The 144,179-nt window shown below is 46.9% G+C and overlaps 1 protein-coding gene across 1 annotated transcript; it reads left to right on the forward strand.

The window, feature by feature from the left end:
- Window positions 1-36,225: 36,225 nt before the first annotated feature.
- Window positions 36,226-93,473, forward strand: LOC139226171 (scavenger receptor cysteine-rich domain-containing group B protein-like). The gene is made up of 13 exons (XM_070856808.1): window positions 36,226-36,432; window positions 38,048-38,165; window positions 39,519-39,548; window positions 40,780-41,085; window positions 46,726-46,800; window positions 48,385-48,804; window positions 49,413-49,525; window positions 68,354-68,579; window positions 70,359-70,439; window positions 72,764-72,829; window positions 78,247-78,558; window positions 86,866-86,955; window positions 93,063-93,473. Exons 1-13 carry the CDS (start codon window positions 36,226-36,228, stop codon window positions 93,377-93,379), a joined length of 2,361 nt encoding a protein of 786 aa, XP_070712909.1. The 3' UTR covers window positions 93,380-93,473.
- Window positions 93,474-144,179: the final 50,706 nt, after the last annotated feature.

Genomic DNA, 144,179 nt, shown 5'->3' on the forward strand with positions numbered 1-144,179 from the left:
ATAGTGTAGTGACAAACGTTACCCACCCCAAGCACTAATCCGTTTCTCCATGTCCCCAGACATGCTGACAACACCCATCCCACATCACCAGCAACTACTGCTATAAAGAAAGTGGGAGCTCGTTAAGGTCTTGAGTTATTAAAATCAACATTAAGACCAGAGTGCCTATTAGCTTACATTGAGTTTCATTGGACCAACATTGAAGGGCAAAGATGGAGAGGTCAGAGTGGAGTAGGATCAAAGTGGCACCAGTACTCCAGCCTAATATTAAATAACTCAGAATATTGTCTCCAGGCGCAACCCATAGTTGGAAGGTCAAAATCTATAATCGTCTTGCTGGCTTCTTTCTAGAGTTTAACTGGACATAAAATGAAAATTTCAGTGACCCATTATAGTCTAATAAACCCATAGGCAACAGAAGACATGGCCACTGATGGTTGAGCGATTACAATCAGGGATGCTCAGGAGGGCAGACTTAGAGGAGCGCAGACATCTCAAAGGATTGTGGGGCTGGAGGAGATTACAGAGATAGGGAGGGGCGAGGTCATGGAGGGATTAGAAAATAAGGATGAGAATTTTGAGATTGAGGTGTTGCTTAACCAGAAGCCATTGTAGGTCAGTGAGCACAAGGGTGATGGGTGAGCGGGACTCGGTGCAAGTTAGGACACGGGCAACTGAGTTTTGGATCACCTCTAGTTTACATCGGGTAGAATGTGGGAGGCCAGCCAGGAGTGCATTGGAATAGTCAAATCTAGAGGTAACAAAGTCATGGATGAGGGCTCCAGCAGCGGATGAGCTGAGACAAGGGTGGAGACAGGCGATGTTACGGAGGTGGAAATAGGCAAAAGCTCATTTCAGGGTCAAATATGACACCAAGGTTGCGAACAGTGTGGTTCAGCCTCAGACAGAAGTTGGGGAGAGGGATGGAGACAATGGCCAGGGAACGCAGTTTGTGGCGGGGACCGAAAACAATGGCTTCGGTCTTCCCAATATTCAATTGGAGAAAATTTCTCCTCATCCAGAACTGGATGTCAGACAAGCAGCCTAACAATTTAAAGACTTTAGGGCTGAAATTCAGGTCTCAGAGAGACCCGTTAATGCACGTTTGCAGCGGCCATTCGTCAAAATCGAATGGCTGTCGCTTTGGGGTCAACTGGCCGACCTGACCGAAATACAGGTCGGGGATTTTTCGGCCTAGACCTGATCCCACCCAATTCTGATGACCGCCGAAAGCAAGTCATCAGTTAGTGCACCGCCGGTTTTAATAAAGAAAAATACTTACCTCCCTAAATTCAGCTGAACTCATCGATCCCCCGCCGCGCGGTGTCCCCGACAGGTTTTTCTGTCGGTGCGCCCTCTGAAGAATGAGTGTGGCCTGGCAATGCGGCGGCCCTTAAAGGGGAGGGCCCACTGCTGCAGCTGGCATGTAAACATTTTTGCCATCTGACTTCCTGATTGGCCGGCAAGATAGTGCCCCAGGTTCAGCTGGGCCGCCAATGGGCAGCTTGGCACTCTCTCTTGGGTGCCAGGCCACTGGCCTGGCCGAAACCCTCTTCGGTGGCCCAGTGGCCAAAGCTAAAAAATGACAGAATCTCTTCCCTTTAATGGAGGGGAGAGAGAGCGTGGTGACGCACTCGCGCTGTGATGTCACCACCACTCCACCGCTGATTGACAGTGGTGGAATCTCTGTCCAACCCATATTCAACCTGGCTTTCAGTCTATGGCCCACCCCCATTATGACTCATTTCCTCTGGGACTTTGAAAAAATGTCAAAGTCTTGAAAATGGCTCTTCCAACCGAATGAAAGGTGATCATATCGAAATGTAAAAGATTATGAGGGGGCTTGACAAGGTGGATGCAGAGAGGATGTTTCCGCTGATGGGGGAGACTAGAACTAGAGGGCACGATCTTAGAATAAGGGGCCGCCCATTTAAAACAGAGATGAGGAGAAATTTCTTCTCTCAGAGGGTTGTAAATCTGTGGAATTTGCTGCCTCAGAGAGCTGTGGAAGCTGGGACATTGAATAAATTTAAGACAGGAATGGACAGTTTCTTAACCGAAAAGGGGATAAGGGGATATGGAGAGCAGGCAGGGAAGTGGAGCTGAGTCCATGATCAGATCAGCCATGATCTTATTGAATGGCGGAGCAGGCTCGAGGGGCCGTAAAGCCTACTCCTGTTCCTGTTTCTTATGCACTTATGTTCTTATCAAGGATCCGTGCGGTAAGTGCCACTAAAAAAAAATCATAGGTGCGCCAGGAAGTTTCGGCCCCCTTGTTTCAAAGGAAACCTCTGAGGATCCTGATGACAATATAATTATTGCAGCTCACAGAATTTATTTGCTTCACTTCGCTCTCAGCAGCTTCTCAGTTTTGTGGAGATTTCTGTCTTTCACTCCAATCTTATCCCCGCTTTATCAGGGTGTGGTATTGGGATAAAGATTGACCAAAGCTCCATTTTCCAGCACAAGCATGGACTCTGACCGATTTTGCCCCCAGCCAAGTGGCACTGAATCTAATTGCAGCTCCTCAGCAGCTTCCTCGGCTGTGATCGGCTTACTCCGCACAACCAGTGGTGAATCCTGGGACCTTTCGTTTCTATGTCTTGGGCAAGGGGGGCAATGTGGTCATATGGTCATCCAGAAAACATTTGATGCAAAAGAAGTTGGTTTTGAGCATTAGGGTCTGTCGATAAAGAGATGGCTGAAAAGCAGATAGACGGGGGCAGTGGTAAATCGATGTTTCTCAAATCGGCAGCAGCTCCTGGGGTGCCTCATCGATTGGTGCTGGGATCACTTTTGTTCTTCACATATGTTAATCATCTGAATTTAGATATAAAGGGATGGCTATCAAAACTTGCTGATGCTAGGAGGTCATTATGACTCTGTATAAATTGCTGGTTAGGTCACATCTGGAATTATGTGTGCAATATTGAACTCCTCGCTAAAGGAGGGATATAATAGCCTCATAGAAAATGCAACACAGATTTACCAGGATGATATGAGAGGACTGAGTTATCAGAAATGGAAAATGAGTATATTGGGGGTGAGGGAGTTTGATAGAGTTGTTCAAAACAAAAATATAGGCAAGATAAACATAGATCGATTATTTCCATTGGTCGAGTAAATCAAAGATATGAGGCCATGATCTCAGATAAGCACTGGCCACATAACGGGGAAGGTCAGAAGAATGTTTCTTGCAGAGTTATCAAAATGTGGACTACTTTGCCACAAGTGGTGATCGATGTTACATCAATCCCAGCATTCAGAAAGATACTGAATAATTACTCAAAGAAGAATATAAATAGGTACCAGGAGAACGCAGGAAATTGGGACGGTGTAAAATCAGCCCCAACAACAGCCTTCATGCAGCATAGGCAAGAAGGGATAAATGTCACCTCCTGTGCTTAAATTTATTTGTGGACAAATTTATTTCATTCATCCACGCTAACCTTGACGGAAGAAAAGAAAGAAAGACTTGCATTTATATAGTGCCTTCACGAGCACTGGATTTCTCAAAACGCTGTAATGCCAATGAAGTACTGTTGTAATGTGGGAAATGCGGCAGCCAATTTGCGCACATCAAGCTCCCACAAATAGCAATAACCAGATAATCTATTTTTGTTATGTAGATGGGGGGGATAAATATTGACCAGGACACCAGGGATAACTCCCCTGCTCTTCTTTAAAATAGTGCCATGGAATATTTTATGTCCACCAGCAGGCAGACAGGGCCTCAGTTTAACATCTCTTCAAAAGACAGTACCTCACTCCCTCAGCACTGCACTGGATTTATGTGCTCAAATCCCTGGGGTGGGACTTGAACCCACAACTTTCTGATTCAGAGGTAAGGGTGCTGCACACTGAGCCGCAGCTGACACTAAGAAACGAGACGTTAACAGCGCTTATGCCATTTTCCCACACTTTTAGCAGCTCTTCCACCAAAGTTACAGTTAAAGTGGGAGAAACCCCATGAAAATTCCCCCCTCCCTCCCCTCACCTATATATCAGACCAAGCATAATCCATTTGGGCACTTTGCTGCAAGTTTCGAATGTTACACTTATCGAAAATGAAGTAAGATAAACATACAGCGCATTTTTCAATTCTTACTATCTCTGTATCAATTTTTAAACTTGTAAATTTGGTCCGTAACATCATTTCAATACAGAAATGGCTATGCAGTTCAGTAAAGAGTTAACACAGTGTTCTCTCAGACTCAAGTATCATTTTCAATGGCGACTCAATGGAAAGTCCATAAGCTGTAAGGATATGATAACATTTCCTTGTCTGTCAGGTCAACATCAACAAGATCTTTATCAGCCTAATCCTAGCTTGCAATTTAGGCTAATGCAGCAACCTCATTTTGATGTACGATGTTTGACAGCACAGAGTGGTTTAAAAGATTCAAAAGGAAGATATAAATAAGTTTATTAGTGAAGGGAATTTGAAAGTGACAGGAAACACTTGAGGTATAAGGATGATTTGTTGGTGAGATATCAGATTTTCATGTGTTGAACTGGTGCCCGGCCACAGTGAGGATTCTGCGATGTTGCTATGGGGCAACACTTACAGGCCTTTGTTAAGTATCTCCGTAAAATATCTTAAACTTTTTTGTCAATTTCTGCAGTATGTGGAAAGTTATTAATATTTTTCAGCAACTTTAATTTTTCCCTACTGCTCTAAATGGATTTATTTGAGGTATTCTGTGTGATCAATTTGTCAATGTTGTTTTTTAAGATTCTCATATTATGTAGCATCGTGTATTAATCTTGTGTTAGATCGAGTCATGTGTTAGTTTCATGATAGGTAGGGTCGTGCATTAGTCTCATGTTGGGTTGACGCATGTTAGATAAGGGCGTCTATTAGTCCCATGTTACGTGGATTAGACTGATGTTTAATAAGGGCGTGGATTAGTCTATGTTAGTCAGAGCCATGTATTAAGAACATAAGAAATAGGAACAGGAGTAGGCCATACGGCCCCTTGAGCCTGTTCCACCATTTAATAAGATCGTGGTTGATCCAATCATGGACTCAGGTCCACTTCCCCGCCTGCTCTCCATAACCCCTTATTCCTTTATCGTTTAAGAAACTGTTTATTTCTGTCTTAAATTTATTCAATGTTCCAGCTTCTACAGCTCTGTGAGGCAGCGAATTCCACAGATTTATAACGCTCTGAGAGAAGAAATTTCTCCTCATCTCAATTTTAAATGGCGACCCCTTATTCATAGATTATGCCCTCTAGTTCTAGTCTCCCCTATCAGTGGAAACATCCTCTTTGCATCCACCTTGTCATAGAAACATAGAAACATAGAAACATAGAAAATAGGTGCAGGAGTAGGCCATTCGGCCCTTCGAGCCCACTCCTTTTTGAATATATTTAGTGAATTGGCCTCAACAACTTTCTGTGGTAGAGAATTCCACAGGTTCACCACTCTCTGGGTGAAGAAGTTTCTCCTCATCTCAGTCCTAAATGGCTTACCCCTTATCCTTAGACTGTGACCCCTGGTTCTGGACTTCCTCAACATTGGGAACATTCTTCCTGCATCTAACCTGTCTAAACCCGTCAGAATTTTAAACGTTTCTATGAGATCCCCTCTCATTCTTCTGAACTCCAGTGAATACAAGCCCAGTTGATCCAGTCTTTCTTGATATGTCAGTCCCGCCATCCCAGGAATCAGTCTGGTGAACCTTCGCTGCACTCCCTCAATAGAAAGAATGTCCTTCCTCAAGTTAGGAGACCAAAACTGTACACAATACTCCAGGTGTGACCTCGCCAAGGCCCTGTACAACTGTAGCAATACCTCCCTGCCCCTGTACTCAAATCCCCTCGCTATGAAGGCCAACATGCCATTTGCTTTCTTAACTGCCTGCTGTATCTGCATGCCAACCTTCAATGACTGATGTACCATGACACCCAGGTCTCGTTGCACCTCCCCTTTTCCTAATCTGTCACCATTCAGATAATAGTCTGTCTCTCTGTTTTTACCACCAAAGTGGATAACCTCACATTTATCCACATTATACTTCATCTGCCATGCATTTGCCCACTCACCTAACCTATCCAAGTTGCTCTGCAGCCTCATAGCATCCTCCTCGCAGCTCACAATGCCACCCAACTTAATGTCATCCACAAATTTGGAGATACTACATTTAATTCCCTCGTCCAAATCATTAATGTACAATGTAAACAGCTGGGGCCCCAGCACAGAACCTTGCGGTACCCCACTAGTCACTGCCTGCCATTCTGAAAAGTACCCATTTACTCCTACTCTTTGCTTCCTGTCTGATAACTAGTTTTCAATCCATGTCAGCACACTACCCCCAATCCCATGTGCTTTAACTTTGCACATTAATCTCTTGTGTGGGACCTTGTCGAAAGCCTTCTGAAAGTCCAAATATACCACATCAACTGGTTCTCCCTTGTCCACTTTACTGGAAACATCCTCAAAAAATTCCAGAAGATTTGTCAAGCATGATTTCCCTTTCACAAATCCATGCTGACTTGGACCTATCATGTCACCTCTTTCCAAATGCGCTGCTATGACATCCTTAATAATTGATTCCATCATTTTACCCACTACTGAGGTCAGGCTGACCGGTCTATAATTCACTGTTTTCTCTCTCCCTCCTTTTTTAAAAAGTGGGGTTACATTGGCTACCCTCCACTCCATAGGAACTGATCCAGAATCTATGGAATGTCAAGCTCCCTCATAATCTTATACGTTTCGATAAGATCACCTCTCATTCTTCTGAATGCCAATGAGTAGAGGCTCAACCTACTCAACCTTTTCTCATAAGTCAACTCCCATCTCCGGATTCAACATAGTGAACCTTCTCTGAACTGCCTCCAAAACAAGTATATCCTTTCGTAAATATGGAAACCAAAATTGCACGCAGTATTCCAGGTGTGGCCTCACCAATAGCCTGTATAGCTGTAGCAAGACTTTCTTGCTTTTATACTCCATCCCCTTTGCAATAAAGGCCAAGATCCCAATGTCTCATGTCAGGTAGTGCTGTGTGTTAATCTCATGTTAGGTAGAATCATGCCTTAGTCTTAGTCAGCTGAGAACTCACTTTTAGAGTGAAAGCAAGTCTTCCTCGCTTTCGAGGGACTGCCTATGAGGGAGAATCATATCTTAGTCTCATACTCGGTAGAGTCATATATTAGTGTCAAATTCTGTAGAGTTGTGTATTTAAAGTAATAGGCAGAAAAACCAGAGGCGAGATGAGGAAACCATTTTTTTGATAACGAGTTGCTGTGATCTGGAATGAACTGCAGGAAATGGTGGTTGAAGCAGATTCAATAATAACTATCAAACGTAGAATAGTTAAATTTTTGAAGGTGAAAAAGTTCCAGGGCAGTGGGAAAGGAGCATGGTAATGGGACACACTGGACAGCTCCTGGAAAGAGCCGGCACAGGCACGTCGGGCTGAATGGCCTCCGTCTGTGCTCTATTATTCTATGATTCTATTGGTCTCACGTTCAGCAGAGTCATGTATTTGTCTCATGTTGGGTAAGGGCGTGGGCTAGACTCTCGTTCGGATGATTCATGTATTTGTGTCATGTTATATAGGCTGGTTGAAGCAGATTGAATAATATTTATAGAATAATTGAATGGTTACAGCACAATAGGAGGCCATTCGGCCCATCGAGCCCATGCCGCTCTCTGCAAGAGCAATTCAGCTAGTCCCACTCCCTCGTCCTTTCCCTGTAGACCTGCAATTTATTTTCCTTTAGGTACTTATCCAATTCCCCTTTAAAAGCTGTGATTGAATTTACCTCCACCACCCTTTCAGGCAGTGATTTCCAGATCATAACCACTCGCTGCATTAAAAAGTTTTACACTCAGATTGCCTTTGGATCTTTTGCCAATCACCATAAATCTGTGTCCTCTGGTTCTCGACCCTTCTGCCAATGGGAACAGGTTCTCTATCTACTCTGTCCAGACCCCTCATGATTTTGAACACCTCTATCAAATCTCCTCTCAACCTTCTCTGCACCAAGGAGAACAACCCCAGCTTCTCCAGTCTATCTACGTAACTGAAGATTTCATCCCTGGAATCATTCTTGTAAATCTTTTCTGCACCCTCTCTAAAGCCTTCACATCCTTCCTACAGTGGGGTGCCCAGAATTGGACACAATATTCCAGTTGTGATCGAACCAGTGTTTTATACAGGTTCATCATAACGTCCTTGCTTTTGTACCCTTTGCCTCTATTTATAAAGCCCAGGATACCGTATACTTTTTAAACCGCTTTCTCTGACACCGTCAATGATTTGTGCACATATCCCCCCAGGTCTCCCTGTTCCTGCACCTCCTTAAGAATTGTACTCTTTAGTTTATATTGCCTCTCCGCATTCTTTCTACCAAAATGGATCACTTTACACTTTTCTGCATCATATTTAATCTGCTACATGTCCGCCCATTCCACCAGCCTGTCTCTCCTCTTGAAGTCTTTCAAAAGAGAATTGGATAGCTCTTTCAAAGAGCTGACACAGCCATGTGAACCGAGTGGCCTCCATTTGGGCTCTTTGATTCTATGATTCTATTCGTCCTATATCGGTAGGGTCGTGCATTGAGCTCACGTTTGTTAGATTTGTGTATTTGTCTCACGTTTGGTCGAATCATGTATTATTCTCATGTTAGGTTGAGTCGTGTATCAGCCTCTTGTGAGGCACAGTTGTGTAGAATACTCCTGTTCCATAGAGTTGTGCTTTAGTCCCATTTTATGTACCGTCAAAAATTTGACACATGTTGGGTTAGGGTGTCTATTACTCACATGTTCGGACAATTTGTATATTAGTCTCATGATCGTTCGATATGTGTCTTTGTGTCATGTTAGGTAGAGTTGTGCATCAGTCTCATGTTTGTTGGAGGCGTATATTAGTCTCAAGTTAGGCAGAGTTGTGTGTTAGAGTTGTCTACCTTTTTCCTCAACCGATGATTCTCTTCCACCATGGTTGACAGGGCCCTCGACCATGTCCGTTGCATTTCCTGCACTTCTGCTCTCGCCCCTTCCCCTCCTTCCCAGAACCACGATAGGGATCCCTTTCTACCCCACCAGCCACCAGATTTAACGGATCATCCTCCGCCATTTCCGCCACCTCTAGTGTGATCCCATGACCACATGGGACGGCCGCTGTTGCTGACGATTCATTATTCCCATCTAGACCTCTTCTAGACCTATCTTTTGTTTCTTTACTTGTCCCATTACCATCGCCTTTTCTCGCCCGCCATCGTCCCTTTTGTCATTTAATCTCTCCTGCCTTCCAGCCAATCAGTCCTTCCCTTTTGTTCTTTCCTCCCCTCCCCCCTTTCCCTGCCTCTGTACTTGCTTAAAACCTGTTACATCTCTAACCTTTTCCAGTTCTAACGAAGGGTTATCGACCTGAAACGTTAACTCTGTTTATGTCTCCACAGATGCTGCCTGACCTGCTGAGTATTTCCAGCATTTTCTGTTTTTATTTTAGGTAGAATTATGTATTCTCTCAAGACAGCTAAAGATGTATATCTATCTCTTGTTACTTACAGTTATGTATTTGTCTCATGGTTGTAAGAGTTGTATATTAGTGTCATGTTTGGTAGTGTCATATGTTAGACTCATTTCGTGTAAGGTTATGTATTAGTCTCATATTCGGATGACATGTGTATTGGTCTCATGTTGGGTAAAACATGTATTACTCTTGTGTTAGGTAGAGTTGTTTATTAGTCTCTTGTTAGGTACAGTAATGTAGTAATCTCTTGGTCAGAAAGGTCATTTATTGGTCTCATGTTTTAGTATGGTAGGTAGAGTCCTGAATTACACTAATGTTCGGTAGTGTTGTGTGTTAGACTCATGTTAGATAGAGTCGTGTATTTAAGATAATTGGTGAAAGAACCAGGTGCGACGTGATGGAAACTTTTTTTACGCAGCGCGTTGTTATGATCTGGAATGCACTGTCTGAAATGGTGGTTGAAGCAGATTTAATTGTAAGTTTCATAAGGGAATTGGATAAATACTTGAAGGGAAAATATTTACAGGGCTATGGGGAAAGGGCAGGGGAGTGGGACCCACTGGGTAGCGCTTTCAAAGAGCCGGCTCAGGCACGATGTGTCGAATGGCCTCGGTCTACACTGTTTTATTCTTTGCTTCTATTAGTCTCATATTCAGTACAATAATGCATCGGTCTCATTTTGGCTAGAGTCGTGTATCAGTCGCATGTTAGGTAGAGTTGTCTATTAGTTTCGTGTTAGGTAGAGTCATGTGTTAGTCTTGTGCTGGGTAATGTTGTATATTAGTTTCATGTAAGGTAGAGCTGTGTATTAGTTATGTACTGGCTAGAGACGTATATTAGGTTTGTGTTCTGTAGAGTCGTGTATTTAAGATAATTGGCAAAGGAACCAGAGGCAACATGAGGACATTTTTGTTGTGATCTTGAATACACTGCCTGAAAGAATTGTGGAAGCAGTTTCAATACTAACTTTCAAAATTGGTAAATATCTGAAGGGAGACATTTAGGAACATAAGAACATAAGAAATAGGAGCAGGAGTAGGCCTGCTCTGCCATTCAATAAGATTATGGCTGATCTGATCCACTTCCCTAGCCGCTCCCCATAACCCCTTATCCCCTTATCATTTAAGAAACTGTCTATTTCTGTCTTAAATTTATTCAATGTCCCAGTTTCCACAGCAGGGCAATGGGTAAGAGCAGGGGAGTGGGACTAACTGGATAGCTCTTTCAAAGCTCTTTTGAAGCAGATTCAATAATAACTTTCAATAAATTTGATAAATTTTTGAAGGCGTACAATTTGCAGGACAGTGTGAAAGGAGCTTGGTAATGGGACACACTGGACAGCTCAATGAAAGAGCCGGCACAGGCACGGCGGGCTGAATGGCCTCCGTCTGCGCTCTATGATTCAATGATTCTATTGGTCTCATGTTCAGCAGAGTCGTGTATTTGTCTCGTGTTGCGTAAGGGTGTGGGTTAAACTCCTGTTTGGATGGTTTGTGTATTTGTGTCATGTTAGGTAGAATCGTGTGCTACTTGTACATTGGGTATTAGGCTCATGTGTTTGGCTCATGTTAAGAAGAGTTGTGTATTAGTCTCATGTTCGATAGAGTCACGTATCTAAGGTAATTGGCAAAGGAATCGTAGGCGTCATGCCAAAACCATTTTTGAGACAGTGAATTGTTATGATGTGGAATGCACTGCCTGACATAGTGGTTGAAGCAGATTGAATGACACTTACAGAACCATAGAATGGTTACAGCACAGTAGGAGGCCATTCGGCCCATCGAGCCCATGCCGCTCCCTGCAAGAGCAATTCAGCTAGTCCCACTCCCTCGCCCTTTCCCTGTGGACCTACATTTTTCTTTCCTTCAGGTACTTATCCAATTCCCCTTTAAAAGCTGTGATTGAATTTACCTCCACCACCCTTTCAGGCAGCGAATTCCAGATCATAACCACTCGCTGCATTAAAAAGTTTTACATCAGATTGCCTTTGGATCTTTTGCCAATCACCATAAATCTGTGTCCTCTGGTTCTCGACCTTTCTGCCAATGGAAACTGTCCAGACCCCTCATGATTTTGAACACCTCTATCAAATCTCCTCTCAACCTTCTCTGCTCCAAGGAGAACAACCCCAGTTTCTCCAGTCTATCCACGTAACTGAAGTCCTTCATCCCTGGAACCATTCTTGTAAATCTTTTCTGCACCCTCTCTAAAGCCTTCACATCCTTCCTAAATGGGGTGCCCAGAATTGGACACAATATTCCAGTTGTGACCGAACCAGTGTTTTATACAGGTTCATCATAACTTCCTTGCTTTTGTACTCGATGCCTCTATTTATAAAGCCCAGGATACCATATACTTTTTTAACCGCTTTCTCTGACACCTTCAGTAATTTGTACACATATACCCCCAGGTCTCCCTGTTCCTGCACCTCCTTAAGAATTGTACTTTTTAGTTTATATTGCCTCTCCGCATTCTTTCTACCAAAATGGATCACTTTACACTTTTCTGCGTCATATTTAATCTGCTACATGTCCGCCCATTCCACCAGCCTGTCTCTCCTCTTGAAGTCTTTCAAAAGAGAATTGGATAGCTCTTTCAAAGAGCCGACATAGCCATGTGAACCGAGTGGCCTCCATTTGGGCTCTTTGATTCTATGATTCTATTCGTCCTATATCGGTAGGGTCATGCATTGAGCTCACGTTTGTTAGATTTGTGTATTTGTCGCATGTTTGGTAGAATCATGTATTATTCTCACGTCACGTGTATCAGCCTCTTGTGAGGCACAATTGTGTAGAATACTCCTGTTCCATAGAGTTGTGCTTTAGTCCCATTTTATGTACCATTATATATTTGACACATGTTGGGTTAGGATGTTTAATACTCACATGTTTGGACAATTTGTGTATTAGTCTCATGATCGTTCGATATGTGTCTTTGTGTCATATTAAGTAGAGTCATGCATCGGTCTCATGGACTCATATATTAGTCTCAGGTTAGGTAGAGTTGTGTATTACCCTTATCGTAGGTAGAGTTGTCTATCTTTTTCCTCAACCGATGATTCTCCTCCACCATGGTTGACAGGGCCCTCCACCGTGTCCATTGCATTTCCTGCACTTCTGGTCTCACCCTTCCCCTCCCTCCCAGAACCAGAATAGGGATCCCTTTCTACCCCACCAGCCACCCGATTCAACGGGTAATCCTTCACCTCTAGTGTTATCCCATCACTAAACACATCTTCCCCTCTCCTCTCCTTTTAGCATTCCAAAGGAACCATTTCCTCCGTGACATCAATGTCCACTCCTCAATCACTCCCAGCACCCCGTCCCCTTCACATGGCACCTTCTTGTACAAAAACAGGAGGTGCAACACCTGCCCTTTTACCTCCTCCCTCTGTCCAGGGTCCAAAACATTCCTTCCAGGTGAAACAATGATTTACTTGTACTTCTTTCAATTTTGTATTGGGTAATGTTGTATATTAGTTTCATGTATGGTAGGGCTGTGTATTAGTTATGCATTCACTAGAGACGTATAATAAGTTGGATTGGGTCTGTGATGGATCTGTTGGTAAAGATCACGCCCTGCATGTCGTTGTGGAGCAGGCAAAGGATGGTGACGTACTTTTAGGGGCATCCGAAACAGAGGAGGATGCTCCATAGACCCTCATGGTTGACAGTGAGGTCGAAGAAGGCCATGTATAGGGCTGGCGCTGTTCCCTGCATTTTTCCTGCCGCTGTCGCACTGCAAAAATCATATCCGTTATGCCCTGGAGGGGACGAAATCCGCACTGCGACTCCGGGAGGAGCTCCTCGGCCACGGGGAGAAAACGGTTGAGAAGAACTCTAGCCTCCCATCAACAAGAGCAGGCATTGACAACGAGATCCAACACCGCCTCCAGTGTGCCAGTGCAGCCTTCGGCCGCCTGAGGAAAAGGGTGTTTGAAGACCAGGCCCTCAAAACTGTCACCAAGCTCATGGTCTACAGGGCTGTGGTAATACCTGCCCTCCTGTATGGCTCAGAGACGTAGACCATGTACAGTAAACACCTCAAGTCGCTGGAAAAATGCCACCAACGATGTCTCCGCAAGTTCCTACAAATCCCCTGGGAGGACAGATGTACAAACATTAGCGTCCTCATCCAGGCCAACATCCCCAGCATTGAAGCACTGACCACACTTGATCAGCTCCACTGGGCAGGCCACATAGTTCGCATGCCAGACACGAGACTCCTAAAGCAAGCACTCTACTCAGAACTCGTCCACAGCAAACGAGCCAAAGATGGGCAGAGGAAACATTACAAGGACACCCTCAAAGACTCCCTGATAAAGTCCAACACCTGGACGTCTCTGGCCAAATACTGCCCTAAGTGGAGGAAGTGCATCCGGGAGGATGCTGAGCTCCTCGAGTTTCGTCGCCGAGAGTATGTAGGAATCCAGCACAGGCAGCGGAAGGAGCGTGCAACAAACCAGACTCCCCACCCTGCCTTTCCTTCAACCACTGTATGTCCCACCTGTGACAGAGACTGCATTTTTTGTATTGGACCATACAGCCATCTAAGGACTCATGCTAAGAGTGGAAGCAAGTCTTCCTTGATTCCGAGGGACTGCCTATGATGATGGTGATGATATTAAGTTTGTGTTCTGTAGAGTACTCACTGCTCACGATGTGGTCTCCTCAACAATCCTGTGCTGGATTCCAACATGCTCTCGGCGACAAGACTTGAGGAGCTCAGCGTCCTCCCAGATGCACTTCCTCCACTTAGGGCAGTATTTGGCCAGGGACGCCCAGGTGTCAGTGGAGCGGTCGCACTTTATCAGGGAGGCTTTGAGGCAGATTGGGTGACCACTTTGCAGAACACCTTCGGCAGTCCGTAAGTGTGACCCCGAGCTTCCGGTCGTTTGTCATTTTAATTCTCTGCTCCACTCCCACTCTGACCTCTCTGCCCTTGGCCTCCTACACTGTTCCAGTGAAGCTCAAGGAAAAGCACCTGAGCTTTCGATTAAGCACTTTACAGTCTTCCAGACTCAACATTGAGTTCAATCATTTCAGATCATAACCACTGCTGCAAGTTTTTGGGACAGCCGTTGTTGCTGATGATTCTGATATTCCCATCTAGACCTCTTCTAGACCTATCTTTTGTTTCTTTACTTGTCCCATTACCACCCCCTTTTGCCGCGTGCCATCGTCCCTTTTGTCATTTAATCTCTCCTGCCTTCCAGCCAATCACAGTCCTTCCCTTTTGTTCTTTCCTCCCCTCCCCCTTTCCCTGCCTCTGTACTTGCATAAAACCTGTTACATCTCTAACCTTTTCCAGTTCTAACGAAGGGTTATCGACCTGAAACGTTAACTCTGTTTCTCTCTCCACAGATGTTGCCTGACCTGCTGAGTATTTTCAGCATTTTCTATTTTTATTTTAAGTAGAATTATGTTTTCTCACAAGACAAGTAGAGATGTATATCTATCTCTTGTTACATACAGTTGTGTATTTGTCTCATGGTTGTAAGAGTTGTATATTAGTGTCATGTTTGGTAGCATCATATGTTAGACTCATTTCATGTAAGGTTGTGTATTAGTCTCACATTCGGATGATTTGTGTATTGGTCTAATGTTGGGTAGAACATGTATTACTCCTGTGTTAGGTAGCGTTGTTTATTAGTCTCTTGTTAGGTACAGTAATGTAGTAATCTCTTGGTCAGAAAGGTCATTTATTGGTCTCATGTTTTAGTATGGTAGGTAAAGTCCTGTATTACACTCATGTTCGGTAGTGTTGTGTGTTAGAACTCATGTTAGATAGAGTCGTGTATTTAAGATAATTGGTGAAAGAACCAGGTGCGACGTGATGGAAACTTTTTTTACGCAGCGAGTTGTTATGATCTGGAATGCACTGTCTGAAATGGTGGTTGAAGTAGATTTAATTGTAAGTTTCATAAGGGAATTGGTAAATACCTGAAGGGAAAATGTTGCAGGGCCATGGGGAAAGAGCGGGGGAATGGGACTAACTGGATAGCTCTTTCAAATAACACGTATGGGCAGGGTGGGTTGAATGGCCTCTGTCTGCGCTGTGTCATTCTATGATCCTGTAAGGATTTAAACCTCATGTTATGTAGTGTTGTGTATTTAAGGTAATTGGCAAAGGAACCAAAGGCAACATACAGAATCATTTTTTAGACAGCGATCTATGATTGCGCTGCCTCAAAGGGTGGTTCAAGTAGATTTAATAGTAACTTGCAAAAAGAAATCAACAATAAACTTAAAGGGGAAAATTTTGCAGGGCTCTGGAGAAAGACCTGTGCAGAGGGATTTGTCAAAGAGCTGACATAGGCACGATGGGACGAATATCCTCCTTCTGTGCTGCATCATTCATTGATTCTATTCGTCTCATGTTCGTTGGAGTCAATTATTAGACTCTTGTTATGTAGAGTTGTGTATTCATTTCATTTTAGTAAAATTGTGTATTAGTCTCCTGTTTGGTAGATTGGTATATTAATTCAATGTTAGATAGAGTCGTGCAATAGCCTCATTTAAGGTACTGTAATGTATACACCTATGAGTATGCTCACAGGCTTGTAGAGCTGTTGAGTTGGGAGTGGCTTAGCCAGTCACATGATGTTCACAAGGCTCAATAAAACCCCAACCAGTAGGGTTCAGGGGATCCACGTTGAGACAGGTGGTTGTGAGCCTGGTGGATGAACTGGTAATGTATAATTTGATTGTCAAACCTTTGCTAATAAACCAACTAATGTTTAATAGCAATGTGTTGCTATAAATTCTTAAGCAAAGGACCCATACATTACAGGTAATATATAGGCCGGGGCCATTAGAGGGAGCAGCGCGTGCTGCTGCAGGAGGGCGATGGCTGATTGTAGTGCGGGCAGGAGCGGCGAGGTCAGGGCGAAGGAGCAGCAAGAATTCGTAGAGGGATGTGATCAGGGCCCAGGAGAGGCGAAGGTTCGGGGCCCAGCAGAGGCGAGGGCCCAGGGGCAGCACGGGCCAGCCCACACTCCGATATGTGCGCACTAGGTCTGTGCAGCAGAGCTGCTCTCCAGTCATCTTGGTTAATCCTTGCCACTGGACCAAGACCTAGCTCTGTCAAGCCCGTGTGGTGGCTGGGGTGCAACAGCCACCACACGTTAAAAAAATACACGCACAGGCATCTTCCACCCTTCAAGCTGTAGTTCGGGATCCGGAATATGATTGAAACACCTGTGAACTCATCCATTTTTGGCGTGGAAGCAAGTCATCTTCGTTTCGAGGGACAGCCTATGATGATGATATTGTGTATTATTCTCATGTTAAGCACAGTCGTGTATCAGTCTTTGTCAGGAAGAGTTGTGTGTTAGCCTCTTGCTTGGTGAAGTCATATTAATCTCATGTAAGGTAGAGTCATGTATTAGTCATGTTCAGTGGAGTTGTGTAGTAGTATTAAGTTAGGTAGGATCTACTTCCCAAAGCCTTTCCACCATCTACAAGGTGCAAGTCAGGGGTATGATGGAATACTCTCCACTTGCCTGGATGAGTGCAGCACCAGCAACACTCAAGAAGATCGACACCATCCAGGACAAAGCAGCCCGTTTGATTGGTACCCCATCCACCACCTTAAGCATTCACTCCCTCCACCACCAGTACACTATGGCTGCAGAGTGTACCATCTACAAGATGCACTGCAGCACCTCCCAAACCCTCGACCTCTACCACCTAGAAGGACAAGGGCAGCAGGCGCATGGGAACACCATCACCTCCACGTTCCCCTCCAAGTCACACACCATCCTGACTTGTAAATATTTTGCTGTTCCTTCATCGTCCCTGGATCAAAATCCTGGAACTCCCTCTCCCTAACAGCACTGTGGGAGCACCTTCACTACATGGACTGCAGCGGTTCAAGAAGGCGGCTCACCATCACCTTCTGAAGGGCAATTAGGGATGGGCAATAAATGCTGGCTTTGCCAGGGACGCCCACATCTCATGAATGAATATATTTTTTTTTAAATCCATGTTAGGTAGAATCGTGCATCAGTCTGATTTTAAATAGTGTCGTATAACGGACTAATGTTCATTGGAGGTGGGTGTTTAATGCAATTGGAAAAAGAACCAGAGGCTACATGTTTTTAGACAGCTAGTTGTCACGATCTGGAATGCACTGCATGAAAGGGTGGCTGAAGGAGATTTAATAATAACTTTCCGAAGGAAATTGGATAAATGCTTGAAGGGGAAAAATTTACTGGACTATGGGGAAAGAGTAGGGGAGTGGGACTCGCTGGATAGCTCTTTCAAAGAGTTGGCATAGGCACCATGCCTCAATCTGTACTGTATCATTGGATGATTCTACTCGTCTCATGGTCGGTACAGTCATGCAGTAGTCTTATGTTTGGTCGAGTAGTACATTAGTTTCATATTTGGCAGAGTCGATTATTAGTCACCTGTTAGGAAGGGTTATTTATTAATCTTGTGTTCGGATGATTTGTGTAGTCGTCTCATATTAGGTAGAGTCGAGTAACAGTCTCATGTTCGGTAGACACATGGATCGAGTTGTGTATTAGAGTCAATGTGGGCACCTTACATAAGCAGCCATGCCAACTGGATCAAGTAGCAAAAGCAGTCCAGCAGATTCATCAAACCGAACAAAATCCCCCCAAAACTGGTAAATGAGGAATGGTCCTTTTGTGTAATTTTAATGGATGATACAACAGTCCTTCGCTTCTACTGGAGGGAAAAAATATCAGGACATGAAATCCTGACGGGAAAATATGATGATGCATTCCTGGAACCTCCCTGACCTGGAAGAACTATGTTTTACATTACAAATGAGGCATTCTTGTTAATTATAAGTACTTTTAATCTTAAAAAAAGGAAACTCAAACATCTAGAGTTTCAACCGCCAAAAATCAGACCATTACTTATCCAAAAGGTATCCCTACAGTCACACTTCCACATTCAAACCCCACTGCCGCATTTTGCAAAGGCAATGTACCCCTTTTGGACCCAACCAATTCCCACCCTTTCAGAGAAGCTGTGGGGAAGATTTTCCATTTCAGAGTCTTGGGGTGCTATGGGGGTAAATGCTTCCTGGAAAGTCAACCGCAGGCTGCTCGTGATTCTGCCTCCATTAAAATTGAATGGACGTGAAATTGCGAGCAGCTTGAGCCCGATTTGATGTTAAGGGATTCCACCCCACCAAGATCTTGCATCTTCATACTTTAACCCTCACAGTTCATACTGGCACCCTTCTTCCCCAGCTAAGCTGATACCATTCTCCCACTCCCCTCCTCTCCATTCAAGGTGGTACATCTCCCTTCTCCAGCCACCCCCGCCCCCCAGAATTCATGATGGTATCCTTTTCCTTTCTTAGCTAATGCTGGGCACTCTCCTTCCTTCCCAAAGCACCACGCGCAGCTTCTCTGCTCTTCCCCATCCAAAGCACTACTCCCAGCTTCTGCCCACTTCCTTATCCCCTTCTTTACTGTCTATTTCCTCTTCCGCTTATTGCAAACCATTTATCTTCTCGTGCTTTCTTGCTCGTTTTCGTTTTGTTGCTTTAAAACATCAGATTACGCACACGCTCAGTTATAGTAATGACAGGATCAGGTCTTTATTGAAACTTCATATTACACAAAAAAACAATATGAAAGTTACTGAGACATACACCTCAATTCTAATGTATGCTGTCTGCTCTCCAGTGTCTCTGCTCAAACAATGTTCACTCACATCTCCTGTATAAAATCAGGTTTTTGAACTCTATATTCCATACATACTATCAATAAATCATGTTACATCAAAAGTACATACAAATATTGACAGACTGACAATGTAAACTAAAGAACCAGCCACTCAACGTCCTGAAATTGGTTTATTGCCACAATCGACTCTTGCCATGAATTTTATTACTATAACACACAGGTGACCAAATTGGCAAAATCTGATATGGCTGAATGACTCACACCTTCGAGCATCTCCTTTCCTTTAGAGACATTTTCTGCTTTGATCTCGTACCCAATTTACAATCCATGCTCATCAGAAAAGCTGCTGGAACCTTTAACCCAGCATGGGTCATCTCAGACTGCGCAGAGAGCGAGGTATTTGGGAAATACCGGCTTTCGCTCCCACATTTGCTTCCAAACATTTCATCATTCCCTGTCCCCTTCATTTCCATCCATTTCTTTCTTCTATCACCATCCATTTCACCCTCTCCGTCATCCATTTCCCCTTCCCCCATCCATGTATCTCTTTCATTGCAATTCATTTCCCCCTCACTGCTATCCATTCCCCTTCTCCTCCCTATCCATTTTCCCATTGCCATGCATTGTGCCCCTTCCCATAGCCAACCATTTCTCGTCTCCCCTCCTCAACCATTCTCCCCCATACATCACTGGGTCAAAATCCCGGAACTCCCTACCTTATCCACACGGGCTGCAGCATTTAAAGAAGGCGACTCACCACCACCTTCTCGTGGACAATTAGGGATGGGTTATAAATGCTGGCCTTGCCAACGATGACCTCATCACATGTACGGGTAAAAAAAAAATTCAATTTGAAGGAGAATTTCCTTCTAATACTTAAAACTGTGTATAATCCATGCAAATGAGAAGAGTGATGATTTCCTGTCATTTACAATGGGATCTCATTGTATGCTCAGCCCACACACATTGCCCAGGCAGAGAGAGTGTAAAGGGACGTTCAGTGTGCAAAGGAGCTCTTAAAAGGACAGAGATTGCTTTTGATGTATACATTCCATGTCTTTTATTTCTCAGTAACCTTTAAGTGGTTTTCTCATGTTGTTTTTCTGTTTGTTTTTGTGGTTTTCCTCTTTCGGCACCAGACCATGCTGGGGAATGTTTGTGCTAATTTAAAACCATCGGTGACCAGTAAAGTTGGCAAAATCACTGGAAAGCCAACTTTGATTGAAGAATGTATGAGTTTTGCACAATGGGAGACCATTATGAGAAGAATGATACCGGGGCTAAAAGGGTTAAATTATGAGGACAGGTTGGATAGACTAGACTTGTATCCCTTGAGTATAGAAGGTTAAGGGATGATCTAGTTGGGATGTTTCAGATGATTAAAGGAGTTGATAGAAATAAACTATTTCCTCTGATGGAGGAGTCCAGAACAAGGGGACTTCACCTTAAAATGAGAGCGAGGCTGTTCAGGGGTGATATCAGGAAGCACTTCTTCACACAAAAGCTAGTGGAAATCTGGAACTCTCTCCCCCAAAAAGCTGTTGAGGCTGGGGATCAATTGAAAATTTCAAAATTGAGATAGACTTTTTTTTTTGGGGGGGTGGGGTGGGGGAGCGGGGGTAGTCAGGGTATTAAGGGTTCCAAACCAACGCGGGTAGATTGAGTTCAGGTACAGATCAGCCATAATTAATTCAATGGTGGAACAGGGTCGAGGGGCTGAATGGCCTACTCCTAGAACATAAGAAATAGGAGCAGGAGTAGGCCATACGGCCCCTCGAGCCTGCTCCGCCATTCAATAAAATCATGGCTGATCTGATCATGGACTCAGCTCCCCATAACCCCTTATCCCCTTATCGTTTAAGAAACTGTCTATTTCTATCTTAACTTTATTCAATGTCCCAGCTTCCACAGCTCTCTGAGGCAGCGAATTCCACAGATTAACAACCCTCTGAGAGAATAAATTTCCCCTCATCTCTGTTTTAAATGGGCGGCCCCTTATTCTAAGATCATGCCCTCTAGTTCTAGTCTCCCCCATCAGTGGAAACATCTTCTCTGCATCTACCTTGTCAAGCCCCCTCATAATCTCATACGTTTCGGTAAGATCACCTCTCATTCTTCTGAATTCCAATGAGTAGAGACCCAACCTACTCAACCTTTCCTCATAAGTCAACCCCCTCATCTCCAGAATCAACCTAGTGAACCTTCTCTGAGCTGCCTCCAAAGCAAGTATATCCTTTAGTAAATGTGGAAACCAAACTGCACGCAGTATTCCAGGTGTGGCCTCACCAATACCCTGTAGCAAGACTTCCCTGCTTTTACACTCCATCCCTTTCCATTGGCCTTCCTGATCACTTGTTCCTATTAAAGAGTAGGGCCATTACAAATGCAAAACTTTACTGCAACTATAGGAGCGACGAGGATTCTAGCTGCAAACTAGGTATTCCTTTGCCAGCTGACAGAATAATTAAAAATTAATGATGGGTCTTGTTTTTAAAGTATTTCACAGTATTTCATGTTTGATGTGGTACAAGATGAAGGAAGACATGCCAGGGAAATCAGCTGGCATCAGACCAGTTATGTCACCAGCAGTATCTGCTGGCCGTGGAACACCCACATAGTTATGTCTCTTCAGATTCTGGCCGCAGTTCCTGAAAAGCTGCCAATGTTCTGAATATTCCAATCCCACCCTTTGTGAGCTCCCACAGGTGGGCTGATCATAGTAGCTAAGAAGAAAGACTTGCATTTATATAGCGCCGTTCACAACTACCAGATGTCTCAAAGCGCTTTACAGCCAATGAAGTACTTTTGGAGTGTAGTCACTGTTGTAAAGTGGGAAACGCGGCAGCCAGCTCGCACACAGCAAGCTCCCACAAACAGCAATGTGATAATGACCAGATAATCTGTCTTCATTATGTTGATTGAGGGATAGATATTGGCCAGCACGCCTGAGATAACTCCCCTGCTCTTCTTCGAAATAGTGCCATAGTATCTTTTACGTCCACCTGAGAGAGCAGATGGAGCCGTGGTTTAATGTCTCATCTGAAAGACAGCACCTCTGACAGTGCAGCGCTCCCTCAGCACTGCACTGGAGTGTCAGCCTAGATTTATGTGCTGACTCAGAGGCGAGTGTGTTGCCCGCTGAGCCACAGCTGACACTGGGCTGACCTCAGAAGATCCATCGGCACCGCAAGCCACGTTTCAGGAATAGAAAGTTGACTCTCAAGCCTCAGCTGAGCTGATTTGGCAGCAGTCTTGCAGCTGAACCAGTGGTTGGTGGGTTCAAGTCCCACTCTAGGATTTGAATGAGTACTCTGAGTTACATTCATTGCAACGCTCAGCGTGCACTGCATCATCAGAGGTGCCAACCTTCAGGTGAGATGTTAAACTGATGCTAGCCTTTAAAGAAAAGCAGTGAATTCTCTCAGTGTCCTAGCAGACATTTCTCTCTTAAACCAAAACTGTGGAAGATATATCAATTGGCCATTCATCTCGTGGTAGTATGTGGGACCTTTCCTGCGCAAAATGGCTGCTGCTTTTGCCGCATAATAACAGTGACTGTGCTTCAAAGTGAAGCACTTTGGGATGTTTCCGACACACGTGATAAGACTCCACGACCTGGAGTTTCCTTGACCCCGTTCCCACTCTGTTGCAATGCACATAAACTGCGTTTCTGCCGTACTTACGGCAAAGTTACGGCGACCGATTGGGAGCAGCTCTGGGAGATTCTGTGGGGACCTTTGTAAATGCTGGTCCTTCTTATGTACAGTGCCGGGATGTCAGCTGTGTCAGCTGTGACTCAGTGGGTAGCACTCTCGCCCTGCGATATGTGTGCGCTCTAGGTCCGTGCAGCAGAGCAGCTCTCCAGTCGTTCTGGGTTAACCCTTGCCACTGGATAAAGACCTAGCTCTGTCAAGCCCGTGTGGTGGCTGATGTGCAACGGTCACCACACGTTAAAAAAATTCATGCATAGGCATCTTCCATCCCTGGAGTTCAGGACTGGAATATTGGGTCCATCTGTGAACTCATCCCTTTAGGTGTGGAAGCAAGTCATACTCTTTCGAGGGACTGCCTAAGATGATGATGAGCACTCTCGCCTCTGAGTCAGAAGGTTGTGGGTTCAAATCCCACTCCAGGGACTTGAGCACAAAAAGTCTAGGCTGGCAATCCAGTGCAGTGCTGAGGGAGTGCCGCACTGTCGGAGGTGCCGTCTTTCAGATGAGATGTTAAACCGAGGCTCCGTCTGCTCTCTCAGATGGACGTAAAAGATCCCATTGCAATATTTCGAAGAAGAGCAGGGGAGTTATCCCCGGTGTCCTGGCCAATATCTATCCTTCAATCAACATAACAAAAACTGATTATCTGGTCATTATCACATTGCTGTTTGTGGGAGCTTGCTTATGCGCAATTTGGCTGCCGCGATTCCCACATTACAACAGTGACTGCACTCCAAAAGTACTTCATTGGCTGTAAACACTTTGAGATGTCCGATGCTCGTGAAAAGCGCTTTTTAAATGCAAGTCTTTCTTTCAATGTCGGGATGAAGCGGGCTTATTAGTTCCCCTAATGTAAGGAAAATTACACAAATCAAAAGCATTAATGTATTATTTATGCATTATAAACAATAATATTACATAATATATAATTTATATTACACATGTAAACAAATGAATGTACAAATGAAGCCAATAGTGTAAGCTTTACATCCCACAGACCTGCGGAGAGCACATTGTGAGGTATTGTAAAGGCCATTGGTAGCTATTTTTAGAAGATTGATGCTCCTGCTGTGTTTGAAGAGACTGCACCAAGGCTCAATGTTTCAGACACTTTTGATGATTTCATCCCTTTGCGGCATTTCCATTCATTTCTCTCCCATTGTTGAATCAATTGAGCCAGGCAGTATTCCCTGAGGGAGACAGCAGGCCGGCAAGTGACCTCCGTTACCAGTGCCGCCCTCAAACCCATTGCTAGGAGGACCACCACAGAAGCCCGGTGTGGGCCACTGCTGATTCGCCCCTCCGAGGAGCACCTTGCTTGAGTAGCTGCCCCCTGAATGGAGGCCCATGTGAGGAAATTGCCAAGTAAGAGAATGTGAAGACAAATCCCCAAAGCCCATCACCGAGAATTGCCTCAGCAGGCTTCAAAAATCAGCAGCCTGACACGTAACCTTGTGTTTGTTTTCAGTGCCGGCAACAGGGAGGGGCCGACTGACTCTGAACTGCGGCGTATGATCAAGAGGAGACCTGTATCTACACCTACTGGAGGAAATGGCTCCAAGGCACTGCGTATTTGTTCAGCTCAGAAGATGGAGGCTTTCTCTTGGGCTACTGGGTGCCCTGATTGCCTCTCTAACGCTTCTGATTATTCATGTGGTTGTTCCCGGTAAGTTTGCTGTCCTTTGTGTTCAGTATTAGGGTAGGGTAATATCATAAGAACATAAGAAATAGGAGCAGGAGTAGGCCTTATGGCTCGTTGAGCCTGCTCCGCCATTCAATAAGATCATGGCTGATCATTGACCTCAACTCCACTTTCCCGCCCGCACTCCATATCCCTTGATTCCCCTACAATCCAAAAAACTATCTATCTCAGCCTTGAATATATTCAGAGACTCAACATCACAGCCCTCTGGGACAGAGAATTCCAAAAATTTACAACCCTCTGAATGAAGAAATTCCTCATCATCTCTGTCTTAAATGGCCGACCCCTTATCCTGAGATTGTGCCCCCTAGTTCGAGACACTCCAGCCAGGGGAAACAGCCTCTCAGCATCTACGCTGTCAATCCTCCTTTCACCTTTTTGGCCCATCTCCAATATCTTTATAACCAATAAATGAAAATGTTCAAAGAATGCTTCTATTTTTTCTAATGCCCCTATCCTCTTTACTTTGAATCTTTAAGTTTAAGAGTGTTGGAATTTTGGAGATTCAAAGTTTCAGAACAGAAACGAGCTGTTCCTTGGCAGCAGTAGAGATGACTATTGTCCCGTATATGGCCCTTGATATCATTCCAATGCTTTGCTTTATAAAGGGTCCGTCCAGAGCATTGAAAAGGTTCAAATTAAAATGGTGTCTCACCAGCTATTGTAGCGTATACTGCTTTTTCTTTCATAACTAAATGTGCCTGGACTATTAACTCACCCACCGGGATATTTCTTTTCAATTCATTCTCCCGATGTGGGAATCAGAGGCAAGACCAGCATTTATTGCCCATCCCTAAAATTGAGTGGCTTAGAACATAAGAAATAGGAGCAGGAGTCGGCCATTTGCTCCCTCGAGCCTGCTCCGCCATTCAATAAGATCATGGCAGATCTGATCTTGGCCTCAACTCAACTTCCCTGCCCGCACCCCATAATCCTTGATGCCTTTACCATTCAAACAGCTGTCTAATTCCACCTTAAATACATTCAGTGACCCAGCCTCCACAGCTCTCTGGGGTAGAGAATTCCAAAGATTCATGACCCTCCGAGAGAAGAAATTCCTCCTCATCTCCATTTAAAATGGGCCCCTTATGCTGAAACTATGCCCCCTAGTTCTAAATTCCTCCACGAGGAGAAACATTCTCTCTACATCTACCCTGTCAAGCCCCCTCATAATCCTATACATTTCAATAAGATCACCCCTCATTCTTCTAAACTCCAATGAGTATAGGCCCAAACTGCTTAACCTTTCTTCATCTCAGGAATCAACCTAATGAACCTTCTCTGAACTGCCTCCACTGCAAGTATATCCCTCCTTAAATAAGGAGACCAAAACTGTACGCAGTACTCCAGGTGTGGTCTCACCAATATTCTGTACAGTTGTAGCAGGACTTCCCTACTTTTATACTGCATCCCCCTTGTAATAAAGGTCAACATTCCACTTGCCTTCCTAATTACTTGCTGTACCTGCATGCTAACTTTTTGTGTTTCATGTGCAAGGACCCCCAGGTCCCGCTGAACCTCAGCATTTTGTAATCTCTCTCCATTTAAATAATAATTTGCTTTTCTATTTTTCCTACCAAAGGATTTATTTTTCCTTGCTAGACCACTTCAGAGGGCAGTTAAGAGTGAACCATGTTGGTGTGGGTCTGGAGTTAGATATAGGCCAGACGGGGGTAAGGGTGGCAGATTTCCTTCCCTAAGGGACATTAATGAACCAGATGGGTGTTTACGACAATCCGACAGCTTCAGCTTTTTATTGAATTCAAATTCCCAAAGTGCCAGGATGGAATTTGAACCCATGCTGTCTGGGTTGCTGGTCCAGTAACATAACCTCAACACTACCGTACTCAGATTGCAATAGTTGTCAGCTGTGAGATTTGAATTCTGCTCCTTCAGAGTGGCAAGCAAATGTTCCACCTTTTGAGACAGTGGTCATCTGCTATAATCCTCCTCTTCTTTTGCTTGTAAATTAAATTACAATCACTTTCTACCTTGCCATCTCTTCAGGTGCCTCTGTGCCACATGTTGTGCCCAGTCTGCCCGATCTGTGACTGCAGTCTAGGGTTGTAAATCGGTTCGGACGTATTCCCGGACGTTTCATATATAACCTTCACGGGGTTGGGGGTAATATATTAGCATGATTAGGGGATTAGCTAACTAACAGAGAACAGAGATTCGGGATAAATGGTTCATTCTCTGGTTGGCAACCAGTAACCAGTGGGGTGCCGCAGGGATCAGTGCTGGGACCCCAACTATTTACAACCTATATTAACGACTTGGAAGAAGGGACTGAGTGTAACGTAGCCATGTTTGCTGACGATACAAAGATGGGAGGAAAAGCAATGTGTGAGGAGGACACAAAAAATCTGCAAAAGGACATAGACAGACTAAGTGAGTGGGCAAAAATTTGGCAGATGGAGTATAATGTCGGAAAGTGTGAGGTCATGCACTTTGGCGGAAAAATCAAAGAGCAAGTTATTATTTAAATGGAGAAAGATTGCAAAGTGCTGCAGTACAGCGGGACCTGGGGGTACTTGTGCATGAAACACAAAAGGATAGTATACAGGTACAGCAAGGCCAATGGTATATTGGCCTTTATTGCAAAGGGGATGGAGTATAAAAGCAAGGAAGTCTTGCTGCAGCCATATAAGGTATTGGTGAGGCCACACCTGGAATACTGTATGCAGTTCTGGTTTCCATATTAACGAAAGGATATACTTGCTTTGGAGTCAGTTCAGAGAAGGTTCACTAGGTTGATTCGGGGATGAGGGGGTTGACTTATGAGGAAAGGGTGAGTAGGTTGGGTCTCTACTCATTGGAATTCAGAGGAATGAGAGGTGATCTTATCGAAACATATAAGATTGTGCGGGGGGGCTTGACAAGGTGGATGCAGAGAGGATGTTTCCACTGATGAGGGAGACTAGCACTAGAGAGCACGATCTTAGAATAAGGGGCTGCCCATTTAAAACAGAAATGAGGAGAAATTTCTTCTCTGAGGGTTGTAAATCTGTGGAATTCGCTGCCTCAGAGAGCTGTGGAAGCTGGGACATTGAATAAATATATGACAGAAATGACAGTTTCTGAAACGATAAGGGGATAGGGGTTATGGGGAATGGGCAGGGAAGTGGAGCTGAGTCCATGATCAGATCAGCCATGATCTTATTGAATGGCGGAGCAGGCACGAGGGGCCTACTCCTGCTCCTATTTCTTATGTTCTTATGTTTACAAGAGCTGGAAAGTGGGATTGGGCTGGATAGCTCTTTGTCGACTGGAGCGGTCACGATGGGTGAAATGGCCTCTTTCTGTGCTGCAAATTTCTAGAATTTTATGTTTCATCACATGACCTCCCGCCTCCAACCCCCACACACCCAATCAAACAGCTTTTTTCCTCCATCTCCAATATCTGTAGTCTAATAAATTAAAATTTTCAAAGAATACCCTATTTTTTCTCATGTCCCTCTGATTTTACCCTGGGTTGCATGCAGCAGTGTCCATGAGATTAACCTTTAATTCCTGGAGACTCCAGGACAACCCTGGCGCGTTGGCAACCCTATTCCAGTCCTGTGCCAGTGTTTCTATGGAGCTGGCTGACCAGTGATATGGGACATTTGGGCAATGGCATGTACTTCCTCCTCCCCATAAGGGAGAACTGGCCTCTTTCTGTGCTGTGGGGGTACTTGTGCATGAAACACAAAAGGATACTATGCAGATACAGCAAGTGATCTGGAAGGCCAATGGTATCTTGGCCTTTATTGCAAAGGGGATGGAGTATAAAAGCAGGGAAGTCTTGCAACAGGTAGTGGAGCTGAGTCCATGATCAGATCAGCCATGATCTTATTGAATGGCGGAGTAGGCTCGAGGTCCCGTATGGCCTACTCCTGTTCCTATTTCTTATGTTCTTATGTTTTTATGTAACTCATACCCTTCTAGTCCGTGGCACTGCAAGTTGGAGCACCAATGTGTTGCATCAGCTGTCAGTTGTGGCTCAGTGGGTAGCACACTTGCCTCTGAGTAAGAAGGTTGTGTGTTCAAGTCCCACTCCAGGGACTTGAGCACATAAATCTCAGCTGACACTCGAGGGAGTGCTACACTGTCAGAGCACGTCTTTCAGATGAGACATTAAACCGAGGTCTTGTCTGCTCTCTCAGGTGGACGTAAAAGATCCCATGGCACTATTTCGAAGAAGAGCAGGGGAGTTATCCCCGGTGTAATGGTCAATATTTATTCCTCAATCAACATAACAAAAAAACAGATTATCTGGTCATTATCATATTGCTGTGTGTGGGAGCTTGCTTGTGTGCAAATTGGCTGCCGCGTTTCCCACATTACAACAGTGACTACACTCCAAAAGTACTTCATTGGCTGTAAAGCGCTTTGAGACATCCCGTGGTCGTGAAAGGCGCTATATAAATCCAAGTCTTTTCAACCTTGCACAATATCCCTCCACTGGAACACATTACTCCTCCAACAAGCATCAAGTTACATTCGGCCCATCGTGCCTGTTCCGGCTCTTTGAAAGAGCTATCCAATTCACGTTCATTCCCCAGTTCTTTCCCCAAAGTTCTAAGTTTCCCCATTGGATTTCTTCATTTTGGCCTAGCCTAACCTGTCCTTTAGGTTTGGGGGTGGAGCCTTGATCAGTGCCACAAAGATCGGGTTGCCATGGTAACCAGGGACACAATGCGAGCTGAGGCTGCAAAGTGAAACATACAGCCAGCTCCCAGCACATTAAATCAATTTAACAACACATTAAAATATACTGCAGCAACTTACCTCCAATTATTAAAGCCGGTCCCATTACCCCTGCCCCTAGCCCTTGCCAAAAGGCTTGCCGGTCCGCTCCCCCACCCGACATCACAGGCCGAATGGCCTCCTCCCGGTCTCTCTCTCTCTCTCTCTCTCTCTCTCTTCCTTACCCTTCCTGCTGTCCGGGCATCTGCTGCACTTACCTGCGCCAATTTCTTTAACTCTCCAGAAGGTTTTTCTGCAGAAGCCACATCCATTGGCCTCAGCAGAATTGGAATAACTCTCAGCTGGCCAAACTTGCCTAAATGGCCAGAATTGGTGCGGGTGACAGGTTACGCCCCCTTTGGCTGAAAAAAAAACTAACCTAAAAAAATCATAACTAACTGAGTTACACTGGTGCAAATTGATTGGGGAAACTGTTTTTTTAACTTAGGCCAAAAAAAGCAGCCTGCTCAAAAAAAAACCAGCGCAAATCACTGGGGAAAATTGAGCCCAATGACATAAAGGAACAGGCACAAGAAAATATTGGGCTGGTGATGTTATGTACTTTAGTGACAGATATACAAGAAAAATTGTGGCTAACAATCTGAAATCCTTGGCACACTGATGCCTTGCTGGTCAGGAATTTGGTCAAAAGTACTGTAAGGTGCAACATCTTTATTGACTGATTTCTAGCTACAAACACCAGAAAATAGGGAAAAAAATAGAAAACATACTCAATTGATAAATTTATGGGCTCAATTTTCCCCGGTCATTTGCGCTGTTTTTTCTGGCGTAAGTATTTAATTCAAAGTTTCCCTCTGAGATCTGTGCTGGCGTAACTGCTTTAGTTATGATTTTTCTAGGTTAGGTTGTTTTGACGTTCCCTCATGCTTGCGCCAGTTTTCATTATTTTTCACAGTTTGCCCCAAAATGTTTGAATCCTAGGTCGGCGTATCTGGCCACTCCCGAACAGCCCTCTGGTGAGTTAACAGAAAGCAGCGCACATTGAGAAATTTGCGCTGAAAGATGTCATTGTTTTTCATCGAAGTTTTTGGAGGGAGCAAGAACCCTCCATAATAAAGTTCAACTTTTTTTTACCTTTCAACGGAGTACATGGAAGTTTCTTGGATTTCTGAAGTTTTCATTCTTTTTTACTCACACGCCACCACCGAATGTCTTCAAGCAGGGCTGGAGGGTCGTAGTGTCAGCCGTCAGAATCGACCCCGCGCCCGAACACAGGAGCTCGGGCTTGGGGCTCGGCTGGAAAGTGAGCCCGGTGTGCAGCGGGAGAGGGAGGGGTGGGGATCAGAAGGCTTCTGCACTGAGCCTGGGGAGGGAGGTGTCGATCGGAAGGCTTCTGCAAGGCACAAGACTGCAATGAGTTTGGGGGGTGGGGGGGTGAAGTCACAAGACTTCAATGAGTTGGGTGGGGAGGGGAGGGGGAAGGAGAAGTCATAAGACCTGGGTGTGGTCCATCCATATAGCCCTTGAGGAGAGAAAACAAAAAAATCTGTTCCTGCCGTTTTGAGCTTCTCGCAAAGGTAAAATTTAACGATGGGGCAATACTGACAATGCCATACCTTGTGTGAGCCTTCTGCATCATGGTGCTATGTAGGAGACAATTGATTTGATGTCATCGCATGAGGAACATCAGAACCTGTAGGCTGCTGGGCAGGAGGCCTTACCCACTTTGGGGATATCGAGACAGGCGTTCGTACCTGCACCTGAGTGATGCAGACTGTGTTAGAAGGCTACGATTCGGTAAATAAGATGCAACTGAGATCCGTGAGTTGGTGAAAACAGACCTGCAACCTAGAAGCGTCAGGAGGACTGCTTTGTCAGTTGAAGTGAAGGTTACAGCTGCACTTTCATTCTATGCATCTGGATTGTTTCAAGCTACAACTGGAGATGTGTGTGCCATTTTTCAACATGCAACACATATCTGCATTCGCCAAGCGACAACTGCATTATATGCCCGGAGGAATGACTACATAAAGTTCCCCATGACCGCCCAGGCAATGCGTGACAGGGCTGTGGGCTTCTCCAAGATTGCTGGCTTCCCAAAGGTACAGGGCTGCATCGATTGTAGCCACGTCGCCTTGCGAGCACCTTTTGGAGGATTCCGAGATGTACAGGAACAGAAAAGGCTTCCACTCCATTAATGTATAGCTCGTGTGTGACGACATGCATCACATCATGTCAGTCGATGCAAGATATCCTGGGAGCACCCATGATGCGTTCATCCTACATGAAAACGTTATATCTGCCATGTTTCAGCAGCAGCTAGAAGGGCAGAGCTGGTTACTGGGAGACAAAGGGTACAGCCTCGCCACCTGGCTCATGACGCCCCTATGTGTAACCCGGACGGAAGCTGACCGGGAATACAACATGTCGCGCATTGCGACACGCAGCATCATAGAGAGGACCATTGGCATCTTTAACCAGCGTTTCCGATGCCTGGACCATTCTGGAGCCACTTGCTATACTCCCCTGAGATTGTCGGTCAGTTCACTGTTGTGTGTTGCATGCTGCATAACTTAGCCATCATGAGGCAGCAGCAGCTGGTAGTAGAAGACCCACCTGAGGTGAGAGTGGCTGATGATGAGGAGGAAGATGCAGATGAGGAGGAGGAGGACGAGGAAGCCATGCAACTACCTGAACCCAGAGCACGGCGGAGGAGGGCGGGCCGTCGTGCCCCTTTAACGATTGCTCGAGCCTTGCGCCAGCAACTCATCCGTGAACGGATTGCTGCCTGAAGGCTCAGCGGCAACTATTCCACATGGACCATGTTTACTGTTTGGACCTGTTCTGTAATGTGTTATGTTAATGGAATAAATAATGGAAATGATTCTTCTTGAGTTCAAAAAGTTGTGTTAATAATGGGACAAATAATGTAAATGATTCAGTTTTAATGTAAAATATATTTTATTCAAAAATTTAACAAACAGTTCTTTGTACTTAACTTTAATAAAATTATTCTTGTATCAAACTTTAAAGTTTTCAGTTATGATCACTTAAAAACTTTAAGTCACTTACTAACTTGTAAATTTACATAACTTGCAAAAATCTTTTAGTTTGAGAACAACAGTTACAACAGTGACAATGATAATAATAACAACAACAGCAGCAGCAGTAAAGAAAGGCTGCGTCCAAATCTCCTCCACCTTATTCGAAGACCGCCCGCTGCGCTTGGTCTTGTTGACTCTGCCCCTGCCCGCAGGCAGTGCCGCAGTGTTTCTGGGGTTGGTACCAAGCTTATTCTTTCTAAGATCTCGGGTAGTGCGCACCTGTTGAGTTGGGGGGAGGAGGGGCAGGTGCGGCAGGCAGCAATGTGAAGGGCCCGGCTCGGGGCTCTTCAGAGGCTGGTCTGGGGGTTGGAGTGGGAGTGGCAGTTGATTTTGTCAATGGGCGCAGAGTCTGGGCATGTTCCCTTATTGCAGCAGCTAACTCTGACATGCCGTCCCATTATCATCATCATCCATGCGGTCCCTCAAGCCAGGACGAAAGGAGACCTGCTCTGCTGCACACACTTATCGCAGTGTGGGCAGGCCCGTGCTGCCCCTGGGCCCTCGGCTCTTCTGGGCCCCGTACCCTCATTCGCCACACCTCCACCACGACCTCTTGCCGTTCCTCCGCCACAAACATGCCGTCCCTCATGCGCCCTAACAGTGTCTCAACGACCTGCAACATTCCCTCCCTCATGTTGAGCAAAACTGCCTCAACTACCTGTGACATTCCCTCCCTCATGTTCAGTGATAGTGTTTGCGCCCTCTCTGCCATTCCCTTCCTGATGTTCACTGACAGCGCATCAGCTACCTGTGACATTCCCTCCCACATGATCACTGACATGGTTTCAGCTGACCGAGATATTCCCTCACTCATGGTCACGGGCATCGTTCCCATTTCTCGTGAGATTGCTGTTACTTCTCCCGACAGTCCCGCTATCTCATCACCCACCCCACTGATGATGTCCAGGAGTGATCATGTAAGGTCAATGCTCTCCCCACTCACTGCCATCATCTGAACCACGTCTGTTAGATCGTGCACCTCAGGAGAGCGCGGTCGAGCTCTCCTTCCCCTCCACCCCACGGTGTGGCTCGGAACGTGGGGCCCTGGGTGTGTCTCGCTGCACCCCACCACTGGGACCCGCAACCTCGGAAGGTGGGAAACCATGGAATGTCTCACCAGCACTCAAACCACCAGTACGGGAACGGGCTAGCAACTCAATGGACGGTACCTGCACCTCCTCTAAAGTGAGTACAAGGGATGGGGCTTCATCCATCCCCCCCTCCCTCTCCCTCACCCCCATTCTTTTTCTTTTGGTCCGGAAGGTGGGATTGGAAGATGTTCTCCTCTTCAGGCTCGTCCTCGTCTGAATATTCTTCTGCATCGTCAGGATTGGCCTCAAGTTCTGCAAAATTTAACAGAACACAGACAAACGGTTAGCAGCAGAGGGGGGGGCGGGGGCAGGGGGGTGGCATGAGTAGGCTCACACAGCGCAGGCAGCAGGCTGATTTGACGGACCACGATGAATGATAGCACATTGCAACAACCAAAGCGTAGCTGACGGAGACATCCCCGTGAACCGAAGCATGGCTAGCCCGCGCAGTACTTAACATTTAGCAAAGCCAGACTGTGGAATTTTCAGGACTTACCCTCTCCCTCGAATGTGGACCCAGCTTGTGCAGTGGTAGTTGCTTTTCTCCAGGTAGGACCCATCAAAGCAGCAACCCACTCTTCCAAGTGTGTCAGTGGGTGCAGATTTGCCGGGCCTCCTCCTGTTCGAGTTATTTCTCGTTTGTTGTGTGCCACCTTCCTCTACAAAGATGAAAATGCAGCTTTTTAGAGAGGGTGTCTTTCTGCTGGGTGGGACATATACAGGTGGTCACATTTACAATTGCAATTCCATTGAATAAATTAAAATATTACTTGCACTAACTGCTTGACCAAGGTCCTGCCACTTCTTTTTACACTGGCCTCCAGATCTCATGGTGGTCACCATTGCAGCGTAATCTTCTGCAACTTGGTTCCAGCGTTTCTTCATTTCTTTGGGCAGAACTTTTATGTGACCTCTGCTGGTGTCCAGCTCCTGCCATCTGGTCTCAATCACAGTAACTAGTGCCTCCACATCATCCTGTAAGAAATTCTTGGTCCTCGCACTGCGCTGCATCTTGTATTGCTGCAGCTGCGATTTTTCCAATGCTCTCACACAGCGCTCAATGTTCTCACACACATAACTGACTCTTTAGAAGTGGGTGATTGCCAACCCGGAGCTGTACTGCACATGCACGTCCATTGAAATAACGTCAGAAACGTCACTTTTTTTCCCGCGCATGCGCAGACGGTGCAACATCATTTTTTGGCGCAGACAGCAGGCTCCACCCCCCGAGGCGACTGGACACGCTGCTCGGTGCCACATTTGAATTATAGATTGAGGAAACTTTAGCAAAATATTTCTGCCGCATTTCTGGCCTAGAAAAACGGGCGTAACTCTGGCAATATGCCAGAAAATGGGCTTGGGCAAAATTGAGCCCAATAATTTCCTATTTTTCATCCAAAATCCATTTTGGCTATACCTGTACCTCAAGCAGTTGAACAGAGACTTGCATTCACTCAGATACAGCGTTTACTATTATGATGATAGTGTAATGCTTTGTTACATAAATTTAGAAAATCAGGACAGTATAACCTTCCTCCTCCTTCCCAAATAAAATCAAGAGGGCCGTCAAAAGCAAATACGTTAGATATTTTCATGATTCTATTTTAAAAAGATATAAGGCGCAGACGCGATGGGCCGAAGTGGCTCCTTCTGTGCTGTACTGTTCTATTCCCCTTTCGTAGAATTACAGAACAGAGTGGATAGGTTTTCTTCAGAGAGCCACAGCAGATGCAATGGACCAAATAATTACCTCAAAGTTTAAATTTCTGTCGCTTCACGTTCCGAGTCCCAGATACAGCTCAGCCTTTCATAGGCCACAGTGCCCTCTGCAGTCACTAATGGAAGCTGCAGTTGCCCATTTGTTTTGACAGACAGTGGTTGATGGAACAGTGAGATGTCAGAATGATGTCATTGAAAAAGCAAAGAGCCCACGATTATTGGGATATACGAAAAACCCAATTAACTGCTGAACACAGAATCTTGGAATCCTACAGCATATTAGGAGGCTATTCGGCCCATCGTATCTGTGCCAGCTCTTGGAAAGAGTTACCATTCCGTCCCACTCACCTGCTCTTTTTCCTTAAGCCCTGCAAACGTTTCTTTATCCGACTTTTTCTGGACGTTTCTCCCCTTCAGTCTGTGCAACTGCCGAGGCCAAGTCATCTGCTGGACCTGGAGAAAGGGGAGAGGGACGAAGGTTAGCATGTAGTGGCAAGAGTACTCAGGAGCAGGGGTGTGCAGTGCTAGGCAGCACCAGGTGTGTGTGCGAGTGAGAGAGTGAGGTACCTTCTGCCAAAGTTACGGTGGACAATCAGGAGGACCCCACTGAGATTCAACGGCAGCATTTCAGAGAGTGAAAGCCAGCTTCTGACACAAATAACGTGACAGGATAGTGTGACAGAAAATCAGCATGGGAATGGGCATGGTAGTTACAGAGGTAAGTGTCACAGACTTACAGGAAGCACAAGCATACGCAAAACATTCAACATACTATAGAATGATAAATAGCTTGATTGAGCAATATGTGCCAAAGTTAAATAGGTCTTCTTAGGGATTTACATACAGTCTTTCCTTTCTTTCAGAAACTGAACACATTTCAAAGCGTGAAGTCACAAGTAAGTAGGTTGTTTTGTAACTATATATAGAAACTTCGAAGGTGTATCATTGTATAAATGTTAAGGCTGTGGACACACACACACACAGGCAGGGGCATACACACAAATACACAGAGACCTCGGGGCCTGTTAACGCCGGGAATCGATGCCCACGCTGCGGAGCGGAATGGCCGTCGATTTTTCGTGTGAAGGCCGCCATTTTAGAAATTACGCTCCGCCCACTGCTGCTCCGCTGCTGCCTAAGTGCGCCATCAGAGCACGCACCACCGATGGCCCCCCCGACGGCAAATTTCCGCCAAAGAAATCTTGCTCCCGCCGCGCGGTGCCAAAAGCAGCTTTTTCTGCCGGTTCAGTGAGGTTGTAGTCCTTCTGAAATGGCGGCGCGGCTCCCATTAAAGGGGAGGGCACACTGCCACTGCCGCCATGTATTTTTTTGCTGGCCGACTGCCATGTAGACCCGACAATTATGCCCCCGGATTTGGCCGGGTTTGGCCCTTCTTGGGTGCCAGGCCGCTGGCCCGGCCGAAACCCACCCTGGTGGCTTAGTGGACCGAACTTAAGGAATCGCGCAGGCTCTCCCCTTTAAGCGAAGGGGAGAGCCATGGTAACCCAGCACCGTGATGACATCATCAGCGCTATGCTGATGACTGACAGCGGTGGACACTACATACGCCTCCCAACTTTTGCCACTCTAGAGTCCGAATTTTTGCTTACCATCGCACATCCGCCCCCATTATGACTGACTTCCGGTCCGCCGGAAAAGAAAGCCAAAGAGTGGAATTTTGATCAAGGGGCCACCGCAGCCACCACGCCGGTAAAATCACCAGATACAGGGTAGGTGCACCCCTGTTTCCAGCAGTGGGCAATTTTGTCCCTATAAACACACACACACACACAGGCATAAACACACACACAGACTTGAACACACATATACAGACATACATATGAATACAAAGACACAGATGGACACAGAGACACACATAATATATTTACACACATTTATGTAAGTATAATTGTTCTAATTTAAGATATAAATGTAATGAAGGGTCTCTCAGGTAAAATGGGATGTGCAGTTTCTCTATTCAGCTCCCTCATGCTCAGAAGTGAAGGGAAATGAGGAGCTTCAGTTCCTGGAAAGAGTTGCAGTTCAAGAATTGTGCTGATGTGGAAATAAGATCCAAAAGATCGGGTACACCAATAAATTACCTATATAAAACATAAGAAGACATAAGAAATAGGAGCCGGGGTAAGCCATTTGGTCCCTTGAGCCTGCTCCACCATTCAATAAGATCATGGCTGATCTGATACTAGCCTCAACTCCACTTCCCTGCCCGCTCCCCATAACCCTTGACTCCCTTATCATTCAAAAATCTGTAAAGATTGGGGAAGTCTACTCGAGGGTAGGTGTTGGAGGACCTGATATCCAGTTCATATGTCAAGGGGGCATATCCAGATTTTTGGACTCTAAGGATATGGGGATTGAGCGGAAATGTGTACTTGAGGTCAAAGATCAGCCATGATCTTATTGAATGGTAGAGCAGGCTCGAGGGGCCTGAACTACTCCTGCTCCTAATTATTATGTTCTTGTCTGAAGGGTAGCACCTGTGGCAGTGCAGCACCACACTGGATTGCCAGCCTAGATCTTTGTGCTCAAGTCCCTGGAGTGGGACTTGAACCCATAACCTTCTGACTCAGAGGTGAGTGTGCTACCCACTGAGCCAGGCTGACACCTGACATATTAATCTGTTAGTCAGGTCATCATGAGGAATGCCCACTGGGGTAAATAATCGTTACCCCAAGTGCATAAGGCGTGAGTTCAAGGAGATTAAGGTGATCCAGGATAGCAATGCAATCTGAATAGTTCTGAGCAAATTCAGGGATACTATAACTGGATGGCAATGCAGTGCTCCCATTCCCTGGGGATACGACTACACTTTGTGTACACTCTGTATCTTTGTGCCTCTCAGGGTGTGAAGATACCAGAAAACCGGGCAAGTTGGCAGTTAAACTGCTCAGGATTATTTACCTGCTGGAAAGCTGCCCGGGTCCCATTGTTTCATGATTTTAACACAGGCTTCTGGACAGGTAGCTAAGCCGCCTGCCCACAGTGGATGGGGTCCTAATTCACATATGCTAATGAGGGCTCAATGACATCGTTGGGCCCCCGGCTGCAATTTCAACTTCAGCCTGAGTGAGGAAGGCAGCGCAGGGATCCTACCAGGAGAAGGGCAGCGGGACGGGGATCGGGAAGCTAAGAGGCCGTCCGCATACCTCTTCTTTACTTTGATATGTGGGGCCGGGCCTACAAGGAAAGTTTGGGCCTCTTCTGCCTCAGGCTCTTCCCCTTTCCCTACCGCCAGACTTCCCCGGAACCCCTTCTCCCACACTTAACCTAATAGAGGTCTTTAAAATTATGAAAGGTTTTGATAGAGTGGACACAGAGAGAATGTTTCCACTTATGGGGAAGAGCATCACTCGAGGCCATCAGTATATGATAGTCACCCAGAAATTCAACAGGGAATTCAGAAGAACTGTGGAACTCGCTATCACAGGGAGTGGTTGAGGCAAATAGTATAGCTGCATTTAAGGGCAGGAATGGCCGAGGGCAGGAATAGTGAGTACAACCCGGGAACGCTGTATCTGTTGGGAGCCCCACGGAGCCCTGAGAGGACAATCGACCTTGAGGTCTCGGCTCACACGTGAAGGATGAAGTACTAAAACATCGGCAGAAAACAGGATGTTTAGCAAACCTGCTTTTGTTTGATGAGTCAAATCTCACTTGTACCGGGAAGGCCTCTCGGCCCAGTGATGGGACCAGAATTTCAGCGCAATTCACTTATCAAAAGGCATGTTTGCCAACCATGTTTTTATGAGGATAAAGCCCTTGCAACACTCTTATTTTCACTCCACTAGCCTATTCCCCAGGATAAGCCGCTGCAATCTACTGCAACAAAATGACATCTGACATTATTGGCAGCCATATGTGTTGTGTCCTTAGATGCTCTAATAATGACTCAATGAGGCAATGTGTTGTACTTGAACTGTAGTGACCTTAGTCCTTTATTAATTAATTCCAGAGTGAGGATCACACCTGGTGGCCTGCCTTTTATACTAGGCCAGGTACACCTGTACAGGTAACCTACGAGTTTCCCACTGTGGTGCCCTCTGGTGGCACACCTTGTGATAGTACCAACAGTAGCCATGTAGGATACATGACAATATGGAATTCCATTGGCTGGCGATCTTGGGAATTCCTTGCCCTATTTGTTTTTCCAGCAGGAATCCTGTTAAATATGGGAATCTTCATTATGGGAGGAGCATTGTGAAATGGTAGTGTTGGTATTTTAATTAGCTTGGTAATAATCAATTTACTGAGACTTTAAGTTTTTGTGTACCCCAACAGAACTAACTTGTGGTGTTCTTTTCCACTAATTTTAGTTGATCCAACGTCAGCCCCATCTTCCAAAGGTAAGGAGAATGGCATTGTATTGAGATCAAAATGTATTTATTTTTCCATTTATTCTTTCATGAGATGTGGGTGTTGCTGGCAAGACCACTGCTCATCTCTAATTGCCCTTAGAAGGTGGTGGTGAGCCCCCGCCTTGAACCAATGCAGTCCGTGTGGTGAAGGTGCTCCCACAGTGCTGTTAGGGAAGGAGTTCCAGGATTTTGACCCAGCGACAATGAAGGAACGGCGATATATTTCCAAGTCAGGATGATGTGTGACTTGGAGGGGAACGTGGAGATGGTGATGTTCCCATGCCCCTGCTGCCCTTATCCTTCTAGAGGTCGCGGGTTTGGCAGGTGCTGCCAAAGAAGCCACGGTACGCCAGTGGTGGAGGGAGTGAATGTTTAAGGTGGTAAATGGGGTGCTGATCAAGCGGGCTGCTTTATCTTGGGTGGTGCTTCTTGTTGCTGGAGCTGCACTCACCCAAGCAAGTGGAGAGTATTCCATCACACTCCTGACTTGTGCTTTGCAGATGGTGGAAAGGCTTTGGGGAGTCACTTGCCACAGAATACCCAGCCTCTGACTTGCTCTTGCAGCCACAGTATTTATGTGGTTGGTGCAGCTACATTTCTGGTCAATGGTGAGCCCCAGGGTGTTGATGGTGAGGGATTTGATGATGCCAATGCCATTAAATGCCAAGGGACGGTGATTAGACTCTCGCTTGTTGGAGATAATCATTGATTGACATTTGTGTGGTGCAATTGTCACTTGTCACTTATCAGCCCCAGCCTGAATGTTGTCCCTGGTGTACTGGTTAATATTCATCCCTGAACCAACATCACTAAAACAGATTATCTAGTCATTACTACATTGCTGTTTGTGGGACCTTGCTGTGCAAATTGGCTGCCGCGTTTCCTCCAGTACAACAGTGACTACACTTCAGAAGTACTTAATTGACTGAGGCCCTGAGGTTGTGAAAGGCACTATATAAATGCCTTTCCCTACCCCTTCTTTCAAAGGAGTAGACGGATGGAGAAGGGAAACCAGAAAATTCTAGAAACACACATTTCTGTTTTTCTGTAAACAGTATGTAAACCGAGGCCCCGTCTGCTCTCTCAAGTGGACGTAAAAGATCCTATGGCACTATTTCGAAGAAGGAGCAGGGGAGTTATCCCTGGTGTTCTGGCCAATATTTATCCCTCAATCAACATAACATAAGTTTTCACATTGTTTGTTTTGTTCTGACCCCAGCAGTCCGCTTGATGAATGGGAGAAATCCTTGCCAAGGGCTTTTGGAAATCCTTTACAACGGTACCTGGGGGACGGTGTGCGATGACGACTGGGACATAGTCGACGCCAATGTGGTGTGCCAGCAGCTTGGATGTGGGCGCGCTCTCTCTGTGGCAGGAAACCTGCCCTTTGGCAGGGGTACAGGGGTGATCCTGCTGGACAACGTGGACTGCAAAGGGACAGAGTCATTGCTGAGCGAGTGTACAAGCCGAGGCTGGGCCATCCACAACTGCAACCATTACGAGGATGTGGCCGTCATATGCAATGGTACAAAATTTGGTTTTAATCTCAGACCAGAGAGCTGCTGATACTGGTAAATATGTGAGCAATCCGGTTAAAACGATTAATCTCAGCGGGTAAACAGCGTCTCCGCTGAAATTATAGCGGTGTTGAGGATATTTACCAACTCCCCCCGCCCCAATGCTGTAATCTTAACTTAAGGTGTCAGCTGTAGCTCAGTGGGTAGCACTCTTGCCTCTTAGTCAGAAGATTGTGGGTTCAAGTCCCACTCCAGGAACTTGAGCATATAAACCTAGGCTGACACCTCATTGCAGTGCTGGGGAGCGCTGCACTGTCGGAGGTGCTGTCTTTCAGATGAGACGTTAAACCGAGGCCCCATCTGCTCTCTCAAGTGGATGTAAAAGATCCCATGGCACTATTTCGAAGATGAGTAGGGAAGTTATCCCTGGTGTCCTGGTCAATATTTATCCCTCAATCAACATAACAAAACAACAGATTATCTGGTCATTATCACGTTGCTATTTGTGGGAGCTTGCTGTGTGCAAATTGGCTGCTGCATTTCCCACATTACAACAGTGACTGCACTCCAAAAGTACTTCATTGGCTGTAAAGCGCTTTGGGATGTCCAGTGGTCATGAAAGGCGCTATAGAAATGCAAGGCTTTCCTTTTCTTTATTTTTGAACGATAATTCTCGATTTGCTCCAGCGTCCATTTTCCTCTCCACATTCCCCCCAATGTATGCCATGTCCTGGAGTGTAAGGCAAAGAAATGTAGAGTAGAAAGCCGCATTGCAAAGACCCCACCACCTTGTCCTTGGTGCATATTTCCTGAGGGTATTGCTGGCAAGGAAGGCCCCATCTGCACCGGGCAGGGACATTTAAATGCAATGTAGAGTAAATAAGGAGAAACGGTTTCCAGTGGCAGGACGGTCGGTAACCAGAGGACACAGAATTAAGATAATGGGCAAAAGAACTAAATGGCCTCCTTCAGTGCTGTTTGATTCTATGGCATGGAAATGATGTTATGACACTGCCAACATCATTTTGTGGAGGTTTTGCCCAAAGTCCAGCGGAAATGAATAACAGCTGAGGACACCTGGCATGAGAGGGTGCCAATTGAGGTAAGTTTCCCTTGCAGAATACAGGAGGGTTGTACGGTACGGTTGGAGTGTGTGTGGCAGCGGTGCCTGGCAGCGGCCCCAGGACCCGCTGGACGTTTGCACTGGCCTGTTGGGCCCGCGGCAGTGGTCAACCTTCCCTCCCCCCGATCTTCTGCGAGCACCCAATCACAGGCAGCATTCCCAACGGTCAATTGTCCAGCTCAGGCCAATAAATTCACCTATATGTGAGCTGTACGTGCCTGTGTGTATGCTCCCAGGTTTGTAGAGCTGTTGATGGAGGAGTCTGTGTTCCATGTCTATGTACATTATGTGAAGTTGCAGCCTCAAATTCTGGTTGCACTTCAGTCCCACAGTCCTGATCTTTGGGCACCCTGTGCGGAGGGGAGCGGGCAGGTCAGAGGGCCTCCTCGTAGGACTGCTCCTGGGCCTGGCCAAGATGGGCATTAACCGTTCCAGGCAGCGGGCGGTCGAGGGGGTCGTTCAGCCCGACTGCTTGCCTCTCTTTCGCGCGTACATCTGAACCAGGGTGTCCCTGGAGATGGACCACACAGTGCCCACCGGTACGCTCGCGGCTTTCCGCGAGAGGTGGGCGCCGGAGGGACTGGAGTGCATCATTACCCCCGGTAACCAAATTTTAATTTGACCGTTTAAAGTTTAAAGTTTAATTTGTTTAATTTGTCGGTTTTAGTGCCCCTTTAATAAGGGGGCATTTGATTTACAGGTTCGACTGAAATAGTTGTAGAGCTGTTGAGCTGGGAGTGGTTTAGCCAGTCACGTGATGTTCACAAGGCTCAATAAAACCCCAGCCATTGGGTTCGGGGGATCCACGATGAGGCAGGTGGTTGTGAGTCTAGTGGATGAACTGGTAATGTGTAATGTGATTGTTAAACCTTTGTTAATAAACCAACTAGTTCTTAATAGCAATGTGTTGCTATGAATTCTTAAGCAAAGAACCCATGAAACAAATACTTTACAATGTTCAAGTTGAAAGGGTTCCAAATACTCGACTTATGTTGGGGTGAGGTGGGGGAGGGGAATCATCCCTCTGTGTCCTCTCAACAGTGGGGCAGCTGGTATTGGAAACCAGGGCCAAGTGATGGGTGTACTTGACATTGGGACTGGTTGCTCTGGTGATGGGGCCAGCTCTGTTTATCCTGTCTGGTAGTGTATAGTGGGTACAGTAGCTGCACAAATGAGCTGTGCTCATCATGTAAATGATAACCGCCTGAACCCATAACATCATTTTTATGTACCGTATTTCCTGTACTATATGTACATCACCTTTTACTCTGCGTGTAATGCAAACACCATGGCCGGGTGTGTCATTTTCCAAAATGGCGGGTCTCCCATTGGAGTTATGGCGTGAGGCTGGTCGCACCCCAGCGGGATTCCTGGGCCCAATGTCCCCAAATCTCCATAAAGGTCTGGAGAGGAGAGCCGGGGTAAAGTGGTAAAGGGCTGGAGATTGGACAGGGCCTGGCAACACCGGGTCTGAGGGGTTTCTGCTGGGCCCGGGGTGGGCAGAAAATCCGTCTGCCCCCCTATTGCTACCCTAATGTGGGGAAGGAGGTTGGGTCAGCAGGGTGTCGTCACCCTGCCTCCCTCTCCCCGACCTTCCCTCTCCCCGACTATCCCTCTCCCCGACCTCTCTCCCGACCTTCCCTCTCCCCAATCCTCCCTCTCCCCGACTCTCCCTCTCCCCGACCTTCCTTCTCCCTGAACCTCCCTCTCCCCGACCCTCCCTCTCCCCGACCATCCCTCTCCCCGACCCTCCCTCTCCCCAATCCTCCCTCTCCCCGACTCTCCCTCTCCCCGACCCTCCCTCTCCCCGACCTTCCTTCTTCCTGAACCTCCCTCTCCCCGAACTTCCCTCTCCCCGACCATCCCTCTCCCCGATCCTCCCTCTCCCCGATCTTCCCTCTCCCCGATCTTCCCTCGCCCCGATCTTCCCTCTCCACGACCATCCCTCTCCCCGACCCTCCCTCTCCCCGACCTCTCTCCCCGACCCTCCCTCTCCCCGATCTTCCCTCTCCCCGACCATTCCTCTCCCCGACCCTCCCTCTCCCCGACCTGTCTCCCCGACCTTCCCTCTCTCCGACCTTTCCTCTCCCCGACCTTTCCTCTTCCGATCTTCCCTCTCCCCGACCATCCCTCTCCCCGACCTCTCTCCCCGACCCTCCCTCTCCCCGACCTTCCCTCCCCCCGACATTCCCTCTCCCTGACCTCTCTCCCCGACCCTACCTTTCCCCGACCTTCCCTCTCCCTGACCTTCCCTCACCCCGAGCCTCCTTCTCCCCAACCTCTCAACCCGACCTTCCCTCTCCCCGAACCTCCCTCTCCCCGAACCTCCCTCTCCCTGAGCCTCCCTCTCCCCGAGCCTCCCTCCCCCTGATCTTCCCTCGCCACGACCATCCGTCTCCCCGACCCTCCCTCTCCCCGATCTTCCCTCTTCCCGATCTTCCCTCTCCCCGATCTTCCCTCTCCCCGACGCTCCCTCTCCCCGACCTCTCTCCCCGACCTTCCGTCTCCCTGACCTCTCTCCCCGACCCTCCCTCTCCCCGATCTTCCCTCTCCCTGACCCTCCCTCTCCCCGACCCTCCCTCTCCCTGGCCTTCCCTCTCCCCGACCATCCCTCTCCCCGACCTCTCTCCCCGACCTTCCCTCTCCCCAACCCTCCCTCTCCCCGACCCTCCCTCTCCCCGACCTTCCCTCTCCCCGACCATCCCTCTCCCCGACCTCTCCCCGACCTTCCCTCTCCAAACCCTCCCTCTCCCCGACCCTCCCTCTCCCCGACCTTCCTTCTCCCCGACCCTCCCTCTCCCTGACCCTCCCTCTCCCCGACCTTCCCTCTCCCCGACCATCCCTCTCCCCGACTCTCCCTCCCCCCGATCTTCCCTCTCCCCAATCTTCCCTCTCCCCAACCCTCCCTCTCCCCGACCCTCCCTCTCCCCGACCTTCCCTCTCCCCGACCATCCCTCTCCCCGACCTCTCTCCCCGACCTTCCCTCTCCAAACCCTCCCTCTCCCCGACCCTCCCCTCTCCAAACCCTCCCTCTCCCCGACCCTCCCTCTCCCCGACCTTCCTTCTCCCCGACCCTCCCTCTCCCTGACCCTCCCTCTCCCCGACCTTCCCTCTCCCCGACCATCCCTCTCCCCGACCATCCCTCTCCCCGACTCTCCCTCCCCCCGATCTTCCCTCTCCCCAATCTTCCCTCTCCCCAACCCTCCCTCTCCCCGACCCTTCCTCTCCCCGACCCTCCCGCTCCCCGATCTTCCCTCTCCCCGACCATCCCTCTCCCCGACCCTCCCTCTCCCTGACACTCCCTCTCCCCGACCCTCCCTCTCCCTGACCTCTCTCCCCGACCTTCCCTCTCCCTGATCTCTCTCCCCGACCCTCCCTCTCCCCGATCTTCCCTCTCCCCGATCTTCCCTCTCCCCGACCATCCCTCTCCCTGACCCTCTCTCTCCCGACCCTCCCTCTCCCCAACCTCTCTCCCCGACCTTCCCTCTCCCCGACCTCTCTCCCCGACCCTCCCTCTCCCCGACCTCTATCCCCGACCCTCCCTCTGCCCGATCTTCCCTCTCCCCGACCATCCCTCTCCCCGACCCTCCCTCTCCCCGACCTTCCCTCTCCCCGACCTTCCCTCTCCCCGACCTTCCCTCTCCCCGACCTTTCCTCTCCCCAATCTTCCCTCTCCCCGACCTTCCCTCTCCCCGACCTTTCCTCTCCCCAATCTTCCCTCTCCCCGACCATCCCTCTCCCCGACCCTCCCTCTCCCCGACCTTCCCTCTCCCCGACCTTCCCTCTCCCCGACCTTCCCTCTCCCCGACCTTTCCTCTCCCCAATCTTCCCTCTCCCCGATCTTCCCTCTCCCTGACCTCTCTCCCCGACCTTACCTTTCCCCGACCTTCCCTCACCCCGAGCCTCCTTCTCCCCAACCTCTCAACCCGACCTTCCCTCTCCCCGAACCTCCCTCTCCCCGAACCTCCCTCTCCCCGAGCCTCCCTCTCCCCGAGCCTCCCTCCCCCCGACATTCCCTCCCCCCCGACATTCCCTCACCCCGACCCTCCCTCTCTCTGACCTTCCCTCTCCCCGACATTCCCTCTTCCCGACCTTCCCTTACCTTGCCTCCCTCTCCCGACCTTCCCTCATCCTGAGGCTCCCTCATCCCGACCCCCCCTCCCCGAACTTCCCTCTCCCTGAACCTCCCTATCCCCGACATTCCCTCACCCTACCTCCCTCTCCCGACTTTCCCTCATCCCGAGTCTCCTTATCCCCGACCTTCCCTCATCCTGACCTCCCTGACCTTCCCTCTCCCCGACCTTCCCTCTCCCCGACTTACCCTCACCCCGACACTCTCACTCCCCGATCTTCCCTCACGCTGCCTCCCTCTCCCCGACCTTCCCTTTCCCTGACCTTCCCTCTCCCCGACCTTCCCTCTCATTGACCTTCCGGGCCACCGGCAAGATCACGGTACCAAAGTCAAGGAAGCAGGCTCGAGGGGGTTCCAGGCCTGGGTCAGGGCCTGGGCGACCCCTGAAGATAGCTGTAGCAAAATTTAAGAAAGGAGGAGGCTGGTTGTCAGAGGCGCCCATTGAAGCCAGGGATCACTCCTCTATGTGCCTTGAAGCACCGTGTGTTCCTGTCTCTCTCTTCCACCACCTCCCCCTCCCCCCCACCCCCCCAAGCAGGCACTTGAGTTATGGGAGCCCACCACAAGACACCCTAACCCCAGGCACTCCAGTGGGGTCAGGAGTGCAAATGACCGACGGATCGCGATTCCTGCTCCACCACAGTCGCTGCCAAGCAGCTGGATCGTGGATTTGCGGTCCCCCATAAGTATACGGGAAACATCAAGATAAACACATGGAGATACAGTCAACTCCTGGTCAAACCTTCTCTTCACTGGATTATCAATGGTACAGTGTTAACTTTTCTTTCTGTCTCTTTAGATTTCAGCTCTACGTCAATCAAACCGATAAATAAAAGCGACGTATCTGTCAAGGAATACAAGCAAGGTAACGCTTGGAAATATACAACAATTGGAAAGTTAGCATTATGTTTATTACCTTGAGTAATGATGTAGGTGCAGGTTGACAGTGCAAGGAGGTTACTACGATGAGAATGTGTACAGAGACTGATGGCCCTTAGAAGTCAAAGTGCTGATAAGATCTATATGATTGAAAGAATGGGTCACATTGGTCCATAGAGCTGGAACGGATTGAACATTAACAGGTGTGAGTACCCGCAGCAAAATGTAATTCCTGGCTGCACTGATGCATCCACAGTGGAGTTAGCGGATCTTGGGCATGGTGGTGTTGAGAGGCCCATAATTAACTTCAGCCCTGTTTCTGTTCCGTACATCCTATGTCATTCACTGTTTGCCGAGCTGGGGAGGGTCAAAATCCAGAATTCCCATTCTTGATCGCGGCAAAGTAACTCCTGCTGGATGGCGTGTGGAGTTCGGATGTTAGCTTTAGGCAGCTTCCATGCCTCTCGTACGTAAATAGGCCTACCTACCCATCATTGTTGCAGCTAAATCACACAATATGCTCACGAGCATGAGTGCCCATGATACCACATTCCAGCAAGAGTCAAACACTGCATGGTGGAGGGGAAAAAACTGAGGTGGGAAAAAATCCTCGGCACAGCAGATCAGGGCCATTTACTTGCTGCAGTCCATTCTGGGTATGATGTTATCACTGCTCACGGTACCCCTAATGCTATTCAATGAAACGTGTCCCCTACAACAGTCACACCCACCCGAAGAAGATTTATGCGGAAGCCAATGAAGTCTTTAATTGTATAAATTTAAATGAAGTTCTCCCTATCTCTGTTATCTCCTCTAGTCCCCCGCCCCACCTCTCCCCACCCGAGATGTCTGCGCTCCTCTAATTCTGCCCTCTTGAGCATCCCTGATTATTACTGCTCAACCACTGTGCCTTCAGCTGCCTGGGCCCCAAGCTCTGGAACTCCCTGCCTAAACCTCTCTATATCTCTACATCTCTTTCCTCCTTCAACACACTCCTTAAAACCTACTTCTTTGACCAAGCTTTTGGTCACCTGCGCTAATTTCTACCTATGCGGCTCGGTGTCAAATTTTTTAAATCCTGTGAAGCGCCTTGGGACGTTTCACTACATTAAAGGCGCTCTATAAATACAAGTTGTTGTTGTTTAAGAAATTAAGCATCTCTTCTCCTTTCAGGGGAGGGCAATATTCGATTAGTCAATGGCGACAACCCGTGTCAAGGCAGAGTGGAGATCAAGTACAGAGGACAGTGGGGAACAATTTGTGATGATGACTGGGGCATGAACGATGCCAAAGTTGTGTGCCAGCAGATTGGCTGTGGCAGAGCAAGATCCTTCACCACCAATTCCTACTTCGGATACGGCAAAGGGCTGATTCTATTGGATAACGTCAACTGTGACGGGAACGAGCCATCGCTGTTGAGTTGTCACAGTCTGGGATGGGGTGTGCACAACTGTGGGCACCATGAAGATGCAGGGGTCATCTGTGCAGGTAACACTTTCACCAAATCCATCTGGGTCTTGCTGACTTGTATAGCAAACAGCAATTCAATTCATCTACTCTCCTCTCCGCCTACAGTCAAAATTAACTCATTTTTTTCTCTCTCCAACTAAGTTGATATGGTTGCCCTGATGGGTTAGTGGGTAAATGCATCACCGAAGTACTAAGCATGCACAAAGTACAATGTCAAGAACTAAAACTAAATACATTAGGGGAGAAATTCGGTCGTGCCTCTATTGCGGCGTTAACCCAGGCGGAGCGGTACTTTTAGCGCCTTAAAAAAGTTTGTGCCTCCTGCCCAGAAATTCATCGGAATCGGTCGAGGAGCTGACAGGGGCGATAAATCAGCCGTTGCACACCAGAGCTGGGTGGCCGGGGGGGGGGGCGATAACGAAAGTTTGGTCCGTACATTTTGCAGGCCCATTGCACATGCGCGGAATTTCGAGTCAGATCTGAGTAAAAGCCGAGTCTTAAAGGCGCGGCATAGTAATGTACCCATTAAAGTTTTCAAAGTCACTTGTTTTCAACCTGTACTGTTATGTCTGTCTGCCGCTGCAAACTGGGAGGCTCACCACACTGCTGTGTGTGAACGTTGCACTGACTGTGACCTCCGAGGGAAGTGCTTCCTCATCCCTTTAAATAGACACCAGTTAATGGCTCTGCAAGCCGGTACTGACTGTTTTTATAGACGTTGTTATTGGCAGCTGCTAAACGAGGTGACCACACCGAATTTAGCGACCGAGACGCAAGCGTGCCCAGGAATGCGTCACGATCAGAGCGATCGTCAGCAGTCAGACGCTACTGGTTTTCGCCCCCAGTGAGCCTCTAATGAATTTTCCGTCTGGATGCTAAAAGCAGCGCGCCTGGTCGCTAAACTCTATCGCTCGTATTAACGCCCCCTCTGGCTGCTAACAGGCTATAGAAAACCGAAAATTCAGCCCAATTTATAAGTGTGTTTAGATTTGATTGTTTCAAGCTCTCTGTGTTTTGAATCCTCCACAACCACCTGTGCAAACACCCTGCTGTACTCCTAGTATTGGCACTATTCAGACTTCTAGTACTCTAGCACTGTACACTACTTGATTCCTAGAAATTCGGTTCTCAGCGAAAATGGTATTTCTTCGCCAAAATTACGGTTATCGCTTTGCTATTGCTATCAGGCTGGAAATTCAAGCTTTAATTTGCACAGCGGTAAAAATCGGCATTGCACGAGGATTCGCGGCGCAAACCGCGATCCTCGCCAACTTTAGTCCGAGGACAATATCGCTGCGAGTTGGGCCTAGGGAGGGCGGAAAAACACCTAAAAATAAATTGGGGAAAAAAAAATTTACAAAACATTTACAAAACACTTATCTAGTGAATCGCTGAACAAGAATTTAAAAATGAAAGCTTTAACTTACCTTTTTTGCAGGTCTTCATATTTACCGCTGCTCTAAGAGCTGCAATGCAGCTTTTTACATGTCGGTATTTTGGCGCAAAATACAGGTGCGCAGAGCCAAATTTTTGGTGAAAACGCGCAGTGGCACTACTCTCCCCAGCGGTATTTGAAACCGTCGCTGCAAAATGTCACCAAAATTCCCGCCGACCGGTTTTTCGCCAAATATGATGAAATAGCACAAAAAAAATGGTTGCAAAGTCGCCGAATTACTAGCCCCTCGTACCCTAGCACCGTTCACTACTAGAAGCAGGAGTAGGCCATTCGGCCCCTCGAGCCTGCACTATTCACTACCAGACGATTGGCATCTTGCCACTTTTTAGAGAGGATTACATAGGATGTACAACACAGAAAGAGGCCATTCGGCCCAACCAGTCCATTCACGCCTCCTCATCCAAATCTATCAGCATAACCCTCTATTCCCTTCTCCCACTTATGCATGTTCTAGTCTCCCCTTAAATGCATCTATACTATTCACTTCAACCACTCTCTGTGATAGCGAGTTCCACATTCTTACCACTCTCTGGGTAAAGAAGTTTCTTCTGAATTCCCTGTTGGATTTCTTGGTGACTATCTTATATTGATGGCTTCTAGTTATGCTCTTCCCCACAAGTGGAAACATTCTCTCTGTGTCCACTATCAAAACCTTTCATAATTTTAAAGACCTCTATTAGGTCACCCTTTGGCCTTCTTTTTTCAAGAGAAAAGAGACCCAGCCTGTTCATCCTATGTATACCCTCATATTTCTGTTATCATCCTTGTAAATCTTCTCTGCACCCTCTCCAGTGCCTCTATATCCTTTTCATAATATGGCGACTAGAACTGTACACAGTACTTTGAAGATTAGAGATGCTGGGTCTGTTTTCTTTGGAACAGAGGAGGCTGAGGGGAGGCCTGATTGAGGTGTATAAAATTATGAGGGGCCTGGATAGAGTGGATAGGAAGGACCTGTTTCCCTTGGCAGAGGGATCAATAACCAGGGGGCATAGATTTAAAGTAATTGGGGGGGAGGTATAGAGGAGATATGAGGGGAAATTTCTTTACCCAGAGGGTGGTGGGGGTCTGGGACTCACTGCCTGAAATGGTGGTAGAAGCAGAAAGCCTCACCACATTTAAAAAATACTTAGATGTGCACTTAAAGTGCCGTAACCTACAAGAGCTGGAAAGTAGGATTAGGCTGGATAGCTCTTGGTCGGCCAGCGCAGACACAATGGGCCGAAATGGCCTCCTTCCGTGCTGTAAATTTCTATGATTTTCTATGATACTCTATGTGTGGTCTAACTAAGATTTGATACAGTATTAGCATAACTTCCTTACTTTTCAATTCTATACCTCTAGCAATAAACTCTAGTGCTTGGTTTGCTTTTTTTATGGCCTTGCTAACTTGTGTTGCCACTTTAAGTGTTTTGTATATTTGTACTCCGAGATCCCTTTGTTCCTCTACCCCTCCTAGACTTGCACCCTCCAATTAATAGGTGACCTTCCTGTGCTTTCTACCAAAATCTAATACCTCAAATTTATTTGTGTCTAACTTCATTTGCCAATTACATGCCCATTCTGCAAGTTTATTAATGTCCACCTGTAATTTGTTGCAGTTCTCCTCAGTATTGACTAAATTTGGAATTGTGTTTTGATTCCAAAGTCTAAATCATTAAGTTAAATTGTGAACAACAGTGGTCCTAACACTGATCCTTGTGGAACATCACTATCCACCTTCTGCCACTGTGAATAGCTACCCTTTACTCCCACTCTCTGCTTTCTAAGAACATCAGAAATAGGAGCAGTAGTAGTCCATTCGGCCCCTCGAGCCTGCTCCGCCATTCAATAAGATCATGGCTGATCATCAACAAGGTAGAAGCTTTTAACTCAACTCCATTTTCCTGTCCGATCTCCATAATCCCTTGATTCCCCTAAAGTCAAAAATCTAGCCATCTCAGTCTTGAATATATTAGCATGGGTAGAGGATTGGCTAACTAACAGAAAACAGAGTCGGAATAAATGGGTCATTTTCTGGTTGGCAAATGGTAACTAGTGTGGTGCCACAGGGATCCGTGCTGGGGCCTCAACTATTTACAATCTATATTAATGACTTGGATGAAGGGACCGAGTGCAATGTAGCCAAGTTTGCTGATGATACAAAGATCGATGGGAAAGCAAGGAGGACACAAAGAATCTGCAAAGGGATATAGACAGGCTAAGTGAGTGGGCAAACATTTGGCAGATGGAGATCAGCCATCATCTTATTAAATGGCGGAGCAGGCTCGATTATGTTGAATATACTCAAAGACTCAGCATCCACAGTCCTCTGGGGCAGAGAAAATGCAAAGATTCACAACCCACTGAGTGAAGAAATTCCTCCTCATCTAGGTCTTAAATGGCCTACCCCATATCCTGAGACTATGCCCCCTAGTTCTAGACACTCCAGCCGGGGGAAACAACCTCTCAGCATCTACCCTGTCAATCCCCTTCAGAACCTTGTATGTTTCAATGAGATCATCTCTCATTCTTCTAAACTCCAGAGGGTAGAGGCTCATTCTACACAATCTCTCATCATATGACAACCCTCTCATCCCAGGAATCAATCTAGTGAACCTTCGTTGCACTGCCATCAAAGCTGATATATCCTTCCTTAGATAAGGAGACCAAAACTGTGCACAGTACTCCAGGTGTGGTCTCACCAATGCCCTGTACAATTGTACCAAGACTTCCTTACTCTTATACTCCAATCCCTTGCAACAAAGGCCAACATGCCGTGTGCCTTCCTTATTGCTTGCTGAACCTGCATACTAGCTTTATGCAAACTATTTACAGTCTATGTTAATGACTTGGAAGAAGGGACTGCCAGGTTTGCTGACGATACAAAGATGGGAGGAAAAGCAATGTGTGAGGTGGACATAAAAGATCTGCAAAAGGACATAGACAGGCTAAGTGAGTGGGCAAAAATTTAGCAGATGGAGTATAATGTTGGAAAGTGTGAGGTCATGCACTTTGGCAGAAAAAAAAATCAAAGAGCAGGTTATTATTTAAATGGAGAAAAATTGCAAAGTGCTGTAGTACAGCGGAACCTGGGGGTACTGGTGCATGAAACACAAAAGGATAATATGCAGGTACAGCAAGTAACCAGGAAGGCCAATGGAATCTTGGCCTTTATTGCAAAGGGGATGGAGTATAAAAGCAGGGAAGTCTTGCTACAGCTATACAGGGTATTGGTGAGGCCACACCTGGAATATTGCATGCAATTTTGGTTTCCATATTTATGAAAGGATATACTTGCTTTGGAGGCAGTTCAGAGAAGGCTCCGGAGATGCGGGGTTGACTTATGAGGAAAGGTTGAGTAGGTTGGGCCTTTACTCATTGGAATTCAGAAGAATAAGAGGTGATCTTATTGAAACGTATAAGATTATGAGGAGGCTTGACAGAGTGGATGCAGAGAGGATGTTTCCACTGATGGGGGAGACTAGAACTAGAGGGCATGATCTTAGAATAGGGGGCTGCTCATTTAAAATAGAGGTGAGGAGAAATTTCTTCTCTCAGAGGGTTGTAAATCTGTGGAATTCGCTGCCTCAGAGAGCTGTGGAAGATGGGACATTGAATAAATTTAAGACAGAAATAGACAGTTTCTTAAACAAGAAGAGGATAAGGGGTTATGGGGAGCAGGCAGGGAAGTGGAGCTGAGTCCATTATTAAATGGCGGAGCAGGCTCGAGGGGCCATATGGCCTACACCTGCTCCTATTTCTTATGTTCTTATGTTCTTTCTGTTTCTTGCACGAGGACACCAAAATCTCTCTGAAGACCTACATTTAAAAGTTTCTCACCATTTAAAAAATATTCTGTTTTTCTATCCTTCCTACTAAAGTGAATAACCTCATATTTCCCTACATTATACTCCATCTGCCACCTTACTGCCCACTCACTTAGTCTATCTTTGGGCTAGAACCTCCACTTTTGAGCTTATCGCCCGGAAATGGGCGTTATTTCAAGCGTAGGTGGTAAAAAAGGGTTTTCAGATCGCATGCTTCTCGCCCATTCTCAAAACACCTAGTTTATATTTTTGAAAATGGGTGTTACCGTGAGCGATATTAAATGGGCGGTCGCGTTAAATTTTTCTGATCTTCTGCCATAAAGTGTGGCCATCCTTAGCAATGGCATGGCAACGCTCCATTCCTGCGATTCAAGAGGTTAAGGGTCATCATGACATGCGCAGAATAGGAGACAGGGAGAGAGAGAGAGAGAGGGATCTCAGAGGCACTGAAAGCGTGTGTGGCTGTGGTGTGTGCTTATTTGGCTGTTGTGGGAGGAACAATGGAGCTTCACCAGCAGCAAAAAGCCCACTAAGCACCAAGAACATTGTTGGCACCGAGTTTTTGTTCAACAAATAACATATAAAATGGAAGTTATGGAGGAGACCCTGGCGCTGGTAGCCAGGAACACTGGTGGCAGAGGGCTCCTAGTGATCCCGGAGCACCACACTGCACCCCAAGGTGACTCACCCCCATTGCCAACCACACATGAGAGCCAACAGCAACATCTTGCTTCTGGTTTGGAGCATGTTCCCACCTCGGGACATTCCTCTTCCGTATCGGTCCAAGCAGCTCTTTGTCCGTCACCGCCCCCCCCCCCCCCCCAATAAAACATCGCCTGAGGACCTCCTTGGCCAGGCGGCTTGGAGTCAGGAGGAGAAGGGGTAGAGGTGGGGGATAGGGGGAGGGGGGGGAAGAGTTGGTTTGTACAGAAATACTGATGATTTCAGACTAATGTTCGGTTTAAATATTTTTTATTTAACAAAACCTTGCAGCACATTGGCTCAAAGAGCTGCACCATTACACACTGGTGATTCCTTAACATCAAAAGGTATAATGACACTTAACTTCAATCAACTTAAACTTTAACTGTCATCAAGGTGATGTCCACCATTGATGTATGACCTGCACACCCAGCAGTGTGTCAGCCTTGTAAATAACACCAACGTTCTTTCAGGCAAAGCGATCATTGATGAGGTCCAGACGTAAGACTCTTGCAGCTATCATGCCACCATGGGCCCTTTCATGCAGTCTATAGGGGAGCGGGTGCATGGCTACAGCATCAGCCTGATTGTTTGGCCTGCATCCACCTCCTCAACCTCCTCTTCCTCTCTCTGGTGAGGTGGACTGTCAGACTCATCAAGCAATTCTTGTCCCCTCCTGAAAGCCAAGTTGTGTAGCATAGAGCGCACCCATCACGAATTGAGCTACCTGCTCAGGATGGTGTTGGAGCTCGCTTCCTGAGTGGTCCAGGCATCTAAAGCGCTGTTTCAGCACTCCAATGGTTTTCTCCATGATATTGCGAGTTGCTCTGTGGCACTCGTTGTATCGCCTATCGGCCTCGGTGTGGGTGTCACGCAGGGGGGGTCATCAGCCAGGTGGCGAGGCCATATCCTTTGTCCCCAAGCATCCAGCATTGACCTTGTGGCTCATTGTTAAACAAGTCAGATACAGTGCTCTGATGCAGGATGTTAACATCATGGATGCTGCCCGGAAATTGTGCATTCACTGCCAGTATAATTTGCTGGGGTCGACAACCAGCTTAACATTCAGGGAGTGGAATCCCTTGCGGTTCCTGAAAACCTCAGCATCCTGAAAAGGTGCCCGCATTGCGATGTGCATACAGTCTATTGCTCCTTGCACCTTGGGGAAGTTTGCAACTCTGGAGAATCCGAGAGCCCTCTCACTCTGTGCCTCCCTGGTGAGTAGTTTTTATTTTTATTTTCCCTATCAGTAGGTAACCTTTATCATTGTTGTTGCCAAATTAAGTTAATCTAGTGGTTAAGTCATGGCAGGAGAATTTGGATACGTGTTATGCTCCTCCTGTGTTATGTGGGAACTCAGGGACGCTTCCAGCGTCCCTGGCGACTACATGTGCGGGAAGTGTATTTGCCTGCAGCACCTGACAGACCACATTGCAGCACTGGAGCTGCGGGTGGATTTAATCTGGAGCATCCACGATCCTGAGAATGACGTGAATAGCACATTTATTAAGTTGGCCACACTGCAGGTAAAGTGTACACAGCCAGATAGGGGATGGGTGACTAATATAAAGAAGGTAGTGCAGGGGTCCCCTGCGGTCATCCCCCTGCAAAACAGATATAGCATTTTGGGTACTGTTGAGGGGGATGACTCATCAGGGGAGAGCAGCAGCAGCCAAGTTCATGGCACCGTGGGTAGCTCTGCTGCACAGGAGGGGAGAAAAAAAAATGGGAGAGCAATAGTGATAGGGGATTCGATTATAAGGGGAATAGATATACGTTTCTGCGGCCGCAATCGAGACTCCAGGATGGTATGTTGCCTTCCTGGTGGAAGGGTCAAGGATGTCTCAGAGCGGGTGCAGGACATTTTAGAAACATAGAAAATAGGTGCAGGAGTAGGGCATTCGGCCCTTCGAGCCTGCACCGCCATTCAAAAGGGAGGGTGAACAGCCAGTTGTCGTGGTGCATATCGGTACCAACAATATAGGTAAAAAACGGGATGAGGTCCTACAAGCTGAATTTAGGGAGCTCGGAGTTAAATTAAAAAGTAGGACCTCAAAGGTAGTAATCTCAGGATTGCTATCAGTGCCACGTGCTAGTCAGAGTAGGAATCGCAGGATAGCTCAGATGAATACATGGCTTCAGGAGTGGTGCAGAAGGGAGGGATTCAAATTCCTGGGACATTGGAACCGGTTCTGGGGGAGGTGGGACAAGTACAAACTGGACGGTCTGCACCTGGTCAGGACCGGAACCAATGTCCTAGTGGGACTGTTTGCTAGTGCTGTTTGGGAGGGGTTAAACTAATATGGCAGGGGGATGGGAACCTATGCAGAGAGACAGAGGGAAGTAAAATAGGGGCAGAAGCAAAAGATAGAAAGAAGAAAAGTAAAAGTGGAGGGCAGAGAAACCCAAGGCAAAAATCAAAAAGGGCCACATTGCAGCAACATTTTAAAAGGGCAAAGTGTGTTAAAAAGACAAACCTGAAGGCTCTGTGCCTCAATGCGAGGAGTATTCAGAATAAGGTGGACGAATGGCAGCAATTAATGACTATGATATCACTGGCATCACGGAGACATGGCTCTAGGATTACCAAGGCTGGGAACTCAACATCCAGGGGTATTCAATGTTCAGGAAGGATAGACAGAAAGGAAAAGGAGGTGGGGTAGTGTTGCTGGTTAAGGAGGAAATTAACGCAATAGTAAGGAAGGATATTAGCTTAGATGATGTGGAATCTGTATGGGTGGAGCTGCGAAATACCAAAGGGCAGAAAACGCTAGTGGGAGTTGTGTACAGACCACCAAACAGTAGTAGTGAGGTTGGGGACAGCATCAACAAGAAATTAGGGATGCGTGCAATAAAGGTACACCAGTTATCATGGGCGACTTTAATCTACATATAGATTGGGCTAACCAAACTGGTAGCAATACGATGGAGTAGGATTTCCTTGAGTGTATTAGGGATGGTTTTCTGGACCAATATGTTGAGGAACTAACTGGCCATCCTAGACTGGGTGATGAGTAATGAGAAAGGACTAATTAGCACTCTTGTTCTGCAAGGCCCCTTGGGGAAGAGTGATTATAACATGGTAGAATTCCTTATTAAGATGGAGAGTGACACAGTTAATTCAGAGACTGAGGTCCTGAACTTAAGGAAAGGTAACTTCGATGGTATGAGACGTGAATTGGCTAGAATAGACTGGCAAATGATACTTAGAGGATTGACGGTGGATAGGCAATGGCAAACATTTAAAGATCACATGGATGAACTTCAACAATTGTACATCCCTGTCTGGAGTAAAAATAAAACAGGGAAGGTGGCTCAATCGTGGCTAACAAGGGAAATTAAAGATAGTGTTAAATCCAAGGAAGAGGCATATAAATTGGCCAGAAAAAGCAGCAAACCTGAAGACTGGGAGAAATTTAGAATTCAGCAGAGGAGTACAAAGGGTTTAATTAAGAGGGGGAAAATAGAGTATGAGAGGAAACTTGCAGGGAACATAAAAACTGACTGCAAAAGCTTCGATAGATATGTGAAGAGAAAAAGATTAGTGAAAACAAACGTAGGTCCCTTGCAGTCAGATTCAGGTGAATTTATAATGGGGAACAAAGAAATGGCAGACCAGTTGAACAAATACTTTGGTTCTGCCTTCACGAAGGAAGACCCAAATAACCTTCCGGAAGTACTAGGGGACCGAGGGTCTAGTGAGAAGGAGGAACTGAAGTATATCCTTATTAGGCGGGAAATTGTGTTAGGGAAATTGATGGGATTGAAGGATGATAAATCCCCGGGGCCTAATAGTCTGCATTCCAGAGTACTTAAGGAAGTGGCCCTAGAAATAGTGGATGCATTGGTGATCATTTTCCAACAATCTATCGACTCTGGATCAGTTTCTATGGACTGGAGGGTAGCTAATGTAACCCCACTTTTTAAGAAAGGAGTGAGAGAGAAAACAGGTAATTATAGACCGGTTAGCTTGACATCAGTAGTGGGGAAAATATTGGAATCAATTGTTAAAAATGAAATAACAGCGCATTTGTAAAGCAGTGACAGGATCGGTGCAAGTCAACATGAATATATGAAAGGGAAATCATGCTTGACAAATCTTCTGGAATTTTTTGAGGATGTAACTAGTAGAGTGGACAAGGGAGAACCAGTGAATGTGGTGTATTTGGACTTTCAAAAGGCTTTTGACAAGGTCCCACAAAAGAGATTGGTGTGCAAAATCAAAGCACAGGGTTTTGGGGGTAATGTACTGACGTGGATAGAGAACTGGTTAGCAGACAGAAAGCAGAGAGTCGGGATAAATGGATGTTTTTCAGAAAGGCAGGCAGTGACTAGTGGAGTGCCGCAGGGCTCAGTGCTGGGACATCAGCTATTTACAATATACATTAATGATTTGGATGAAGGAATTGAGTGTAATATCTCCAAGTTTGCAGATGACACTAAACTGGGTAGCATTGTGAACTGCGAGGAATACGCTAAGAGGCTGCAGGGTGACTTGGACAGGTTAGGTGAGTGGGTAAATGCATGGCAAATGCAGTATAATGTGGATAAATATGAGGTTATCCACCTCGATGGCAAAAACAGGAAGGCAGAATATTATCTGAATGGTGACAGATTAGGAAAAGGGGAGGTGCAACGAGACCTGGGTGTTATGGTACATCAGTCATTGAAAGTTGGCATATAGGTACAGCAGGCGCTGAAGAAGGCAAATGGTATGTTGACCTTCATAGCTAAGGGTTTTGAATATAGGAGCAGGGAGGTCTCACTGCAGTTGTACAGGGCCTTGGTGAGGCCTTACCTGGAATATTGTGTTCAGTTTTGGTCTCCTAATCTGAGGAAGGACGTTCTTACTATTGAAGGAGTGCAGCAAAGGTTCACCAGACTGATTCCTGGGATGGCTGGTCTGACATATGAGGAGAGAATGGATCGACTGGGCCTTTATTCACTGGAGTTTAGAAGGATGAGAGGGGATCTCATAGAAACATATAAAATTCTGACGGGCCTGGACAGGTTAGATGCAGGAAGAATGTTCCCGATGTTGGGGAAGTCCAGAACCAGGGGACATAGTCTAAGGATAAAGGGTAAGCCATTTAGGACTGAAATGAGGAGAAATTTCTTCACTCAGAGAATTGTGAACCTGTGGAATTCTCTACCACAGAAAGTTGTTGATTCCAGTTCGTTGGATATATTCACGAGGGAGTTAGATGTGGCCCTTGTGGCTAAAGGGATCAAAGGGTATGGAAAGAAAGCAAGAAAGGGATACTGACGTGAACGATCAGCCATGATCTTATTGAATGGTGGTGCAGGCTTGAAGGGCCGAATGGCCTACTCCTGCACCTATTTTCTATGTTTCTATGTTTCTATGTTATAGGGAAGCTGATCAAGTCCCCCATGCGTGCATACAGGGCTTCAGTGACCTGTCTAATGCAGCGATTTGTGGCATGCTGAGAAAGTCCGCAAATGTCGCCAGCTGTGGCCTGAAAAGAACCTGAGGCATAGAACGACAGTGCCGCTGTGACTTTGACCTCGACGGACAGTGTAGTTCTGATGGTGCTGGCAGGCATTAACCAATCATCTATCCATGCTAATGTATTACCACCAACCCCATGAGCCCTTATCCTGTGTAATAACCTTTTATGTGGCATCTTATCGAATGCCTTTTGGAAATCCAAATATACTACATCCACTGGTTCCCCTTTTATCTACCCTGTTAATTACATCCTCAAAAAACTATAGTAAATTTGTCAAATACGATTTTCCTTTCATAAAACTATGTTGCCTCTGCCTAATCATGTTATGATTTTCTAAGTGCCCTGATACAATTTCCTTAATAATGGATTCCAGCATTTTCCTGATGATTGATGTCAGGCTAACTGGCCCATAGTTCCCTGTTTTCTCTCTCCCTCCTTTCTTATTACAATTGCTCCCTTCCAATCCACTGGGACCATTCTAGAATCTCGGGAATTTTGTAAGATCAAAACCAATGCATCCACTATCACTGCAGCCACCTCTTTGTGGTTGATTCTAAATCAACTGACAAATCTCCTAGAATTTTTTGAGGATGTAACTAGTAGAGTGGACAAGGGAGAACCAGTGGATGTAGTATATTTGGGCTTTCAAAAGGCTTTTGACAAGATCCCACACAAGAGATTAGTGTGCAAAATTAAAGCACATGATATTGGGGGTAATGTACTGACGTGGATAGAGAACTGGTTGGCAGACAGGAAGCAGAGAGTCGGAATAAACGGATCCTTTTCAGAATTGCAGGCAGTGACCAGTGGGGTGCTGCAGGGTTCAGTGCTGGGACCCCAGCTCTTTACAATATACATTAATGATTTGGATGAAGGAATTGAATGTAATATCTCCAAGTTTGCAGATGACACTAAGCTGGGTGGCGGTGAGAGCTGTAAGGAGGATGCTAAGAGGCTGCAGGGTGACTTGGACAGGTTAGGTGAGTGGGCAAATGCATGGCAGATGCAGTATAATGTGGATAAATGTGAGGTTATCCATTTTGGTGGCAAAAACAGGAAGACAGAATATTGTCTGAATGGTGACAGATTAGGAAAAGAGGAGGTGCAATGAGACCTGGGTATCATGGTGCATCAGTCATTGAAGTTTGGCATGCAGGTGCAGCAGGCGGTGAAGAAGGTAAATGGCATGTTGGCCTTCAGAGCTAGAGGATTTGAGTCTCGGAGCGGGGAGGTCTTACTGCAGTTGTACAGAGCCTTGGTGAGGGCTCACCTGGAATATTGTGTTCAGTTTTGGTCTCCTAATCTGAGGAAGGATGTTCTTGCTATTGACGGAGTACAGCGAAGGTTCACCAGATTGATTCCCGGAATGGCAGGACTGACATATGAGGAAAGACTGGATCAACTGGGCTTGTATCCACTGGAGTTTAGAAGAATGAGAGGGGATCTCATAGAAACATATAAAATTCTGACGGAATTGGACAGGTTAGAGGCAGGAAGAATGTTCCCATTGCTGGGGAGTTCCAGAACCAGGGGTCACAGTCTAAGTATATGAGGTAAGCCATTTAGGACCGAGATGAGGAGAAACTTCTTCACTCAGAGAGTGGTTAACCTGTGGAATTCTCTACTGCAAAAAGTTGTTGAGGCCAGTTCGTTAGATATATTCAAAATGGAGTTAGATGTGGTCCTTACGGCCAAAGGAATCAAGGGGTATGGAGAGAAAGCAGGAAAGGAGTACTGAGGTTGAATGATCTGCCATGATCTTATTGAATGGCGGTGCACGCTCGAAGGGCCGAATGGCCTGCTCCTGCACCTAATTTCTATGTTTCTATGTTTTAGAACCCTAGGACGTAGGCCATCAGGTTCAGGGGATTTGTCGGCTTTTAATCCCATTAGCCTCTCTAGTACTTTTCTCGATTTATATTAATTACGTTAAGTTCTTCACACTCATTAGACACTTGGTTCGCCATCGTTTTTGGTATGCTTTTTGTGTCTTCTACTGTGAAGACAGATACAAAATATCTGTTTACATTGTTGCCATTTCCTTGTTCCCCTTAATAATTTCTGTCTTGAAGCCAGCCAGCAATGCATTCTGCTACTTGTCCCCTGACTCCACATTCTCTGACCTTGTTCATTAGTCTATGTGGTACCTTATCGAAGACCTTTTGAAAATCTAGATAACTTACATCTACTGCGTTACCATTGTCTACTCTCACTGTTACTGCTTCAAAAAATTCAATGAGGCTGGTCAAGCAAGACTTTCCCTTTTGAAATCCATGCTGATGATTCATGATTGTATTTTTGGTTTCTAGATGTTCTTCTATTTAGTAGAGATTCTATTATTTTTCCTACCACCGATGTTAAGCTGACTATAATTCCCTGGACATGTTCTATCCCCCTTCTTAAATATAGGTATTATGTTAGCTATCTGCCAGTCCTCTGACATTATACCTTTTTGTAACAAATTATTAAGTATGTGAATTATGGCCTCTGCTATCTCATCCCTAGATTATTTTAAAATGCACTGATGCGAGCCATCTGGACCAGGGGATTTATTCTCTTTGAGTTTGATTAGTTTATTTAATATACCTTTCTTTTTATTTTAAATATACTTATCTCATTACTAATCTCATCATCCAATGTCATGTCCACCTGTTCTATCTCCCTACTCAAGTGAAATAATTATTTAATATTTCTGCCATCTGTCTCTCATTACCTGTGGTATTATCCTATCTATCCCTTAATGGCCCTACTCCCATCCCAACCTTCCTTTTTTAATGATGTGCCTGTAAAATATTTTACTATTTTGTTTTTTGTTCCTTGATAATTTAATTTCATAGTTCCTCTTTGCCTTCCTAATTGTTTTTTTGATTTTTTTTTCCTAATCTCTTTATATTTTCCCTTATCATGCTCTCACCTGCTGTCCATGTACTTAATTAAAGCCCCTTTCCTTACCCTCAAACTTTCCCTTATGGCTTTATTCATCCATGGTGTCTCATTAATGTCTAACTTGTTCTTGTTTTTTAGCAGAATGTTTTTTTCTGAGTACTGTTGAACACTGTTTTAAATGTTTCCCATTGCTGTTCTACATCATTGTTTACCAATATTGTTGTCCATTTTATTTTCTCAAGTTCTATTCTCAGCCCCTCAAAATCAGCTTTTCTCCAAACTATTACCCTGGTCTTCATTATACTCATGTCCTTTTCAATTATTATTTTGAAGCGTATTATGTTATGGTTACTATTGCCTGGATGTTCCCCTACTTTTACTTCACTTATCTTCATTCACCATTACTAGATCCAATCGTGAATCTTCCCTTGTTGGGCTTTTTACATATTGGGTTAGAAAGGAGTCCAATACACATTGTCTGTACTCCATTCCCTTATCCCATTTATCTACCTCTTCTGTCTAATTAATATTGGGGTAATTGAAATCCCCCATGATTATTATTCTATGTTTTTTACTCATTTCCCTAATTTGTTTTTATTTTCTTGCTCCACCTTCCTTCCACTATTAGGTGGTCTGTGACTACCCCTATTAGTGTTTTTGATCCTTTATTATCTTCCATCTTAGATTTTATTTTTGTCTTGCTGATAGATGCATCACTTTTTTCTGCTGCTATTATGTTATCCCTAATAAGTACAGCTACTCCGTCTCCCCTTGCCCCCTCTCTATCTTTTCTAAATATGTTATACCCTGCACTGTTTAATTCCCAGCCCCAGTTTTTCTGTAGCCATATCTCAGTAATCCCTACTATGGGCCCAAGTTTCGAGCCGCGCCTAGAACGGCGCAGTCCCGACCTGGACGCCCGTTTATCGCGCCACAAAGTACGCCTAAAAAAACCCTCCAGATTCTCCACCTCCCTGCAGGTTCTCTGGCCCTTGGCGCGGCGCAGCACAGTGCCGGGACCTCTGCACATGCGCTACAGTGGGCGCGCAAGTGCAGTAGCTCCAGGCGCCCAAAACTGTGTGGGAGGGGCCGAAGCACGCAGCCCCTAGCCCTGGCCCAATGGCCTCACTGGGGCTGCGTGAATAAGGCTCCTCCCACGGCCAGCTCCTGCTTCCTCCCGACCCAACCCGACTCCCGCTTCCCGCCTCCGGACTGGACCCGACACCCGCTCCCCCCCCGCCCCCCCGGACCGGACCCGACACCCGCACCCCCCCCCCCCGGACTGGATCTGACCTGACCTCCCTCTCCCTCCCTCCCTCCCCCCGACCCGAACCGAACCGACCTCCCTCCCACCACCCCCCCGACCCGACCCAACGCCACCTACCTGTAAATCTGGTGCTGGGGACGGGCCCTGCCCGAAGTCTCTGGCCCGGCCCATTCAGCCTCCCTCCCCCTTTTCCTTCCCCCCACCCCCCCAATCTCCTGCCCCCCCCAATCTCCTTCAACCCCCAATCTCCTTCCCCCCCAATCCCCTTCCCCCCCAGCCCCCCAATCTCCTTCCCCCCACAATCTCCTTCCCCCCCAATCTCCTTCTCCCCCTCCATCTCCTTCTCCCCCTCCATCTCCTTCTCCCCCTCCATCTCCTTCTCCCCCTCCCCCCTTCTCCCCCATCCCTCCCCCTTCCCTCCCTCTGCTCCCCCCCTCTCTCCCTCTACCCCGTCCTCCCCCTCCCCTCGCTGTCAGAAACACAGACACTGACAGACAGAGAATGAGAGACACACAGACAGACAGAGAGATAGAGACACTGACAGAGACACACTGGGGGTGGGGGGGGAGCATCCCAGCACGCTGTTGGAGGGCTCCCGGTGCTGCGGTCGGTAAGTAGAAAATGTTTTATTTATTGATTTAAAAAAAAAATTATTTCTTATTAATGTTTTTTGATTGATTTATTGGTTGATTTATTGATGTATTTTTCATTTATTATAGATGATGGCTCTTTATTTGTAAAACTGAAGTGTTTAATGTTTGTAAACTTCCCTTTAAACACCCTCCCCCCGCCCCACCATTCCCTACGCCTGATTTGTAACCTACACCTGATTTTCTAAAGTGTAGACAAAGTTTTTTTTGAGCGTACAAAAATCTTCACTTACTCCATTCTAAGTTAGTTTGGAGTAAGTTTTCACTGACAAAAGTTTGAAAACAGGCGTAAGTGGCCGGACACGCCCCCTTTTGAAAAAAAAATTCTGTTCCAAAGTGAAACTGTTCTAACTGACTAGAACTGGAGCAAACTAAATGACGAGAATTCCGATTTCTAAGATACTCCGTTCTACACCAGTTGCTCCTAAAAATCAGGAGCAAATCATGTGGAAACTTGGGGCCTATGTCTGGTTTCTCACAACACATGATTGCTTCCTGCTCCCCTGTCTAGTACGGATGCTGAGTGCATTGCTGTACATACAGTTTAACTTATTTTTAATAGCAGTTCCTTTCACTTTATTTTTAGCCATCTTTTTACACTCCTGTTCTTTTACTCCATTTATTCTCTGGTCATCAATATCCACCCTTACTTTACTCTTTCCTATGCTCTCCTTTCCTGTTTTGTTTATATTTAGGCTGGTTTCATTTCTTGTAGCTCCCTCCCCCCATCGTACTAGTTTAAAGCCTACCAGACTCCTAGTACCCTAGCACTGTTAACTACTAGACTCCTTGTACCCTAGCACCAATAATAAGTAACTCTTAAAAATAATAAATAACTATTACATTCTGTTTATGTATTGCCATTGCTACCACAAACCTGCTCTTGGTATCGGCACCAACCACTAAACCCACTTCACAAAGTTGTCAACTCCAATGGTGCCACAAAGTTAAATTTAGATCCAATATGTTTAAAACTTAGGGAAAATAGGATTAACACAATGGAACCCGTCAAAGCTAATTGTAAAATATATAAGCTGAATCGACAAGGAGGTAGTCCCTTCATGGGATTGGTTTCCATATGTATGTTGATGACACCCAGCTCTCCTGTCCACCACCTCATTTGGTCTCTCAACCATCTCTATGCTGCGAAATTGCCTGTCCAACATTAAGTCATGGACATGTTACAATGTCCTCCAACTGAACATTGGGAAAACCAAATTCATTGCCTTAGGCCTCCTGCCATAATGTCCATTCTCATCTCCAGCCATTCGATTAGGCTGTACCAGACCATATGGAACCTGGGCACTATGTTGACCCAGAGCTGAGCTCACACCTACTGCCTATCTATCATCAAGACGTATTTCCGCCTCTGCTGTATTATTGGTCTGGTAATCGGTCGCTGAAGAAATACCACTAATGATGTCTCTGCAAGATTCTACAAATCCCCTGGGAGGATAGACGCACCAATGTCAGTATCCTCGACCAGGCCAACATCCCCAGCATTGAAGCACTGACCACACTTGATCAGCTCCGGTGGGCAGGCCACATTGTTCGCATGCCAGACACGAGACTCCCAAAGCAAGCGCTCTACTCGGAACTCCTTCATGGCAAACGAGCCAAAGGTGGGCAGAGGAAATGTTACAAGGACACCCTCAAAGCCTCCCTGATAAAGTGCAACATCCCCACTGACACCTGGGAGTCCCTGGCCAAAGACTGCCCTAAGTGGAGGAAGAGCATCCGGGAGGGCGCTGAGTACCTCGAGTCTTGTCGCCGAGAGCATGCAGAAATCAAGCGCAGGCAGCGGAAAGAGCGTACGGCAAACCAGTCCCAGCCACCCCTTCCCTCAACGACTATCTGTCCTACCTGTGACAGAGACTGTGGTTCTCGTATTGGACTGTTCAGCCACCTAAAGACTCACGCTAAGAGTGGAAGCAAGTCTTCCTCGATTCCGAGGGACTGCCTATGATGATGATTGTGGTGTATGTAGCACACAAATCACTGACTCCACACGGTCTGGTGTAAGTCTAACTGATGTGACCTTCGTCCTTATTGTTCAGCTCCAGAGTGCCTCCCAGGTATGGTGGTCACCCTTATATAGTCCTTATTACAGGCACTACCAGGGTTTCCCACCGCAGCGCCCTCTGTGGTGTGGCATAGTACTTACATTACATTTAAGGTACTGGGACGATACACACATCATTACATAACATCACCTTCCCCCCCCACACCTGGACACAGGACAACGATACACACATCATTACATAACATCATACTTGTCCAATGGAAGGCAGGTGGGCAGAGACAGTGCGTTAGTATGGTACATATTATCTGGTACATTAACTGGTTATTGACTGGTAGCAGAACCTTGATTTCCTTGTTAGCCGCTATCATTAATTGTACTTCATCCATTATTTTACACAAATACAGTGGCCATTCAGCATAAAAAAGGTAATTCTTATTATAAATTCACTATCTCACATTAACATTGCTCATTTTAGACTCGCTCTGCCTAACAGAAGTCCTTTGTGGGGACCACCTCTTTGTAAGGCCCTTTTAAGACTCCCGGGTGCATTTCCTCTTTAAGACGCCATCTTTGATGCAGGAGGATTCCACGAGGCTTCTCCTTGGGTGCCGCCATCTTTGATGCTCTGCAGCTCCGACATGATGCCGCCGCCATCTTCTTCTCCGCCGCTCCGAATGCCCTCCGCCGTCACAGCCTCTGCTCCCCTCCGCTGCCACCTGACTTGCCGCCTCTCCTGCGCCCTCGTGGCCTCTCCAGCGGCCGCACTTGCCGCGTCCCCCCGCGGCCTACGTAGTGGCCTCCCCTGCATCTGCCATGGCCGCCAACCGACGCTACCAGCTCCTCTGCGGGGCCCTTCCGAACCGCCGGCCCCTGGATCCCTCAGCACCCCTCCCGCAGCGCCCCGCCGGCTCAACCCCCACCCCCCCTTGGGCCCCTCTGTGCAGGGCTGCTTGCCTATGGGGGCTGAGGCTGCAGGATCTCTGTGTGAGATCCGGGCCTGGGGCTTGCCTGTGGGGATTAAGGCTGCAGGGTCTCTGTGTGAGATCCGGGCCTGGGGCTTGCCTGTGGGGATTAAGGCTGCAGGGTCTCTGTGTGAGATCCGGGCCTGGGGCTTGCCTGTGGGTGGATTGAGGCTGCAGCTCCAGCTCGGTCGGCGCTGCTCTTTGGGGACCCGGGGCACGGCAGCACCCCGGGGAGCAGCAGCCTGTGGAATGATGAAGTCTTCCCAGCTCCCACGGACCTTCCCCATCCACCTCCGGCCGAGGAGTGTCGGCCCATCGCCTGCAACGACCCACAAAGGTAAAGCGTGCGTCTTGTCCCGGTGGGATACCTGCACCATCGCTCTGCCGAGAACAGGTATTAGTTCCCTGGTGTAGGTACGCAGCTTCGCCGTGACAGGGACCAGCTTGGGTCGTGCAGCTGGGTTAATCCACAGTTTATCAAAAGTTCTCCGACTCATCAACGACGGACCCGAGCCCGTGTCCACTTCCATACTCACTGGGACTCCGTTGATTTTTACTTCACTTATCACTGGGGGCGAATCGTCGGTGCACATATACAGTCCAAGCACCTCATCTTCTTCTACCTGCTCCTCGCTGAACAGTGGATCATCCCCCCATCTCCTCAGCCACACGGTGAGTCCGATTTCTTTTACACATACGCTGAAGGTGGCCTTTAACGTGGCAGGTATTGCACGTGTACTCCGCAAACCTGCACCGGTGAGCCCCATGGCTTCCTCCACAGCGCCAGCATGGTGCTGCTTGATTGGCCCCCCTCGGCGGACTCTGAGCTCCAGGATCCCGAGGTCCGTGCTCTCTGCCCCAGGCAGAGCCATGTTCTGCAGTTTTGTCCGTGGTGGGCGCTATCCTGTGGACAGTGCCTGCCGGGTTCGAGACTGTGGATCATTTGCTTGGTGCTGCAAGTCGAGGTCATATATGCCCGGCCGATGGTGATGGCCTTTGTCAGAGTGACTGTGGGTTCCGTGGCCAGCAGCATGTGAAGGAGGCCCTCGTGGCCAATCCCCATAACGAAAACGTCCCGCAAAGCCTCGTCAAGGTGTGCCCCAAAATCACACGGCGCCGCGAGTCTCCTGAGGTCCGCAGCATATTTGGTGACATCCTGGCCCTCAGATCTGCAGTGATGGTAAAATTTGTATCTGGCCGTGAGGATGCTCTCCTTCGGTTTCAACTGGTCATGAATGAGTTCAGTCAGCTCCTCGTATGACTTGTCCCTGGCGCTCCCAGGTGCCAGCAAATCCCTGACGAGACAGTAAACCTCATCTCCACAACTGGAGAGCAATATCGCCTTACGCTTCTCTCTCATTGCGTATGTGTCCTCCGTCAGGTCATTTGCTGTGAAGTAGTACTCGAGCCTTTCCATAAAGGCCTCCCAATCATTGCCCACGATAAAATCCTTTAGCGAGCCCAGAGTAGCCATGGTTGCATGGAGTTTGTCCACTTCCTCGTTGCCAATGTGGTGTATGTAGCACACAAATCACTGACTCCACACGGTCTGGTGTAAGTCTAACTGCTGTGACCTTCATCCTTTATTGTTCAGCTCCAGAGTGCCGCCCAGGTATGGTGGTCACCCTTATATAGTCCTTGTTACAGGCACTACCAGGGTTTCCCACCGCAGCGCCCTCTGTGGTGTGGCATAGTACTTACATTACATTTAAGGTACTGGGACGATACACACATCATTACATAACAATGATGATGATGATCGGTCTCTGCGCTATCTCAGCCCCACTGCCACTGAAATTCTCAACCATATCTTTGTCACTTCTCGACTCAACTTCGCCAATGTCCCGCTGCTTGCCTCCTCTACCCTACCCTCAAAACTGCCACCTTGTGTGAAATGCGGCTATCATATCCTGCCCTGCACTAACACTTGCTCATCCAGCAGCCCTCCTCACTTACCGGAATTAGATCCCTATCCCCAATGTATCAAATTTAAAATCATCAATCTCGTCTTCAAGTCTCTCAGCAGTCTCCCTCCCCCCTACCCTATCTCTGTAACCTCTCCTAGCCTGTTATCCTCTCCCACACCCTTTGGTCTCTTGTCCAACAGTCCTACTCTCTGGGATTCCCTTCCGAAACCACTGTACCTCTCCACTTCTCTCTCCTCCTCTTAAAAGCCTTCTCAAAACCCAACTTTCCACTGAAGCTGCTAGTTATCCCATTTAATTCTTCCTCCATAGTCCTAAATCTGCTGCTTTACCTTTTTCCATGTTGTGAAGTGCCCTGGGCTGCCTTTTTACATTAATGGCGCTATTTAAATGCAAGCTGCTGCTATCGTTCTGAGCAGTTAGACGATACGCTGCTGCCAAGTGTCAAGTCTGAAGCTATCGTAACACAATATTTATTGTTCCCATTCACACGTTATATAAATTTAATTTTTTTATCTTCTTCAAGATTCTTGGACTCCCACGGCAGCGCCAGACGTGTCATCCGTTGGATATACTGCAGATTACACTGGCGCAGAATCTATTCCAGGTACCAGTCACAGTAAGAAGTGTTTACGTAAACTTACCCACAGCAGATACTGAACGCCAATTGAAAACACTGGAAATTGTCTCTAACAGCCGGGCGATGCTCTCCATCCAAGAGGTGAAGGTGAAAAGTCACCCCCAACGCTCGTACGTGTCGGGTCTGCTTTGGAACGCGCTGCCTGAAAGGGCGGTGGAAGCAGTAACTTTCAAAAGGGAATTGGATATATACTTAAAGGGGAAAAACTTGCCGGGCTAACAGCAAAGAGCAAGGGAATGGGACTAATTGGATCGCTCTACCAAAGAGCCGGCACAGGCATGATGGGCCGAATGGCCTCCTGTGCTGTATCATTGATGATTCTATGATTTTGAACAGTCAGCTGTTCACATTTTGTGGCCGTTGGTCGGCTTTTAAGGTTGGCACATGTAGAGCAGAATATGGAAGTATGATGACATGCTTTCCCGATGGCCTCGTGGGTCAAGGCACTGAGCTAGGTTTGATTGCCGGTCTGGGAGCTGAGCTAGCTAATCGCAGCTGGTGCAGGGAAATAAAAATCAGGCCAGGTTTCCTTGCCTGTTCACAGCCCAGTGACCCCAGCTGGGAAGTGTGTATTTGTGGATGTCGTATAAGGACAGGACTGGGGTCAGCTACGAGGCCTCCATGATAAAACAGACAGCTGACACTCAGGCCCCAATGTTTACTGAGGCGCAATCTCGAAGCGGTGGGGCAGGAGTTATGGGGGCCGAAATTGCCCACCGCTGGAAACGGGGTGCACCTACCCTGTTTCTGTTGATTTTACCGGCGCGGTGGATGTGGTGGCCTCTTGAGCGAAGTTGCACTCTTTGGCTTTATTTTCTCATCGGATCGGAAGTTGGTCATAATGGGGGCGGAAGTTGGGGGTGGGCGGAGTGTCCGCTGCTGTCAGTCATCAGCGTAGAGCTGATGACATCATCACGGTGCCGATCACCATGGCTCTCCCCTTCACTTAAAGGGGAAGAGTCTGCGCGGTTCTTTAAGTTCGGTCCACTAGGCCACCAGGAAGGGTTTTGGCCGGGCCAGCGGGGGGGGGGGGGGAGCCAATTGGCGGAATTGTCAGTCCGATTTAGCACTCGGCCGACAAAAAAAAACATGGCAGCAGCGTCAGTAGGTCCTCCCCTTTAATGGGCGCCGCACTGTCATTTGAGAAAGACTACAGCCTCACTTCACCGGCAGAAAAAAGCAGTTTTTGGCACTGCGCGGCGGGAGCAAGATTTTTGTCAGCTGAATTTCACCATCGGGGGCGTACATTGGCGGTGCGCGCTCTGATGACTCACTTAGGACGGATCGGCAGCAGCGGAGCGGGAAGGGGTGAGCCTCACCGCCGGGATACCGCAGGAAAGGAATTTCCAAAATGGCAGCCATTACACGAGAAATCGGCGGCCATTGCACCCCACAGCATGGCTGGCGATTTCCGGCAGTGACAGGCCTTAAGGGAATAGGCAATTTCAGCCCCATGGCCGGGAAACCCGAAAGTGCGGGTCTCCCCAAACGCACTGGAGCTTTTTTGCCGGGGTTCTCGTCTGACAGCCAGCCTGATTGATGGCCTGACTGCCTGTCTGTTGGGAATGGCCTGCAAGTAGGTTTAGTGGTGTTGTGGGTGGTGGGGAGGGGGGGTAGGGGGGAGATCAGGAGTCAGTAATCGGGAGGGCGGGGGGAATGTTGGGGAGAGACGGAGTAGTGGGAGTTCGGTGATCACGGGGGTCGGGGGGAGATCGTGGACGTAGGGGGCCAGACAGATGATGGACAGGTAGGTTTACACGGTTAGCATTTTTGGTCATGGAGGAAGCACTCCTGCTCCTCCTGGCCCACAAGCAGCGCGGTAAAGGCACTTACCTGCTGGATCCAGCCCGTCTCGCCTGCCAGGTTTCCCATTGGAAACTTTCTCAAAATGGAAGCAGCTGCCTCCTTAAAAGGTTTCAACGACCGATCCGTGTCCTGACAGTGGATTGGTCTCCTGCCCCTCACCTCCGTCCTGCCTCCTGAGAACGGATTGGTATCGTTCCCCCCCGGCCAATATTGAGTCAGCCTGGGTTCTGATTCAAATTGTTTAATATTTTAACTTCTCACCTAACTCAAACCCACCGGATTTTGGGGGTTAATGTTATTCCCATAGTGTGTAGACACACTGGAAGATTGACCAGCTGGGCAAGGTGCAGGATGGGCAGTCAGTGCTGTGGGTCTGAGCTCCAGCAAGAGACAGAGGCAAATTGGGACTCCTTTTGTTAAATGTACATTGCTGACCCAGGAAATGATTTCAAGGAGCACAAATAACAATTGCTCTTTATATTTAGTTACAGATGTTACCGATCAAGTTTCCGAACAGATTACAACCACAAAACATACTACTCCCCAAATGGGTAAGGTTAATGACTGTTTCATTCAATCAATGTGTTTAAATCAGCCACTGATTTAAACTGAAATAGTGAAATTGTGAGTCAAATCCAAGGTATTTCTGTGAGCGTACAAGAATATATGAAACCAGTAAATGGCCATCCAGCTTCTTCTACAGACCATGTACAATCTAAACCTACCCTACCATGGACTCTGCTCTGCCTATTTCATATTCTGGGATGAAGCTAAGCTTAAATATTTCCAAAGCCTAGAAGGTAAGCGAACCAAGCTCTGGAATATCCATCCACTCTCAATGTCTGTGGACCCGTGTGTACTGCCCCCGGTCCGAGTCACATTCTGTCAGGAGAAGGCAGGATGATCCACGCTATGGCTAGCCTCAAGGAAACCTTTGGGTCAGTGTTTGCTCTTGAGTCAGAGAAACATGCTGAGGCCTGTTCCCGGGCCCAGACTCGGCGCTGCATGAGCAGGCCCACGCCCAGACATAGAGGGCCAATACCGCCTCGAAATCTGAAATCTGAAATCTGCATGATTTGGGTCAGTCACCGGCACCTGATGCACCCCCTCCACTGGCAACAGCCCTCAGGTAAGTCCTGGGCAGAGCATTGGATTGGGCAATGAGGGGCCGATCACCGGGACTGTCGCAATGAGGGGTCAATATAAGAACATAAGAAATAGGAGCAGGAGTAGGCCATTCAGCCCTTCAAGCCTGCTCCGCCATTTAATAAGATCATGCTTGATCGTCAACCTCAACTCCACATTCCCGGCCGATTCTCATATCCCTTGATTACCTTAGTATCCCAAAATCTATTGGTCTCTGTCTTGAATATTCTCAACAATGGAGCCTCCACAGCCCTCTGGGGTAAATTCCAAAGATTCTCAACCCTTTGAATGAAGAATTTCTCCTCATCTCAGTCCTAAATGGCCGACACCTTATTCGGAGACTGTGATCCCTGGTTCTAGACTCCCCAGTCAGGGGAAACATCCTCCCTGCATCTACCCTGCCAAGCCCCTTAAGAATTTTGTATGTTTCAATGAGATCACCTCTCATTCTTCTAAACTCTAGGGAATATAAGCCTAGTCTACTCAATCTGTCCCCATTGGACAAACCCTCCATCCCAGGAATCAGTCTGGTGAACCTTTGTTGCACTCTCTCTAAGGCCAGTATATCCTTCCTTAAGCAAGGAGACCAAAACTGTACATAGTGCAGTCTCACCAGGGCCCTTGCAATTGCAGTAAGACGTCTTTACTCGTATACTCCAATCCTTTTGTAATAAAGACTAACATACCATTTGCTTTTTTAATTGCTTGCTGTATCTGCATGTCAACTTTCATTGAATCATATTCAAGGACACCCAGGTCCCTCTGAACACCAACATTTCCCAATCTCTCACCATTTAAAAGATATTCTGCTTTTCTATTTTTCCTACCTAAGTGGATAACTTCACATTTCTCCACATTATATTCCATCTGCCTTGCTCTTGCTCACTCAATTAGTCTGTCTATATCCCTTTGCAGACTCTTTTCGTCCTCCTCACAACTTACTTTCCCATCGAGCTTTGTATCGTCAGCAAACGTAGATACATTACACTTGTTCCCCTCATCCAAATCATTGATATGGATTGTAAGTAGCTGAGGCCCAAGCACTGATCCTTGTGGTACCCCGCTAGTTACAGCCTGCCAACCCGAAAATGACACCTTTATTCCTACTCTCTGTTTTCTGTTCGTTAACCAACCCTCACTCCATGCTAGTATATTACCCCTAATCCCATGAGCCCTAATTTTGTGCAATAACCTCTTGTGTGGCACCTTATTGAATGCCTTCTGAAAATCCAGATACACCACATCCACTGTTTTCCCTTTATCTACCCTGCTAGTTCCAACCTCAAAAAACTCTGTATTAGATTTGTCAAACATGATTTCCTTTTCATGAATTCGTATTGACTCTGCCCAATCATAATATGATTTTCTAAGTGCCCTGTGGCCACATCCTGAATAATAGATTCTAGCATTTTTCCTACTACTGATGTCAGGCTAACTGGCCTGTAGTTCCCTGTTTTCTCTCTCCTCCCTTTCTTGAATAGTGGTGTTACATTTGCTACTTTCCAATCCACGTGGACCGTTCCAGAATCTATGGAATTCTGGAAGGTCAAAATCATTGCATCCACTATCTCTGCAGCCACCTCTTTTAAAACCTGAGGATGTAGGCCGTCAGGTTCAGGGCATTTATCGGCTTTCAATCCCATTAATTTCTCCACTTTTAGTTCCATTAATTTCTTTACTAATACTAATTTCTTTAAGTTCCTCATTCTCGCTAACCCCTGGGTCCCCACTATTTCCAATTTTTTTTTATATCTTCTTCCGTGAAGACAGATACAAATTATTTGTTTAATTTCTCTGCCATTTCCTTATTCCCCATTATAATTGCTCCTGTCTCAGCCTGTAGGGGACCCACATTTAATTTCGCTAATCTTTTTCTTTTTACATACCTATAGAAGCTTTTACAATATGTTTTTATGTATCTTGCTAGTTTACTTTCACATTCTATTTTCTATCTCTTTATCAATTTTGTGATGCCTTTAGCTTTTAACTTTTTCTATTTTTCCCTGATGTCACTGGTGCCCTTTGTTAAGCTCCCTTTCCTTTCCTGACCCGCTCTGTTTATTTTTACCCAAATAACTACACTGCTCTACAGCCGTGAACTTTTCTTATACCGTTTGAACTTACCCTTTCCTGAATCCTCTCACCTTCCCTTCATTAGTTTAAAGCCATATGTACCACCCTAGTTATTTGATTCGCCAGGACACTGATCCCAGCCCGGATTCCGGAGCCCGTCCCAATGGAACAGCTCCCTCTTTTTCCAGTACTGGTGCCAGCGTTCCATGAACTGAAACCTCTGCCTCCCACATCACTCTTTGAGCCATGCAGTTAACCTTCTAATCTGTTTATCCCTATGCCAATTTGCGCATGGTTTAGGTAGCAATCCAGATTATTACCTGTGGGAATAAAGACAGTAGCGTGAAAGGACCTTAATTTCAATCCTATCTCCTCAGACTCTCTCAGTATAACCTAATTACTAGTTTTACCTATGTCATTGGTTCCAATGTGGACCACAACAACTGGATCCTCCCCCTCCCATTCAAAGTCTTCTCCAGCCACGAGGAGATGTCCTTAATCCTGGCCCTGGGCAGGCAACACAACTTTCGTAACTCCCGATCGCAGCTGCAGAGAACAGTATCTATCCCTCTGACTATACTGTCCCCTACCACAACTACATTCCTTTTCACTCCCCCCACTTGAATGGCCTCGTGTACTATGGTGCCATGGTCAGCCTGCTCATCCACCCTGCAGACTTTGCCCTTGTCCACACAGGCAGCAAGAACCTCATACCTGTTGGGTGAGGGAAAAGGCTGAGGCTCCTCCAGCACTGCACCTGGAGTCCCCTTACCTGTCTGAGTTGCAGTCACACCCTCCTGTCCCTGACCACTAACCAGATCTGTACCACTACCTAACCTAAGGGTTGTGACTGCCTCCTGGATCAAAGTGTCCAGGTAACTCTCCCCCTCCCTGAAGCCCCACAATGTCTGCACCTCAGACATAGAAACATAGAAAATAGGTGCAGGAGTAGGCCATTCGGCACTTCGAGCCTGCACCACCATTCAATAAGATCATGGCTGATCATTCCCTCAGTACCCCTTTCCTGCTTTCTCTCCATACCCCTTGATCCCTTTAGCCGTAAGGGCCATATCTAATTCCCTTTTGAATATATCCAATGAACTGGCATCAACAACTCTCTGCGGTAGGGAATTGCACAGGTTAACAACTCTCTGAGTGAAGAAGCTTCTCCTCACCTCAGTTCTAAATGGCCTACCCCTTACCCTAAGACTGTGTCCCCTGATTCTGGACTTCCCCATCAGCGGGAACATTCTTCCCACATCTAACCTGTCCAGTCCCATCAGAATCTTGTAAGTTTCTATGAGATCCCCTCTCATCCTTCTAAACTCCAGTGTATAAAGGCCCAGTTGATCCAGTCTCTCCTCATATGTCAGTCCCGCCATCCCGGGAATCAGTCTGGTGAACCTTCGCTGCACTCCCTCAATAGCAAGAACGTCTTTCCTCAGATTAGGAGACCAAAACTGAACACTCAAGCTTAACAACTCTGAGTTGAAGTTCCTCGAGTTGCAGACACTTACTGCAGACATGGTCGCCTGGGATCGTAATGCTCTCCACAAACTCCCACATGCTGCAGTCGCAGCACACCACCTACACTGTCATCCCCTTCTAACCTTTTGTTATTTAAATAATTAATTAAAGTTGATGTGGAAGAAATTCGGGAGTGCCAGGCGCTACTAATGCCCAGCTTTTAAAAAATTCAATGTTTGCGCTCCAGGGAGGAAGTGGAGCACTAAATCAAGCACTCCACCTCCTTCCTGGAGCACAAGAGGACGCTGGCGGGGTGGTAGTTATGCAGTGCTGCTGTGTACAAGGGGACCTTCCCTCCATTAAACAAGGGCCATCGCTGCAGGCTCTGCATTGGGACCAGTGTGGTGGTCCCCGACGGCAGCCAGGATTTGGCCACCTCTCCTTTAACTATCGACCCCAAAGCACCCGGCCTCCCGATCAACACCTCCTGCAGCTGCCGGTGTTTTCGCCCAGTGATGCTGCAGTGGTTGGAACCGAAGTTTGGGTCCGGGGCGCTACCGGGACGATCCGCACGGCAATGGTACCATGATTTCCGGGCGAAGGAGATCGGGGCGCAACGTCTTACCGCCGCTGCAAAACCCACGCCGAATATAGCAGGAGTCGATTTTCTCACCGCGCCCGGTCGGCAAGTGGTTAGCGCCCCGGTATCGACCCCCCCCCCACCCCACCGCAGGATGCGATAATGGGCGGTGCTAAGCAGGCCACCTTCTAGGCCTATATATTCCATTAACTTAGCTTATAGTTTAGTTTTTTAACTCATTACTTGGTCTAGTTTAAGATATAGGTAGTTGAAATTAAATATTTACGTGTAACACAAACCACTACCAGGACTGGAGGCAAAAAGCAGCACCCTTTCACCCTATGCGCTGAATTCCCATTCTCTCCAAATTCCCAATTTTAACACTCTGTTTTGGTGCACTCTGTTTAAGACCACTCTTTAAAGGGCCTAATAATGCCCGTTTTAGGTGTCTCAATGGCACTGCGACTGCTACACCCGAGCTGCCCCACTGTGCTCAAAAAACATGTGGAACGCACACCAATTTCGACCCCCTGTTGTTTTAAGGATGTATGTGACTACGAGTTGGCATTGAGATTCTCTCCCTGTCTCCTGGTTAGAAGTGCAGTGACATAAGATTGCAACCATCGACTGAGCAATTTAAAAGCAGCATGTGCAATGTTGGTTAAGACTGAAAATGTGATAATCATATTAATATTTTTCCAGCCAGATCCATCCGTCTGGTGAATGGTAACAACAGCTGTCAAGGCAGAGTGGAGATTTTTTACGGCAATAATTGGGGAACTGTGTGCGATGACGAGTGGAATATTAAAAATGTGGCGGTGGTTTGCAGGCAGTTGGGATGTGGTGGTGCCGTCACTGCTACCGACCTAAGCTATTTTGGATATGGCAACGGCCCAATATTGCTGGACAATGTGAATTGCGAAGGTACAGAGGCCTCCTTGTCAGACTGCTTTAACCTCGGGTGGGGAAAACACAACTGTAGACACCACGAGGATGCGGGCGCTATTTGTGTAGGTAAGGCCAACATCAACAGCAACCTCATTTTACACAGAAAGAAAGAACTTTATACAATGCTTTTCACATCCGCAGGTGCTTCACAACCAATGAATTACTTTTGAAGTGTTGTTACTATTGTTACACAGGGAAATGCGGCAGCCAATTTGTGCGCATGAAGGTCCGACAAACAGCAGTGATTTGAATGACCAGATAATCTGTTTTGCGGGTGTTGTTTGAGGGGTGCACATTGGCCAGGACAAGTCCTTGCTTTTCTTCAAAAAAAGTGCCATGGGCTCTTTTACATCCACCTGAGAGGGCAGATGGGGTCTCCACCAAAAGGTGGCATCTCCGACAGTGCGGCACTCCCTCAGCATTGCACTGAAGTGTCAAACAGAGATGCTGTGCTCAAGTCTCTGGAGTGAGGCTTGAACCAATATCTGGAGTGAGGCTTGAACCCACAACCTTCTAGCTCAGAGATGAGAGTGCTAAACTAAGCCAAAACCGCACTGTTCCTGTAATGTAGAAAACACCCAATGGGGTGGGAATTCGGTCGTGCCTCTGTTGCGGTGTTAACCCAGGCAGAGCGGTAAATTTTGCGCTGGAAATGGTTTGCGTCTTCAGGTAAAAAATTCACCAGCTGGGCCATGAGTGCGGAGCGCACCTCTTTGAGGGCGCTAGGCCAACTGAGCAACTGAAAATCCCGAGGTAAACAGCCAACCTCCGAGCGACCTAAGAGAGGCTTCCGCGAAAAAAATCTGCAAAAAAATCCCCAGCAAAAACATTCCTGATATTGTCCTGAGGTTGCTTCTACATGGATCGCAAAAAGAAAAAAAGAAAAAATAATCACACTTATCTCAGGTATACATTCCTTCCCTCACTGTGGCTGGTACAGCTCGGACCGCCCGCTTTCACAGGCGGTCCCACTAGTGGGCACTGCGGGGCGCTACGGATCGAGCTAGTTGCAAATTTCGAGCCGGTGTCACAACCAGGGGCGTTGCACACCGACACACCGGCTCGCCTCTCCCGGGCGGTACTGCTCCGCGACCCCGCAAACCCGGCACCGAATGTCCCGGTGGGGCGCTGGAATTGCTTTCCACCGCCATTCCCGCCCCTTGGGGCAAAAACAGAGTCAGCGACGGACAGATAATCCAGCCCATTGCGTTTTACAGATGGTAATTGGGAATGAAAGCTGAACATGGAAGAGCTAGATTAGGAAGTGAGACGGAAAGCTTGTCGGAGATGATTTTTAAAGCTGAAAAGAGAGGCGGAGAGGCAAAGAGGTGTAAGGAGCGAGTTCCAGGGAGCAGGACTGATGCAATTGAAGGCTCTCCCATTAATGATGGAGTGAGGACAGGGAGAGGTGAATGGAAGGATCAGAATCAGAGGAGCAGAGCATTCAGGGTGGGTGATAGGACTGGAGGCACAGCAATAGAGAAGGGCAAGGATGTGGAGAGATTTAAAGACAAGGATTAGGAATTATAGACATATGCGACAATGAACAAATGCTATGCCATTTTGAATTGGAGCTAAAGGGATTTAACTTATAAAAATGAACATTTATCGACAGCATCCTTTACGAAGCTTCTCAATTATTAAATTAATTTCAGGATGGCCTGGTCAGTGTACTTAGGTCACTGATCATTGTTCTTTTTTTTGCCTGGGTTCCTACCAATCGCAGAGCTAGAAGACTCCAGTGGCAAATAGCACAGGTCATAATGACATAAGAACATTAGAAATAGGAGCAGGAGTCGGCCATTTGGCCCCTCGAGCCTGCCCTGCCATTTAATATCATGGCTGATCTGATCTTGGCCTCAACTCTACTTCCCCGCCCGCTCCCCATAACCCTTGACTCCCTTATCATTCAAAAATCTGTATATCTCCACCTTAACTATATTAAATGACCCAACCGCCACAGCCTCTCTTGTCTTCCATCCTATCACAGACCTTCCCTTTTGTTCTTTCTTCCCCTCCCCCTTTCAGTGCTTGTTAAGAAACTGTTCTTTCCGAACACTCTCCAGTTATGACGAAGTGTCATCGACCCGAATCTTTAACTCTGCTTCTCTCCACAGATGCTGCCTGACCTGCTGAGATTTCCAGCATTTTCTGTTTTTACTCCACAGCTCTCTGGGGCAGAGAATTCCAAAGATTCACGACCCTCTGAGAGACAAAATTCCTCCTCATTTCCATTTTAACTGGGCGACCCCTTATTCTGAGACTATGCCCCCTAGTTCTAAATTCCCCCATGAGGGGAAACAGTCTTTCTGCATCTACCCTGTCAAGCCCCCTCACAATCTTATACATTTCAATAAGATCACCTCTAAGTCTTCTAAACTCAGCCATACTAGTGCAGAAACCATAGAGCAGATTTATGTCTGGTATTATGCTGGCTCCCTACAATAACTCCAGCACATGAGGGGAAAATTTGTGACCACCCACCACTGTTCCTTTCCTCCATTCCTACCCCTTCCAGTTTCCTCCTCCCCTCCCCTCTCTTCCCCTCCCTCTCCTCACCTTCCCACCTCTCCTATCTCCTCTCCTCTGCATCCCTATCCACTATAAGCAACACCGTGGGATATCCGGTAGTGATATACATTTAAAAATCGTGTCTATAGTTTGCACTTCCTATAAGTGCTGCACCTACTTCCTGTCACACTTCAGCTGTCACACTTTGTTGATTGGCTCAGAGTAAAATGAGAGCAAATCAGAATTGAGGAGGTAAGAAAGACACAGGTCAAAAAGGGGAAGAATCATACCCCTGACCAGGCATACAACGTGGCATAACACCCTATTAATGTAAACTAGCAAATCCTTGACTCACTATGAGCAATGCCACAGGAGATCTGCCAGTACATTGTCAGGAAACAGAACAAGAGAACTGAGGTACCACCATACAGATCATAGCACTATTAGACCACGTTATTTGAATGGAAATTGTTGTGTATCTGTAAAGCATGCACTCCCATGTTCCGCAACCAGTGAGCTCATCCTCTGAAGTCCCAAGGACCCCAGCATCTGTTGGGAGCATTGTATATAAGCCGGCCCCTAAGGCCTGTTCCTCACTCTGTGTCTTAAGTGTCTTATTAAAGACTGAGGTCACTGTTACTTTAACCTCCCTGTGTGCAGCCTCATCTAGGTTTCGAACACAATAACTGGCGATGAGAATACGAATCCAACGCAAAGACGCGGCAAACTGTGGGCATCCTGGAGAAGTTCTCAGAGGGTGAGGACTGGGAAGCCTATGTCGAACAGTTAGGCCAGTACTTTGTAGCCAACGAGCTGGACGGAGAAGGAAGCGCTGCAAAAAGGAGAGCGGTCCTCCTCACAGCCTGCGGGGCACCGACCTACATCTTCTGGCTCTGGTGAAACCCACAGATAAGTCGGATGAAGAGCTGTGTACACTGGTTTGGGAGCTTCTTAACCCGAGGGAGAGCGTGCTGATAGCGAGGTATCGGTTCTACACGTGCCAGCGATCTGAAGGTCAGGAAGTGGCGAGCTACGTCGCCGAGCTAAGGCAACTTGCAGGACAATGTGAGTTTGATGGCTACCTAGAACAGATGCTCAGAGACTTTTTTGTACTGGGCATTGGCCACGAGACCATCCTACGAAAACTTTTGACTGTTGAGACACCGACCCTCAGTAAGGTCATTGTGATAGCACAGGCGTTTATGTCCACCAGTGATAACACCAAACAAATTTCTCAGCACACAAGTGCGAGCAATGTTCATAAATTAACTGGAACTGTGTTTGCGAGCAGAAATGTACAGGGCAGAACCCACGAGTCTGCAACTGCCAGCAGGCCTCAGGTGACCCAGATGACTCAGAGTCCCCAACAAAGGATGAATGCAAGGCAATTCATACCTTGTTGGCGTTGTGGAGGCTTCCATTCAGCCTATTCATGCCGCTTCAAAGGGTATGTTTGCAAGAGCTGTGGAAAAATGGGGCACCTCCAATGACCTTGCAAACGGGCTGCAAGCTCTGCAAAACCTGCTAACCACCACGTGGCAGAGGAAGATCGGTCCATGGTGGATCAAAGCAATTTCGAGCCTCAGAGTGAGAAGGCAGATGCTGAAGTACACGGGGTGCACACATTTTCGACGAAATGTCCACCTATAATGCTAAATGTAAAATTGAATGGCTTACCCGTAGCCATGGAACTGGACACTGGCGCTAGCCAATCCATCATGAGTAAAAAGATGTTTAAGAGACTGGTGCAACAAGGCATTCAGACCAGCCCTGAGCCCCATCCACACGAAACTGAGAATGCACACAAAGAGCTTATCACTGTTCTGAGCAGCGCCATGGTCAAGGTCAGCTACGCGGGCACGGTGCACAAACTGCCACTCTGGATTGTCCCGGGTGATTGTCCCACACTGCTTGGAAGGAGCTGGCTGGGCAAAATCCGCTGGAACTGGGATGACATCCGAACGCTATCACATGTTGATGAGGCCTCATGTACCCAGGTTCTTAACAAATTTCCTTCCCTTTTTGAGCCAGGCATTGGAAACTTTTCCGGGATGAAGATGCGGATCCACTTGGTCCCAGAGGCACGACCAATTCACCACAAGGCGCGAGCGGTACCTCACATGATGAGGGAGAGAGTGGAAATCGAGCTGGACAGGCTGCAACGTGAGGACATCATCTCCCCAGTGGAATTCAGCGAGTGGGCCAGCCCGATTGTTCCAGTACTCAAAAGTTATGACACGGTCAGGATTTGCAGCGATTATAAAGTAACTATTAATAGTTTCTCGCTACAGGACCAATACCCGCTACCTAAGGCAGACGACCTATTTGCGACGCTGGCAGGAGGCAAGACATTCACCAAGCTCGACCTGACTTCGGCCTACATGACGCAGGAGCTGAAGGAGTCTTCGAAGGGCCTCACCTGCATCAACACGCACAAGGGACTGTTCATCTACAACAGATGCCCGTTTGGAATTCTGTCGGCTGCAGCGATCTTCCAGAGAAACATAGAGAGCCTACTCAAGTCGGCACCACACACGGTGGTCTTTCAGGACGACATATTGGTCACGGGTCAGGACACCGCCGAGCACCTACAAAACCTGGAGGAGGTCCTCCAGCGATTGGATCGTGTAGGGCTGCGGCCGAAGAGGTTGAATTGGTCTTCATGGCAACAGAAGTGGAGTTTTTGTGGAGAAAGATTGTGGCGGACGGCATTCGGCCCACAGACGCCAAGACAGAGGCTATCAGGAACGCGCCCAGGACACAGAACATCACGGAGCTGCGGTTGTTCCTGGGGCTCCTCAACTATTTTGGCAACTTCCTACCGGGGTTAAGCACCCTTTTAGAGCCCCTACATGTGTGATTGCATAAAGGTGAGAACTGGGTATGGGGAAAAACCAAGTCTTTGCTTTGAGAAAGCCAGAAACATTTTATGCTCCAACAAGCTGCTTGCATTGTATAACCCGTGTAAAAGACTTGTGCTAGCATGTAACGCGTAGTTGTACGGAGTCGGGTGTGTATTACAACAAGCTAACGTTGCGGGGAAGTTGCAACCTGTCGCCTATGCTTCCAGGAGCTTGTCTAAGGCCGAGAGGGCCTTACAGCATGATTGAGAAAGAGGCATTAGCGTGTGTGTTCGGGGTAAAGAAAATGCATCAGTACCTATTTGGCCTCAAATTGAGCTGGAAACCGATCACAAGCCCCTCACATCCCTGTTCGCTGAAAACAAGGGGATAAATACTAATGCCTCCGCCCACATACAAAGGTGGGCAATCGTGCTATCAGCGTATAACTATACCACCCGCCACAGGCCAGGCACCGAGAACTGTGCGGATGCTCTCAGTCGGCTACCATTGCCCACCACGGGCTGGAAATGGCGCAGCCTGCAAACTTGTTGATGGTGGCGCAGCCCACAGACTTGTTGATGGTCATGGAAGCGTTTTAAAATGATAAGTCACCTGTCACGGCCTGCCAGATTAGGACTTGGACCAGCCAAGATCCTCTGCTGTCCCTAGTAAAAAAACTGTGTACTGCATGGGAGCTGGGCCAGCATCCCCGTTGAAATGCAAGAGCCAATCAAGTCGTTCCAGCGGCGAAAGGACAAGCTGACCATTCAGGCAGACTGCCTGTTGTGGGGTAACCGTGTAGTGCTACCAAAAAAGGGCAGGGAGATGTTCATCTTGGATCTTGGATCCGGGCATAGTAATGATGAAAGCGATAGCCAGATCCCACATGTGGTGGCCTGGCATCGACTCTGACTTAGAGTCCTGTGTAAGGCAATGCAGCATATGTGCTCAGTTGAGCAACGCACCCAGAGAGGCACCACTAAGTTTGTGGTCCTGGCCCTCCAGACCATGGTCGAGGATCCATGTCGGTAGAATGTTCCTGATGGTGGTGGATGCTTTTTCAAAATGGATTGAATGTGAAATAATGTCGGGAAGCACCACTGCCACCATTGAAAGCCCGAGGGCCATGTTTCCCACCCGCGGCCTGCCTTACATACTGGTCAGTGACAACGGGCCATGTTTCACCAGTGCCGAATTTAAAGAATTCATGACCCGCAATGGAATCAAACACGTCACCTCGGCCCCGTTTAAACCAGCCTGCAATGGGCAGGCAGAGCGGGCAGTACAAACCATCAAACAGAGCCTTAAACGAGTCACAGAAGGCTCACTCCAAACCCGCCTGTCCTGAGTACTGCTCAGCTACCGCACGAGACCCCACTCGCTCACAGGGGTGCCCCTGGCTGAGCTACTCATGAAAAGGACACTTAAAACCAGACTCTCGCTGGTTCACCCCAACCTCCATGATCAGGTAGAGAACAGGCAGCAGCAACAAAATGTAACCGATGGTCGCGCCACTGTGTCACGCGAAATTGATCTGAATGACCCTGTGTATGTGCTAAACTATGGAAATGGTCCCAAGTGGATCGCGGACACGGTGATAGCTAAAGAAGGGAATAGGGTGTTTGTAGTCAAACTAGACAATGGACAAATTTGCAGAAAGCACCTGGACCAAACGAGGCTGCAGTTCACAGACTGCCCTGAACAACCCACAGCAGACACCATCTTTTTCGAGCCCACAACACACACCCAAAGAATCAACGACACCACGCCGGACCAGGAAATCGAACCCATCACGCCCAACAGCCCAGCAAGGCCAGGCTCACCTAGCAGCCCGCAGGGCCAACAACATGCCAGCCCAGCGAGGGCACAGCCAACTCACCAGAACAGACATTTGTACTGAGGCGATCCACCAGGGAAAGAAAGGCTCCCAACCACCTCACCTTGTAAATAGTTTTCACTTTGACTTTGGCAGGGGAGTGATGTTGTGTATCTGTAAAGCATGCACTCCCATGTTCCGCCACCAGGGAACTCATCTCCTGAAGTCCCAAGGATCCCAGCATCCCTTGGGAGCACTGTATATAAGCTGACCCCTAAGGCTTGTTCCTCACTCTGGAGTGTCGTATTAAAGACTGAGGTCACTGTTACTTTAACCTCCCTGTGTGCAGCCTCATCTGTGTTAGGAACACAATAGAAATGATGCTGGATTTTATTTGAAAGGGTAGCATGTGCTGTGTATATTCTGTTTCCCCTGGACTTCCTGTTGAGGGCTGGATTTTCAGTTGGAGGCTTCTTCGGGTGCTAATGGCGGCAGGGCGGTACATTTTGCGCCAGGAAATGGTTTGCGTCAGCATCCACAAAATTCAGCAGTTGGGCCCTGAGAGTGGAGCGGAGTGCTAAGGGAGGCTTTACACACCTCTCTCGGGGCGCTAGGCTGGCTAAGCAACTGAAAATCCCGAGCTAAAGAGCCGGCTTCGGAACGCCGGAACAGAGGCCTCCCTGCAAAAAGAAAAATCGGGACACAGAAAACTTTCCCAATATATTACTGACCCCAAATAAAGATAAATCCCACAAAGAACACCAAAAAAAACCCCCAATCTCACTTACCTCATGCAGTCATCCCATCCGTCGCCGCCGACAGAACAGCTCGGCCCGCCCGCTGTCCCTGGCGGTCCTACTACGGGTGCCACTGTAAATAAATTTCACAACGCTGTCGCAACTGGGGGCTGTTGCACACCGGCGCGTCGCTCCCGGGCGGCACTGCTCAGTGCCTCCACAGAACCTGCACTGAATGTTCCGGTGGGGCACTGGAAGCTGGCTGCCCAGCCGGTAACCATGTCCAGAGCCATTTACCGCTCCTCCGGGGCGCTAATAGAGGAGGAATCGGAACGGAAATGGATTTGGCCCTATTTCAATTTTCTCGATGATGAAACAAATCTGTGTGAGAAGGGTTTAAGATAGTCACAATGACCCGACAGTTCACGTTTCAATAACGGAGACCTCTCTCTTACTGTTGTTTTAGAGTATAAAGCTCCTGAGGCAACGGGCCATGGTAAACAATCACCAGGAATGACCACTACAAGAACATCACAAGTGGTGAGGGTTGCAGAAGGTAAGTGCTGCATTGAACAAACACGCAGTAATCATTAAACTATTTCAGAAGTGTTTGCAGTTTGCAGTGTTCTATGGTAACCATGGGAATGTGGTCTGATCACTTTATTTGGCCAGTGTTCTTGAATTAAGTGCTGAATGCAGCAGTACTGGGTCGACTGCCAAACTGCTTATCTTTGCTACACTATCGCTATCATGTCTCACCCCCCCAGCCTCCACAAACATCCTTCGCTCTGTGTCTTTATTCATAGTGTTTTGACTCTGGCTACATCATCAAACTGGGAATCTCTTGACTTCTTTATCATGTATGTGTTGTGTGTGTATGTGTGGTGTGTGTATGTGTAACGCGTGTATGTGTGGTGTGTATGTGTAGTGTGTGTATATGGTGTGGTGTGCGTGTATGTATGTAATGTGTGTATGTGTGGTGTGTGTATGTGTGATGTGTGTGTTTGGCGTGTGTGTAGTATGTGTGTGTGTGGTTGTGTATGTGTAGTGTGTGTATGTGTGGTTGTGTGTGTGGTGTGTGTGTATGTGTGGTGTGTGTGTTTGGCGTGTGTGTGCGTGTGTGTAGTGTATGTGTGGTGTGTGTCGTGTGTGTATGTGTGGTGTGTGTGTGTGTGGCGTGTGTGTGTGTGTGTGGTGTGTGTTTGGCGTGTGTGTATGTGTAGTGTGTGTATGTGTGGTTGTGTGTATGTGAGGTGTGTGTGTGTGTATGTGTGGTGTGTGTGTGAGTGTGGGTTGTGTGTGTGGTGTGTGGTGTGTGTGTGTATGTGTGTGTGTGGTGTGTGTATGTGTGGTGTGTGTGTGGTTGTGTATGTGTATTTGTGTGTGTGTGTGTGTGTGGTTGTATGTGTGTGTGTGGTGTGTGTGTGTGGTGTCTGTGTGTGTGTGTTAGGATTGGGGGGCTGCATGGTTACAGAACAGTTACAGAAAATGCACATCATAAATTAAACAACCCATACCATATGCACAGTTGCCATTTTCTATATATACACACTGTACATATTAACAAAATAAATTTTCTTTGGCATTTAAGCTGCTGCCTTTAATTCTGGAGCCATAAATGCAATTGGGAAGGTACAATTTATGCACCAGACTAAATGAAAAGCACATGTATTCTCCCCGGAGTCTATTTTGGTCCATTTTTTAAATAATTTACGTGGTATATCCATTTATCTTGGTGATTTGCTGGTCTACCTGAAACCCTGTACTATACTAGTCAAATGCCTCTGCAGATTTGCAGGGTATGATTCTGAGTGCCCTGTGATCTGCTGAGGAAGTTATTGTACATTTTTATTTTATTTGTTCCAGCATGTATACAACTGCCTCAATGCTTTTGTTAAGCCTATATCTTGGGTTTAGACTTTCTTAAAACTGAATTTACCCAATCCCACTCATTGAAAGCGAGGCAGTTCAGCCCAGTCTGTGAATGGAATGCTTTATACAGTGCAGCAAGTTGCATTCTCAGAGTACTTTGAATACAGATTTTTCTGTGATTCTGTTCATTTCTAGTTCAGGTTACAAATCTATAAAAATTAATTTTCTTCAATTGACAGTTAAAGTTATGGGGCCTGATTTATATCTGTTCATGCTTAAAAATGGAATGGCAAGTGTAATGTATTTTCTTCATGGGTTCTTTGCTTAAGAATTCATAGCAACACATTGCTATTAAGAACTAATTGGTTTATTAGCAAAGGTTAAACAATCACACTACACGTTACCAGTTCTTCCACTAGGCTCACAACCACCTGCCTCATCGTGGATGACCTAGACCCAACTGGCTGGGGTTTTATTGAGTCTTGTGATCATCATGTGACTGGCTAAGCCACTCACAATGCAACAGTTCTACAAACCTGTGAGCATACTCACAGGGGCATATATTACAGCAGGCAGCCTAAACTTTACAACAAAATAAGAACTTGCAATTATATAGCACTTTTCGATAGTAACATTTTCCAGGGCGCTTCACAGAGACATTATCAAACAGAACTGGACAGCGAGCCAAGATTGGGAGGGCTGACTTATACATGGGGCTAGACAAGCCGCATCACCACCTTCTCAGAGCAATTAGGGATGGGCAATAAATGCTGGCTTTGCCAGTGATGCTGCCCAATCCTTAGAATGAATGAATAAAAAAAAGAATAAAACAGGCTAACCTGGGACAGTGCACTGTAAAATACAATGAGGCCTGTGGTTTACACCTGACCCACTCCAATCCTAGTCTAATGAGTTGAGTGTTGTATCCAAAGAGTGGGGGGTTCTTTTACAATTTAAAGATGTATTTCTTTTCCACCTTCTATAGATGAGAAACTAGAACTCATTACGGCTTTGGAACTGGAAACCTTGCATTGCAATACAGAAGTTTGGGGTTGGTGGTGTAGAGAAGGCATGAACTGGAAAATCAGCAATAAATAACCTAACTTTGTCCCATTCGCCCATTTTCTTGAAGATACTGGGGATGATATTCTCATGGAAAAGAAAATCGAGCGAAGTGTAAAACTGTCTGTCGATCCTCTATCGCCCATTTTGCATCACCGCCCATGAATCTCAACCCCATGACTCATGTTGAAGTTTCTCTTTAATACATCATCTAAGTGACCATTCGTCGTGTATGAGCATGGGTGGTGAGCGTTGGCAGGGTATTTTGTCCTTGCTTGACATCCGCTTTCCAGAGGGGTCACTGGATATTGAGTAGGAACAAGAACTCTGGTGAAATGTTCCCCTCCCAAGGACATTGGGGCCTATTGTAGTATCGTAACTACTGCCCTGATTGATGGGATTGATCCTACGACCTTCTGGTTTGCGTGGATTAGTAGCAAACCACACAGTGCTTTACTCACCAGGCCAATGGGAGAACCATGAATGTTTCATTTAAAAAAACACTCATTCTAAGGGTTTGGGCATTATTGGCAAGACTGGAATTTATTGCCCATCTCTAATTGCCCTGAGAAGGTGGTGGTGAGGCTTCTTCTAGCCCCATGAATAAGACAGCCCTCTCAATCTTAGCTTCGAACAGGACCATAAATGTACAGCATTAAACAACAACAACAACAACGTGTATTTCTATAACGCCTTTAAGGTAGTGAAACGTCCCAAGGCACTTCACAGGCGTATTAGGCGATAAAAATTTGACACCGAACCGCAGAAGTAGAAATTAGCACAGATGACAAAAAGCTTGGTCAAAGAGGTATGTGTTGAGGAGCGTCTTGAAGGAGGAAAGAGAGGTAGAGAGGCGGAGCGGTTTAGGGAGGGAGTTCCAGAGTTTAGGGCCTAGGCAACAGAAGGCACGGCCACCAATGGTTGAGCGATTACAATCAGGGATGCTTAAGAGGGCAGAATTAGAGGAGCACAGACATCTCGGGGGGTTGTGGGGCTGGAGGAGTTTACAGAGATAGGGAGGGGCGAGGCCATGGAGGGATTTGAAAATAAGGATGAGAATTTTGAAATCGAGGCGTTGCTTAACCAGCCATTGTAGGTCAGCGAGCACAGGGGTGATGGGTGAACGGGACTTGGTGTGAGATAGGACATGGGCAGCCAAGTTTTGGATCACCTCTAGATTACATAGGGTAGAATGTAGGAGGCCAGCCAGGAGTGCGTTGGTATAGTCAAGTCTAGAGTTAATAAAGGCATGGATGACGGCTTCAGCATAGAATACTCCAATCTATGTGAAAAAGCACTTGCATGAAAACTGTTAACCTGCTCTCTTAATACTACAGTGCTTGGCCAGTGGTGCTATTATCCTTCAGCCCATTATAAACTTGCCTCAATCTTAGTCCCCCACATTCTGCTCTGTCTTGTTGTGGATCTGCCTACGTTTCATCTTCCAGAGCAATGGTGAATATTTCAGGGCTCCAGTATGTATAGGGCAGGACATTGCCTGTACACAGCCAGAGGAAGGAGAATAAGGGAAGCTGATCGTGTACAAGGGAGCACTGGAGGGGGGAAAGTTACTGGCAAAGAATGCATAGTGTACGGAGAAACTTTAACTGTGATGATCTGGGAATACTGAAGTTATGAATATTATAATGTTGGGCTTTTACATACATTATAGAGAGCAAACTATAATAAGTGTGAACGTTATTAAATGTCTTTTTTCTGGATGTACCTCTCTCTCCTCCTTTTAAGAGGCTCCTTAAAAACTACCTCTTTGACCAAGCTTTTGGTCATCTGCCGTAATTTCATCTTATGTGGCTCAGTGTCACATTTATTTATTTTTGTCTTATAACACTGCTGTGAAGCACCTTGGGACGTTTCACTGTGTAGTGTAGTGTAACAAAATTTGCAGATGACACAAAGGTTAGTGGGAAAGCGGGTTGTATAGAGGACACAGAGAGGCTGCAAAGAAATTTAGATAGGTTAAGCGAATGGGCGAAGGTTTGGCAGATGGAATACAATGTTGGAAAATGTGAGGTCATCCACCTTGGAAAAAAAAACAGTAAAAGGGAATATTATTTGAATGGGGAGAAATTACAACATGCTGCGGTGCAGAGGGACCTGGGGGTCCTTGTGCATGAATCCCAAAAAGTTAGTTTGCAGGTGCAGCAGGTAATCAGGAAGGCGAATGGAATGTTGGCCTTCATTGCGAGAGGGATGGAGTACAAAAGCAGGGAGGTCCTTCTGCAACTGTATAGGGTATTGGTGAGGCCGCACCTGGAATACTGCGTGCAGTTTTGGCCACCTTACTTAAGGAAGGATATACTAGCCTTGGAGGGGGTACAGAGACGATTCACTAGGCTGATTCCGGAGATGAGGGGGTTACCTTATGATGATAGATTGAGTAAACTGGGTCTTTACTCGTTGGAGTTCAGAAGGATGAAGGGTGATCTTAGAGAAACATTTAAAATATTGAAAGGGATAGACAAGATAGAGGCAGAGAGGTTGTTTCCACTGGTCGGGGAGACTAGAACTAGGGGGCACAGCCTCAAAATACGGGGGAGCTAATTTAAAACCGAGTTGAGAAGGAAATTCTTCTCCCAGAGGGATATGAATCTGTGGAATTCTCTGCCCAAGGAAGCAGTTGAGGCTAGCTCATTGAATGTATTCAAATCACAGATAGATAGATTTTTAACCAATAAGGGAATTAAGGGTTATGGGGAGCGGGCGGGTAAGTGGAGCTGAGTCCACGGCCAGATCAGCCATGATCTTGTTGAATGGCGGAACAGGCTCGAGGGGCTAGATGGCCTACTCCTGTTCCTAATTCTTATGTTCTCATGTTCTAAAGGTGCTATATCAATGCAAGATGTTGTTGTTAGATGTGTCCACACTTGCATGTGTTCAGAAAGAGCCATTCCGAAGTATTGAAGTGCTGATAATTTTTACAATGGCCCAGAATTGACTGGAGCGGGGCATTTGGCAGAGCGCCCCGTTTGTGATATTTTGTTCCCCTCGCCCTTCAGCCCGGAAATTAGAATTTGTACTTACAGCACAAATGCAGCACTTTTTTGAAATTCGAGGGAAGTTTGACGGTGAGTTCTGGTTTTTGTGAGGCTGGCGCAAATTGTCTGGCAATTTGTGGCAGTTTACAACTCGCGGCTGCACTGGTGCACCGGTGAGCATGCTCACAGGTTTGTGGAGCTGTCGAGGGGATCGTTCAGCCCGACTGCCTGCCTCTCTTCCGCGGATACATCCGAGCCAAGGTGTCCCTGGAGACGGAGCATGCGGTGTCCACTGGTACGCTCGAGAGGTGGGCGCCGGAGGGACTGGAGTGCATCATCACCCCCGGCAACCAAATTTAAATTTGATTTCAGTTTACTGTAAAAAGTTAATTTGTTTAAATTGTCGGTCTTAGTAAGGGGGCACTTGATTATTGCTTCAACTGAAATAGTTGAAGAGCTGTTGAATTGCGAGCGGCTTAGCCAGTCACGTGATGTTCACAAGACTCAATAAAACCCCAGCCAGTTGGGTTCGCGGGGGGGGGTCCACGATGAGGCAGGTGGTTGTGAGCCTCCCCACAGATTGCTGGCTTTTTCACAGACGGCCGGTGCATTTGATTGGCCGTTACATCCCCAGCAAATACAGGCCGAAGCCTCCTATCAATAGCAAAGAGTTGGGCCATACTGTCATTTGGTTTGATTATTTTTTTATTCCCCCCTCCCCCCCCCACTTTAGAATCACAAATCCGACTGGTGAACGGACGGCACCGATGTGAAGGACGGGTGGAGATCTACCTGATGGCACAGTGGGGGACGGTTTGTGACGACGCCTGGGACCTGAGGGCCGCTCAGGTGGTCTGCAGGCAGCTGGGCTGTGGCAGCGCCCTGGCCGCCAAGGTAGAAGCGTATTTCGGGCCGGGTGCAGGCATCATCCACCTCGACAACCTAAAGTGCAAAGGGAACGAGAGCTTGCTCGTCCAGTGCTCGCACATCGGCCGGGATGTCCACAACTGTGACCACAGGGAAGACGCAAGTGTGATGTGCATACTATGAACAATCTCAATAAAAGCACCCGCCTTTTGGCTGTGGGGGAGGAGGGGGGCATTTTGAATATATGTAAATCTATATAAATGTGTAAATAGCTCAAAACTACCCAAATTCCCGTATAATGTGCACTTTATATATTTTAAATATTACAGGTATAACTTGCATCATCTTATGAAACTGAATAATTTACTGTCCCAGCAAGACATACTATTGGGCATCTTGATTTTTGTTCAGAGAGTGTTTGAGGGATGCCCATCCTGTTTCAGGGCAGTGGATTTCCTCTCTGATGGGGGTGGATAAAAAGCATAACCCTTGGCACATTCATTTCACTTCTGTCTGAATATCATCATTATAGGCAGTCCCTCAGAATCGAGGAAGACTTGCTTCCACTCTTAAAATGAGTCCTTAGGTGGCTGAACAGTCCAATACGAAAGCCACAGTCCCTGTCACAGGTGGGACAGACAGTCGTTGAGGGTAAGGGAGGATGGAACAGGTCTGCTGTACGCTCTTTCCGCTGCCTGCGCCTGATTTCTGCATGCTCTCAGCGATGAGACTCGAGGTGTTCAGCGCCCTCCCGGATGCACTTCCTCCATTTAGGGCGATCTTTGGCCAGGGACTCCCAGGTGTCAGTGGGGAGGTTGCACTTTATCAGGGAGGCTTTGAGGGTGTCCTTGTAACATTTCTTCTGCCCACCTGTGTCTCGTTTGCCGTGAAGGAGTTCCGAGTAGAGCGCTTGCTTTGGGAGTCTCGTGTCGGACATGTGGACAATGTGGCCTGCCCGACGGAGCTGATCGAGTGTGGTCAGTGCTTCAATGCTGGGGATGTTGGTCTGGTCGAGGACGCTAATATTGGTGCATCTGTCCTCCCAGGGGATTGAATAAAGTTAGCTGTAAATAGCTAAATTTAGGAGGAAAGATTGGTAGAGTGATTCTCGAAAGCTGGTACTCTGTCTCGCCCCACTCCCCCATTCCTCCTCCCCTCCCCCGCCCCTCCGCTGCAGAACAGTAATCAGGAATGTGAACCCTTTCTGACTTTTCCCATCCATCGGGTCATTGAAGTATCCCAACCGGCTGAGATCAGCTCCCTCAGCATCGATTGGGTTTCAAACCTTGGACCTACCGCTGCATGGTGAAGCTCCACTCCGCAGTTGGCAACTGAACCATTGCTGGAGTTTTCAGACAAATATTTAAATAAAGAGTAAAGGTTAAATTCGAGGCATTAATCTTAAAGAGCTTGAGCAAAGCGAGTTGAGTGAGGTACCCCAGCATCAGTCAATGACTGTGGATCCACACCCCAGAATGAGTCAACACCTGTAGATCTATCCATACCTGTTCCTGCTCCTCTTCGCACACATGGAGTGCTCTAAAAAGCCTTCTGCAGCCAACAGATCTCATGTCCATTTCGCTGCCTAATCTCCAAGACAGGACACAGACACACCAAGCAACCCGCCACCTTAAAAATGGTGACAGGCATTTGAAAATTTCAAAACTGAGATTGATAGGTTTTTGTTCGGCAAGGGTATTCACAAATAAACACCTCGTGAAAGACCCGACGCAGAAGATCATAAGAACATAAGAAATAGGAGCAGGAGTCGGCCATTCGGCCCCTCGAGCCTGCTCCGCCATTCAATAAGATCATGGTTGATCTGAGCTTGGCCTCAACTCCACTTCCTCGCCCGCTCCCCATAACCCTTGATTCACTTATCATTCAAAAATCTGTCTATCTCCACCTTAAATATATTCAATGACCCAGCCTCCACAACTCTCTGGGGTGGAGAATTCCAAAGATTCACGACCCTCCGAGAGAAGAAATTCCTCCTCATTTCCATTTTAAAATAGCGACCCCTTATTCTGAAACTATGCTCCCTAGTTCTAGATTCCCCCACGAACCATTACTCTCTGCATCTACCTTGTCAAGCCCTCTCAGAATCTTATATGTTTCAATAAGATCACCTATCATTCTTCTAAACTCCAATGAGTACAGGCCCAACCCGCTCAACCTTTCTTCATAAGACAACCCCTTCATCTCAGGAATCAACCTCGTGAACCTTCTCTGAACTGCCTCCAATGCAAGTATATCCCTCCTTAAATAAGGAGACCAAAACTGTACGCAGTACTCCAGGTGTGATCCCGGGCAGTATCCCTGGTTCTGATCTTCTGCAAAGCTTATGGGCATCCCTTAATCCCAGCCGCACAAACCATGGCAACTGAGGATACTTGATGCACAAATGGCAAACCACAAGAGCTCTCCAGTGAGTGACTGTGGTCACAGACCATGGAACGATTCAGTGCCCAATTCACAAATACAAAGGAAGCGTCACCGCCTAAATGTAAAATGATAGTTGTTGCTCTACCTCTCCATCAGCCACACAAAAAAATAATAATTAAGAGTTATGGAAACAAGGCGGGTAAATGGTGTTTGGATACAGATCAGCCATGATCTAATTGAATGATGGATCAGGCTCGAGGGGCTGAATGGCCTGCTCCTGTTCATAAGTTACCGAGCATATCATGTCGAAACAAGTTTCCCACTGACTGCTGTCATTGTTAGTTCTCCACCACCGCTGTCAAAACTTGAACCAACGGTTTGGACCATCGGTGAACGTATTGACAGCTACAAATGGAGCAAGAAGGAACCCAAACTTTAAAGGACCTCCAAAGTACATGTTGGGAGAATTAATAATATGGGAGGAGGGCGTGTCAGTTATAAACTGCTCTTGCTTTGCACAAGCACTTTGAGGTTAGTGCCTCGAATTGAACCTTTACTCTCTGTTTAAATATTTGTCTGACAGCTCCAGCAATGGTTCAGTTGCCAAATGCAGAATGGAGCTTCACCATGCAGCGGTAAGTTCAAGGTTTGAAACACAATCTGTGCTGAGGGAGCTGATCTCAGCCGGTTGGGACACTTCAATGACCCTATGGATGGGAAAAGTCAGAAAGGGTTCTCATTCCTGATTACTGTCGTGCTGGAGTGCGTGCATGCAGGGGAGCCAGGTTCAGTGTGGCTACCTGCAGCAGCTCACATAGACAGGATAGCTCAGTTGAGTGAGGTACCCCAGGATGAGTCAGTGCCTGTGGGTCCATACTTGTTCCTGCTCCTCCTCGCACACATGGAGTGCACTAAAAAGCCTTCTGCAGCCAGCAGATCTCATGTCCATTTCGCTGCCGGGTCTCCAAGACAAAGCACAAGCACACCAAGCAACCTGCCACCCTAAAAGTGGTGGCAGGCACGTGTAGGGTGGGGTTGGGGACGCGTTCTGCCATATTACATTTTTTATCCACCTCCCGCCCCTCCCCCGCCCTTCGTGAGGAGGGTAATCTGTCTGACGTGTGTACAAGATTCAGAGAGGGGTGATCACTGCTCCCGCTGCAGCATCCCTCAAACACTGAGATGAATGGTGAACAATATCAGAGGCAATGGAGAAAGAGATCCCACACAAGGCCTGGCAATTAACAAGTAGAGGAATGTTTTCCAGAACTCCAGAAAAATGCAACCTCAGTGTTGCCTCACATGCCCAAGCAATGCCCCAGCTACTCCCATTGAATTGAATGTATGGACTACTGTTTTTCAGCAGGAATAAACAGTGCTGCAGTAAATAGTGCTTAGTTTGGACTAATTATATGAATTGCTTGTGGGCATTGAAATTGTTGCTATTGGAGGTATACGCTAAGTTGATCCCAGGGCCATTACCCACATCTTCTGCCACTTGGTGTCTGCCACTTGCTGTATCTAATGGATGTGTTGCAGGGGAGTGGGTCTAGCTGAAGTGCTCTTGCAGAGAGCCAGCAAGGGCTCGATGGGCCGAATGGCTTCCTTCTGTGCTGTAACCATTCTATGATTCTAATGCTACAGCCTTTTGGGATTAATGGATGTTGCAGTTCTCCAATCTGTTGTGGGGTGGGGGGGTGGGGGTGGCGGAGGGCAGCATGGGGGCGTGGTTGGGGGTGAGGATGGGCTAGGTTGTGTGGAGGTATAACAAGGGTGTTGATAACGATGAGAAGTCCAGGAAGTTTTGAGACCCTGATGATTTTTCTGGCCTTGAGTTTGAGACTTGTTGGGCATTGCGTCTCACACAGATTATACTACACCCGTGCAACGCGTGTTCTCAGTAGATTTCCAATGCTGCCTTGGCACAAAGCAACTGACTGGGCATCATATGTAAATGAGTGGGTTCACCAGCCCCTTGGTGCAACGGCCACATTGATTCTGTGCCAGTGTTGACCATCTTCATAGCAGGTGCCAATTGAGTGTCATCGGCAGGGATGGTTGCTGATCAATTTTTATGTCCCAGGGACAGGACAGTGGTACTGTGGCTGTGGAAAGAAATGGGATAATAAATAGCGAAGCAGAGTGACAACTCTCACACCTGGTCATTCCATTTCTCCTGCCCAAGGGGCGCAGAAGGCTCGCCTCGCGCGAGAGATTGGGGTTACTGCCCCCGAAAGACAGTGGGGCACGAAATCAAATGCTCTACTTCCTTCCTGGGGTAGTAGCGGGGCACACGGCTCGGGAGCCCTATGCACTGAGCCACGTAGCGCTACTGCGTAGAAGGGGCTCAGACCTGAATGTGAACACACTTACCTGGTCCGCTGGGCTGAGCGATCCCGGCACGGACCCCGTGTCCAAAGCCGCAGTGGTGAGGGGGGAAAAAAAGGCCTCCCCTTTAACGTTGGCCCCGCGAGCAGCTGGCCATGCGGTCCGCGTATCCTGAATCTGTCACTGTCATCGCCCAGCGCAGCTTCAGGGGGCCATACCCAATTTAGCGTCCAGGGCGCTATTGGAGCGCTGCGCATGGCGGTGACGTCAGCAAGGCCGTAGCGCCGCCGCTGACCTGCTGCCGAATTTAGCGGGAGTCGTTAGCAGCGCCGCGCCTGGGCGCAAAGGATTTAAGCCCCGTTAGCGCTGATACACCCAATTTCTCCCCCACAGTTTGTGTATCATTGTCAATCACAAATGGCATTTACCACAGAGAGTGGAAATAAGGCCTTAATTGTGTACAGCATGAGAAAAGTAATGTGATTTTTTTTTTAAATTGAATCAGGTTAGTGGTTGTAGTTAGTGGGATTTGTCAGTGATTAGCGATTTGTGGGTCTAGTTAGCAATTATAGTGACTAGGTTTAGTTAGTGGATTGGCTTGGTGTATAATGACCTTGATTCTTTGAAGACTATTTGAGTTACTGATTTCAGGATGTTTCGCCTCCCCACTGTGCACAATAAGAATGACTTGCATTTCTATAACACCTTATCATGGCCCTAGAAAATCTCAAAATGCTAACAACCAATGGATTACATTCTAAAGTCCAGTAGCTGTTGTTAAAAGTAAGCAAATGCAGCAACGAATTTGTGCACAGCAAGGGCCCACAAATAATAAATGAATGACTGGTAAACCTATTCTGGTGGTGTTGGTTGAGGGAGGAATGCTCTGGACACCAGGATGGACCCTGTGATTTGGCCGAAGGATTACGATCGGTTTGGCTAGCAGTGAATTTGGGGCTGTCCCAAAATTAGATTTTTTTAATCAAACTAAAATCTATTTCCTTTAAGTCGGTTGCCATCCATTGTTCAAATGTTCTTAGATTGTTGGTGGAAGAAAACGAGAGAATATCTGGGAATTCTGTTGGAGCAGTCAGAGTTGAACCTTAAAATTAAAATGGAAACGTGTCTAGCACAATCCAGTCCTGCTGAGGACCAGCCACGACTCCGGATCCAAACTGTGGTTGTCACCTCCAGTTTTTGGCCATATCTCTGGCAGTGTTAGTGCCTAACATGAGGGCAGTTGTTGGGATTGGCATTGACAAAATGGCTACTGGGTTGAAAAGCTTCATCGCTGCCTTCTGCCATCGCAGGTAGAATTTTCTGCCACCAAGCGTGGTTGAAGCTGTGCCCATAAATTCTCCTGAATGGGAATCAATAATAACAACAACCTCCAATTATAGGGTGCCTTTAATGTAGTAAAACGTCCCCTGGCGCTTCACAATCAGATAAAATTTAACCGAGCCACATAAGGAGATAGTAGGACAGGCTTGGCCAAAGAGGTAGGTTTTAAGGAGCACCGTAAAGGAGGAAAGAGAGGCAGAGGAGTTTAGGGGGGGAATTCCAGAGCTTAGGGCCCAGGCAGCTGAAAGCTCAGCCACCAATGGTGGGGCAGAGGAAATTGGGGTAGCAAAAAAAGGGCAGAATGAGATCGTTACTTGAAAATGAGTATTTTTGAGTAATAGGAGTAGCGAGGAGAGTAGGATTAGAGTCAGTGGCTCATGTGGAGAGAAACACTGGCGTAGATTTGATGGGCTGAATGGACTGTGTCTGCTGTAACATTCAGTGATTCTGTGACACGTGAAAACCAAATCACGTATTTGCTCAACTGATAAGCTCAGACTATCGGTGCGATTGGATTGGACTTCAATACGGTCCAAGAAATAAATCGTCAATTGCATTACTTGAAAAAAGGAACAGGTCTGTCCCCTGGTTTATGCTGAGCTGTCTGATTTCAGCTGGAGGAGTCCTGGGGCATTAATAACCAGCTCAGGGTCCCCGAGTTAGGGGGAAGAACAATTGCTGGGATTGTCTGCTCCTGAGTGCTAGCTGCTGTAGAACATACAGATGAATTTGGCTGTGATGGCACTTGCCTTTGAGTAGCCTTCCAACACACTCTCTCCATTTTCACACACTGGGAGTGGGAAGTTGAGTGAAAGAGTGAAAGTTTGCTGGCATCCATGGAATCGGTGTCAATGGGAGTCTTCAAAGGAGGAGGGAGGTGGCAGGAAAGAGGGGACAATTAATATTTTTTTTAAACTTGCATTTCAAGTTGACAAACCAAATGCACGCTGGAACTGTAGGTTAAAATGATGTCCTGATGACAGAACCTCCCTTGATTTCAAGTTTCATACAAAAGCTTTTTGTTGAGCATGCAGTGCATGAATGACTGACTGCAATAAAGGGCCCTTTAACAATGGTTTTCCATCCTGCGGCTTCATAATTGGTGCAGTCCTGTGTTTTTTTTAAGTTACTGATGTGCGCAAGTTTCTTCCTCGGCAAGTTTCCCTGCTTCTTCAGACTCAGTGCTCTGGGACACTCAGTTGGGGCCGCGAGCCTCCCAAAGCGCGGTGTGTAGCTGGTTCCAGACAAAGGCCCAGCGTATACTGACAATGCAGTAACTCTTGCTGTGCGATTATGTATTTTGTGTGCCGTGTCCTTTTGTTGTTTATTATATTTCAAAGTTACACCGAATAAAAAAAAAATGCAAAAGTTTTGGACTGTTTCGACTGGAAAATTGTCTTTACTGGTATTTATTTGTTTATAGATCTTCCCACTTAGTTAGACAATGGGAAATCCCGGTAACTTTCCCCTCCAACGGCCCCTCCCTTTATCAAAGAAGATAACCAACCCTAAGTAATCCCATTACAAAATGTGCACTTTAAGCTTATCAAGGCGAGGGGTGCCTTTGATAAATAATCCAGAAGGTTTGCAGTATCAGCATCAAGTGTTTTTAGATCCGTCGTTAGCATGGGTTATTCCAAGGGTAAAATTAGTTCCTGGCCTCGAAGGAGTTTCCCAATAGCAACTGGATGACATTTCCATGTCCTTGTGGCCTCCCTGTGAGATTGCTGCCAGTTTACTGCCAAATTATGCCAGTTATGTGCATCCATTTAAGCCAACTATGAAAGAGGTTAAGACTGCCCAAATGGATTTGATGTAGGGCTTCATAACAAGAAACATGGCCTCCCAGGCATCTCAAAGCGCTTTACAGCCAATTAAGTACTTTTGGAGTGTAGTCATTCTTGTAATGTGGGATATGCGGCAGCCAATTTGCACACAGCAAGCTCCCACAAACAGCAATGTGATAATGACCAGATAATCTGTCATGGGATAAATATTGGCCAGGACACCAGGGATAACTCCCCTGCTCTACTTCGAAGTAGATCCACGGGATCTTTTACATCCACCAGAGAGAGCAGACGGGGCCTCGGTTTAACGTCTCACCCGACAGTGCAGCATTGCCTCAGCACTGCACTGGAGTGTCAGCCTAAATTTTTTTGTGCGCAGGTCCCTGGAGTGAGACTCTGAACCCACAACCTTCTGACTCAGAGGCGAGTGTGCTGCCCACTGAGCCACAGTGAGAGACTTCTATCCCATTAGTTGGGATTGTTTTAACCCACTCAGCTGTCTGAGAGCGACTGTGTGTAATTGCAGGGCTCCTGATGAGGAGCATACACCCGGTGCCCTGCCGCTGTGATGGGGCTGAAGGCCCGCGGACGATTCTCCCACTTTCCCAGAAGAGCTATTTTTCCGGGTTATTGGCGGCTTTTCTGCCAAAGTTACAGCAGGAGAATCCCTGTGGAATTCATCCCACAATGTGTTCAAAATGATTGCATTCCAGCTCCCCTGCTGATGCGGAACTAACCCATCAGCTCGCACCCTGGTTTTATCCCTGTGCTGCACAAACTCTAGCTGGGAGTACAGTAGGGGTCATCACCCTGGACGCTAATGGCGGGAACGGGTTGATTTCGGTCTGCGCCTCCGCTAACTCTCATGCAATTTCGCAGGCGGCGGTAACAGCCCCACGCACCGGGCGAGAAATCGCTTGCACTCCGTTAACGCCCCCGTGCGAATTTCTCCCCCAAAGTGTTCTACAACAGGTGATTTGTGTCATTGGTCCATCGCACACTCTCCAAACACACATTTATTGTTCTTTGAGAGACCATTCTCATTGACTCGTTCAGCCTCTTAGCTATTGAACCTTTCACAAAGGAAATGGATTTACCACACATGGCTCAACTCAATTATCCATCAAACTGAAAGCAAGATTTGGTGCAAGGAGCAGAGATGAGGAATTGCAAACACACATTTGTTCCAGCTCATTCACCTTTGCATTGGATGTATCTATTCCTTTAACAAGAAAGAAATCCCTCAGTGATGTGTTACCATTTGTTTCCTGTCATCATTACGGATGATGGCTGATGTGGCCTCAACCCTTCCTAACCTCCTCCAGCCCTACAACCGTCCGAGAACTCTGCGTTCCTCCAATTCTGGCCTCTTGAGCATCCTTCGCTCCACTATTGGTGGCCGTGCCTGCAGCCTCTCGGCCCTAAACTCTGGAATTCCTTCCCTAAACCTCTCTGACTCGCTACCTCTCTTTCCTCCTTTAAGATGCTCCTTAAAACCTACCTCTTTGAGCAAGATGTCTCCTTCTGTGGCTTGATGTCAATTTTTTGTCTGATTACGCTCCTGGGGACGTTTTAATATGTTAAAGGTGCTATATAAATGCAAGCTGTTGTTGCCTATGGCTGGCAGTGCTCTATTTGTTTTTAAATTAAATCATCTATTAGAACCTGCACACCCCCTGAATTGTTATCTGTGACCTTGTGGAACACTCCAAGCATGAGTTTGTGTCTTGCCACCTGATGGTGCAATCAATTGATGCACCAAATGCGCACGGTGACAAGGCCAGGTAGATAAGGTGGTTAAGAAGGCATACGGAATACTTGCCTTTATTAGCCGAGGCATAGAATATAAGAGCAGGGAGGTCATGCTTGAACTGTATAAAACACTAGTGCAGTTCTGGTCACCGCGTCACAGGAAAGATGTGATTGCACTAGAGAGGGTACAGAGGAGATTTATGAGGATGTTGTCTGGACTGGAGAATTTTAGCTCTGAGGAAACATTGGATAGGCTGGGGTTGTTGTTTTTGGAACAGAGGAGGCTGAGGGGAGACCTTATTGAGGTTTTTAAAATTATGATGGGTCTAGATAGAGTGGATAGGACGGATCTAGTTCTCTTAGCAGAGGGGTCAATAACCAGGGGGCATAGATTTAAAGTAATTGGTAGGAAGTTTTGAGGGGATTTGAGGGGAAATTTCTTCACCCAGAGGGCGGTGGGTGTCTGAAACTCACTGTCTGAAAGGGTGGTAGAGACAGAAAGCCTCACCACATTTAAAAAATACTTGGATATGCACTTGAAGTGCCGTAACCTACAGGGTTACAGACCTAGAGCTGGAAAGTGGGATTAGACTGGGTAGTTCTTTTTCGACCGGCACGGACACGATGGGCCAAAATGGCCTCCTTCCATGCTGTAAATTTCTATGATTCTATGAAGGGTACCACTACACTCCTGCCGGGGGTAGTGCTGCATTACAAACAGTGCCTCAAGTGGTAGGGAGGGGGACATCTTCAGGTGGGTTTTTCCCCGTGCTGCTGGGGCTGCAATGGCACGGGGAAAAACCCACCTGAAGATGTCGTCCTCCCTACCACTAGAGGCACTGTTTGTAATGCAGCGTTACCCCCGGCAGGAGTGCAGTGGTACCCTTCATGGAATCATAGAAATTTACAGCATGGAAGGAGGCCATTTTGGCCCATCGTGTCCGTGCTGGTCGAAAAAGAACTACCCAGTCTAATATGTGGCACAAGATGAACCGAGCGCGTCATATTGTCAATTTTGGTCCAGTTGCCGGCAAGTGCTGCCCTCAAATCCGCCTGCAACGCCAACACGGTGAATTCAGAGCACTCGTAGATCAATACGACGAATGCATCGAGTGGGAAAACGGTGAGTGAGACATCAGACAACAGCCTTGTCATTTCTCATCCAGGACACCAGATGGAGCTCCGTGCACTGAGCAGGCGCTCCGCTTGCAGGACGTGGGAACGCTGGCAGAACCAGCTGGCATCTGTCATGCTTTCTTCTGATTAATACTGAGCAGGATCGAACGCTCCATGGAAAAACCGGCAGCCCAAAGAACCAAAGAGAACTGTGCGAGCACAAGTAGCGAAAACATGTATGACTTTTCAAATAATGTTCATACCGGATTTGTTTGAGTGGATGTTTGATCTTGGCATGATAATATAATATAATAGTTCTATTGAGAATGTTCATTGTTGCACACACTTTTGGACTGGAGACATGGAGGCTGGTTCTAGTGTGGTCCTGTTGCAACAACAACAACAACTTGTATTTATATAGTGCCTTTAACGTAGAGAAACCTCCCAAGCCACTTCACAGGACTATTATGAGATAAACATTTGACACCAAGCCGCATAAGTAGAAATTAGCACAGGTGACCAAAAGCTTGGTCAAAGAGGTATGTTTTAAGGAGCGTCTTGAAGGAGGAAAGAGAGGTGGAGAGGTTTAGGGAGGCAGTTCCAGAGCTTGGGGCCTAGGCAACAGAAGGCACGGCCACCAAAAGTTGAGCGATTACAATCAGGGATGCTCAAGAGGACAGAATTAGAGGAGCGCAGACATCTGGGGGGGTTAAGAACATAAGAAATAGGATCTTACGTTCTTATGTTCTTAACCCCCCCCCCCAAGATGTCTGCGCTCCTCTAATTCTGTCCTCTTGAGCACCCCTGATTATGGTTGTGGGATGGGAGGAGATCACAGAGATAGGGAGATGCGAGGCCATGGAGGGATTTGAAAATTAGGATGAGAATTTTGAAATCAAGGCATTGCTTAACCAGGAGGCAATGTAGGTCAGCGAGCACAGGGATGATGGGTGAGCGGGACTTGGTGCAAGTTAGGACATGGTGCAGTTGCATTGGTGCCTCATATGACTGTAGACAGTGCTGCATACTGACCTTCTGCTTGCTTCCACTCTAAAAGTGAGATCTCAGGTGATTATACAGTCCAATACAGGAATTACAGTCACTGTCACAGGGGACAGACAGTGGTTGACGGAAAGGGTGCGTGGGACTAGGTTGCCGCACACTCCTTCCACTGTCTGCGTTTGATTTCCGCATGCTCTCAGTGACGAGACTCGAAGTGCTCAGCGCCCTCCCGGATCACCTGCCTTGTAGGAGTTCCGAGTAGAGCGCTTGCTTTGGGAGTCTCATGTCGGGCATGCGAATAATGTGACCCGCCCAACGGAGCTGGTCGAATGTGGTCAGTCCTTCAATGCTGGGGATGTTAGCCTGAACGAGAACACTGACGTTGGTGCGTCTATCCTCCCAGTAGATTTGCAGGATCTTGCGGAGGCAGCACTAGTGGTACTTCTCCAGTGCTTTGAGGTGTCTATTGTACATGGTCCACGTCCCTGAGCCATATAGGAGGACTGGTATTACTACTGCCCTGTAGACCATAAGCTTGGTGCCAGATTTGAGGTCCTGGTCTTCAAACATTCTCTTCCTCAGATGACCGAAGGCTGCACTGGCACACTGGAGGCAGTGTTAGACCTCGTCGTCGATGTCTGCCCTTGCTGATAGTAGACTCCCGAGGTATGGAAAATGGTCCACATTGCCCAGGGCCGAGCTGTGGGGCGGGGTCAGGTTGGTGGTGGACCTTTGTCTTACGGATGTTTAGTGTAAGGCCCATGCTTTCGTATGCTTTGATGAAGATGTTGACGATGGCTTGGAGTTCAGCCTCTTAATGTGTGCAGACGCAAGCGTCATCTGCGTTCGATGACAGAGGATGGGACGACCTTGGATCTAGCCTGGAGGCGACGAAGGTTGAACGGGTTCCCATTGGTTCTATAGTTTAGTTCCACTCCAGCGGGGAGCTTGTTGAGAGTGAGATGGAGCATTGCAGCGAGGAAGATCGAGAAGAGTGTTGGCGCGTTGACGCAGCCCTGCTTGACCCTGGTCCAGATGTGGATTGGGTCTGTGGTGGATCCGTTGGTCAGGATCGTGGCATGCATGTCATCGTGGAGCAGGCGGAGGATGGTGACAAACTTTTGGGGGCAGCCGAAATGGAGGAGGACGCTCCATAGTCCCTCATGGTTGACAGTTTCAAAGGCCTTTGTGAGGTCAAAGGCGGCCATGTACAAGGGTTGGTGCTGTTCCCTGCATTTTTCCTGGAGCTGTTGCGTGATGAAGATCATGTCCGTTGTACCTCTTTGTGGACGGAATCCTCATTGTGATTCTTGGAGGAGCTCCTCAGCTACAGGGAGAAGACGGTAGAGAATTCTAGTGATGATATTCCCAGTGGCTGACAGCAGAGAGATTCCTCTGTAGTTGCCACAGTCGGACTTGTCCCCTTTTTTGAAGGTGGTCACGATTACTGTATCTTTAAGATGCCCCGGCATGCTCTCCTCCCTCCAGATAAGAGAGATGAGGTCATGCATTCATGCCAATAATGCCTCTCCGGCATATTTTAGTGTAATGCCTTGTGTGGTTGAATGGCCGCAGGTATTTAAGCCTGGGTTTTCTGATTGGGATTAACGTGTCTAAATTAAATGAGGTAATGCAGTTAAAATAAAGTCAATTGGAGATTTAAAGCACTGTTCAGGCTGGCACATTGTCATGTATGTACATGCTGTTTGTAGCCACCAGATGGTGTCATTGTTGGAGGCCACTGAGCAGCACGCACATGGTCCTGCTCTGGTATAAAAGGCCAGCCATTTTGTGAGTCAGGCACTTTGGGCCAAAATAAAGCAGAAGCAAGGTTGTACCTTGCTTAGCTAAACAGTACGGTTTAGACCTATGTAACACACATCTAGGATGCCCACTTAGGGGGGGGCGGGGCGGGGGAGAGCGAGAATCACCACCTTCAGGACAGGAAGGGGGGAGGAAATTGGGAAATGATACTAAATGCACAAATGTTTGGTGAAGGAAGGAAGTGTAAGTGAATTCATAACTTACTCCCTCCTAGACAGAGGGACAGAACAGAAAGCATTGAGCTTTCAAATGGAATTAAAACAGAACCAAACTTCTGAGGACCCATAGCCGTCAGCAGTCCCAATACTTGCTGCATCCTTTGCTCTGCTCCTGGTGCCTTGGCAGTGCAAGGTGATTTTAATTGGTGTTGTAGCCTCAGGAAGGCTAACTGCTCAATATGTTTCATGTAATGGAGCACAGCGGTGGGGTTTATAAGGCAGCCGTTTTAATGCACTGCTCCAATTCAGCAAGTCCGGAGTCTTAAAAGTATTTTACAAACTTTGGCCTAGGAAGTTGGCTGGGCGCGGTGGAGCAAAACCGGGCGGTATCAGACCGGCTGCCACTATACGCAGCGTCCGTTCCATCGCCGTCGATCCAACTGAACATCAGGCGCTGCGTGTAACAGCGTTCGATCCGTAACCGCCCGATTTACTCCACCGCCCGAGATCAATTACTAGGCCTTTATTTCTAAATAAGATATGTCTTAAAAACATATTTGCTGGTTAAAGGAGGCAGTAATCATTTTTTTTAAATCCCCATGTGACTCCCCAATGGCTCAGTGCTTCGCTGATCTCAGACACAGGTGCGGTAATTGGCCACAGTGCCGTGTGTTCACCAGCCACGGTTCGTTCTCTTTTCAAGTCTGTTATTCTCGTCTCTACTCTCCACCCAAGATAGAGGGGCCGAAATTGGTGGACATACCGCCTGCGGACCACCTGCAGACCGCCGCTTACCGCCCAAAATCGCAAAATTGATCAAAAAATAACTACATACCGCCCGGCGGGAAATTCATCAGCGACATACCACCGCGCGGTATGCATACTATCCGCCCACACGGGGCACCCTACAGACCGCCCAAAAGTCCGACATTGGTAGCACACCGCCGGGGCTGCACAGTGTCTGAAAAAAGGTGGTTTTATGCCAATGGTATGTCGGCGGTGTGTAAACTACAATGTCCCTCCCTGCCCAGTGATTTATTCCTCCCCCCCTGAGATCTAGTCCTCCCTCCACAGAGATCTAATCCCCCCCCAGAGAGATCTAATCTCACCCCCAGAGATCTAGTCGGCCTCCCTCCCCAGAAAAACGTGAAAATAAATAAATAAATAACATTATAAGTATTATAAATAAATCAAAAACATTGCACAAAACAATTAAAAATCTAAACGTACCTGGGTAGTCTCTGACCTCTGGGCTGCTCTTCTCGGGGGGTGGGGGGGGGGGGCAGAGCCTGCGTGTGCAGAACCCAGGACCCAAAGAGTCCCGAGTCCCGGACAACTTACCCTGCCCCGCCGGAGCAGACCATCCGTCGCACCCTGCTGACGTGCCGCTCAGGACCGCCCGGACCAATATTGCCAGCACTCCGCCCCAACGGTACCGGGCGGTGAAGATTGACCAACCACCATGAGACTACCGAGAATTGGGCAGACCACCAAAGTCGGGCCCTCTTAGAGAGACTTAGGAGCATTTGTGTTACTCCAGAGTTGAGCACATAATCTAGACTGACGCTCCAGTGCAGTACTGAGGGAGTGCTGCACTGTCAGAGGTGCCGTCCTGCGGATAAAATGTTAAACCGAGGCCCTGCAAGTCTGCCTTGTGGAACCTTGACGTGTGCAGATTGGCTGCTGCATTTTCCTACATTACTGATATGTGTGGTACTTGTATATTGTTAACAAACTACTAGATGGGCCCCTAATGGGAGTACACTCACTGTAGCAATCCCACTTTTCTTGTATTCCTTTGCTATTCTTTGATGGACAATACTGGTGGGTATGGATTTTTTTTTTTAAAAGCTGTTAGTTAATACCATGCCAATATGAATGGATATTCGGACTAGACTTCAAAAGTACTTCATTAGCAGTAAAGTGCTTTGTAACGTCTTGAGGTCATGGAGCAACTCTCCCTCTGCCTCCAGCATGAGAGTTGTTTATTATGGTCAAGATGGCTGATGGAAGAGAAGGGAATGTTACCCTGGTGCCGTATGGGATGCTCTTCTAAGATTTAGGATAAGACCCATTGTTGGGTGGAGTAGAGGGAGCTTTACTCTACATCTCATCATCATAGGCGATCCCTCGTATTGAGGATGACTTGCTTCCACGCCAAAAAGGGATGAGTTCACAGGTGTTTCAATGAAGGATCTGATATTACAGATCCTGAACTACATGTTGAAGGGTGGAAGATGCCTCTGCGTGGATTTTTTTAACGTGTGGTGGCCGTTGCACACCAGCCACCACATGGGCTTGACAGAGCTAGGTCTTGGTCCAGTGGCAAGGATTGACCAAGACGACTGGAGACCAGCTCTGCTGCATGGACCTACTACATCTAAGTTGATGCTGACAGTGCAGGCTACAAGTGTTCCACTGTCAACAATAATATCCCTCACTCTATGTCCAAGGACCTGTACTGATACCATTTGCTATCTTCTGATGTGCAGCCCGTGCCAAGGCTAGGGGTTACAGGAATGGAAAAAGACTTGAGCACGGCGAACTTTTCTGAATGTTTGCAAAAGAAATCAGACAAGAAAATCTATAGGCCGCAATCCTGGTGGTTACGCTGGAATCGCCTCCCAGCACATAAATAAAAACAGAAAAGTGCGGATGGGAATAGTGATGGACAGGATAATACCACAGGCAGCGATAACAAAATGGCAGAAATATTAAATGATTACTTTGCTTCAATATTTACCAGAGAGACATGACATTGAAAGATGGGATTAGAAATGATATAAAATAGTAATAAGAGAAATATTAAATAAACTAATCAACTCAAAGAGGATAAAACCCCTGGTCCAGATGGATTGCATCCACACATTTTAAAAGAATCTAGAGAAAATATAGCAGAGGCTCTATTGCACATATTTAATAATTTGTAGCACCTGAGGAATGGTGAATAGCTAACATTATACCTATGCTTAAGAAGGGAGATAGAACATGTCCAGGGAACTATAGACCAGTCATCTTAACATCGCTGGTAGGAAAAATAATGGAATCCCTACTAAAGGAGAAAACTGAAAATATCTCAAAAACAAGAATATAATAATGAATAGTCAGCATGGGTTTCAAAAGGGAAAGTTTTGCTTAATCAACCTCATTGAATTATTTGAAGAGATAACCAAGAGAGTAGACAAGGTTAATGTAGTAGATATTATTTATCTAAATTTACAAAAGGCCTTCAATAAGGTACCCCATAATAGATTAACGAACTCCAACAAATTACAGGACGACATAAATAAACTTGCAGAGTGGGCAGATAATTGGAAAATGAATTTCAACATAAATAAGTGTGAGGTATTACATTTTGGTAATAAAAATAAGCAGGTCACATATTACTTGGAAAATAAAAACCAAACTGGGGTGGAGGAACAAAGGGATCTCAGAGTACAAATACACAAATCACTAAAAGTAGCAACGCAGGTTAATAAGGCGATAAACATGCAAATCAAGCATTAGGGTTTATTTCTAGAGGGATAGAATTGAAAAGTAGAGAAGTTATGCTAAACTTGTCTCGAACCTTGGTTAGACCACACTTGGAGTAGTGTGTACATATTATAAAAAGGATATAGAGGCATTGGAGAGGGTAAAAACAAGATTTACAAGGATGATACTAGAACAGTGAGGTTATATCTCGGATAAAGGAAAGGATGAACAGGCTGGGTCTCTTTTCTCTTGAATAGAGAAGGCTGAGGGGTGACCTACTAGAGGTCTTTAAAATTATGGAAGGCTTTGATGGAGTGGATACAGACACTTGTGGGAAAGAGCAAAACTAGAGTCCGTCAATATAAGATAGTCACCAATAAATCAAATAGGGTATTCAGAAGAAACTTCTTCACCGAGAGAGTGGTGAGAATGTGGAACTCGCTACCACAGGAAGTGGTTGAGGCAAATAGTATAGATCCAATTCAAGGGAGGCTAGATAACATGAGAGAGAAGGGAATAGAGGGTTATACGATAGTTAGATGAGGAAGGATGGGAGGAGGTTTGAGTTTAGCATAAATGCCAGCATGGATTGATTGGACCAAATGGCCTATTTCTGTGCCGTATATCCCTCGTAACTCTATGTAAATCTAGTAATTCTACGTAAAGTTTCATAGCAACATCGGAATTGTTACACGAAAAAGATCAAGATCCATCAGGTTCGCCTTCCACCATCCTGGTTGTCACAAGATACAACGATGCTGGAGTTGTTGACTAATCACAGCAACCAATCTCTGTCAATTAGCCGACACAGACTCAGACATGATGTGCGGACACCCCCAGTGGTGGAGTAACTTGGGAACCATAGGTCCACAGTCACCTGTTCCTCCCAAGCACGCTATACTTACCACATGCCAAGTCTCAAATTACTCATGTACTGTATCCCAAAATGTTATTTTCTGAAAAAAAAATCAAATTTGCATTTGAATAGATCAACACTACCTGCTTCCGCTGTCTCCCTCGGGATCCTGTGCCACAGACTCACTCACTGACTGAAATATTATTTCCACCAATTAGTTTTCAATTTACCCACCTTCACATGCAGGCCGTGTCCTCTGGTTCTACTGTTCTGGACACGGTCGAATAGCTTGTCATGGTCTACGTCATCTAGTCCCTTTAGAATCCTTAAAACAGCAATCGCACCTCTCAACCTTCTCTTTTCCAGTGAGAACCTGCCCAATTTACATAATCGCTTCTCACAATCCAATCCCTCCCTCCCCTCAACCTCTCTGCTGCATCCTTTCAATTGCTGCAATACCCTTTCCATACTGCAGCGACCAGAACTGTGCAGTTCTAAGTATGAACGTGCCAATGATTTATAAAGTCGTAAAGCTACCTCACTATTTTGGCTCAATATTGGCCTTTTAATGTGTCAGCATTGTTTGTGTGCTTAAATCCTTGAATGGGCCTTGAACTCACACCCATCTGGTCCAGAGATCTGCCACTGAGCCAATCTGCCATTTATTACTCAAGAGGACGAGGAAGTGATAGTATCATACACTCAGTTATTTGGCAAGACTGAATTAACTGAACTCCAGTGAAAGGCAGAGAATGAGTAGTTTCAGGTTTATGTGAGGAATTGCAGACTGAGTAAGTGCTCTGGCTCGTTCTGGCTACTGTTCAATGACTATGTACGACTGGGGCATGGCAGAGGACATTGATTAGCATCAACTGCATTCTGTGGTTAGTATTTTATGGTGTCCGTGCGGACGGGATTGGACCTGGGTCAGGAGGTAAATTTGAAATAACTTGGAGCGGGTCAGTAACCCGCCAACATGCCTTTCTCTTTGCCAGCGCGGCAGCAACCCAAACGGCAGAGGCGGCCAAACTAATTTAAATGATTAATAGGTACTTGTCAGATCCTTAAGCATCTTTTTAACCCTACCTCTTTTACACTGTGTCACTTTCTTTTGACCACTTCCAAGGGACCTGTTTTCTCAAGAGCTCATTCAGTGGATATAACACTGTAGCCAAGCTTGGGAGGAACTTTCTCCTTGAGTGTGTATGATACGGGACGTGGCTTGCAGTAAATTGTTCTTGTGTCCTTCTGCACTCTGACTCTTGCCTTGAAATCTTAGATCGGACTGCCTGTTTCATGGAACAGCTTCGGATACTGCTTGATGACATCATCCTTCGATGCAAATTTCGCTTCCACACAAAGAATTTCATTCCAATCTAGCTCCAGTGATCCCAACCAATTTCTACCTATCAAGGCAAACCGTACCTTTCAAATTTCCCTGGGTGACCACAGGAAGCTTGGGAACTATGTCTGTCAACCTGAGGCGAAAGTTCAATGGCCATTGATCCAGCTCATTAGTGCACACATGGAAAGCATAATAAAAACTCTCACCTGACACCTGGTTACTTTGCTAAGGCACAAGCTGTTGTTGCCTGCATTGTCAGCTCAGATTTAGCTTTCTAGAGGTTGCAAGTGTTTTCAGCAAAGTCAGGATCCAGTGTCACCTCATTGGAAGAACCTCTCTCACCACTAACAGATCGCTTCCGTCAACTCTACTTGACCTGCCATCTATTCCATCAGCATGGGTGCTGTTTATGCTGTCTCACCTTGGTCCTCAGAATCGTACCACGATCAGCCCTAACACCAGCAGCACCAACGACACCACCAACATTCTCCTCGACCACCTGACGCTGCACAGAGCAGAGGCCATCAGCACAGGGCTGCACTGCACCAGAGGCAATACCCCCAAACACAGGGTATACAAGCAGAGGATGAGCTTCCTCAACATGACGGAGCAGCAGTGCTAAAAGAGGCTCAGGCTATCGCGCCAGTTCAGCACAGACGTTTGTAGCTTGCTGGAACACGACCTGCAATACAGAAAAGTGAATGGACACGCCTTACCAGTAGCTGTCAAAGTCACCAGTGCCCTCAGATTCTTTGCCTCGGGTTCCTTCCAGGGATCTGCAATAGAAATTTGCAGCACCTCGCAGTCAGTTGGCCACAGATGCATCACACAGGTCACCGACGCCTTGTTTGACAAGTCAGCCAATTATATAAATTTTGCCACTGATAAAGCCAGTGGGTACTTGGCCTTGTCACTCTGGCTGGCTTCCCATGAGTGCAGAGCATCATTGACCATCAGGGCATCCCATCATCACCCTGGAATCTTTGTCAACCTCAATGTGCAGTTCGTCGGCAACCATAGGAAGATCATTGTGCACGTGTGCAACAAATTCCCTGGCAGCTGCCATGACTCTTTCGTCCTGTGCCAGTCCACCCTCCCACAGTTCTTCACACCTCCAACCAGACAAGATGGCTGGCTGCTTGGAGACAAGGGCTATCCACTGAAGACGTGGCTCATGACACCCTTGAGGAGGCCAAGTACTGAGGCCCTGGAGAGATATAATGAAAGCCAGATTTCCACCAGATGTGTCAGAGAGTAGACAATAGCATGCTGAAAATGCACTTCCGATGCCTTGACAGATCTGGAGGAGCCCTTCAGTACGCACCAGCCAGGGTCTCTAGAATCGTCGTGGTCTGCTGCATGCGGCACAACAGAACGCAGCAGCGAGGATTAACGCTGCATGAGGAGCAAGGCTCTGAACGCACAGCCTCTTCAGAGGAGGAGGAGGAGGAACCTGCGGACCAAATCACATCAGCACTCGAGCACATTGCTGCCCGGGAGGCTAGGGATGGCCTCCTCATGTCCAGATTTACTTACCTTCACGCATTACACCCATGTGGCTGCCACATGCTGCGCCAGGTTGGCACCACCCCACACCAACACCATTAAGCATTCTGACAATGACCAAGCCATTCCTTTCACACTGACCACCATTGCTGGAGGTAACGTTATGTCCCACCAGTCACTCCAACTCACAAAGCCCCTTCCAAAGTTGCACACAAATTTGTCCATGACCGGAGAGTGGTGAAAATAAACAGTTTTATGCGTGACAGCAGAGTAACGGAAACATACAAACATAGAAACATAGAAAATAGGTGCAGGAGTAGGCCATTCGGCCCTTCGAGCTTGCACCACCATTCAATAAGAACATGGCTGATCATTCATCTCAGTACCCCTTTCCCGCTTTCTCTCCATACCCCTTGATCCCTTTAGCCGTAAGGGCCATATCTAACTCTCTCTTGAATACATCCAATGAACTGGCATCAACAACTCTCTGTGGTAGAGAATTCCACAGGTTAAAAACTCTCTGAGTGAAGAAGTTTGTCTTCATCTCAGTCCTAAATGGCTTACCCCTTATCCTTAGATTATGTCCCCTGGTTCTGGACTTCCCCAACATTGGGAACATTCTTCCTGCATCTAACCTGTCCAGCCCGTCAGAATTTTATATGTTTCTATGAGATCCCCTCTCATCCTTCTAAACTTCAGTGAATACAGGCCCAGTCGATCCAGTCTTTCCTCATATGTGAGTCCTGCCATCCCGGGAATCAGTCTGGTGAACCTTCGCTGCACTCCCTCAATGGCAAGTGATATGTCCTTACCATACAGTATAAATGCACACGAGGCCCATACTTGAGAGAAGGTCACTCTGTGACCAGTTACCTTTATTACCAAGACCTCAAGTGATGAAGGTGGGTGGAGCTTCCCCTTTTATACTAGAAAGTCCAGGTTAGGAGTGTCTCTCACAAGTTCGCCCCTTGTGGTCAATGTTCTCAAGGTGTACAACTTAGGTCAGCTTATACATGGGTTACAATGACAGTTGAATACGTGACATCACCTCCCCCCCCAAAATCTTATTGGGATCACAGGTTAAGTCTCTCTGGTGGTTTACGCTCCCTTGTAGAATGCCTGAGTTGGGGCTCCGGTTGTTGGGCGCTGGCCTGAGTGTCTGCTGTTTGCGGTGCCTCAGGCCTGTCCGGACTGCCCACAGTGACTGGACTCTCCTCCACTTGGTTCCGGTATTCGGTCACCTGTGGTGGAGTAAACTCTACGCCGTGTTCTTCCTCTGCTTCTTCTATGGGGTTGCTGAGCCTCCTTTTAGTTTGATCCATGTGTTTGCGGCAGATTTGTCCATTGGTAAGTTTAACGACCAAAACCTTATTTCCCTCTTTGGCAATCACAGTGCCTGCAAGTCATTTGGGCCCTGCAGCGTAATTAAGGACAAAAACAGGGTCATTGGCATCAATACATCGCGCCTGTCATGGTAGCCACATTGTGACTGACGCCTGCTCTCAACAATTTCTTTCATAGTAGGGAGTATAAGGGATAACCTGGTTTTGAGCGTCCTTTTCATTAGCAGCTCTGCGGGTGGAACCCCTGTGAGCGAGTGTGGTCGGGATCTATTGGCCAACAGGAGGCGTGATAAGTGGCTTTGTAGGGAACCCCCTTGGATTCTGAGCAAGCCTTGTTTGATTAGTTGCACTGCTCATTCCGCCTGGCCATATGAGGCCGGCTTGAACGGTGCCGTTCTGACATGGTTGATTCCATTGCCTGCCATGAAGTCCTGGAATTCAGTGCTTGTGAAGCACGGGCCATTGTCGCTGACCAAGACATTCGGTAGACCATGGGCGGCGAACATTGCCTGTAGACTTTCTACCGTGGCAGAGGATGTGCTTGAATTTAAAATGGCACACTCAATCCATTTGGAGTAGGCGTCTACTACAACCAAAAACATTTTTCCCATGAAAGGACCTGCGTAGTCCACATGGATGCGTGACTATGGCTTGGCGGGCCAGGACCAGGGGCTAAGGGGGGCTTCCCTGGGTGCGTTGCCCAGCTGAGCACACGTGTTTCACCTGCGAACACAAAGTTCCAGGTCTGCATCTATCCTTGGCCACCAAACGTGTGACCTGGCAATTGCCTTCATCATGACAATGCCCGGGTGCTCATTGTGAAGTTCTCTGATAAGCACCTCTCTGCCATTCTGGGGCATGACTACTCGGTTTCCCCATAGTAGGCAATCAGCCTGAATCAAGAGTTCATCCTTGCGCCTATGAAATGGTTTAAATTCCTCAGGGCATGCCCCGTACGTGGCTGCCCAGTCCCCATTCAGGACACATTTCTTAACTAAAGACAGTAGCGGGTCTTTATTTGTCCAGACTTTAATCTGACGGGCTGTCACAGGTGAGCCTTTGCTTTCGAAAGCTTTAACAGCCATGACCATCTCAGCATCATGCTCAGCTGCCCCCTCAGTGGTGGCTAGTGGGAGCCTGCTGAGTGCATCGGCGCAGTTTTCAGTGCCCGGTCTGTGCCAAATTGTGTAGTCATAGGCGGCTAACGTAAGTGCCCACCTCTGTATGCGGGCCGATGCATTTGGATTTATGGCCTTGTTGTTGGCCAAAAGGGACGTTAGGGGTTTGTGATCTGCCTCCAGCTCAAATTTCCTGTCAAACAGGTACTGGTGCATTTTTATTATAGCATATACACATGCTAGCGCTTCCTTTTATACCATCCTGTAGCTCCTTTCTGCCTGGGACAGATTTCTGGAGGCATAACTACCAGCTGTAACTGACCATTGGCATTCACATGCTGCAACACACACCCGACCCCATAGGACGACGTATTGCACGCTAAAACAAGTTTCTTACACGGGTCATATAACGTTAACAGTTTGTTGGAGCATAACAAATTGCGTGCTCTATCAAAAGCCCTTTCCTGGCTGTCCCCGCCAGATCCAATCGCGACCTTTGCTTAGGATCATGTGTAGCGGCTCTAACAGCATGCTCAATTTGGGAAGAAAGTTACCAAAATAGTTCAGGAGCCCCAGGAACGAACGCAGCTCCGTTGTGTTATAGGGTCTGGGTGCTCTCTGGATCGCTTCCGTTTTGGACGCAGTAGGTCTGATCCCATCTGCTGCTACCCTCCTCCCCAGGAATTCTACCTCTGGAGCTAAGAAGACGCACTTCGCCTTTTTCAGTCGCAGCCCTACCCGGTTCAGTTTGCATAGCACCTCCTCCAGGTTGTGGAGGTGTTCTTCAGTATCACGACCCATGATGAAGATGTCGTCTTGAAAACCACTGTTCTTGGAGTCGACTTGAGGAAGCTTTCCATATTTCACTGAAAGATCGCGGCAGCCGAACGAATCCCGAACGGACATCTGTAATACTCAAACAACCCCTTGTGTGTCGTGATGATGGTCAGCTTCTTCGACTCACTCGCCAGCTCCTGGGCCATGTAAGCTGAGGTCAGGTCCAATTTTGAAAAAAGTTTGCCACTGGACAGCGTCGCAAAGAGGTCCTCCGCTCTTGGTAGCGGGTACTGGTCTTGGAGTGACACACGATTCATGGTGGCCTTGTAATCGCCACATATCCTGACCAATCCATCCGCCTTGAGCACCGGCATGATCGGGCTTGCCTAGTCACTGAATTCGACTGGCAAGATGATGCTTTCCCTCAGCAGGCGGTCCAATTCGCCTTCTATCTTTTCCCGCAACACGTACGGCACTGCTCTGGCCTTGTGGTGTACTGGCCTGGCGTCCAGGTTTATGTGAATCACTACCTTGGCCCCCATGAAAGTGCCGAGGCCGGATTGAAATAATGAGTCAAATTTGTCCAGGACCTGTGAGCATGATACTCGCTCCACAGAAGAAATTGCATTGACATCGCCCCATTTCCAGTTCATGACAGCAAGCCAACTCCTCCCCTGTAGTGCGAGACCGTCCCCCGGGACAATCCAGAGTGGCAACCTGTTCTCCGAATCTTTGTGGGTCACGACTACCGTGGCGCTGCCTAGCACCGTAATGATCTCCTTTGTATATGTCCATATGGAGTATTGTGTACAGTTTTGGTCTCCTAACCTGAGGAAGGACATTCTTGCTATTGAGGGAGTGCAGCGAAGGTTCACCAGACTGATTCCCGGGATGGCGGGACTGACATATCAAGAAAGACTGGATCAACTGGGCTTGTATTCACTGGAGTTCAGAAGAATGAGAGGGGACCTCATAGAAACATTTAAAATTCTGACGGGGTTAGATGCAGGAAGAATGTTCCCAATGTTGGGGAAGTCCAGAACCAGGTGTCACAGTCTAAGGATAAGGGGTAAGCCATTTAGGACCGAGATGCGGAGGAACTTCTTCACCCAGAGAGTGGTGAACCTGTGGAATTCTCTACCACAGAAAGTTGTTGAGGTCAATTCACTAAATATATTCAAAAAGGAGTTAGATGAGGTCCTTACTACTAGGGGGATCAAGGGGTATGGCGAGAAAGCAGGAATGGAGTACTGAAGTTGAATGTTCAGCCATGAACTCATTGAATGGCGGTGCAGGCTAGAAGGGCCGAATGGCCTACTCCTGCACCTATTTTCTATGTTTCTATAGCTGTGCGTCAATCGGCAATAATTTTGGCCTCCTGGCCTTGGACACCCACAACCTTTCAAACTGTTTGAATACTCATCAGGGACTGGCTGGCCCCCGTGTCTAGTTCCATTAATACTGGGATGCCATTGAGGAACACATTCATCATTATCGGTGGCATCCTGGTATATGAACTGTATATGTGCTCCACATGAACTCGCTGAACTTCAGCTTCCAGCGATTTCCCACAGTATTCATTTGGCCTCGTAGGGCTTACATCGGGCCCATCCTCCTCGTACATCTAACTGGCTGCGGGATTCCTACACATACACGCCAAGTGACCGCTGATGTTGCAGTTTCTGCAGGTATATTGCTGATACCTGCAAACTCTGGCTGGGTGTTTGCCTCCACACTTCCAGCATGAGCTGGAGGCCCCGTTGTTGGAAACAAAAGGTCCATTACCAGTCGATCGTCTCTGACTGTCTCTGTAACTGTCCTTAAGCGCACCATTAACAGGTGTTGATGGCCCCATTACTGGCCACATTGTCCATTGCGATGGCATGAATCGCCGTTCAGCTAGCCATTGTCTCTGTTGAATTCCCCCTTTGGGTTCGACTACATGCTGGGGCATGTCTGATTGCCCTTGTCTGCCTAGAGAACTGTGTGTTGTGTTAACAATGTTGACTCCCTGGTCGTTTGCCGCATTTGAGCCAAGATTTATGTCATACATCATTCTGGTCTCTTCCTCCCCTGAGATAAATGTCTGGGCTATCAGAGCCACCGCTTCCAAGGTCAAGTCTTTAGTCTCAATCAGTTTCCTGAAAACCCCAGCGTGCCCAATGCCCTCAATAAAAAAGTCTTGCAGCATCTCCGCTCTGCATGCATCTGGGAACTTACATAGCCTCGCCAGTCGCCAGAGATCTGCCACGAAGTCTGGAACGCTTTGCCCTTCTCGCCGCCGGTGCGTGTAAAACTGGTGTCTCGCCATGTGCATGCTGCTCGCCGGTTTAAGGTGTTCCCCGATCAACTTACTGAGCTCTTCGAACATCTTGTCCGCCGGCTTCTCTGGCACTAGAAGGTCCTTCATCAGGGAGTATGTTCTGGATCAACAAATCATCAGATGATGAGCCCTGCATTTGTCGGCCGAATCCTGTCCCAACCATTCCATAGTGACAAAACTTTGCTGTTGTCTCTCAATAAAGTCATCCCAATCATCACCAACACAGTACCTCTCTTCTGTGCTGCTAGTGGCCATGCTCGCGTGGTTTAAATCCCAGTTTCTCGTTGCCAGTTATATGTCCTTATTATACAGTATAAATGCACACGAGGCCCATACTTGAGAGAAGGTCACTCTGTGACCAGTTACCTTTATTACCAAGACCTCAAGTGATGAAGGTGGGTGGAGCTTCCCCTTTTATACCTGAAAGTCCAGGTTAGGAGTGTCTCCCACAAGTTCGCCCCTTGTGGTCCTTCCTTACTATTGCATTACTTTCCTCTTTAACCAGCAATGCCACCCCACCGCCTTTTCCTTTCTGTCTATCCTTCCTAAATGTTGAATACCCCTGGATGTTGTGTTCCCAGCCTTGGTCACCCTGGAGCCATGTCTCCGTGATGTCAATTACATCATACCCGTTAACTGCTATCTGCGTAGTTAATTCATCCACCTTATTCCGAATATTCCTCGCATTGAGGCACAGAGCCTGCAGGCTTGTCTTTTTAACACCCTTTGCCCCTTTAGGATTTTGCTGTAATGTGGCCCTTTTTGCTTTTTGCCTTGGGTTTCTCTGCCCTCCACTTTTACTTTTCTTCTTTCTATCTTTTGCTTCTGCCCCCATTCTACTTCCCTCTGTCTCCCTGCATAGGTTCCCATCCCCCTGCCATATTAGTTTAATCCCTCCCCAACAGCACTAGCAAACACTCCCCTAGGACATTGGTTCCTGTCCTGCCCAAGTGCAGACCGTCCGGTTTGTACTGGTCCCACCTCCCCCAGAACCGGTTCCAATGTCCCAGAAATTTGAATTTCTCCCTTCTGCACCACTCCTCAAGCCACGTATTCATCTGAGCTATCCTGCGATTCCTACTCTGACTAGCAATCCTGAGATTACTACTTTTGAGGTCCTACTTTTTAATTTAGCTCCTAGCTCCCTAAATTCATCTTGTAGGACCTCATCCTGTTTTTTACCTATATCGTTGGTACCAATATGCACCATGACAACTGGCGGTTCACCCTCCCTTTTCAGAATGTCCTGCACCCGCTCCGAGACATCCTTGACCCTTGCACCAGGGAGGCAACATACCATCCTGGAGCCTCTGTTGCGGCACAGAAACGTCTATCTATTCCCCTTACTATAGAATCCCCTACCACTATCGCTCTCCCACTCTTTTTCCTGCCCTCCTGTGCAGCAAAGCCACCCACAGTGCCATGAAATTGGCTGCCGCTGCTCTCCCCTGATGAGTCATCCCCTTCAACAGTACCCAAAGCGTTGTATCTGTTTTGCAGGGGGATGACCGCAGTGGACCCCTGCATTACATTCCTTCCACTGCTCTTCCTGTTGGTCACTGATCCCCTATCTGGCTGTGTACCCTTTACCTGCGGTTTGGCCAAACGTGCTATTCAAGACATCCTCAACATCGTGGATGCTCTAGAGTAAATCCACCCGCAGCTCCAGTGCTGCAATGCGGTCTGTCAGGTGCTGCAGGCAGATGCACTTCCCGCACATATAGTCGTCAGGGACACTGGAAGCGTCCCTGACTTCCCACATAGCACAGGAGGAGCAGAACACGAGTCCGAGCTCTCCTGCCATGATTTAACCTTTAGATTAACTTAATTTGGCAACCTGACATTAACATTTATTAAAACATCCAAGTGGCTACCCTTGTGCATCTACTTGTGTTTCATCTTTCTCTTACGTGTGCTTCTATGAGGTGCTTCAGCAGAGGTCAAGGCAGACTGCTCACTTCCATTGCTGCGAGTTGCTAGACACTTTTGGCAGACGTCCTCTGGGCTTTGGGGCAGACTGTGCAGGGGCAGACTCGGCCATCACGATCCGAGGCAGCTTGTGGGGCTCTGACTGAGGGGTGACAAACGGGGGAGAAGTGTAAGTGCTTTGAGAAGAGTTCCCACTTGTCCCCTCTCACCATTATCCCTCTCATGGGCCACCCTGCTAGGAAGGAGCTGGAGAGCATCTTGCTGCACTGCAGTGAGGCCATGAAAACTCATGTCTACGTTGACATCCCTTCTGGTCAGGAGGTCTATGAGTGTCTGCCATCCATTCTCCACAGATAGCTATCTATTCTCCATAGATAACATGTGCTCTGTGAGTGGCACATTGGCTGTTCCATGCAGGTGACCATCCTTTCCATGGAAGAGCCTACGGTCACCATCACCTGTGACATGGTAGTGCTCATGTTGGAGATGGACTCCTCCATTCTCTGCACATTTGCAGACATCGCACTTGCAAAACCTGTCAGAGCCTCCCGCACTTCTTCCTGCCCCTCCAGGATCGCCCTCTTTCTGCATGGCCCCCCAAGGCTCAGCGTTTGCATGCAGCCGAGCAGAGCTGGGAGCATCCTGCACCCTCCGGTGAGGAGTCTCCACTGCTGTCCCTGTATCCACCATCTCCTCTTGCTCACTTGTGACTTGTGACTTGTGACATACCAGGTGACAAGACTACTCTATCTCACGTAGGACCCATCAAGGTGTACATCTCTGTGCTGGTGCTGGGCGCACTCATGTCTGGTGACACTACATCCTCAGAGGCTGAAGGATCCTCTGAGGAGTCGTCTCCCTCTTCCTGGACAGTGGGGCGGGGGTGTTATCGAGCCACCAGGTGAACTACTGATGTGTAGAATAATAAAGCCATGTGCTGTGCAGTTCTTACCCAGAAGCCTCTACAGTTCTCTATATATCCTGTATTTCAAGATATGACAGAATTGACGAAGAGGATTGTGGATTCCCTAGCTGAAATTTTTGTTGAAGGATAATCTTGCCAACTGATGGAGGGACTGTTCGAGGTTCTTCGTTTCGCAGAAAGACTTAAAAATCTGAGGTAAATCGAAGGTAGAGCTACAAGACTACTCAGGAGACCTAATCCCTGTTGTAGGAAGCGTCACCATACCAGTGAAATACAAGGATCAGTGTCAGAGTTTGCCTCTCATAGTAGTGGCAGGAGACAGGCTTGCCTTGATAGGTAGAAATTGGTTGGGATCACTGGAGCTGGATTGGAATCAAATTCTTCGTGTGGAAGCGAAATTTGTATCGAAGGATGATATCATCAAGCAGTATGTTTCTATGTTTCTATCCGAAGGTGTTCCATGAAAAAGTTAGTCCGATCGAAGACTTCAAGGAGAATGTCAGAGTGCAGAAGGACGTAAGAATAGTTTACTACAAGTCATGTCCCGTACCATACATACCCAAGGAGAAAGTCCTCCCAAGCTTGGCTACAGTGTTACATCCACTGAATGAACTATTTAGAAAACAGGTCCATTGGAAGTGGTCAAAAGAAAGTGACACAGCATTCAACGAGTGCAAAAGCCAGTTGGTAGAGAGCACTATGTTAGTTCATTATGACATATCTATGGAGGTCAAGCTAGCGTGTGACACCTCTCCGTACGGAGTTGAGGCAGTGATCTCTCATATATTCGATAATGGGGAGGAGAAAACAATTGCTCTTGCTTCACGCACTCTCAGTGCCAGTGAGTGGAATTTTGCGCAGATCGAAAGGGAAGCTTTGGCATTAATTTTGGGGGTTAAGAAGTTTCACAAATATTTGTTTGGTCATAAGTTTACTATAGTTACTGACCATAAGCCCCTGACAGCAATCCTCCATCCAAAGTCCCCAGTTCTAACCTTAGCTGCAGTTTGAATGCAGAAATGGGCTTTGATTTTGTCAGCGTATATGTGTGGCATTGAGTACAGATGATCAGCTGATCACAGTAATGCTGATGCTATGTCGAGATGGCCATCCCCATCACAAGTTACACCCAATAGGGAAGAAGTGTTCTATTTTTTATCCATTGATGAGCTGACAGTTACAGCTGAAGAGATTGGTAGGGCAACCAAATATGACCCAGTTATGTCAAAAGTGTATGATTACATCGCAAATGGATGGCCAAACCAGGAATATCAGAGAAAGATATTCATCCATACTTCATTCATAGGAATGAATTGTCAGTGGATAAAGATGGTTTCATGTGTGGAGCAAAAGTGGTTATCTCAAATAGGTTCAGATCTAAATTGTTAGGAGATCTTCATGACCAGCACCTGGCAATGTGATTGACCAGGAGTTTTACACACAGCTACTTATAGTGGCCAGGTTTAGATAAAGAGATAGAGTACATCATCAGTCAGTGTACAAAATGTCAATTGGTAAGCAAGAAACCACCATCAGTACCTTTAAAGCCATGGAAATGGCATTCCAGGGTGTGGCAAATGTTACATGTAGATTTTGCTGATCTAGAAGGACAGCAATTGTTCTTGTTTTTGGTAGTCACTCGAAGTGAGTAGAAGTGTTTCCGATGCGGAAAATAACAAAAAACAAAACACTGGACAATTTGCAAAGATTGTTTTCTTCATGCAGCCTCCCAAAAGAAATTGTTTCTGATAATGGGCTGCAATTTTGTTCAGAAGAGCTCACACAATTCATGAGCAGAAACGGTGTGAAACATACCAAAATTCCACCATCCCAGCCTGCTTCAAAATGGTGCAACAGAGCACACAGTACAAATTGTCAAACATGCCCTCATCACACAAATGTTGGATCCAAATCCAAAGAAACATCAGCTATCATTGGACCACAAACTGGCAACATTTCTGATTACCTATCAGAATACGCCTCATATCATTACTGGTAGAAAGCCTACAGAGTTGTTTCTCAAATGATAGCCATGAACCGGGTTCTTGTTGTTAAAGCCAAACTTGGCACAGTCTGTAGAAGAGAAACAATCAAGGCAGAAAGAGAGCCATGATAAAGGTCGAGTTAGAGAGAGCAGTGTGAAGTTGAACCAAAAGGTTAGAGTTAAGAACCATCACCATAAATGGTTAAAGTTGTTACCAGAAAGTGTAGTGAAGATATGTGGTCCTGGCACATATTTGGTAATGGAATGGTTAGGTTTGTTCACATTGATCGTATCTTACCTGTAGTTGTGGAAGAAGTTGAAAGTTGGGATGATTCAATTTATTCTGATAGAAAATAGGAAACATAGAAAATAGGTGCAGGAGTAGGCCATTCAGCCCTTCGAGCCTGCAAGTCAGATAGTCTTGTTACGAGTGGAGTACCAGTAGAAAATTTTACATCAGATTTTTTTTTTTTAATTCGTAGCCAATCGTTCCAATTCTTTGTCAAATCACAAATGCCAGAGGTCACCTTGGGCCCATTCAAGGATCACTCTGCGCCAATGCTCTTAGCCAAAAGGCCTAGAGCCACTGCACCGTTCCTGGAAGTACTGCAATACCAGGTTCGTGCCATGGAGGTGGATGGGTCAGGTCCCCCACACACCTCCGTGGAGGTGGATGGGTCAAGCCACCCCACCCACCTCATCGGATATACCAGAAACAAGTCCAAGAGAAATCCAGAAAGTGTAGCGAGTCCAAATGTAGATCAAGGTCAGCCTTTGGTGAAAAACTCTCCTCAGACTCAGCCTGGAATGAGTCAAAGTCCTACAACACGATCTGAAAGTTCTGTTCAAGAAACTGTATATTCTTCAAAACAGATAACCAGTGGTTAAGTTTAATCTGTAAAGTTCATTTCTTTTGTTTGTGTTACAGAATTCTATAGTAGAATTTGGAAACATAAAATGGGTTCCATTTGAGAAATGTATACCAAGAGTTGTGTATACCATGGAAGTCATGTACAATGACTATTTGCTATAATTAACTTCTTCAATAAGGAGGGAGAAGTGTAATAGAGCCACCTGGTGGACTACTGATGTATGTAATAATAAAGCCATGTGCAGTGCAGTTCTTACCCGGAAGCCATGTTGTGCAGTTCTCTATATATCCTGTGTCTCAAGATATCACGCGGGGGGGGGGTTCTTGATGGACTTATGGGAGAGTAAAGAAATGATTTTGAAATATCATATCAAGAATGGGTAACAATACCATTATGCACATGATCAACATTAACTGGCTGCTGACATCAGTCCCCATATGAGTGACTGCTGTATGCCATGTGGTTATACGAGATGTAGTTCTGTCACCAGGTTGCTGAGGTGTCCCCATCTCTACGTCTCCCACCTCCAGCTGCTCTGCGACCCCTGAGACTTCCAGGACAGCCTCCTCTGGTGCAGTTACGGTGGCCAATGATGGAGGGCCACCTCCATCTCTCTCACTCTTCCTCTTAATATGGGCTCACTTCTCCTGTAAGGAAGGAAAGAAGAGAAGTTTGAATGAGAGTGATGGAATGAGCGCATGGAATGGATGGGTAACATCTTTACAGGGTGACTATGATGGAGTGGGGTGCCAATGCCTAATGGCCTCCCTGTGTGGTGTTTGTTGGTGTGATTGCATTAGGATGAGAGTGAGTGTGAGGGCTGGCTAGTGAGATGGGGATATGATAATTTAGATAGCGAGAGGGATGGTGGACATGCAAGGTATGTTGGTGTGAGTAAGGATGTGCAGGAGTAGGCTTGGGAAGGCAGAGTGATGGGGATATGATGAAAGGCACAGCACAATGGCTTTGCCCTCACCTTTCCAGATCTAATGATACCATTGAAGTGTTTCCAGCACTGCGCTCAGGTCCTCTGGACACATCCCTGCAGTTTGCCTCTTCTGCTATTTGATGCCAGGCTGCTTTGGTCTGCTGGGGAGGTATCTTCCGGTATGGAGGGAGTCATCGGAGAACCGGGGTGCAGCCCTCTGCCTCTGTGCAGTCATGTTTCCAAGTGTTTGGAACAATCAAACGTTCCAGTACAGCACCTGCACACTTATAGATGAACCTTTAAATGCAATGTGGCGAAGGCTCCTGGCTGAAAATGCATCATCGATGAGGTCATCAGACCCCACCATTTAATAGGGCTGGGTAACACGCAGGGGCTGCATTAATAGGCTCCAATAACGGAAAGTCGATGTGGCAGGAGCGGAATGCAATGAGGAATGGGGCTGCGACCCACCACGGCAACCGCCCGCACCTGACCCGCCCACGCTACAGAATATTCCTGCCTACGTGGTTACAGATTCATCGTCTTGAGCACATAATCCAGGCTGACACTCCAGTGCAGTAGTGCAGGAGTGCTGCACTGTCGGATTTACTGCCTGTCGGATGAGACGTTAAAACGAGGCCCCATCTGCTCTCAGGTGGATGTAAAAGATCCCATGGCACTATTCCGAAGAAGTACAGGGGAGTTATCCCCAGTGTCCTAGACAATATTTATCCATCAATCAACATCACGAAAACAGATTATCTGGTCATTGCTGTTTGTGGGAGCTTGCTGTGCTCAAATTGGCTGTCAAGTTTCCTACATTACAACGGGGACTACACTCCAAAAAGTATTTCATTGGCTGTAAAGCGATTTGCGACGCCCTAAAGTTGTGAAAGGCGCTATAGAAATGCATGTCTTTTTTTTCTTTCGTGAGGACTGCTACTGATGTTTGAGCTGCTCTGTTGACTATAATGGACCATCCTCTGGTACCAGAGAAAAATGATTAATTACAACAGATTGATTGATAATAACACCGTTTGAACTAAAGAGATTACATTACAAAGCTGAGCTGTTAAACCACAGGCTTCCCTTTGAAGATTTCCATGCGCTGCAGTTCCAAATCTCACTGAGAGTTTAATGATTTTGATTTGTTTTTAAGTTCAGCTAACTGAATTCAGATCAATTATTAAGAACTCGCTTTATTGCACTCTGGCAGTTATCATCAATTTGAGAGTATCCTTCTTCCATTTTTAATTTGCACACAGCCGTTTCCACGTAACCCGTTGCATTATTCAGCCAACATAGCCTGGCTGGCAAATCCACTTTCATCGCCTATTCCGCGGTGAATTATATTTCAAATGCAACTTATTTAATAGTTGCAAACCGCTACCATCATTCAATTGGCTTGAAATTCACGTGGATTTTCATCACTGTTCGAGTTCCATGCCTTTTCATCCCTGCGGTATGTTACACAGAATAAATGTGCAACATTACACTGGAAATACTCATGCTACACAAAGCACAATTATAACATCAGTGGAACATAAACAAAAATGCAATTATTTATTTTTTGAAGTCTCTAAAACTTTACCAGCAGCTTTCCTCTGGCAATGCTCCTGGTGAGTGGGGAAGGGGCGAGGTGCTGGTTAATCTACACAGGTTATGATACATTAATGGAGGACACAGATTTATGGTGTTTGAATATGTGAAATTGTGTTTATATTTATACTTCAAAGTATTATGACAGGATTCTGAAAATATTAAAGCTATTTTCAGGTTCCTCATCTGTGATTTCATCCACAGTTTTGTGGAAATTGCAAATCGTCAGCATTATTATCAGATGTTTGTCGATCTACTTACTCAATTTAATCCAGAATCCACACAGAGCTAGTAAGGAAGATGATTCAGGCTACAGGTAAGTCGGAGGTGTGCAGCAGCACTGAGGAGGAGAGGGGCCTCCTCCAATAAAAGGTGATTTTGGAAGGTTATGTGGGAGAGGCGGTGAAGGATGGGGCTGGGGGTAATGGAGTGTAGGTCAGATGGTGAAGGGCTGGTGGAGGGTGGAAGGGTGTTAGGGGATTGCGGGATAGATGGCGGAGGGGAGGTGAAGTGCGGGTCGGATGATGGAGGGATGTAACGTCATGGGAAAGGGAAGACATTGTGTTTGAAGCTCCGAGAGATGGGGCGCAGTGGGGGTGGGAGGGGCAGTGAGTGGGGGGGAGCCGAGTGCAGGCGAGGGGCAGTGGCTGGAACGGGGACAATGAGCTGGGCGGTGCAGTAACACCCAGGGGATGTGAGGCTCATGTATGGGAAGGGCCTCTGCGCACGGGGTTAAACCTTTTGATAGAGGTACACCTATTGGAAGTGTTAAGGACGGGAGTTTCGAAGTAATGTCCTTTCTACTTCTTGTTTCATGGAGAAATTTTCTTTCTTTTAAAAAAAAATGGTTCAACCTAAACAATGATCCCCTGGTATCTCCTTTATTATCTGTTTTCACATCTTTTAACACGAGCATCAACCGTATTTACTTCGATCTGTAATGGGGAGATTGCACTGGGGAAATTGCAGGTACCTGTTGTGAATCATGTGAGAGTGATTGTGGTTTGTGAGTTAGGGAAGCGGATGGTTAAAATCGAATATTACTGCCCCCAGTTTGGTGCTGGACCAAAGTCATTTAAAATCTCCCCTGTATGGGGAAGGGAAAACGTGTCTTTGAATTGCCTTGCTGCAGTCCTGTCAAGACCAATATATTTCAGGTCTGGCAGATGCGAAAGCGCTGCCTAGGTGATATCAGTGGGAGCTCCATCAGCGTTTGTGCTGTTGACGCTTCCGGGCGTTTTGTGGGCAGCCTCAATGAGGCAGGGCCTTTTTGTGTGACTTTGTGCAAGGTAAGAGCAGTGTTCTGGTAACAACTGCAGCAAGATCAGAAGGGCCCTCGCGATTAGCCCTCATGGCTGCTGAGAGGACATGAATAAAAACGTGGGTAAATTAAGCTGGATTGCCAATGGTCATTAGATGGCGTTGCCACGGTTACTGCTCTGCATGGCGAACAGGCAAAAACAAGTGCCTGGCTGCTTTATTTATTTTTCCGACATCTCATGGGCAAGGATTAGATTGTCATTCCTAAATCCACAAAGTAAAACCCATATCTAAGACAAAACTACTAAAAATGGATAAAATAGAAGAATCTAAGTTGAAGAGAATTCATCTAAATGATTTTTAAAAAATATTGACAATAGCTGGCCAATCGATCATAGACAGCCCAGAATTCCAGATGTTGTCTTTCAAACTCTCCATCTGCTCACACCAGCCTCCATAAGAACGTAAGAAATAGGAGCAGGGGTCGGCCATTTGGCCCATTGAGCCTGCTCCACCATTCAATAAGATCATGGCTGGTCTGATCCCGGCCTCAACTGCACTTCCCCGCCTTCTCCCCATAACCCTGGACTCCCTTACCGTTCAAAAATCTGTCTATCTTCTGGGCCGGTTTTCTATGGATGTTTTTTAATGAAATGTGCTTTGCCGTGCTAGTCAGAGTAGGAATCGCAGGATAGCTCAGATGAATACGTGCCTTGGGGAGTAGTGCACAAGGGAGGGATTCAAATTCCTGGGACATTGGAACTGGTTCTGGAGGAGGTGGGACCAGTACAAACCGGATGGTCTGCACCTGGGCAGGACCGGAACCAATGTCCTTGGGGGAGTGTTTACTGGTGCTGTTGGGGAGGAGTTAAACTAATATGGCAGCGGGATGGGAACCTCTGCAGGGAGACAGGGGGAAGTAGAATGAGGGCAGAAGCAAAAGATAGAAAGAAGAAAAGTAAAAGTGGAGGGCAGAGAAACCTAAGGCAAAAAGCAAAAAGGGCCACACTACAGCAAAATTCTAAAGGGGCAAAGTGTGTTAGAAAGACAAGCCTGAAGGCTCTGTGCCTCAATGTGAGGAGTATTCGGAATAAGGTGGACGAATTAACTGCGCAGATAGCAGTTAACGGGTATGATGTAATTGGCATCCAGGGTGACCAAGGCTGGGAACTTAACATCCAGGGGTATTCAACATTCAGGAAGGATAGACAGAAAGGAAAAGGAGGCGGGGTGGCATTAATGCAATAGAACGGAAGGACATTAGCTTGGATGATGTGGAATCTGTATGGGTGGGTCTACGGAATACCAAGGGGCAGAAAACACTAGTGGGAGTTGTGTACAGATCACCAAACAGTAGTAGTAAAGTTGGGTGCAGCATCAAACAAGAAATTAGGGATGCATGCAATAAAGGTACAGCAGTTATCATGGGTGACTTGAATCTACATATTGATTGGGAAACCAAACTGGTAGCAATGCGGTGGAGGAGGATTTCCTGGAGTGTATTAGGGATGGTTTTCTGGACCAATATGTCGAGGAACCTACTAGGGAGCAGGCCATCCTAGACTGGGTGATGTGTAATGAGAAAGGACTAATTAGCAACCTTGTTGTGCGAGGCCCCTTGGGGAAGAGTGACCATAACATGGTAGAATTCTTTATTAAGATGGAGAGTGACACAGTTAATTCAGAAACTAGTTTCCTGAACTTAAGGAAAGGTAACTTCGATGGTTTGAGGCGTGAATTGGCTAGAATAGACTGGCAAATGATACTTAAAGGGTTGACGGTGGATAGGCAATGGCAAACATTTAAAGATCACATGGATGAACTTCAGCAATTGTACATCCCGTCTGGAGTAAAAATAAAACGGGGAAGGTGGCTCAACCATGGCTAACAAGGGAAATTAAGGATAGTGTTAAATCCAAGGAAGAGGCATATAAATTGGCCAGAAAAAGCAACAAACCTGAGGACTGGGAGAAATTTAGAATTCAGCAGAGGAGGACAAAGGGTTTAATTAGGAGGGGGCAAATAGAGTACGAGAAGCAGCTTGCCGGGAACATAAAAACTGACTGCAAAAGCTTCTATAGATATGTGAAGAGAAAAAGATTAGTGAAGACAAACGTAGGTCCCTTGCAGTCGGATTCAGGTGAATTTATAATGGGGAACAAAGAAATGGCAGACCAATTGAACAAATACTTCGGTTCTGACTTCACGAAGTAAGACACAAATAACCTTCCGGAAATACTAGGGGACCGAGGGTCTAGTGAGAAGGAGGAACTGAAGCATATCCTTATTAGGCGGGAAATTGTGTTAGGGAAATTGATGGGATTGAAGGCCGATAAATCCCCGGGGCCTGATAGTCTGCATCCCAGAGTACTTAAGGAAGTGGCCCTAGAAATAGTGGATGCATTGGTGATCATTTTCCAACAGTCTATCGAATCTGGATCAATTCCAATGTACGGGAGGGTAGCTAATGTAACACCACTTTATAAAAAGGGAGGGAGAGAGAAATCAGGTAATTATAGACCGGTTAGCCTGACATCAGTAGTGGGGAAAATGTTGGGATCAATTATTAAGGATGAAATAGCAACGCATTTGGAAAGCAGTGATGGGATCAGTCCAAGTCAGCATGGATTTATGAAGGGGAAATCATGCTTGACAAATCTTCTGGAATTTTTTGAGGATGTAACTAGTAGAGTGGACAAGGGAGAACCAGTGGATGTAGTGTATTTGGACTTTCAAAAGGCTTTTGACAAGGTCCCACACAAGAGATTGATGTGCAAAATCAAAGCACATAGTATTGGGGGTAATATACTGACGTGGATAGAGAACTGATTGGCAGACAGGAAGCAGAGAGTCGGAATAAACGGCTCCTTTTCAGAATGGCAGGCAGTGATTAGTGGAGTGCCGCAGGCCTCAGTGCTGGGACCCCAGCTCTTTACAATATACATCAATGATTTGGATGAAGGAATTGAGTGTAATATCTCCAAGTTTGCAGATGACACTAAACTGGGTGGCGGTGTGAGCTGTGAAGGGGACGCTAGGAGGCTGCAGGGTGACTTGGACAGGTTAGATGAGTGGGCAAATGCATGGCAAATGCAGTATAATGTGAGGTTATCAGCTTTGGGGGCAAAAAAGCAAAGACAGAATATTATCTGAATGGCGGCAGATTAGGAAAAGGGGAGGTGCAATGAGACCTGGGTGTCAGGTTCATCAGTCATTGAAAGTTGGCATGCAGGTACAGCAGGCGGTGAAGAAAGCAAATGGTATGTTGGCCTTCATAGCAAGGGGATTTGAGTATAGGAGCAGGGAGGTCTTACTGCAGTCGTACAGGGCCTTGGTGAGGCCTCACCTGGAATATTGTGTTCAGTTTTGGTCTCCTAATCTGAGGAAGGATGCAGCGAAGGTTCACCAGACTGATTCCCAGGATGGCAGGACTGACATATGAGGAGAGACTGGATCAACGGGCCTTTATACATTGGAGTTTAGAAGGATGAGAGGGGATCTCATAGAAACCTATAAGATTCTGATGGGATGGGTCAGGTTAGATGCGGATAGAATGTTCCCGATGTTGGAGAAGTCCAGAACCAGGGGACAGAGTCTTAGGATAAGGGTTAGGCCATTTAGGACTGAGATGAGGAGAAACTTCTTCACTCAAAGAGTTGTTAACCTGTGGAATTCCCTGTCGCAGAGAGTTGTTGATGCCAGTTCATTGGATATATTCAAGAGGGAGTTAGATATGGCCCTTTACGGCTAAGGGGATCAAGGGGTATGGAGAGAAAGCAGGAAAGGGGTACTGAGGGAATGATCAGCCATGATCTTATTGAATGGTGGTGCAGGCTCGAAGGGCCGAATGGCCTACTCCTGCACCTATTTTCTGTGTTTCTATGCTTCTATGGTCAATATAACCTCAAACAGATTAAACCCGGCGGTAGATTTTGACAGTCTCCTCACATAAAACTCTCCCCTGGTACCAGGTCCGACCCCCAGCCATCAGATTGATCAGACACAGTTTAGCTCACGTTCGCAATAGGACAGAAATCGGACTCATTGAATCTAACTAGGGGATCGAGTTTCTTTGCCAGTTTCATCTGTTTATGGCTTGTGTGGTGAGCTTGGTTTTATTGTGTTTGATGCAGTGGCACTTAAAGGAGGAACGTAACTTTTGTTTTAAAATTGGGGTGAGTTTTATGCTCATAAAAGTGGAGATGTTAGTGCTGGGAAGGCGATCCTTTTCCCAATTTGTCAATATTGAGCACGTCAATATAGCTGTACATTGAAGCTTCCCTTACTCTCTCTGCCACCAAAAGTGCATCTTATTCCCAATATATACGGATGCTTCTTGCCATTAGCGTATGTTGATGAAAGCTAAATGGCTCCTCACGAGGAGCACCACCTACTCACATTGGCCGAGATTTGGCCGTGAGTAGTGAAGGAACGGCTTTCGCTGTTCACCCCACGTACAGTTGCCCACAGACTTTTAGCAGGTTTGTCAATGGAGATTTCCAGTAATCTGACATCAGTTTAAATTCAGGGGATGTGTGACATCTGAAAGAAGGTCAGGCGGGGAAGCTTCGCAACCACTCAGATTGAAGAATCCAGACTGCAAAGCAAAAAGTAAAAAACAGGAGCTATAATTTACATTTAAATAATTGTACAGGAAGCAAAATAATGATTGGGGCATACACATAGGATTGAGGGATATACATAAAAGAGCAAACCAGGAAAACTATTTTTTTTAATTATTTTAATTTTAAATCTGCAACATTAATTTTCTTCTGTGGGAGTGAGACACCACACTTGTAAGATGTATTTTTCAGGGCCAGAGAAGTTGTTCAGCAGTAATCGTCACTTACTATGCCATTAAAAGCTCTTACTCCTGATTAAACAAGCCCTAACTTTTCCATCTGTCTTTAGAGCGAGAGTAGTAGGTAATTAGCCTAAGTTCATGCCATGACAGTGATCTCTGTGCAGATTCCATCGGCAAAGAAAGCAACAGCGCACCCTGTGGAGAAGCAGGGTATCACTGACAGCAACATCTGGATATCCGCATTTAACTGCACATATGTGGGCGCCAGAAGTTGCTGTCAGTTTCACCCAGTAATAATGGCGAGGGCTGACGGCATGGCCATTATCGGACCATTATCCGGCTTCCTTTTCACTTTCATTTCCCTTTGAGAAATGTCAGGGAGATTTGCTGATTCCTTACACACTTGTACCAGTCCGTGAAGTAAGTACATTTCCTGCTTCTTCTGTTGTACCCCCTTTTTTCTTCACTCAGTGTGATCCACATACCATGTTCATATAGCTTCACTCAGTATGGTGGGTCCATTTAGTTGGGTTTTCACAAGTGGGCATGAGCAGACAGTAGTGGCAGGGAAAGCTGTGAGAGCCCACGTCAGCAGTGCAATCCTCTCCAAGCTTTGCCCAGCTGGACACAGATGCTGAACCCCTGGGACTATCGTTGAGATGGAGAATGCTAGAGGTGCATCAGCAACTTAGCCAGGTACTGACAGGCATGCTTTGCATGCTCTGCACAATAGAGGTGAGTATGGAAGAGCCCAACTCCATCACTAGTGGATTGGTGATGCAGGGATTTGTGAGAACGTCTGCCATGAAGAGAGTGGCTGTATCCATGCAGTGTCAAGCAAGGCTTTCCAATAAATCGTGCAAACCAGGACCACAGCCGTACAAGAGATGTTTGCTTTATCCATGGCCTTCCAATGTGTCACTGATATTCACCAATCAGATCTTCAGCAGAGTGGTAGTAGTGATGTGGCACTGGCCCAGGAAAGAGGTAATGGCAAAAGGGGACATGCAAGTAGGAACTCCACTCGAAGCGATCCCAATTCTCACTTGTTGCCACTCGCTCAGCTAGTAACGTGCATACTGTCTCGTCTCCCAAAGGCTGAGTCTACCACTACACAGGTGCAGGTGGGGCCCTCGCAGGCCAAAAGCACCTCAGCACTCAGGGCAGGGATCTGAGCAGCCTGCCTCTACCTCTGCTGAAGCCACAAGACTCCTGGCCCAAGACCGCCCTAAGTGGAGGAAGAGCATCTGGGAGGGCGCTGAGCATCTTAAGTCTCATCGGCGAGAGCATGCAGAAAGCAAGCACAGGCAGCGGAAGGAGCGTGCGGCAAACCAGACTCCCCACCCAATCTTTCCTTCAACCACTGTCTGTCCCACCCGTGTCAGAGACTGTAATTCCCGTATTGAACTGTACAGTCACCTGAGAACTCACTTTTAGAGTGGAAGCAAGTCTTCCTCGATTTCAAGGGATTGCCTATGATGATGATGACCATGTAGAAGTGGTAGGAAGCGTAATTTAAAGACATTGTAATTCACCAAGGGTATACAGATGGGTGTTTCACCAAATGTTATGTTAGTAAATTTCCTTTTTAACAAACACTACATAAAATGTATTGATTAGCACCATATCCACATCTTGTCCATTACTGGGTCCTGAGGAAGAGTAACCATAATATGGTAGAATTCTTATTAAGATGGAGAGTGACACAGTTAATTCAGAGACTAAAATTAAAGAAAGGTAACTTCAATGGTAAGAGACGTGAATTGGCTAGGATAGACTGGCGAATGATACTCAAAGAGTTGACAGTGGATAGGCAATGGCAGACATTTAAATTTCAAATGGATGAACGTCAACAATTGTACATCTCTGTCTGACGTAAAAATAAAACGAGAAAGGTGGCTAACAAGGGAAATTAGGGATAGTGTTAAATCCAAGGAAGAGATATATAAATTGGCCAGAAAAAGCAGCAAACCTGAGGACTGGGAGAAATTTAGAATTCAGCTGAGGGGGACAAAGGGTTTAATTAGGAGGGGGAAAATAGTGTATGAGAGTAAGCTTGCAGGGAACATAAAAAACGACTGCAAAAGCTTCTATAGATATGTGAAGAGAAAAAGATTAATGAAGACAAATGTAGGTCCATTGCTCTCAGAATCAGGTGAATTTATAATGGGGAACAAAGAAATGGCAGACCAATTGAACAAATACTTTTGTTCTGTCTTCACTAAGGAAGACACAAATAACCTTCCGGAAATACTAGGGGACCGAGGGTCTAGCGAGAAGGAGGAACTGAAGGAAATCCTTATTAGGCAGGAAATTGTGTTATGGAAATTGATGGGATTGAAGGCCGATAAATTCCCAGGGCCTGATAGTCTGCATCCCAGAGTACTTAAGGAAGTGGCCCTAGAAATAATGGATGCATTGGTGGTCATTATCCAACATTCTATAGACTCTGGATCAGTTCCTATGGACTGGAGGGTAGCTAATGTAACCCCACTTTTTAAGAAAGGAGGGAGAGAGAAACCAGGGAATTGTAGCCTGACATTGGTATGGGGAAAATGTTGGAATCAGTTATTAAAGATATAATAGCAGTGCATTTGGAAAGCAGTGACAGGATCTGTCCAAGTCAGCATGGATTTATGAAAGGGAAATCATGCTTGACAAATCTTCTAGAATTGTTTGAGGATGTAACTAATAGAGTGGACAAGAGAGAACCAGTGGATGTGGTGTATTTGGACTTTCAAAAGGCTTTTGACAAGGTCCCACACAAGAGATTAGTGTGCAAAATTAAAGCACATCGTATTGGGGGTAATGCATTGACATGGATAGAAACATAGAAAATAGGTGCAGGTGTAGGCCATTCGGCCCTTCGAGCCTGCACCACCATTCAATAAGATCATGGCTGATCATTCCCTCAGTACCCCTTTCCTGCTTTCTCTCCATACCCCTTGATCCCCTTAGCCATAAGGACCATATCTAACTCCCTCTTGAATATATCCAATGAACTGGCATCAACAACTCTCTGCGACAGGGAATTCCACAGGTTAACAACTCTCTGAGTGAAGAAGTTTCTCCTCATCTCAGTCCTAAATGGCCTACCCCTTATCCTAAGACTGTTAACCCTGGTTCTGGACTTCCCCAACATCGGGAACATTCTACCCTCATCTAACCTGTCCAGTCCCATCAGAATCTTATATGTTTCTATGAGATCCCCTTTTTTTTTTGCCCATACAAGGTAAATATATTGTATTTCAGACAATGGAGTGTCCAAATTAGAACTACAATATTCGAAAAGTGAAATCTTTTCAGCTAAACAATTTCCACAGTGATGGATGTATATAACCGTTTACAAGTTAATTTGTAGACCTTAAGTGGACTTTAATTCCACCTAGGATTTAATTCCAGATTTTAATCAGGTTTGTAATACAGTACAAATTGTCACTAGTTTAACAGTCAAACATGGACTATTCCAGGTCTTTGGTCTGTGACTGAAGTTAAGTGTAATTTCTTAAATATGAAGATTTGAGAAAAGCTTAATAGATATAAGCTGCTTCAAATAAAACCCTAGGTATAATGTGCAAATACAATCTAGCTGTAAAGATATCATGGATGCAAGTACCTATTGAAAATACATAGTATTAACAGCTTCTATCTACTTCAAAAAGACAAAATAGTCTTCTGAATGATGTCCACAGGTTCTCTTATTTCATCTTCTTTGATCACAAGGGGTAGTGCAAGTCTAATGATGTCCCTGTGGGTTGGTTTAGCTAGTAGACCGTTATCACGTAGACAAAGGCAAACGTCCATTGCATCAAAAGCTTTTGTTTCTTTAATAACAATGGCATTCAATAATCCTTTTCCTCTTACAGCAGTTACAATATCTGATGGCAGTTTCATCAGCTTACTTCGGAGGAGCATTCCCATTTCCTCTGAATTTTCTGCCAAGTTTTCTTCTTCATGAACCTCAAGGGCAGCAATAGCAACACGACAAGCCAATGGATTGCCACCATATGTGGACCCATGCTGACCTGGTTTAATGGTTAACATAGAGAGCTGGTTGGCAGACAGGAAGCAGAGAGTAGGAATAAACGGGCCCTTTTCAGAGTGGCACGCAGTGACAAGTGGGGTACCGCCAAGGTTCAGTGCTGGGACCCCAGCTATTTACAATATACATTAATGATTTAGACGAAGGAATTGAATATAATATCTCCAAGTTTGCAGATGACACTAAGCTGGGTGGTGGTGTGACCTATGAGGAGGATGCTAAGAGGCTGCAGGGTGACTTGGACAGGTTAGGTGAGTGGGCAAATGCATGGCAGATGCAGTATAATGTCAATGATCATAGGCAGTCCCTCGGAATCGAGGAAGACTTGCTTCCACTCCTAAAGTGAGTTCTTTGGTGGCTGAACAGCCCAACATGAAAGTCACAGACCCTGTCACAGGTGGGACAGATATTCGTTGGGGGAAGGGGGGTGGGGGTGGCACTGATTTACCACACGCTCCTTCCGCTGCCTGCGCCTGACCTCTTCACGCTCGCCGCATTGAGATTTGAAGAGCTCAACGCCCTCCCGGATGCACTTTCTCCACCTAGGGCGGTCTTCGGCCAGGGTTTCCCAAACGTCAGTCATGATGTTGCACTTCACCAGGGAGGCTTTGAGGGTGTCCTTGTAACGTTTTTGCTGCCCACCTTTGGCTCGTATGCCATGAAGGAGCTCCGCGTATAGCAGTTGCTTAGGGAGTCTCGTGTCTGGCATGCGAACTAAGTGGCCTGCCCAGCGAAACTGATCGTGTGGTTAGTGCTTCAATGCTGGGGATATTAGCCTGGGTAAGGACACTGATGTTGATGCATTTGTCCTCCCAGGGGAGTTGCAGGATCTTACGGAGATATCATTGGTGATATATCTCCAGCGACTTGATGTGTCTTCTGTAAGTCGTCCATGCCTCTGATCCATACAGGAGGGTGGGTATTACTGCAGCCCTATAGACCATGAGCTTGGTGGTAAGTTTGAGGGCTTGGTCTTCAAACACTCTTTTCCTCAGGCGACTGAAGGCTGCACTGGCCCACTGGAGGCGATGTTGAATCATGTGAGGTTATCCACTTTGGTGGCAAAAACAGGAAGGCAGAATATTATCTGAATGGTGACAGATTAGGAAAAGGGGAGGTGCAACAAGACCTGGGTGCCATGGTACATCAGTCATTGAAAGTTGGCATGCAGGTACAGCAGGCGGTGAAGAAGGCAAATGGCATGTTGGCCTTTATAGCGGGAGGATTTGAGTATAGGAGCAGGGAGGTCTTACTGCAGTTGTACAGGGCCTTGGTGAGGCCACACCTTGAATACTGTGTACAGTTTTGGTCTCCTAATCTGAGGAAGGACATTCTTGCTATTGAGGGAGTGCGGCGAAGGTTCACCAAACAGATTCCCGGGATGGCAGGACTGACACATGAAGAAAGACTGGATCGACTAGGCTTATATTCACTGGAATTTAGAAGAATGAGAGGAGATCTCATAGAAATATATAAAATTCTGACGGGATTGGACAGGTTAGATGCAGGAAGAATGTTCCCAATGTTGGGGAAGTCCAGAACCAGGGGTCACAGTCAAGGATAAAGGGTAAACCATTTAGGACCGAGATGAGGAGAAACTTCTTTACTCAGAGAATTTTGAACCTGTGGAATTCTCTCCCACAGAAAGTTGTTGAGGCCAGTTCATTAGATATATTCAAAAGGGAGTTAGATGTGGCCCTTATGGCTAAAGGGATCAAGGGGTATGAAGAGAAAGCAGGAATGGGGTACTGAGGTGAATGATCAGTCATGATCATATTGAATGGCGGTGCAGGCTCGAAGGGCCGAATGGTCTACTCCTGCACCTATTTTCTATGTTTCTATGTTTCTGAGGGATAACTCGCCCTTTCACTTGGTTCGTGATGAATGTCAGTAGATGCTGGGATCCATTGGGTGAATGTGCAATGGGTGGATGCGTGATTGAAGGATTGTTTAATACAAGGAGAATGTGGGGGTGGGGTGGGGGGTGGAGGGTAATTGTTCCTGCTGGTGGAAACGGACCTCCAGGATTTCATTCCTTATGTTTTCCTGTGTGAGTCAACAATAGCTGAACCGTTACAATATTGGGGCAGCCCTGGCATCCCGGGCAGCGATGTATGCGGCTGGTCTGGCGATGGGTGGCCCATCTTCCTCCTCTTCTTCCTCCTCCTCGACATTCTCCTCATCCGAAGATGGGCGATGAGGCCCTTCGTCCTCCTCTCCCTGCAATCCTCTGTGCTGTGCAAATGTGTGCAGGATGCAGCACACCACTATCACTCTGAAGACCCTCACTGTCGAGTATTGCAGGGTGCTTCCAGACCTCTCCAGGCACCTGAAGTGCATCTTCAACATTCCGATGGCTTGCTCAATGGTGCACCTGGTGATCATGTGACTCTTGTTGCAGCGCTCCTGCGCCTCATTGGTGGGTTTCCTCACAGGTGCCGTGAGCCAAGTTTGAAGTGGGCATCCCTCGTCTTCCACAAACCAGCCCTTAAATCTGCTACTTGGAATGAAAGGATCCGGAATGGTGGACTGTTGCAGAATGACAGCTTCATGACAGCTCCCAGGGAACCTGGCGCAGACCTGCAGGAACCTTTCCTTGTGGTTGCACACCAGCTGTGTATTGATGGACAGATATCCCTTTGTAGATGATAAAAACTCCTGGTTGCTGTGGTGGTGCACGGATTGCCACGTGTGTGCAATCGATGGCACCCTGTACCTATGTGAATCCAGCCAGAGAGACGAATTCGAGTGCCTGCCGATTCTGGCTGTTGTCATTGCAGGGGAAGTTTATGTAACTCCCAGCCCTGGCAAACACTTCATCACTCACCTGCCTTCTGCAGTTACGTGCAGTCAACTGCGAGAGCCTCGAGATGTCTCCAGTAGCACCATGGAAGGAACCAGAGCCACAAAATTGAGCTTGGTGGTGACCTTGACAGCCATTGGTAATGCATGTCCACCAGGCCCAGTGGGGAGTAGGTCATCTCCCAGGAGGCCACAGATGTCTGTGGTCACCTTATGTGTCAATCTCAGCCTGTGGCAGCACTGCTCTTCCGAGGAAGTTCAGCCTCTGTGAACCCTATGCCATGGGTAGTGCCTCCTGAGACTTTGACCTTTCTCCTGCGCATTTCTATTCTGTGCCCCCTTCTCCTGGTGCCCCCCTCTCCTGGTGCCCCTCTCCCCTGTGCCCCACTCCCCGAAACCTCTCACCAGTGCCCCTCTCCCCTGCGCCCTCCCTCCTGTGCCCCTCCCCTCTGTGCCCCTTCATTCAGTGCCCCCTCTCCCCAGTGCCCCTCTCCCCTGTGCCCCCCTCTCCCCTACCCCCTCTCCCCTGCGCCCTCCCTCCTGTGCCCCCCTCTCCTGTGCCCCCCCTCCGTACCCCTTCGTCCAGTGCCCCTCTCCCCAGTTCCCCTCTCCCCTGTAACACCCTCTCCCCTGCCCCCTCTCCCCTGTGCCCCCCTCCCCTGAGCACATGCTGATCCCACCACAGCACATCATCGCTGCCATGGATGGTGATAATCTTACTCTTCTGATGTGCTGTCAAACATATCCAACGCGCCTCCCCTCCTAATCTTTTCAGTTTGTAAGCCTCCAATGTTTCGAAAAAGCTCTATCCACACAATCACTCTCTGTTAAAAGTATGCTCGAGGGAACTGAGACATCAGCTGCAGTAAGTGAGCTTTTACTCAGACGGAGCAATCATGTTTAATAACCACCTGAACTGCGGCTCAATTGTGCCTCCATTACACTGGTCAGTTTCCCGAGCCCCGGGAAACCCGCGCTGGAGACAATAATTTAAAGCAAATTAAATTTAATATAAAAAGACCTCATTAGTGACTCCTAAGGCCTTTAGGAGCAGCAATAACTATGTGCCTGCCTGCACTAATTAAAGTCTGATTGGCGAGTGGATTACTTGAAGGGATCCAAATGCACTTTTGTTAAACCTGGAAGTGGGCTCAGTGGAGCCAGGCTGTGGTTCCAATGTCAAATTCAATTATTTCAACTACCCCCAAACCACATGTTCTTGGGAGTTATAATTCCACCGACATGTTTGTATACCTTCAATTAGTATGGGCCACATACCATGTTAATGTACCTTCAATCAGTACAGGTCACATACCATGTTAATGTATCTTCAATCAGTATGGACCACGTACTAAGCTTAAATAAAGGAGACTATGAAGGTATGAGGGCTGAGTTGGCTAAAGTGGACTGGGAAAATAGATTAAAGTGTAGGATGGTTGATGAACAATGGTGTACATTTAAGGAGATATTTCATAACTCTCAAGAAAAATATATTCCAGTGAGGAGGAAAGGGTGTACGAGAAAATATAACCATCCGTGGCTAACAAAAGAAATAAAGGACAGTATCCATAGAAACATAGAAACATAGAAACATAGAAAATAGGTGCAGGAGTAGGCCATTCGGCCCTTTGAGCCTGCACCATCATTCAATAAGATCATGGCTGATCATTCACCTCAGTACCCCTTTCCTGCTTTATCTCCATACCCCTTGATCCCTTTAGCTGTAAGGGCCATATCTAACTCCCTCTTGAATATATCTAATGAACTGGCATGAACAACTCTCTGCAGTAGGGAATTCCACAGGTTAACAACTCTCTGAGTGAAGAAGTTTCTCCTTATCTCAGTCCGAAATGGCTTACCCATTATCCTTAGACTATCCCCTGGTTCTGGACTTCCCCAACATCGGGAACATTCTTCCTGCATCTAACCTATCCAGTCCAGTCAGAATTTTGTATGTTTCTATGAGATCTTCTCTCATCCTTCTAAACTCCAGTGAATATAAGCCTAGTCGATCCAGTCTCTCCTCATATGTCAGTCCTGCCATCCCGGGAATCAGTCTGGTGAACTTTCGCTGCACTCCCTCAATAGCTAGGATGTCTTTCCTCAGGTTAGGAGACCAAAACTGAACACAATATTCCAGGTGAGGCCTCACCAAGGTCCTGTACAACTGCAGTAAGACCTCCCTGCTCCTATACTCAAATCCCCTAGCTATGAAGGCCAAAATACCATTTGCCTTCATCACTGCCTGCTGTACCTACATACCAACTTTCAATGATTGATGTACCATGACACCCAGGTCTCATTGCACCTCCCCTTTTGCTAATCTGCCGCCATTCAGATAATATTCTGCCTTCCTGTTTTTGCCACCAAAGTGGATAACCTCACATTTATCCACATTATACTGCATTTGCCATGTATTTGCCCACTCACCTAACCTGTCCAAGTTACCCTGCAGCCTCTTAGCATCCTCCTCACAGCTCACACCGCCAGCCAGCTTAGTGTCATCTACAAACTTGGAGATATTACACTCAATTCCTTCATCTAAATCATTATTGTACATTGTAAATAGCTGGGGTCCCAACACTGAGCCCTGTGGCACTCCACTGACATTCTGAAAAGGATCCGTTTATCCCGACTCTCTGCTTCCTGTCTGCCAACCAGTTCTCTATCCACGCCAGTACATTACCCCTAATACCATGTGCTTTGATTTTGCACACCAATCTCTTTTGTGGGACCTTGTCAAAAGCCTTTTGAAAGTCCAAATACACCACATCCACTGATTCTCCCTTGTCCACTCTACCCGTTACATCCTCAAAAAATTCCAGAAGATTTGTCAAGCATGATTTCCCTTTCATAAATCCATGCTGACTTGGACCGATCCTGTCACTGCTTTCCAAATGCGCTGCTGTTTCATCTTTAATAATTGATTCCAACATTTTCCCCACTACTGATGTCAGGCTAACCAGTCTATAATTACCCGTTTTCTCTCACCCTCCTTTTTTAAAAAGTGGTGTTACATTAGCTACCCTCTAGATCCAGAGTCGATAGACTGTTGGAAAATGATCATCAATGCATCCACTATTTCTAGGGCCACTTCCTTAAGTACTCTGGGCTGCAGACTATCAGGCCCCGGGGATTTATCGGCCTTTAATTCCATCAATTTCCCCAACACAATTTCTCGCCTAATAAGGATTTCCTTCAGTTCCTCCTTCTCGCTAGACCCTTGGTTCCCTAATATTTCCGGAAGGTTATTTGTGTCTTCCTTCGTGAAGACAGAACCAAAGTATTTGTTCAATTGGTCTGCCATTTCTTTGTTCTCCATTATAAATTTACCTGATTCTGACTGCAAGGGATCTATGTTTGTCTTCACTAATCTTTTTCTCTTCACATATCTATAGAAGCT

Source organism: Pristiophorus japonicus, chromosome 16 (genome assembly GCF_044704955.1).
Source record: "Pristiophorus japonicus isolate sPriJap1 chromosome 16, sPriJap1.hap1, whole genome shotgun sequence".
Lineage (NCBI taxonomy): Eukaryota > Metazoa > Chordata > Chondrichthyes > Pristiophoridae > Pristiophorus > Pristiophorus japonicus.

Coding starts and splice junctions, on each gene's coding strand:
- LOC139226171 (XM_070856808.1), top strand. CDS start 36,226: ATGCCCACGCTGCGGAGCGGAATGGCCGTCGATTTTTCGTGTGAAGGC. Junction 46,801..48,384: donor CAGGGATCACTCCTCTATGT/GCCTTGAAGCAC, acceptor TTCTCCTTTCAG/GGGAGGGCAATATTCGATTA. Junction 49,526..68,353: donor GCTACTGGTTTTCGCCCCCA/GTGAGCCTCTAA, acceptor AGGGACCAGCTT/GGGTCGTGCAGCTGGGTTAA.